Source organism: Dermacentor albipictus, chromosome 7, assembly GCF_038994185.2.
Source record: "Dermacentor albipictus isolate Rhodes 1998 colony chromosome 7, USDA_Dalb.pri_finalv2, whole genome shotgun sequence".
Taxonomy (NCBI): domain Eukaryota; kingdom Metazoa; phylum Arthropoda; class Arachnida; order Ixodida; family Ixodidae; genus Dermacentor; species Dermacentor albipictus.
The window spans coordinates 48565780-48705226 of NC_091827.1; the positions used below are offsets into that span (position 1 = coordinate 48565780).

Below are 139447 nucleotides of genomic sequence, written 5' to 3' on the forward strand. Positions count from 1 at the left end.
CAGTTGTGAAGCACTGAGACCTTACCATTAACGTATGGTTGATGTGTGTTTCGGGGACCAACACTTGTATTGTTGCACAGTGATTTGTGCCAGGGTACAAAGACACTAGTTGGACTGATATCAGCGTTCTTGCAGTCTTCTGTGTCTTCTGTTGGTCTATGTACTCTGCATGCAAATACCTCGCGAATATTTACCTATTTACCTAATTACCTAATATTTACTACAAATATTTACCTAATACCTCTGTAACATATCTATAAGGCAATATGTTGAGGTGTGCCTAATTTGCTAAAGGATGCACATGTGCCCGTCCACAAATTTCGTTTGCTTTATTGTCAGACAACCATGGTGCGGTAAAAGTCAATAGCACAATGTGAATAAAATATTTAAAGTGGCCACAGATGTGTGCTTTTTGAGGTACACAGAAGTTCTAACTTTTCGTGTTTGTTTTTGCAGTGAATGCAGGCAAGAATATTAGGCTTGTTTTCGAAGGCCATGTCAGTAATTTGATGTGTAAGTTATGCAGCAATGCAGTGGCATCTATAGAAATGTCAACCCGCCTTGTACAATGAAGCATTTAGACACTAAGATTTCAAACGCTGGCAATGAATGTAGTACTCTACTTGAGAGAAAAGCAGCAACACTTGCAGGAGCATTTGCTTCGTTATGCATCGCTATGATTCAAGCAAACACTCTTTAAATCTTGCCGCACGAGCTGATCGTTCGCTCGCGGAAGCATGTAGGTGAGGCTCCTGGCGACGGGTCGCAAAAAAAAAAAAAATTTAATCAGCCCTGCCACTCTGTGAAGAAGGACGACTAGCTAAGCTAGCCTCGACGCTTCTATGTACAGTATATATAGGTATTATTATTTTGACTATTAGGATTATTCAAGGACATAAACACTAAATACATCTTTTGACTGTGGAGTGATTGATTGTTGTTCTTTTATGGTGACGTGTGCAAGTACCACCGCATGGCAGACGGGAACATTACAACATTTACAACTTCACTGTGAACTATGTAATTAAGAAAAGTATATGAAACTCGGAGTAATGTTAGAGTCGTCTCAGCGGCCAATTGTCATCTAAACTCTTTTGACATAGTGTCATTAAACAAGAGTTGCAGCCGTTTTCTGTAACCACGCATCCTCCGTAGACGGTCATGTATTGACAGCAGACGGGAACGCTCTAACGTTTACAAGTTCCCTCTGGGTTAAGTAATTCTGAGAAGTAAATGAAACTCGACGTGATGATAGAGTCGTTTTAGCGGCTAATTTCAGTATGATTCGTTTCGCGATAGTTTCGGTAAAAAAAAAAAGAGAGTTACAGCCGTTTACTGTAGCCACACCCTCTCTGTAGACGACCATGTATTGACAGCAGACGGGAAGTCGGTAATGCTTACAACTTCACTGTAAGCTAACTAATTATGACAACTAACTGAAACTCGGCGGAATGACAGATCACCTCAGCGGCCAATTGCGGTATGATTTTTTCTAAGATAGCTACATTAAATTCAGAGCTACGGAGGATTCGAGAGCAGCTGGAGACGAAAACACAGGTGGCGTCTAACGCGGACGCCGGAGGAGAAAGCTCGAGTTTCGTATCTACACACGGACACGATTCCACGCTTCGCCGTGCTCCCTCACGCGTTGCAGAATCAAGCGTCTTTCCTTTCTTTAGATCACTGTCATCGTAATCATACTGGAGGAAGGAGCCCTGAACAGCTTCGCCGTAAAAATAAATATAATCTAAAACAACGCATGCGCCGCCGCACAGCACGGCGTGCTTGTTTCTGATGATTAAAGCTTATTTCGTTCACTACTGAGCCCAAATAAACAACATCGAACCATATCCAAGTGCGAACGAAGCCACTGCGAGAAGTCTCTTTTGTCTCCACAGCGTTGACTGCTACGTATGAAACGGAGTATAGTACAACTATACCGCGGGCAAGGTGAGCAGGCGTCTCACCACCGGCCGCGGCAGCCGGCGCTTCGACTTCACGTACAGCACTGACTTCGTGTTGTCGACAAATTCGACTTCGCCCTACCCTCTGCCAGCCGCCTGGTTAGCTCGGATGGTAGAGTGCCTGCCCCGGCGGAAAGGCGGTGGTCCCGGACCAGGACGAATTTTGCTTCAACTATGAGGCTTTTCTTTCGAGGAACCCGTATGGATTTCCTTTGTAGCAATTGCTACGAACGGGCGGATGTCTTATTTTCCCTTTATTCATTACTTCTCTCCAGCTTGCGGGTTTCCGCAGAACTACTACGTCAGTACTGACTCATGTTCGCCGTTGAGGGTGCGCGCGCGTTCCCGGAAAGATACGTGGCCGTGAGTCGCCGGTCTTCGTCGGCGTCTCAGAGACTTGCTCCTCCGCCGGCGCAAGCAGACGCTCACCTCGCTCTGCCACGGTGGCCGTGAACTTTCTTTCGTGAACTGAACTTCGTAAATCTTTCTACGCGTGCTGAGCGTGAGCAGCACGCAATGCAACACCGTGTAGGACAACATATTAACGAACTACCAATCAGATGCGTGTATAATAGAATAAACTCGGGAGGAGTCATCTGCGTCTACTAGGAAAACGTTTACTTACACGGTGTTTAAGTAATGCGCAATGCGTGCTGAACCGCAGGCTGTGTGCGTTCCCGGCGATGCATTCCGAGCACGCCGGCAGCGGACAGCGCAGTCTCGCGGCGTCATCGCGAAAAGGGCCGTCTGTTTTCCTTACGCAAGGCATGCGTTCCACTGTTCTAGTACACTATACCGCAGACCAGACAAGCAGGCGTCTCACCGTCGGCCGCGGCGGCTGGCGCCCTGACTTCTCGTACTGACCCGCGTTCGCCAATGACGGTGCGCGCGGGGTTTCTGGGAAATTCCACAGCCGTGAGACGCCGGTCGTCATCGGTGCCCTTCGCGGGCGCAAGTAGACGCTCACCGCGCTCTGCCACGGCGGCCGTGAACTTTGGGCCACAGAGGCTACGCCGTACTAGGGTTGAAGTAACACCACCTAGACAAATTTGACTGGACGCAGTTGGACGCATCATCTGTCCACCACGCGAGACATCGGCGAAGGAGGCGTCCCGCCGCTGCTGCGGCAGTGCGGAGGATTTCGACCTTGCTGCGCACTTCGAGATACTGCGCAGCAACCGTGGACTCTTCGGCGCCGCTCTTTGTGTGTGTATTCTTTGCTGCAGTCACTGGGCCTCGACACACCGCTATCGGAGTGGTTCTTTACCGGACAGAGACGCAACTGCCGTGACGCCTTGCATGTTCGACTGTCCGGGCGTAAATTGTTCCCAAATTGAACTGATGCTGAATTGCGCGTCTCACACGCAACGCACATCGTCGCTCGGCGCAGAGGGGCTTGTTCACCCAGGCGTCTCAAGTCGCTGCTGCGCGTGTGATGTGCTTTTAGACTGGTGATCATTGTCGGCACCAAGGCGCTCCGTCTCGGAGGCAGGCGTCGCCGCGAATCTCTCGGCCGTGGAAACCATGAACGTCGCCGTTTACTCCGACGTGCAGCACGGACTAAGCGGTGCGGAGACTGTGGCGAGTGGACGGGCGACCGGGTGTTGCGAGAGCGATAAAGAGAAGCCTGCAGGCATCCAGGTGCCGGCAAACACTGTGGCGCCATCTGATATACATCACGCCAGTGCACCAGTGGAAGCGGACGACCTAGCTGCCATCGAAAGGCTTCGCCAAGAGACATCGGAACGTGGCGCGAGCTACGGAGCTGGAGAAGGCATTGTAATAACAACAGAGAGTCCACTTGCGCTCTACTCATTCTTGTTATTTGACGAAGAAGTATGTAGGTTTCTCCAAGGAAAGGCTTCAAACCAAGCCGGTGGCAGCCACGAGACCGCGTTGACCGCCGTGGATGCTCCCGTGAAGCCGTTCGTCCCCGAGGTAATAAGGAAACTAAATGCGATCCAACAGGCCCTGGCGACTCCCATGCCTTCAAAGACTGGGGCCGCTACGACTAAGCCGAAACCACGCGGGCGTCCGCGCCGACAGACGGCGCCTGTTGGTCGGACCTCGGTGCGACGGGGATGCGCCTCAAGTATAAAGGCGCAGTTAATGCGTTTGAATAAGGCAGTGAACCGCCATGCGACAAAAGTGGAAAGACCGGCCACGTCTGGGGAGGCGATGGGCGGTGCCAAGTATCCGTCCGAGCTTCGCCGGCGAGCCCCGAACGGCGAGTGCACGAATCCAACGGCAAGCGCATCGGTTAAGGAGGAAGCTGCCCCACGCTGGACTGCCGTGAAGCGCAGCCCGTCTTGGGACAATGCGTCAGGGAAGGAAGTGAGCACGAGCTGTGACAACGTCGAGCCCACAACGGACTCTCCCAATACCGCGGGAGCGTCGAGAAGCGAGATGGCTGTTCGGGTGCCTTTCAAATTTGTTTCGCTCGAGGGGCCGCCTGTTTGGAGAGGGGAAGAACGTGCACACCTTTCGACATGCGTCTCAACTGATCCGCCGGTTTGTGCTTCGAGTGTGCTGCAGGCCCGTAGCGGAGGAGGTTTGAAAACTGTGCGCCTGCACGGCGACCACGTTCATCTTGAAAACTCGACCATGCGGGGCGTTTCTACGACGCCGGCTACCGTCGCTGGTGGCAACGCGACACCAAGCACCGTCAGCGTGCGCTTGCCCACTCGTTGCAAGGACGAGATATCTGTGGAAACTAAGCCGCATGCTTCCGTCGCGCTGGAAACGGCGTTTGTGAAGGCGTGTAAAATTGGCAACAGCCCCGCCCCTGATGTGCCCGCTGTACCACCATGCGCTGAAACATCCGTTAAGTGTGAAGACGTTGAACGTATCGAGAGAGCGGAATTTGCGTTGGATGCCGATACACGTATACTGACCTCAAGCCATCGCGATGAATCCCTCACAGCCGAGGTCGTCACTTACCGGCATGAGCCATTAGACCCGGTCAACTCGGCGGAAGAGGGCTGCCGGTTAACAAATGGCCCAGTGATTTCATCTCCTGGTTCAGCGGACGAGGTTCGACATGAGCCACTAGACGCGGTCAACTCGACCGAAGAGTGCTGTCGGTTAACAACTGGCCCAGTGATTTCGTCTCCTGGCCCTGGGGGCGATGTGAGTGACTTGTCTGGTGCGTCGTGTTCGCTTTCGACTCCTTTCGCGCAAAGCCAATCTGGAACCGATTCGCAAAGCTTTCTTTCTCGCAGTCATATTGTTGGTGCGTCGGAGCGCTTGCCATCTCCGCAAAGGCGGTACTTGAATGATGAGCGAAACGTAGCGCCGTCCGAGAACGTTTCCTCCGAGCAAAGTCATCCCGAAGATGACCTGTTGGTCGTCGCAGAGATGTTTGTTCCTCCGCGCTGGAACCATGACGACGATTGTGTCATCGTCGACCCCCAGAACTCTTCGTGTGGCTGGGGATACTCTGCAGCTAATGTGGCGAGGCATCCCGAAGATGACCTGTTGGTCGTCGTGGAGAGGTTTCTTCCTCCGCGCTGGAACGACGATGACGACTGCATCATCGTTGAGGCCCAGAACTCTCTGTGTGGCTGCGAATGCTCTGCAGCTAATGTGGTGGGTCCTCCTGAAGATGACCGCTTGGTCGTCGCAGAGAGGTTTTTTCCTCTGCGTAGGAACCATGACGACGATTGCGTCATCGTTGACGCCCAGTACTCTCCACGTGGGCAGGGATACTCTGTGGCTTGTGTGGAGCATCCTGTGGAGTCCGGATCATCCGTCGACGAGCACTTCCTCCCTCAGGCCCCGCAAACTGCTTCGTCCAAAAGTCCACGTGCACGTGTTGACAGGTCGTTCGAGACTCTGGAAATGAAGAGGTTTCGTTCTTTCTGGAGGAGGCAGCGTACCAATGCTTTTGCTCCCGCGGTTTTCTCACCTGAGCAGAGGCGGCTCGCCACATCTGAGAGCTTTTCTGAGCGAAGACGGTCGGTGCGAAAAGAGGTCGTGCCTGTGCCACGAACCGAGCGTCCGCTTTGTGAGCAGACGCAAACTTCTCTCCTGGCATGTGAAAACTTCAGGCTCCGCCATACAGGCTTGGCCAATAGCAATGTTTCTGGAAGTCGGGACGTTTCTCGCGGGCGTAATCTGATTCCAGGTGATGAGCCCGAGACGTTTCCCAGGCAGTGTGCTGGTTTCGGAGCTTCTGTCGAGCCTGAAATGTCTTTTTCCGTGCGCTCTGCCAATGACACACTTGCGCCCAGTGACGTTCCTTTGCAGCCGTCTCTGCATGCGACCGCTGAAGCGCTTGCGTTGCCTGACAGTCTCTGTCTTTTACAAAGCCTCCCCTCTGGTAATGATCTCACCTTCGTGGCCGAGAGCTCGCCCCTTCGGGGGAGGCAGTCCGGTGATGATGACGACGACATCACCGAGTCTTGGATCAACGGTCGTGGCAGGAGCCAGTCGGAAGACGATGTGTGGCAGAGTGGTGACCTTCGACAAAGACAGTGGGGAAATGTGGTCGGTCTTGCCGTTCCAGGCGGCTATTCTCCTCAGCGGAGCCGCCTCCCTCGTTTTAGCCATTCGCTCGAAACTACGGGTGCACCCGAAGTGTCATTCCTAGCCGCGGCACGCCGCAACCTGCGGACGCCTTCGACAGCCGGTGCAGCTACGAACTTCCACAGTCGTAGTCGTAGTCGCGTCGCCTTGTTCGAACTCGACGCTCTGAGAGCTCTGTACATCTTGCAAATGTGTCCCGACGAGGGTACAATGCGTCGGGTGGCTCAACTCTACAGAGAAGGAAGGCGCAGCCGCGCAATGGAAGCCTACTCTGCCGAAATACGCGCTCTGGTGCGCGCTCTCATCGAGCGCAGGAGCGTGGACCCGAACGTGCCGACGCGGTTACTCCGCGATCTGGCGAGTGTTGAGTGGCGGCTTCCGGATGCGCGGCATCGCTACAGGCCCCAGTTGCGGGAACTACAAGACCTGACTGGAATTTTCGAAGACTAGGCGCGAGTGCCTGAACAGTTACGCCAGCGGGTGTACATCCAGGGCTATAGCCCGAAAAGACAGGTCCAGTTGAAATGATTTCTGTGTAATGTGTCTTTTTTTTCTTTATGCTTCTTTTTCAACGGGTGAATGTTGCGGTTTTGTTCTGTCTTTTCGTTGATGATTGCATCATTATCATGTTATGTCTTGTGGGCTGTATGGCTTTCCTAAGATATAAGATTACTGTTACTACTGTACTGTGCTGCCTTTTTTTGCAAGGAATGAAATAAAACTATAGCTATACTCTTACGTTGCAGGGTTCAAATGAGGGACTATATGCATGGTTTTTCAGCGGACACTTTCAAAAATCTTTAAGGATTGCTTGTGAGATATATAATTCTAATTCATGATTTGGTCTACGCGAAGCAGCAGGCCCTACTTGCACAAAAAATTGAAATGTAAAATCGACTAATTCACGAAAATTCACTAATGAACTTTTTAAGTAATTTCCTTATCAGCCATATTGCAATTTACAAATTCTAGCCTTGGAGTTCGAAAGTGCCATCCACTTGAAACAAACTCTCAGTTCGACACCAATTTCGAGATACTCATTCCCGATCTCTGGAGAAATGCCTTGGCGTTCCAGTTAATTTGTTAACAAAACGCTATTGTATCCACTGAAGCACACAACTAACTGGGACGCCAATGCATTTCTCCGCAAAGTTCGAGAATTTGTATCTCCAAACTGGTGTCGTCTTGGGAAATCGTTCCAAGTGGATCCGCCTTGCAAACACCACGGGTATAATTTGTAAATTGCAATATGGGTCATAAGGTAATTAGCTAAACAGTGAATAAGTGAATGTTTGTTAATTATTCGATTTTGCATTTCAGTTTTTGTGTGCAAGTAACGTCCGGCGCTTCGAGTAGACCACCTCATGAACTAGAATTGAGCTATCTACCGCAGGTAAACTTGAAGTAGTTTGGAAGTGTTCGCTGGAACACACCGTGTAAATATATCGATATGCAACACTGCTTAAAATGAAACAGCCAATGTCATAGCTCATGTCGGCGTAGTGTTTGCTCACGTTGCTAACCTGTTCTGATCCGGTGGCCTCAATACTTTCCTTACTCAGAAATCACTTTGTTACTATAACGAACGAGAAGAAAGGGGGTTAACCGAGCGGCCTGATCTTTGTTTATCATATCATAAGAAGCCAATTAACACAGCAAGAGCACGATGGGGGAATTTGTGCTTACGAATTGAATGAAATAAATAAATAACGGCAATGAAAGTGGATGAAAACACAACTTGGCGCAGGTGGGGAACGATCCCACGCCTTCGCATTACGCGTGCGGTGCTCGAACCACTTGAGCTACCGCGGCGCCGTTTCCCCATCCACTTTCTTGGGCATTTATGTTTTCACTACTAGAACTAACTTTGGCAGTGTTAGCCAGCGCCACCACTCACAAACCTTGGCGGTGGATGTGGAACATCCTTTCTGCCGCAGGCGTCACGAGGACGTGATCTTTTTTAGCTGAAAGCAAATGGTCAATAAACCCACACATGCTAATTGAAGGCATCAATGTTGCCGGATTCGAGACGCGCTCGTTACATAATGAACGAGAAGAATGTGGGTTAACCGAGGGGCGCGATTTTTAATAATCATATGATAAGCCAACAAAGAAAGACACGAAGACATATAGGGAAATTACTTGTGCTTGCTAACTGAATTAAAGAAATGATAAATTAATAGCAATGAAAGTGGATGAAAAATCAACTTGCCGCAGGTGGGGAACGATACCATGTCTTCGCATTACATTTACGATGCTCAACCAATTCAGATTCCGCGGCGGCGTTTCGCCATCCACTTTCTTAGGTATTTATGTTTTTACTACTAGAACTAACGTTTGTTTGTTGGCTTCTTATGATTAGTTACACTAATGCGGTTCGCATAAAGAGAGAAAGAGAGAGATACCTTTATTGAAAATGTGATTGTGCTTGGTTACTGCGGGCGGAGCCCCTGTTCCAGGACCTCACTGGCTATTGCGGCTCGCCTGGCCAGGTCGAGGGTCGCCAATTGGCTTCCTAAGTCCCGTTCGGAGAGTTGCGCCTCCCACGACCACTTGCTGTGTGTGTCATTAAGTAGCGGCGAGATGGCAACTCCCGGACGCTGCGTGCACTGGTAAGTTATGTGTTCCAAGTGTCGAGAGTCGCACCATGAACGTGAGTCGCCGTGTTTGTGGGGAAAAATTTTGTGGAGGCTGTGGGTAGGTGTTTGTTTGTGATTAGCGTCAGTCCCTCGCCTGGGGCCGGTTGAGCTTGGGATGAAGTGGAGCGTGGGTTTCAAGTATGTCCCTAGGTGTGTGGCCGCGTGTCGTAGAGGCGTCCGTGAGAATGGTAAGTATCGCGGCTGGGCCTGTTACACCTCGAGCCAGGCGATCCGTCAGATCGTTGCCTTCCACTCCGGTGTGCGCCGGATACCAGGTTATACTGTGGTCCATTTGGAGGTTTTGTCCCTGTATGAGAAGGACCCCAGCAAGTAGAACTCCTCGAAGGAAGAATCGGCAGGCGTCTTGCGAGTCTGAACATATAAACCGACTGGCTTCTGGCATCAGCGTCTCGGATGGCCAGGGTTATGGCTGCAGATTCTGCCATGTAGCTTGATGTCGTGCGTATGGACGCTGCTACGGTTGGTCTGCCCCGGTTCGTCGTGACCACCGCGTATGTGGGAGTCGCCGTCTCACCTCGGGGGTACAAGCCCGCTTTAGAAAATAGGTATCTGTGTTCTCCTGCCTTTTGCACAGGATGGCTGCTCAGGTTTGTGTCTGTTCCGCATGGTAGTAAGGGTCCATGTGACATGGGATGGGGTCCATGCGGATTCTTGCTCGTAGGTCAGGCGGCCATAAGTGTAGTGTCGTCTGGTCTCTGCAGAACTGTGGCGTGGTCGTGTTTGCACGGAGCGCCCCTGGGGTGTTGCGTTGGGTCTTTCGCGCTGGGCCATGAACTTTGCCGTGGCGAGTTCGCCGTATGTGTTCGTCATGCCCAGCTCGCTGAGGCCGTCTGTGCTCATGTTTTCGGGCAGGCCAAGTGCCGCCTTGCAGGCAATCCGGATCAGTAGAATTGCTTAGTCGATTCCAGTTCGTCAGGCGGCTTGGAAAGGGAGAGCGTAGCTGACGGCTTATATGTGTTAATATTATACATATACATATTATACTATATAGTAGTATTAGTTATATGTATTAGTAGACCTGTAGTAGTTTCCTAGTGGCTGTCTCCGTCGTTCGTTTTCTGCTACGTGCGATTGTCTTAATGAGATAAGTGACACTGCGCCCCGCTCGCTTGAGTTTGGATAGGGCGATGCCGGCACTTCCCGTTTCCTGTATGTGCATTCCAAGCACTCTTAGGTGCAGAACTTTTCGGATGGGTTATCCGCCAAAAAGTAGTTGTAGTGGCGGAGCTCTGTTGCCTTGGATTCTTGGTGGTCGAATATGTTTGTATTCATTCTCGGTGCTCGGGGCGCATTTCATGCCACCATGTTTTATGTATCATTCCACCATGCCTAGGTCTCGTTGAAGTGGGTTCTGTGTGTCCCCGTATGAGCCTTTGGTGTCCCAGAGCATAATGTCGGCGGCGTAAATTGCTGCGCCGAGATCTCCGTCTTCTTGTAACTGCAGGGCGAGTTTGCGCCTTTTAGTGTTGAATAGGAGGGGGGACAATATTGCACCCTGAGGTGTGCCGCGGTGCGGCAATTCATACGCGAGTGACCGTGGCGCTCCGAGTGCAATTGTCACGGCGCGCCCACTCAGAAAGTCCAGAAAGTAATGGAAGATTCTTTTTCTGCACCCGACGTCTTCAAGGCTCTCTAGTATGGTGGAGAGATGTGGTGTCGAAGGCCTTTTGATCGTCAAGGGCGAGCAGGATTCTGTCTGGGCTGCACGAGGGAGCGTCGAGGACCTCGTCTTTCAGCAGGAGGAAGACGTCCATAGACGAGAAAACCATGGCCAGGCGGCGCTACTGCGCCTGCTGACAGCGCCCCCAATGTGGAAACGTCATGCAGCGTGGTCGTGCCGTGGCGAGGTCTCCGCTTTGTTTACATCGCTTCCCCCGCGCGTTTCTTCGCTGCTCGTTCTCACGGCGCCCCGTTTTCAACGGTGGCAGATCGCCTGCTTGCGCAACAGCGATGCAAAGATTGCAATGCGGTTTGAAGAAGGTTGCCGACGCCGACAGATTTTTTTCATGGCGGCAACCTCACGAAAGGGGAGCGTCTGCTTCCGCACGTGTACGGCGTTGAACAAATCGTGGACGATGATGTGACAGTGGAAGCCAAGTGCATGTCACAGGTGTCCGACAAGATCGTATACGACGTCGAGTTAGAGGTATGCACAAAGTTCAAAAGTTTAGCCACTTTTATTTCTATATGATGCAGGCACAAAGCGGTCATGCATACTTGCAGAGCTGTGCAGGGACGGTGACAATTGCCGTTAGTTTAGTCGGTAGCTGAGCGCGCGCCCACGGCTGCTCTCATTTTGTGCTTCCACCTTTTGCTACTAAATTTCTTGGCTGGAGCATTAGTAAATTACACGATTGTGTTCGTTCTGATTTGCGTGGGGCTGTCAGCGAACAACGGCAAGCGTTATCGATGTCTTCGCTTCGCGAAGCCTGCTTGTTCTTGCGTTGAACCAGTGTCACTGCGAGGTTTCATTTGACATATCACGTGTTGAGAGAGTTCAACCATGCAGGCCGGAGATCGGCATCAACCAATAAAAGATGAAGACATCCGGCCCGACCGCTGAATTACTCTTTCTAGGGCAATAAAGTTTACTTCCTCCTCCTCCTCCTCCTCCTCCTCCTCCTCCTCCTCCTCCTCAATGCTTAAAATGTGATCCGTTGCCTGCATCTTCCGACGCTGCTCTCTGATTAAAAGATCACCATCGCCTACTCACTTGCCTATTAAATAACAACGAAAATATTTTCTTTGCAGCTGTGTTACACCAGCTATACCTTTTACGCTTATCTGCTGGGGCACAGCTCATTTAGGATGAGCGAGAGGTGTTGTTCCGGCACCCCAATATTCGCGAGCGTGTGTTTATATATAACCTATATAGAGAGGGGGTTTAAATGCCCCCATGGCTACGCCTATGCTTGTCTGCTCTACGTATAACAAATCGAAAATTGTGTACTTACGGGCAACGGCGCATATCTTGCAATTCCACCTCTCTCGACTCGATTTCTTTCTTTGGAGTTGTGTGAAAGAACCTACTTACATGATCGAGGCGGACGCCAGATAAGGTCAAGACAAGTATAACGGATGTCTGCCGGAGAACTCGAGCGTCCGTCACCAAGAAAGCCACTGAAGGAGTCATAAAGTGGCTTCTGTACTGCTTAGCTGCAGAAGAAGACCTATTCGAACACGTTTTCGAGGCAGCAGCTGGTGTTAAACGGCATTTACGAATTCATAGATAAGAAGGGCATCCTGAAATCTGATATTTTTTTTTTGTTTCTTTTCATGCAGGCGTTCCGACTGCCAATTCGGCTCATCTATAAGTGGTTATTTACTATCTTGAACGCATCCATTCTGCCTTTTCTCAACACATGGGTCGCTTGCCGATCTGTTTATTTCGCTTTTCTTTGATGCCATGAACCCTCTTTTTGCAGCACGTATACACTCATGAAAACTAAAGCCGTCATTTTAATTCAGCTTTGGTCCTAAACAAGTTTCTTCCGCGAAATATAGCTGCGCGCGCACTCTGTCGATGCGGTACGAGCAAAGCAAGGACTTTGAAACTTGCTGTGCCTGTTAAATTGCTTTCGTGTTTCGTGCGTGGAGCGGCGCTTCGGTCGAGTTGTCAAGTTGCTTTTGTCATTATCGTGACCAGTCGGCCTTGAGAGACGGATACTAAGAGTGACGTAGAGAGGAAGGAATAGCTGAAAAGCCGTGAAACCTGCTGTTGGTGCTCCTTCCGTACCATTATCAAGGTGATGCGCTGTCTCTTTGCGTTTGCGACAGACAATGCAGTTGCTTTCGATCAGCTTATTTGAGGGTACTGCTTTATGATGCGGGTGGGAACGTAGTTAGATGGCATTTTTGATGTTTCGTGAGGTTTGTTTGCCAGACGGAAAGAAATGGCGCGCAATTAGTACGTCGCTGAAAACGCAGCAGTGAGATGTAATTTGGGGGTGCCTGGGGTGCCTACAAATGCCTCATGACAATGATAATTAGGACTGTACTTCTCGAATTAGATAAATAACTTCAACTGTCGAATTAAATTTCGGGAACGAAAGAATTACTGGCGACCGGTGCACCGCACTGGAAACAATATGCACTATGTTTTCATCGAGTAACGCAAGTGCTCTTTTTTAAAGTCTTGGTGCATGAAGGTTGGGGCACGTTGTATGATTCACTCAGTAACCGAAATGAAGCCAAGCCGGATTCACTCGAAATCAGAATCAACAGCAGTCATCCGCAGGAGAACCTATGCTCGGACTCACAGAAAAAAAGAGAGACTGCTGCTTCGCCGGGAAGGCGAAGCGGTATTAGTGATAGTGAACTATATAATTACACGAAGGAAGATTACAACAACGAGAGACGCCAGGCTCTTGATGGTGGCAGAGTACTCGGGCTGTGAAATTGAACTGTCTCCTACTACGAGGTCTTGTAAATTCTCATATAAGGCCGTCACTTCAGTGAACAATACTTCGCGGTCACACAATGTTTCTCCAAGCGCAAGAAATATATATATTCAAGAGTTCCACGAAAGTTCGTCTGGTCAGGTAAGATGATGAAGAAATTGCGGTCACTGATCAAGTCAAAGTGAAAATAACACAGAGATGTTTCGGTACCCGTACGGGTTCCTTGATCACACTAAAAGCGGGCAAGAGCCGCAAGTCGTTTTTATGGCAAAATGTGATGTAGAGAACGGGTGTAGTTGGAAGGCAGATTCCATCATTCATGTTGATACTGTTGTCCGTAGTTTGAATAAATAAAGATTCTAAGAAGAGTCGCGTCATTGCATTCTATTTCTTAGCTATTATAGCAGCGTTTTCCAAATCGATGCGGTGACTGCGGCTATGGGATTGTTCGGCAAGGGCGTTCGAGGTTTTTTTCTTGTTGGAGACGTCCCTTTGGTGCTCTTTTAATGTTCTCGTGAATTTGCCGGTTTCGCCGATGTAACTGCAGCTGAAGTCTGCGTGTGGTACCTTGTAGATGACACCGGGGCGATTCTTGCTTTCAAGCCGATCCTTTACGTTAACAAGCTGATTTCTCAGCTTGTTGGATGGCATGTGTGCTAAGACCGTACCTTGAGAATACGCGGCTAAGAACTTCGCTGACGCCAGGCACATATGGGACGCCAGCGCGTTTCGTGAACGACTTGCCTTGAGACAGCTTGGGATGGAGGACACGAATCTCCATTTTGTTAATAAACTGACACGCTGTTAACAACTGACGTGACACGCGCTGCTACGTTCCGCAAAGCGCTTGCGTGCTGCATACGTATCCATAGAGTTTCCTACCAATGTACGTATCGTCATGGCGCAGTACTAAGGTTGTCTAATGACTCGAGCGCCTGGGCAGACGTCATTGGAGCTACGCGCTTCTCTACCAGCGTCTTGCCAGCGTCTCCCATAAACCGGAGTGGACACGCAGCCACCGGGGCTGTGCCAAGTTCGTGCCTTCGTTTCAATTGACCTATTCGTGTGCTACCTTACAGGCTTCCATCCGGCTCTTTATAAAGAGAGGTTACACGGAATTGTGCTAGCGACAGTAACAAAAACAGAAACGATAAACCAAGAATAAATGCAAAGAACAACTACAGAACTGGCGAGGAGGTATACAACGGCAGTGTGTGCGGCCACGAGATGTTTCAGAAGACACTCAAAACAAGCTTTTAGGGCATGGGTGCCTTTTTGTGCTGTTTTTTCACAACATCGTTCAAGTAGACACATGCTTCACTCGCTCCTCGTGGGGCTTTTCGGGTGATCCGGTTTTCCCCGTACCTTGCGGTGGACCCATGCACTTTGGACTGTTTCTGGATGCAGACATTTCTTCGACAAAAGTGAATTTGAATCAGCTTGTGCTTTTGTCATTTGGTGCTATGCAGCCGCTTGCGCCGCTTCCTTCAGCAAAAATCGTCGTCGCAAGGCACCTTCAACCCATCCTCTTTGCTGAACAGATCCATACAGTCTCCAGCCTGCAAATTGGGGCTATTATCTTCTTGAATGCAAGGTTCGGTAAAGGAACGCACCTACGACGTGTGCAGTCGTAGACAAATTGTTGTACTTGGGCCGTTCCGGATCGGTGTCTTGTGGTTGCTCCTCGCATTCGGCATCAGCGAGTTGCCCCTCGATTCCCTCGAAAAACGTAGAAACTGCTACCTTTAGAAGTCGATCAAGGGACTTCTTCTTCGTCTTGTAGGACATTCCCTCCATGTTCGCTGCTTTACTAATAAAAATTCAGACGCTACTCCAAATGCCGGGTGGGTATTTTCTCTTTTGCTTTCAGCGACAGCTTACTACGAGGAATTTTCTGTGGCCACCTCCTACCGTAGCCGCGTATCAGATGGTGCGGCGAAGAGAGGAAACTGCTTGCGTCAATTGCCACATTAGAATTTACATAGCGGGACACAAAACACTTCATTGATTATTGTTCTACTGTTTCGCCTTTTCAAGCATGGGTGTCAACACACCTTGTTCTGTCCGGCGTGATTAAGCATGCTGCGCGCATAGTGAACAAAGCGACAAACACGACACATAGGTAGCACGTGACCTTCACTTCCGCGTGGACGTTGAACGGGACGTATTTCGGCAAGGACATTCAGGACTGCTTAACCGTGGGAAAGCGAAAAAGCACTACAGTCTGGTTATTGCAATCTTTCTTTCTGCGCCTTTGTTGTCCTCGGAAGCACTCGCCTGCGTTCAAACTGCGTCTTGGTAAGGCCCAAATAGTCTCAACACGCTCGCCTGGCCACGAGGACGGCTTGCTTTCATGGACCAAGATTAGCGAGCTGCAAATGCCAGTGGAGACCTGGACTGACCACATCATCCAGACCTGCCACAACTCCAATTAGCTAGCTGCTCTATAAAGTATTTTCCTCCTCCTCCTCCTTGACTCCAAGGACCACTCAGCGGCGTTAAATTGGACAAAATTGCTTCACCTTTGCCAATGGAACATAAGTGCTGTGGCACGTTGGGTTCTTTAAGCTTGATAAGCAAACTGCGGCGCAGTTCACAGAATACCCTTGGACACGTATTTGACTACAAAGGCCGTAATTATACAATTCCCTCATTTCTTGTATTTCAACCACAACGAGCTTCCTATTTCATCTAAATGTAAGCAACGCGCCTTCTTCAGTTCAGAGAAGAGACTGGAAAAGTAAACTATTGAATGCGTGGGAATAGGAATAGAACGATTATTCAGTACATTGCGTAATTACTTTTAAGACTCGTAGTTAGCCTACACGCTTCAGACTATAGGTACACGCCACCGAGCTCCCGTTCCTTTCAGTTGTAAAATGGCCACCTTCGTTGATTGCCCCAGGGCAGTCGACAAACTTTAAAAGCGTTTCCTTAACCACCTGTAAACTGGCAGGACACGAGGATCTAGCAATTTCAATATTGCCCCTAATGAATCCACAGACTTCGGAATTTGCCTGCACATAACTGCTAACGCGGTACGCTTAACATGCCCCGAATTCCTTCTGAATATAAACTCGGTGAATTATTGAGTTGTCTAACGCGAAAACGCGCAAACAATTTCCTCGAGCGCTTCTAGTCGCATTTGTCTGGCGTTTCTAGCGCCTTCTCGCGGCAGCTCACCGCAGGCGTTTCACAAGAAGGTCGCCACTTGGGCCACTATCTATTTGTAGGGCACACGAGCTTGCCAGCATCGAACGCTCGGTCGACGCCAACTCTGGTCAGCGCCGACTGAGAGTATGTAACTGCAACGCGCGGCCCTACAGCTGCGGGAACTGAACGGCGTTCGCGGTTTGACAGACGACAGCCCTCGTCCTCGGACGCCGTACCTAAGCTGGGCGCATCCGCGCGCAACACATGGAAAGCGTTACTGTGTTATTTTATGTCCGCAACTCCAGACGCAGGCGACGAACGCGTCCTGCCAGGGACCGCACCGCGCAGGGTTCCGCCCGCGGTTTTCCACTAGACAGACGCCGACGCTTGTACTACAACCCCGGACTGCAACCGTGAGCTAGCCAGTTTCTTTGCTACCGTGATTGGCAGCGTGCAACGGCCGTCAGAGTGGTTTCAGCCCTGAGACAGAGTGAGCTGCGGAAGTGCCTTCGGTGTGTGATCGTGACGATGCGATAAGGGGAGGGGCGGACCCGGGTTGCGAGCGCAGTGGGACTCCGCGTCTCGGGCACGACGCGAATCGTCAGCTCGAACCACGGTCGCGGCGGAGCGCGAGCGCGTCTCTGCTCAGCCAGAGGGGATTCGGCGGCGCATTCATTTAGAGGTCGACAAGCGTTTCGACCCGTTCGCATCTTCCGCTTAGCCTCGAGACGTCGGGCTGCGCCGATGGCGCGGAAACAGTCGGCTGCCACCACGAAGGTCGACGGTTACTTCGAGGCGCGATACGGACTAAGGCGTGCAATGATCGCGGGGTGCGGGCTGGCAACCGGATGTTGCTCGCCGGAGAAACGGAAGTGCAGAAACGTCGCAAGGAGGGATAAGCCGAAGACACCGTTGAAGAGGCCTCACTCCGGGACTGAAGTGCAAGATGGCGGCGCTTCGGCGGGAACTTGCAACTTCAGCCTTGATGAAGATCAAGTCGACTCAAGTGCCGAGAAATCCCTTGTCTCGGCCGCTGTCTTCGAAGGACGAAAACGAAGGATCCTGCAAGGAAAAACCACGAACGAAGTTCGCGCCAGCCAGGACGATAAGAAACCGAGTTCAGTACTTGAAGCCTCGGCGAGTGCCACAATGCGTCAGCAGGCTGAGCAGCCATTAGTTGTTCTCGCAAGGGAAGTGCACCAGCTACGTAAAGGTCGTCCGACTGCATCTGGCGAGGCGGCGAAGGTGCTGCCAGCACGTACCCAAGCAACAAGAGCAACGCCGGTAAAGCGTCGGGAGCTGGATCAGAGTGTTCGATTGCGCAAACAACGGGAAGCGAATAGGCGTGAGGAAACTTATCGGTGTCAAGTCGTCCGAGAGTCTCTAGCGCCCGCGAAGCACGGACCGTGCAGTGTGTCGAAGACTTTGGTCGCTAAACCCACCACTCTAAGCCGCAGACGCAGTCCATCTAACAAGAAGGCATCGAAGGACCAAGTCAGCGCAAGCAGTGACGTCATCCGACCCGGTGAACCCTACTCTTCCCTGGATGCGCCGAGAGACGGGGCGCCATTTTGTGGGCCCGTTGTATTTGCTTCGCCCTTGCCACCGTCTGCTGCGGTAGAGGGAGGACGTCAACGCCTTCTGGGCTGCGACTCAACTGATCCGCAGGTGAGTGCTTTGAGTGTATTGTACTACACTACCTTAACGGAGTGCATGGTCTGGGTCACGGTGGAAGGAGCGATGAGGTGTGTCAATGTCTCCGTCTGTCTGTGACTAAACTTGTGTTCGCGCTTCATCCCTTTGCCGGTAAAAGCGCTGCAGTGTTGAGGGGGGGTTCATCATTTCTTGTCGTCTGCTACGCCGGCCCGTCACGTTAAAATAATGCCTTGTATCTGCACAAAAATGCGCGATTTGCGAAGACATATAGTTGTTAGTTGCTAGCGTATATGCAGACGATGGGTAGCTTTATAGCAGTAACGAACAACTGAAAAAAATATCGATAAGAGATAATACCCACAGGGAAATTAAGGCTTCCTAAAAAAATGCATTGGGAAGCTTATAGTAGGGGTGGGCAAACTTAAGTTCGGCGGTGGGCCAACTTGAAATTTAGAGGTAGGCTTGCTTGAAAATTTTTTTTGGGGGGCACTTAAGTTTCGGGGGGGGGGGGGGAACAACTGAAATTTGGGCTACGCGAATGCGAAATTTGGAGGTGGACTAAGTTGAAGTTCGGGATATGCCAACGTAATTTTTGGGGGTGGGCGAAATTGAAATTAAGGGGTGGGCCAAATGAAATGTTGGCATATCCTTACGCATACTTAGCTAACCACAGTGGAATTTCTGCATACTTTGAGACGTTGTTTCGCCTACGAAGAATCGTTTGCCCATTCTATACTCCGTTCCATAGATAGCAGTCAACGCTGTGGAGGCTAGAGGGACTTCTTGCAGTGTCTTTGTTCGCATTTGGACATAGCTCGGTGTTCTTGGACCGCAATTGTGCGCGACTGTTCTTTATATAGGCTCAGTAGTCAACGGAAAAACGTTTTAATCATTAGAAAGAAATACACGGTGGTATACAGCTGCTAATGAGCTGTTCTACGTCATTTTTATTTTGGTTCTTCTCGTTTTTTATTTTATTTTGTTTGCAACGCGTCGCCAGGAGCCTCACGTGCATGCCTGCGCGAGTGAACGCTGGTGGCGCGCAGCGAAGCATGGACGCAATGCTCGGAGTGATAACTTTTCTAGACCAAATTTCTTGCGTAGCATAAACAGCGCTGACTGCTATGTATGCAACCGAGTGTAGCTATCGCGTTTGTAATTAGGACATTTATATATGTCCCGCTGGGACATGTCTGTGCAGTCGTGCAATTGTATTTCTTGAAATTCTGCCCCAGTGTGATGTGTTAGCATTCAGTAAACTAGGTGGACACTAGTAGGTGTAAAGGTTACAATAGAGTAGCTTGCGAGATACTCCCGATTAAAATAACGAATAATAAAAGCAACCTGCTCGGTTAGGGGCGGTGTGCGTGCTTCGCATGCATAGTAATCCCGAAGATCACTGCAATTAACAAGCCGTGGTTTCTCGCCTGATGTGCACAACTTGAAAAACTTTGCACTTTGCGAAAGCCGGATCGTTTGCATTCGTACCACAGTTGAGCACTGGTAAACACCCTGTCTGTACAGTGGACTTTCACGAGTTGCGATGCGCATTATGGACTGAATAGTGCTACTAAGCTTAGATATTTGGAAGAATATGTCTAAGCTTGCTTCCCGAAGGCTCGCCAGACGCTTAGGCCGGTACCCATACATATATTGGTCAGTTTACGTGTCATTCGATTGACGGGAGCCCCACGTTTGAGGAGCCCCGCACAGATGGCTGTGGTTGAAGTAGGGATGCTATAAGTGTCCCCTTTGAAACGGTGTGGTGGGCTGTTACACCGAATTCTGGTTCTTATTTTGCCTAATGTCACGCTTATATTTTTGACCCCCAAACTCCGCCACCTGCCGACAGAGACGTAAACCACGACCGAAAAAAAAAAATATCGCCGGCGCTGCGTCCCCGTTTAGTAACCTTATCTTTTCTTCCACCGCGGTCTGAGACCTGTTTTTGATGCGAATGCATCCAGTGGCCAATCGAACAAAAAAGCCGGCGTATGTAGCAGCGAAACAGCACCTAAATTCCCATTGGCTAAGGCGACGTCACGTGCGCGCCTCGACGGAGCAGAGCGGGCGAATGGGAAGAGCTGTTGCCGCGCACGTGAGGCAGCGGAAAGGGCGTTGCCGCGACAACCTCTTTCGGAAGCTTGTGTTGTCCGTGTTATCGACGGATTGCTTGTCCGCGCAAGCTCTCGTCTGCGTTCTAATGTCCCCTCGGTAATTGCTATAAATTAATCTATAAAAACCGAATAAATGGGAAAGGAAATACGCTGGTGGTAGTGAGTTTCGAACCTGTGACCCCGCGCATAGAAGCCGAATGTCTTACCCACTGGCCTGAACCCGTGCCTCCTAGATATAAGTACTGCGCACTGCGCTTTATGACATCATGCTACTGGGACTGAACCAGCGTTACAAAAGCGGTGACATGAAAATCACGGCTTACACGGTATCACCCTATTAGATTCTATGACATTTGAGTAAGGTAGCACGACATCATGGGTCGCAGTGCGTCGGCATTTTGCTATCTAGGAAGCGATGTTCAAGTGTCTCAACGCGCTCGCTTGCCCGCGAGGTGTTCATAGCTCGAAGCATCGCTCAGCGGCATTCAGTTGGACATTAATGCTTTCGCATTCACAAATCATGAAATAGCTTAGGTGCCCTCGGATTTGCTTATAGCGAGAACGTTTATCGGAATTTCTCATCATTGCAGGGGATATTGACGACATCGGTTACCGTCACTGGTTGCAGTGAAGTACCGTGTGCATCAACCCAAGAGACACCCAGTCGCGGTACAGACAAGGTGATATCTGAGAAACTTCAGCAGCCGGTCTTGGCGATGGAAACGCCGCTCATTGAACATTCTGTAGTTGGAAGCAGTGATGTCTGTCGAAGCTGTGCTTTTGACAGAGAGGATCGGAAGCTTGATGCCAATACATGTGCCGTGTTCTCAAGTTACTGTGACGATGTTCACACAGGTGAGCATAGAGCTTGTCGACGGGATGCATTCCTAGAGCTGACTGAAAAGAATTGTCGACCAACGGCCGTCCCACTGATTTCACCTTCTCGCTCAGCAGATGGCGGGAGTGACTTGGCGGCTGCGACGTGTTCGCTTCTGACACCAGATGATCGTACCAATCAGCGCAGAGCTCGAGAGTTGAGTGCGGCGGTAAACAAGCATGCCAGTGCAACGAGTGCCAGAATCGGCCTTCCGCACTTTGCTCAATCAGAAGAGCCCGAAAGTTCTGCGAACGCAGCCACCATTTCCGAGTTTCATTGTGGCGAAAAGGGCACAACGACCTCGAGACGCATTCGCGAAGAAACTGCTACAGCCGACGGTATCGCTCGTCCGCATGAACCAGTGTTTGGACTCGTCAGCTTGCCGCAAAAGGACTGTCAGTCATCGCTGATCTCATTTCACGATGGTAGCAGCAGTGCTGCGGACGATAAATGCGCTTCGTCGCAAAGCGGGCCAGAAGGTGGGGACGCGATTTTCGGTGCAGAAGGCGCGTCCCGCAAGCAGACGGAGAGAGCAGGTGATGTGCAGGGTGGATCTGGAATCATTCCAGGTCGTGACACACGGCCGACTAGTCTCGGACTTCTTGTTGGCCCCGAAGAATATTCATCGCGAAACTGTCCGACAGACGAGAACATGACGCTTGAGTTATGTGCAGATAGTAATGTGCCTGCACCAGGTGGCGTTGCTTCCAGTCTTGTCCAATCTGTAGAGGATGAGCAGTGCAATGAACATCGGAGACAGCGCTGGGACGTAATGCGCGACAACATTGCCCCTGAACCAAGTAGGGGTGGTGGAGGTGAAATGAATGCTCAATCCAAGATGCTGCTTTCCTTTCAGAGAATGTCCATCGACAAAAACACGTCGGAAACTGAACCCGAGAGCCCCCTTTTGTATCAGCAAAGGAATTCTGTAAATGTAGAAAATGGGATTGTGTTGTTTGAAAGCCCTTCTGCTGAGAGGGGGGAGTGCAGGAACCGCGATATTTTTCGTCAATACGAGAACATTCCACACGAGCGAAGTCATTCACCATATGACACTTCCGAACCGAGTCTTCATGTGGCTGATAGCGCTGTTCTCGAACCCGGAAACAGCGTTGCGTGTTTAGAAAGACGGCTTGCCAACGGTGACAGACGTGGTGTGAGTCCCGAGTACCAGAAGGTTACTTATCTGCAGAGGCAGTCTAGACACACCGACCTCATTGGTGAGTCCGAAAGTAATACTTCTTTGGGGAGGAATAGTGCCACTGACGGATGGCTTGACAGGTCGGAACGCTTGGCTTCTCAGCGGAGACGGCCTGTGCGGGTTGGCGTTCCAGTTACAGCTTATGAAAACGGCACGTCTCGGCAGCGACGGTGCGGTGGTGATGCTTTGCTTCCCAAGTCAATGATCTTGGATTCTCCAAAGATAACAACATCCGAACAGGGTGTTGAGGTTGAGCGCCAAACCTCTCCGCACGAGCCTATGGAGTCTCCAGTTACTATTCCCGACAGCTTCCCCCTACAGCAAAGATTGAATCAGCTTCCTGACCACAGAATTTTTGTATCTGCCGAGTCTGAGGAGTCTGCTTCTGCGCGGACACAATCGGCAGACAAAGGAATCGATGATCTCAAAAAATATCTTACCCAGCGGACGTGGCGCGCATCCTGTTTGGTTGCTGACTTGGAGCGCTTGCCTTCTTTGCGGAGGCGGTCTGCACATGAGGAAAGGCGTGTTGCGGAGTCGGATAATCTTTCCTCTGAGCCTGGCCAGTCAGTAGATAACTCGTCTGGTGCCTCTGAGGAAGTTCTTCGTCTGCGTAGAAATAATGGCATCGATGGCGCGATTGTTCAGCCACAGTACTCACTTCGTACACAGACACAGCCTGACAGTAATGATACCTTTCCTTCCCAGCCTGCCGACGAAGAGCCTGTTTCACAGCGCCAGGACATTCCATCTTCGCGAAGTCGATCTGCTGACGACAGGGCGCCCGTTGAAGCTATTGAGCCCGAGAGGCTTCCTTCTTTTTCGATGCAATACAACGCCATTGGTGGGCGTGCGTCCGAACGCTTTTCTTCACGTCAAAGGGGACCTGATACCCGCGAGAGCGTTTCCTGGCAAGCGCAATGCGCGCGTGAGGAACCCCTGCCTGCTGCCCAAACCGAGAATCTGCCTTCTGAGCAGACACATGCGGACGACGACGTTCTTGTCGTGTCAGAAAAATTTCCTGTTCGGTTTGGTAAGTCAGCCGCATTTTCGGAGCGTACAAGCAATGCCCGCACGCTTACGGCGCATCGACGGGCTGATAGACAGACCGTTCCCCTACGGTCTGTACATTATCCCTCCTTAATTGAGTCTGAGCTGCCCGCTTCCTTGCGGAGGCGTCTGGAAGTTGATGCTTTTGCGTCGGAAAGCATTCCTTGCCAGTCTAGCGCGTCGGCTAACGACGAGCCAAGTGCAGTGTCTCATGGCGCTGCTTGCTTTCGAAACCCGTCTGCAGATGAGGACCTGGTCGTCGTGTCCGAATTATTTCCCCTTTCGCAGAGCGGCTCTCGAGCCGACGATGATGATGTGATTATTGAATCTTGGGATTCTGACAGTGGGAGAGGAGAGTCGTCAAGCGACGTGTCCGAGACCCCTTTCTCATTCGAACGCAGATGGTCTGGACGTTACGATGTCCCTGCTTTGTTCGGAGGCCATACTTCTTGGCCAATCCGCCCCTTCCGCCGAGGTTGTTCCGGCGAGACACCAGGTTCATCTGGCCTGGTCACGGCGCACGGCGAACGGGAGCCGGCTTCTACACCCGGCGAAAGGAGCAACGCCTACGACCTCACAGAGTGCGTGCGCGCCGGTTTGTTGTCGCTCAATATCAAGACCGCTGTTTACGTGCTGCGACTGTGCCGTGATGAGGAGGCAGAACGGCGAGTGCTTCGCCTCTACCGTGATTGCCAACGCAGCCTGTCGAGTGAAGCCTGCTCCGCGCAAATACGCGGTATATTGCAGTCGGCCATCGAACGTAAGAGCCAGCAATGGACGAGGATAAGGGCATCGCTTCATGCTATAGACAGCCTTGGGGGTCAGTTCCCAGACCCGCGATGGTGCGGCGAACGAGCGTTAACTGACCTAGAACACCTCACAAGAAACTTCGAGAATTAGACGAAAGGGCCCCACCAGTTTCGTTATCGGGTGTGGCTTTTGTAGCCGGCGCCACATGTATCTCCAGTTTACACATTTCTGAAATTTGTTTCCATTTTGTTTTGCGCTTTGGATAATGCACCGTCAGAGTTCTGTAATATTCTGTTAATGGATATTCTCTTGCCATGGCATTTGTGCTGTCACTGTGCTGCGTTTTGCTGTGTTGTTCTGTGTGTGCAATGAACGGTACAATAAAAGTTTGCGACTGAGCTACTTGTATTTCCTGAGTGCTCCTTGAAAGTGTGACCTTGCTGACCGAAAAAGCCGCTGAAGCATTGCTGAATCAGTTGTGCTGCGCAGAATGTGCTCCCGTTACATGAGGGAGTCGCACAACTCTGTGATGCAGGCATAAATAAGTTGCAGTAAGCATATCCAATGTTTTAGAGCGGTTTCATTCAGACATGCCTAGCTGCCAATAAAGGAAATGAAATAACTTATACAGCATACAACTTTATGGATAAACTTGAAGGGTCCTTCAAACTCCTTCCAATTACAATTTTCTTGTCTTTAGAAACAGCATGCTGATCAGTACTAAACGCAACAATAAGGACTGGCCAGCTATAGAATACCCGCAATCTTCGAAATAGTATTCTGCATTATATTTCATAGCTTGCTCCTGAAGAAGTTTTAGAAGAAATACTCTGCATTGAATAGAGTTATGTACAAATTTCAAGAACATTGATTCCGAAATCCTATGTCTATATTCTGGCTTTGTACACTGAAGGAATTAAATGCGTAGAATGCACCACAGGAGAAGCCTATGAGTACTTTCATAGGAATGTTCCACAATTGCCCTGCGCTTGAAAGTACAGATGTGCATGCATTTTTGCAGTTAGCCGGAACTACGGCAGACAGCTAGCTGAAAAGCACTTTGCTTGAAGCGCTGCATATGCGTCTTCTTATTCTTGGTCCCTGTCGTATTGCACTGCTCCGTGTCTACTACGAATTCCAAAGGTGCTTTACGGCATGCCGTAGTGGAGGGTTGATTAACGTGACGGTTAATCTTTGTTAGTCCATCGTTATGTTTCAGGGGGTGACGGGGCTATCTTGTAACAAGTAAACTTTTAGGAGGGAGTGAAATCAGCAGCAAGCATCAGACTACAAGGAAAAATCCTCACCGAAATTGAAGTGTGGTAAAACAAAATACTATTTCATTGTGAAAAAGAAAAAAAGAAAGACTGCTGAACACACGAAAAGCGTTTTTGAAAAGAAGAGCGGACACTCCTATAGAGCCCAGTGGCCGAATTGACTGCAGCGCACCAAGCGGATGGCATTAACATCTTCGGGTTTTGGTTTTGGGGCGGGGCGTTTTGAACGCCAGATGGTATACACGCCGCGGCGGCTCCGCTGATCGGCGCGGCATTTTTTCCCCTTATAGTTGTATCTGTCTCTCTCACTCATTCACTCCTCCCTCTCTCTCTTCTGCTACTGAATCACGCGTGGCCTTGGCGCGGGATCGTTTTATTATTTAGTAAAAATGATTGCTAACCATCTTTACAAGCCTCCATCGAATCTGTACCACGTGCAATTTCATAAATTAAGCGCAAGGCGTCTTCTGAAATTATGAAATGTTCATTTTGCTGTGTATAAATGCTCGTTTCGGGAGCAGTCGTTGCCATAGGAAGCTCCACTGGATGCCATCGGCTGAAAAAAAAGTAAGTTGCAAGCGTCACGAACTTGTCCCAGTAAGATTCAGCACACGCGAAGCCGTCACCACAGTCGAACTGCATTTCGCTAACTGCATCACATTGCCGGGTGTGGCAAGCGTGCCCAAAAACTACCGAAACAAGTTACAACAATTTTGGGGCTCATAGAAAGTGTCGCGAACATCTCCCAGTGCGAGTCATTAACTGAAATTAACTGCGCCAGGACGGCGTCGCTATATTTCGCTAACTGCGTCACTAGTCTCGGTTTTCTGCCGTAAGCCTTAATTTGCTTGAAATGCGTCACAGACTGTCAAACAATATTTCTCACCTTGCCGTAGTCCAATAGATAGTATGCACGTACGTCATCCAAGGATACTCCGCGACTTCCAGTTTACGGCGGCGTGAAGTTGGGGAACCTATAGGCCTATGCGCGCGCCTGTTGATAAGGTTCCCCAAGATGGCGCAAGGTAACGGAAGCAGACGACAGCAGCGGATGTGACGTCACTTGCATACTATGTATAGTGCGGTGGTGCCGTGTCGAAATGCAGAAGGAACGCAAGAAAACGCCGGGAGCCTAACAAATGGGCTACATCATAAACGGGTCGTCGAACAGACGAATTTCACATGCCCAGCCGGCCTCGCTCGCTTCGGTGCCACGTCTGGTGCATGACGCATCATATGGCGCGTCTGGCGTGCCGCTAGCTTGTTGCTAGGTGACGCCAGAAAAATAGGTCGCGAAGTATAAGTTCATTTATACGCAGACTTCTTAGTTTTAGCGGGAAAGAATAAAAATAAAGTAAAACGTCTGCAAGTTCATTTCACATTCTCTTTTTCCGACGCTCGCGTCAACTAACGGATGGGATTAACACTAGACGTGGCGTGTTAACACTAGCGCCCCCATTGGAACCGGGCGGTGGGTTGCACCGCCAATCCCTTGCTATTATACTGCCTAGTGCCTTACCTAGGTTAAAAAAGAAAAAAAAAAGAAAAAAGAAAAAGAACGCAGGATGAATTCCCATAACCAAATTTTCTGGCTCCCTATTGTGAACTTTGTTTTTGTATGTCTCTGTTTTTGGTCGTTTCCCTACTTCCAACAATCTTCCAATGGCGCCTTACTAATCTCTACTGCGGACATGTTTACTTTCACCCTGCTCTCGCTGAACCCAAAAGCTTCAGGGAGTCCAGTGGTGCCTAAATCGACCGCTGGGCAGATGTCTTCACATTCTAATAAAACATGCCCCATCGTTTCCCTAGCTTTACCGCAGCAAGCACATGCTTCTTCTTCGTTCTTGCATCTGGCTTTATAGGTGCGCGTTGTAAGGCATCCCGATCTCGCTTCGAAAAGTAATGAGCTTCCCTTTGAGTTTTAATAAATTGTATCTTTCCTGATTTCGTTTTTATTTTCTTTCGTCACACGACACGTCACACGACAGCACCGCCACACTGCGGTTAACGAAGCAGGTCATGCCTCCATGATCCGCATCAGTTTGTGGAGCATGGCCTTTGAAATCGGCTTTAGTTTTACTCTGAAGGAAGTCGAAGCCGCAAGGACGGCAGGTATTTAGTCCTCACGTGTTGGGCTTGAAATACCTGGGTAGGCTTCTTTAATAAAAAAAAAACATATACAGGGACCTGATCCCGACCCTGATCGAACTTTTGTTGGCGGACACGAGCCGATAAGCGCGCCTTGCAATGATTGACGGCCTACGGGCTTCTATGACACCTACCGAGCAGGCATTTGTGATCAGAGCCCATATATACACGCTCCTTGTGGGGCCAAGTGTCCTGCTTTCGAGAATATGCGCCCTCGTCTCGAATTGGCGAAACAATGCATTTCCTCTAAGCGTCGAGAACGAAGGCGACAAAGCTTGGCGACAGCTGGGATGCTGCAGCAGCTGGAGCTTCAGCCGACGCAGAACAGGCTTACTACTTACTTCAGAGGCTAGAAGGTTTCGCCCAAACCCTTTTCGCCTGTGCAGTACTGCTCGTACGCAGCGCAATCGAACGGGTATACGGCGATGCTAGGCGCACAACTTTCGCTACTCAACCAACTGAAAATCGTAATTTATTCATTTGTGCCGGCAGTTGCGGGATCCGTGGCGCCGTACTTCTCTACGAGCGCCAATATCAACACAGCGATCACCCGAAGTTTTGAAAAGAAAGGCACTTAAACAACGACCGCAGATACTGCATTTCTGAGACAGGCAAGTTTTGTGTATTATTTCAGTAGAACAGTAAAGGAAAAATTTCCTAATAAGCCGTGGTATGAAAATAAAGCGTCGCGAACGCAAACAAAAACCCCCTTACGAAATATTAGCGAGCCCGACGAAAGCCATTGTTGTAGGTGGAGGAGTGGTGGCTTCTCTGCCTCACACGCATACATCAAAGGTTCGACTCACAATGTATGAAGATCTCATTGTTTCAATTTTAGAGCTTAAGAAACGTTATAGATAGGCAATTACACTGGGCCAGGCATAAGTTTAGTCCCAATGTGTAAAAATCAGCATAAATTTTACAGTAGAAGGAACGTTCTAGTTAGAGTATTTCATTGGGACAGGTAAATTTAGTTTAGCTTTGCTACTGCTGATTCTACAGGGTGTGTTCTCTAGCTGCACCCAGCTTGTTATAGATTCCCTAGGGCAGATTGCACAATTCTAACCCTCCATCTAAATTACTCTATGAGGCGGCTATTACTTCTATAAAAAATCTAAATAGTTAATTTAATAATTAACATGGTCACGCTGATGAACTTCTTACTCAATTACATTATGCAACATATTTCAGTCCAGCAATTATGAGCACTGAGTTCGCACGGCGGGTCCACTTGGAATGAATTGTCTGGACTGCACCGGTTTCAACGTATTAATTTTCAAAGTGTCCGACGAAATGCATTGGCCGTTGCAGTTACTTTTTTTAACCGCTGTTTTATGCATTGAACCACAAAAGTTACTGGAACACCAATACATTTCGACGCACATTATTATCTAAACCAGGCACCCTACATTCCGCGATCGGCCCAGACGAAAAGGTGGGCTCCCCTGCTTCTGCATCCTTATTAAGAGGCAAGGCGCAAGTTCCCCAAGCTCAGCAAAGTGCTCACCCGTGAAGAGGGTGTACTGATTTGCCAGGCCCAGACTGAAACGCTAAATACGCCAGCGCGAATGTACCTCCTCCGCGGCTTCTTACCTGAAGATCCCCCACCCTCTACCGATACTGTGGCGAATGCTCGAACACATCCCATATCCTCTGGCCTTGTGAACCACCCCCACTTACCCTGCCTGTCCCTACAAATATTTTCCTTCAGCCCAATGCCGGGTGGCTGATACAAGCAATCAGTGCCGACGAACAACGGTAGCTCGCGGCGTTTATTAGTGTTGCACTGAAGAATGCCGCAAGCGAAGCTCTGGACTGAGGGCCTTTCCACCATACCACCCAACATGAAAGTAAAGTTTTCTCTCTCTCGCTCGGAATGGGCTGGCCGGAGAAATCGTTCCAAATGGATATGCCGTGTGAACTGAGTGGCTATAATTCACAGATTGAAATATACGGTGTAAAGCAATTATTATTACGTTATTACGTTTATTAATTAACTATTCTAATTTCTCGTAGAAGTATTTTATATTAATGGTTATAATTTATTGTCTGCCACAGGCAGTTTTTGAAAAAAAAGAAGATATGGTGAAGATAAAAAAAATCCTTTATATGCATGCGCAGCAAAAATTGTTGTCTCATTGGCTTTCTTTTACACTGCAAGAAGCATTTATCGCCAAGACACTTTGGTGTTCGCACTAGTTACTGTATTACTAATTTTGCACGTTTTGCTTATTTATTGCAGTGTTATATGAGCAAATAATGAAGAAAATACACCTGGCATAATTTTCTATAAACAGACGTAAAAACAGAGCCAACCCACCTTTCTTAAACTTTCTTTCAGCAAACATTCTTCAAACAAAAGGGAAAACAGAGCGTACAAACCTTCTTAAAGATGTGTTGAGAAGACGTAAAGTTACACAGGATGCTAATAATCCTGATAGAACGCAGGAAAGAGTTTTAGTGAAAGTAATGATGTATTTCTCTAAGGGCGAGGCAAGGACCTCTGTCGTGTATTCAAGCTTAGCAATTGTGACCACCTGCTCTGTCAAGGGTAAATATTATTAATAATTTACGGAGAATGCCGTATCTTTGTCAGATTGTGAGTCTGCTTTGCAACGTACTCGCGAAGTGAACACGAACTAAAGAGTTTGTATGTTTTCTTTGTTCCACACAGACCTACACTAGCCTCGGAAGTCAGGCTCGGTGCAGCGTGACATGCGAGAACACCGCTGCAGCTAGGCCACAGTATTCCTTCATGGATGTCGATTTGAATTCGGGAAAAAAATTGCAGATATTTAGGTCTCTATTCTTCCTGCATCTAAGCCATCTCTTGGCATAAAATTAATGGCGAGAAGGCAGTTGTATATATAATGCAATGGCATATAAGCTAATAGGGTTTGATGAAAAGGACGAACGAAATAGTACGCACATCGTCCGCAAATGGAATGTCTGGCACGAACGGCAGTCTACACAAGTTCATGAAGTCACACGTACTCCATCCCGAATTAATCGCAGACACCGAGGTGTGCCGGAGGGCCAGTTACGCCGTATTACCGACCCACTAGCGCTTTTCCATACCCTTCATTACCTTCCGTACACAGAACCAACACAGACTCAGTAAACAACACTGAACGCAGCCCTGCGTGCTTGCTACCGTACCACGTTGGAATTCCCACGACTCTAATCTAACGATAGAGTTGATACAACGGGTCTCTTCAACACGTTAGAGGAATGGTGTGACGTGTGCAGACAAGCACAAGCTCACCGTATTCAAATGTCGGCCCACGGAGGAAGAAACCTTGATGTTCTAGAATGCCGAATAGTACACCTGCTTGTCCATCCTCCAGAAGCGTCTTCATGGGATGCTGTTACTGCTGTAAAAGGTGTTACCCATACCTCGAAACATGGATCCCACCCGCCACTATGCCAGAAGTGCAGGCAGGGTGAAACGTCTCGCATCACAGACACCTTGTCAGACCAAACCGCTACCTGCACAATGCTGCGTTCCAAGTCTTAAGGAGTGGTGGTAAGTCCCGAGAAAAAGACTTTTTCTCGGCTGCAGCAATTTCGTAACAGTGTGTCTTTTGTCATTCTTCATACTTTTCTCAAACAGACGGCGAAAAGTAATTTTTCGCTGTCTTTAAAGCTACTTCATTTTGTTTCTAAATCGGCGCACAGCCTTGTGAAATCGACTTCCGGAAGGCGAGTGCTTGTTTTCGGTTTCAAAGGACATGTGCGCTCTAAGCGGTTGCCCGACATCTTTTTTTTTTAATTTTCATTTTTGTGAATTTTCAACCGGGCGAAGCGCTGGAAGTGGTTCTCTTCGTGCGTCCGTTGAGCTTGCCTCCGCTCCCCCTTGCCACTCGCTCAGGGATATCACAAGTCGGATCGCGCTTGGTCATCTGCTTCGGTGATCGCCTAAGTATGAAGATGGGAAAGATAAGACAGAGACGCTTGATCAGGCATGCAACGAACGGAAAGCGCAGCAAACCAGGTCAGTCAAGCATTAGTCGAAGATGGCTAAACGGGGCATCGCATGTGTTGCGCGGCTCTGCTGTGTTTCAACCTCGGGAGTTCCAGTTCTGAGAAGGTTTTTAGGCTTCCTAATGACAGCAGGTAAGCACAAGTATTTATTTTACTTTCTGAGCCGGTATTCATTTGCATGAATGAACCAGTTCTGTGCAAGGCTGAGTGGACTGACATAGGAGCAGTGTCGCTCGACTGATTCGACATGACGGCAGCCCGTATGCTGTCAGTGAAATACTTGTACTGAAGGGCTTGAGAGTGTGCTGGGCTATACATTTCGAGCACTCTTTTGGCTTTGTCGATACATAAGCCAGTGCTAAAGTAAAAAAAAAGAAAGACGCAGCCGTGATGTTTTATCACATTTGAAGAGCAATGACGGCAAAATGAAGCACGCACGTAATTTCTTGTTGCATTTTGATGCAACATTACTAAGATATCGTACTGAAGAAAGGTTGAAGCGGTCTATTTTATCTGAATTTTGGAGCGTAGACACTACCATACGCTCCGTTACCTTGCGTTAGGCTCCGCTTCGGTGTGCTCATATTTTTGACCACCTGTATTACAGACGAGGCACAATGTTATTTGTTTTGCCGGCAAAATGTATTTAATAATACCAGTAATAAAGGTATACACCATTTAGTGCTAATTAACTAAGAACTGCTAATCCCCCTTGTGATGAAGAGTCATATTATTTTTCCACGAATGGTTCGTTTTTTTTTGCGTTGCTGTTGGGTCAAAGTAGTGCCCTAATACTCACCGTGCTTTTCTCTATATATGAATATGACGCAAAGTATGGTGACAGGCAGATTATATGTGCTTGTAAGCGTTATAGAAATATGTTCTCTCATTCGACATGTAGTTCAAATAATGAGAGCAATTATAGGCTGCTTCCTGTTCGTGCAAAGGCATCTAGCCAATTTAAAATTCCGTGGGTCCTTACTTCTCATATTGTCAAGGAAATGCATGTACTGTATCTTTTTCCTGCAAGCCACAAAATGTGTTGCCGTCTAACATACGTGATAGCCAAGTTCCATGTGACCAGCCCGTAATGGTTAATTTTCGCATTGGTTTGTATCTTCTGCAATCTATGTTTGCTCATTATGAAGAAATTTCAGTTGTGGCTGAAAATTGCTTCTGCAGATTGAGACTTTCCCACTGCGTGAAGGTGAGTCTTTTTCTTTCCAGTACGGCATGTGTGAATCAAAAACAAAAAGGTTCAACTTTTATTTGTGTAGAATTTTGGCAGAGTGAGAAATCGGCCAGCTTTGGTTGATCCACATCATAAACGCATAAAATTAACGGTTGATGGGGGCCAAGAAGTTTTCCTTTTACTACCTCCCTCTATATATCTGCACTAGTTGGACTGTAGCCCTAAACTTAATCACAAGCTAGGAATCTCAAAGTGACTACATTAATTGAATTATGGGGTTTTACGTGCCAAAACCACTTTCTGATTATGAGGCACGCCGTAGTGGAGGACTCCGGAAATTTCGACCACCTGGGGTTCTTTAACGTGCACCTAAATCTAAGTGCACTGGTGTTTTCGCATTTCGCTCCCATCGAAATGCGGCCGCCGTGGCCGGGATTCGATCCCGCGACCTCGTGCTCAGCAGCCCAACACCATAGCGACTGAGCAACCGCGGCGGGTTAGCGACTACATTCACGAAATGACGAAATGTAATATATTACCTGAGAATATTGGTAGTTAACGACGATTGCCTCTATAAATATTTTTCATTATAGTTGCCTGGCACTGGCGTGTACGAGCGCTGTCCCAGTGTTCTAAAAAATCATTAGAAGCTTCCAAGGCAAACGAGGCAGAGGAAAGCGCTTCGTCAACAAGGCACACTTCACCGGGTTCTGCTCCGTGGTGATTTGCTCCGTGAGCAGTGCCCGCCGCTTCGAGTGGACCACCTCACGAACTAGAATTGTGCTTATTGCCACAGGCAACTGTAACAAGCATGTGTAGCCCCCTCGGGCATAATCTTCGTTAGCCCTCCAGGCTCAGTGGCCTGCCGGGCTCAGTAGGCAACAATGGTCACCGCACCGCAATAAACACCGACGAGCACAGCTGCTCGGCGATCAGTCATCGTTCGTCGACACCACGCTGCAGGGCGTCTGCCTAACGGAGGGGGGCCTCGAGCCTTTCCTTGTTCGCGAACCCGGGCGGATCGTGACAGCAACCTTTAAGAATGTGTGAAAGTGCTCGCTGAAACACCCTTTATATGCGCCGACCAACAAGCCGCGTTTACATGAACGCGACAACTGGCGCATCGCATCGCATCACATCAACTTTCTAGCGCATCGCATCCATGTAAACGGGCCTCATGTAAGCGCGGCTTGACAGGCGTCGTCTGCTCCAGCCCTGAAGGGCGAGGCGGGCGCCGTGGAAGAAACGGGCGCTGGTGTCGCGAGCGAGTGCAAGGAGGGTTCTATGCGATGCGCGAAGGGCGAGAGAAAGCGGTGACGCTGAAAGGCACGCGCTCTGAGCAGAACGACGCTTGACCGACTACAACGCGCAGCCCACCATTGGAGTCGGCGAGGATACGGAGAAGTCCAGGCTCAACAGCCGCAACTCTCCATCGTCCAGATCAGAGCAGAGGTCATGTGGCTGCGGGGAAGGTGCTGGCAGGCGGAAAACAGTAGCAAGCTGTCGCCGCCAGCGGTGGTGCAGCGCTACTTCGGCTCCGAAGACGACGACGACGACGAATACGAACCGGGTGTCGAACGCTTGGTCCACACCATCCGCCGTCTGAGCGACGACCGCGGCAGCGTTCCCTTCTACGAGTCCGTGAACTACCACTGCGGTGGCTTCGCAAGCGCCAACGGCGCTCCTCCAACGCACTACTGGGGTCGGACTCGTCCTTTCGCCACTCGAGACGCCGGAGAAGAACGCGCCCCGCCGTTTCGCCCAGGATTCCTCCGGCCGTGGTTCGAAGCTGGCCAGCCGGTTCGAGACAGGCGTTTGCGACCGGGCGATTTTCGACGCCGCCCGTGGCATCCTCTCTCCAGGCCCGTCTCGGAGCCGCCGAAACGTTTCGTGTCTGCAGAGAGACGCGGCCGCTGCAGCGATGCCTCCGGTGTTGGGTCGCCTCGCCGCGCGCGCGAGGGTGACCACCTCCGGCAGCGGAACTTCGAGCCTCCCAGGCGACGTGGATCGCCGCCCGGCCAGACGGAATGTTCGCCGGCTCGTTCTCCCGAAATCGACGGCCGTCGCACGCCGTCCTCCTCGCACCGTCGCCGCGAATTGCACGTCGAGCAGCGGATGGCTCGCGACGCCCACTCCCCGCATGACGCAGCAGTTTCGTTGTCGTCCAAAGGCGAACGACGAGACCTCCGACACGCGCAGGGCGAAAGGGAAACGCGCGCTTCGCGTCGTAGAGACGCCGGAGACTTCGACCACCAGGACGAATGGCAGACTTGCCGACGTCATGCCGAGGACAGCAGAGCGGCGCATCGTAAGCGCAGTGAGTCCAGGTGCCGAAGGCCGAGTCGAGCTGGCGCTGGAAGCGACGGCAGTTGAAGCGTGGAACCGGAGACGCACCGTTTCGGGACCCGAGCCGGGCACGTGGCATTAGTGGTGTGTCCGACTTCCGGCAGCAAGGAGCACAAGTCATCGAAGACCCAGGCGCTGGCCGCAATTGCTCGGCTCGCATAAGAAGAGTCTGTGTATGGAAATAATTCACTGTCGTTGAGGTAGTACCTTGGTTTAGTTAGATGTGTTTTGGTTACTGATTTTGTAAAATATTTTGGTGTAAATAAATGTGCGAATCGAAAGCTTTGTTGGTACGGTTGACTGTGCTGCTTAAATTTGTCGATTTTATTGCGGCCAATTCAAGCAAAGGTTAAAAATGCGAGTCGCGTATAACCGCACCCCAAAAAGTCCGACGACTTGAGGTTCCCTGAGAAATATTTGCTTCTTCGTAAGCTTTGAGGTGCAGCCTAAAATTGGCGACTGTTCGGTAACGTATGCGTGGTGAATTTCGCACTTGAGTACTTAGTCATCATCATCATCAGCCTGTTTTACGTCCACTGCAGGGTGAAGGCCCCTCCCTGCGATCTCCAATTACCTCTGTCCTGCGCCAACAGATTTCAACTAGCGCCCGCGCATTCCCCAATTTCATCGCTACACCTAGTCTTCTGTCGTCCTCGATTGCGTTTCCCTTCTCTTGGTATCCATTCTGTAACCCTAATGGTCGAACGGTTATCTAACCGGCGCATTACGCGACCTGCCCAGCTCCATTTTTTCTCTTGATGTCAATTAGATTATCGTCTATACCTGTTTGCTCTCTGATCCAAACCGTTATCTTTCTGTGTCTTATGCCTAGCAATCTTCGTTCCGTCGCTCTTTGCGCGTCTTTGCGCGGGGGGACGCGGGTCTTTGCTTCTTTGCCAGTCTCCAAGTCTCTGCCCGTTATGCCAGCACAGGTAAAATGCACTGATTGTACACCTTCCTTTTCAGTGATAATGGTAAGCTTCCAGTCAGGAGCTGGCGATGTCTGCCGTATGCGATCCAACCCATTTTTATTCTTCTGTGAATTTCCTTCTCATGATCAGGGTTCCCTGTGATTAATTGACGTAGGCTCACCAGTTCTTCTAATCTCACTAAGGCCGGTGATATCCCAAACAATGTCTGATAGTTCCTCAAAGAGTCCTGCTAAGCTAGCATCACTCCAGAGGGTCCGGGTGTTAAACGTTGCAAGGGTCAGTTTCCATTGGCGGCCTGTCTGGACCCAGGGATTCTTTGCACCGTCTGCTGCGTTACAGGTCTGACCGCCGCCTTGCCCAGGTGCTCCGCAGCTGCTGGGGACTGAGGGCCATTGGGTAATTGAGCGAGCCATTTGGGAGGGGGTGGCCGAACACTACACCATCGAGGCCAATTGCTGTTCTGGGGAGGAAGTGTCTTGTTGAAGCTTTGTGGGAATTCCTAATTTGGTTGTACCTGAATTAGTATAGCCCCACTCGCTCTCGGCATCTTTTGCCGGTGACAGGCGTCACTCCAAGCCTGCAGATGTTGTGCACCGGAGGAAGTGAATTTCAAGCTCACCATCGCACAAAAAGAAAGGAAGTAGAAACCAAGTCTTATAGCGGGCTTAGAACTTCCGACTATGGCAATGGAGCATTCGACATAGCTCAGTCAGATAATCCCACAGGCGGCGAGGCTACCGTATCGCCGACAAGTACAGCCCGGAGGGCCCTACATGCCTAAAAACTTCTTTAACTTATCCGCAACAGAAGTGCGGCAACTCGACATAGAACGATTTCTAAACGGTTCTGGCCTCGTAGTTCCGGAGTCGCACCTGCGCGTGACGGCCGTGTACTTGGCTAGGTAAACCCTACAGGCGTACCGATGTCCACACATACGCAGGCGGTCGTGAATTCGGCTAGGCAAAAACTATACAGCCGACTCCGACCCCGTTAAATATAATAATATCGTGCACAATGCGCTCACTTCAAGTCAGTCAAAGTCAATTTCGTATATTCCAAATGCTTGAAAACATGCTTGAACTTTTCCGCGCAGCAGGGACTTCGCTGATCGCAGCAGGCGACACGGCATAATATTCCTCAATGGTTCTAACATCGTGGTTTCGGATTCACCCGTACGCATGCGGCCATGAACGCGGCTAGATGTACGATACATGTTAGACGAACTTGAACAATGCTTAAATTTAATGTGGAGAAAAAAGAATATGAGAAAAATAAAAACTCTCAGCGCTTACCGGGAATTTACTAGCCGCGTGTTGACGGCGGTACATCAAACGACTCACGGTCTCGGCTGCCGGTCTCATGCATCGGAGAAGTGATTCCTAACGAGGTGGAACTGACACTGACTCGCCGCCCAAGACTGAGGCGCCAAATGAGAGAAGGATGACCTGGCAGAAACCTTCGCCCGAAGGGCAATTGCTCAGAGTGAGGAGACGGGCCGCTAACAATGGTGCTGAAACGCTCGAACCGCTCGGAACGTTTTTTTCATGTTCACTATAAGTTTGATACTAAATAGGTTTATCATGTCGTGTTGCCATAAATGTGAAGCGATGTCATATGGCACGCATTTGTTGCCAGTGGAATTTGTTTTGCAATAGAAGGTTGCACTTAAGAATAGAGAGGACGCTGCGCTTGTCCTGTGTGTAGTGTTCCTTTACACAGCGTGCAAATATGCCAATAACTTGCCAACTGTCCCAAAGTGGTGTTCGAATGATGTATCTGTCTTCACAGGTTCTACACCACCGCAGCGAGGCCATTGGCGGTAAATATACAGACCATAGACCGCAGGCGTTATCAAACGACTGAGGAGCCAAAAAATTACCACGGGGGAAGCACTAGAGAAGTTGACGTATCATGTGACCCCAGGGTTCTACCAACTCTTAGGGAGCCAGGTGGCCCTCCACTATTGCTAGACGAGGGGAAGCGCATGCAGCATTGTTTTCTGGAGTACGTTGGCGTGCTCTTGCACTTAAGCGGTGTGAACGGTGTGTTGAAGTATAAGCTTCTTAATATAATAAATGTATTGCTCTGATAAGTGTCGCATAGACCTGCTGTAGTATTTGTGTTGTGCATGGCTTATGCTGCACAAAATGAGATCAGTATGGACCTGAAAAACAACGGGAGAGGAAGTTCGCTGCAAAAAAGCTCCAGAAGCTTGAAAATTTGGAAGCGTTTCATTACTGATATTTCGTCTTCTTGCAATTTTGATAATTCTTAAGGTGATCGCCTCACTAGCCTATATTTACAATATATTTTGGCACGTTTCACCATTTGCATAAACATCGTGCATCGCATTGCCTTTGTGCAGGTAATCATTGCTCCCATACTTCTACCCTATACTTTCAAAATAAATAAATAGCTACGAGGCACGGATCCTGGGGTGCTAGAATCTTCTTCAGCCTACTTCGGTAGAGCTGTGCAAGTACTAATGTTGCTCGACGCTCTTCACTGTTTTCATGAATATGGCTAAAAGGGGGGGGGGGGGCTCCTTTCGGCAAAGCCACAAATAATCTTAATAAGCAAAGAAGGCATGCTTTGCCCGGAGCGAGTGTTCTAGAGAAGCTGAAATGCTTTCTCCTCCTTATTGTGTCGACATCCATATTCTCATGACGGATGACCTCAAACCAAAGACTATACTCGTAAAGTACCTCTGACACCTGTCACATGCTTCAAACAAGTCGCACGAAACTGAGCCTATGGGTTCGGTTGAAGAAAACGCATAATGCATGTTCAGCGTATTAGAGGATCTTGAAGACCATTCAAACGAGAATGGTTCTTAGCAGGTCACTGTGATGCATTGCATGCAGCCGATGTCTGTTACTTTTAAAAATATTTTTCCATGATTTGGGGCAACGTGTTCTATAATACGTTTGTGCATCACTCTGTCCTTGCCCAACCTCAACTGACGTTCAACCGCGAATTGACACATAGTTCTTATGCATTTACTGTTTATCGACAAAAACAATCTGTGCTACTTTTTATTAGTTGCCTTGGAGATTAGCCATTCATGCCCAGATGATCATTAAACAAACTAAGTTTATTACAAATTTTAGGAAATGCCGGTAATATACTCTTGCGGAATTTCATAATGATACCTTATTATCAATGTTACAGGTTTGAGTGCTGGCATTAGCAGTTGTATCCCGAAACAAAATCAAATATGAAAAAGAAATCTATAGACATATTGAATAAAATTTGCAAATTATTTATCAGCCAATTAATAGAAGGAGAGCTATGCAGAAAATTGACTAGGTATAGCATGTATAGCATGTATAGCACTGAATAATGAGATATACAGCTCTAAATTCCTTTGTTGTGTATGACTGCCGTAGGCTGCCAATAAATGTAGTGAATCAACCGCATTTTCCCACCTACTGATGTTTTGCCGAAACAAAACAGATGCCCGCCAAGGCGTGCTTGTTCGCGCATCTTGAGCAGAAAAACACACGTTTTCATGGAGAAGCCTTGCACACATGTTGCGAGTACAAGAAAATTAGAAGCTAAAAGGTGTGTTGGAAACAAGAACAGAAAGAGCAAAACAATCTGCAAATAAAAATGTAAGCGATGTTGCTTTCCGTTGGCGCCTGCAGAGAAAGTCGTGTGCTCATCGAGCGCATAGCAGACGACAACCGAGATGGCGTTTCCCCATCGAGCATCAATAAACCGTTGCCATTGCAGCAGACCTGATTTTATTTCTTTATTCTCGAAAGTTTGGCCTGCCAAGCACCTGGGAAGAAATTGGCTCTCGCGACGCGATTCCCGTATTTAATTAGGGGGCATACAAGGTGACATAGCCGTGCTGAAACTTTCTAATAGGTGCCAGCGTACGGAACACTGTTCCTATTGAGGCTGGCTGTTTCAGTGGAACATAGACTCCCGTATTTACTATATCACATTAAAAATCAAGGCGCTCAAATATACAGAATGCTGTTTACCGATTCATTGTTAACAAATTTTGCGGCAAACCGTTGTGCTTACGTAAGTTAAAGTTATTTGCAAAATATGTTCAGCATATGGCTGGAGCTTAAGTGAAAGAAGACTAATAATGCACGGACGGCCGCCACTGTGGTACAGTTTAAAAAGCCACATGCATATGATAAGGGCTTTGCCCATTGCAGATAAAGTCGATGTGAATTAGGCAATAAGGAAAAAAGAGCACTTCTACTGCATACAGAGAGAGAACGAGAGAAAAACAAAAAAACAAAACAAAGCACGCGAGTGTGTGCTTTTTCGTCTCGGTCCCTGACACAAGCAGTCGTCCTTGAGCTCACCTTATCCACCACAGTTTCTTTTGACACCACACTACAGCCACTACTGCTCTAGGGTGAATGACTCAATCCTTAGCCCCATAAACTGCAACCCTTCACCCCACATATCTTTTTTTTTGCTTGTGCTTCTCGCATGCCTTACAGTTCAGCTTCGGAACGCGAGCAAAAGTGTCGTGAAGGGTCTCCAGGACGGCTTCACTACGGTGGCAGGGCAGCATTAATTCGGTCTCTGATAGCCTTTAGTCGTGGGAACTTTTCGCCGCCGCATGAGCCGTCGAAGTCGTCCATCTCAACGTTGTACGCTGCAATGCCGGTGTAGTTCTTGGGCAGTAGGTCGAGTCTTGACTGAGCCTGCGTGGAATGGCACGTGGTTGTAATTAGTGGGAGAGAAATATGCCCATTTGACGAATGCTTGCTGAATATTCAATACTAACTGAACACACGGCCGGTTCCTGGTGTGCCCCTACTCTGATCACAACTATGCGGAGCGCGGTCTAAGTTAGTGCCAGAGAATCCACGCACAAGGTGCAAGTTTAAGCAGCTTGCCATCGCAATATATGAGGCTGGGAAGCGAAACATGTTGTCGCTTTCCAGTTTCAAGAAATATACGAGGTGATCTAATGGCACGCTCGCCGTGGTAAGTACCGCGACAGGAACTGAAGTTGAAGTCACCACGTTACCCGAAATCGTGTCAAGCCTCTGAGCTGGGCTAGTAGGTTTGCATCCATCTTGTGTAATATAGCGCAGAAGGGATAAGGACAAATATATGTTCGTAGGCTGTGGGTGGCTTTTTGCGGGGCTTTTCACATTACGGACGAGAGCTTGACCGGATTTGAGCCGCAGACTCCTGCCTAAACAGAGAGCACGTGCCTATGAATGTTCTGAGCCGGAAATGTGGTGCTCGGATAGAATAAGCAGAATGCATACCGAACGCTCAAATTCGTTCACTGAAATGTAACGCGCTCGACGAGCGCGCTTGGGGTTGTTCGAAATCGACGAACGAAAGGGGCGTTTGTCATATAGCAGTTAACAGACATACATTCTAATGGTGGTTGTACATCAAGGGCGTTATCACGTAAAGGAATCCTGAACTACTTCAGTTCCACTCCGCGAATGCGCTTTCTACGATGGGTGATTCATTTTTCAGGCCGCACCCACATGCCTTTCACGCGACATCTCGAAACCACAAATACTCCCCACTTGACGTGATTTGAACCCACTGACCACATAACATTTGGCTTAAGGAAAGAGAACTAATTATTTCGGATCATACGTTCATTTCCCGGCATTAAAATAATGCGAATCCTCACAAGTCAAACTGACGTGCATGCATTAAAGATGAATCATTATGCCGTATGGAACTGAATTGGTTTCGAAATAGCTGGAGACTGCCCAGTTCGAAAAGGAATAGAATAAGGTTGCCTGCTAACCCATCTGGCGCTCGCTGCTCGAAGTTGCAGTCGAGATTGAATTTATTTGCGTGCAATATTTTTTTATTACTGTATATGGTTGTGGAGCCCCTTCAGTACATAAGCGACATAGCTCTGCCAAACATATTTACTGGGGATCTGTTTTAGCAGCATTCTCCACATCCGGTTGCAGGCCGTCGTGATTTTAGACCCGCCACAGCAAGCTGAAAAAAGGGGAAGCAGACCAATCGAAGCCGCCGGCCGCACACTTCCTGAATCGGTCATCTACTGTGACTACGCGAGTCTGACCCACAGAAACCTTCTCCAATTCTGCGCGCTGCTCGTCTGTTGTCGGCCAATTATTTGACAAAAACGAGTCAGAGTAGGAAATGCTAATTGTTGCGAATGAAAACAATAATTATCTCCTATAAACAAGGAGAGGACTTGACTGGACTCATCAAACAACACTTCGGGTCACCGCACGATGCTCGCATGGGCAGGTAGGTAAATTTAATCACAACAATTTCAGCAGATTGCAATAGATTTACGTTACCGTGCTCCAGGAATGGATGAGCAGCGAGAAAAACAGGCGAACAGAAGCAGTGATTCTGCATACGTTTCGTTTTCCGAAAGCTTACTGCGCTTCTTTATTGTTCTAAACTCGCAACACTTGTGCTTTAATGAACCATAAACTTTCACCTAGCGTCCTGAAGTGTCACTTTTGTGGGGTGGGCACTGCGCGATCCGCAACTCTAAGGAGTGAAAGCGGCGTTGCGAATTTCACGACGAGGCGCCAGGGTGACTCCGGCTGCACGAATATTTTCTCTTCCGAGCACGAGGTCACCGGTTCGATACCCGCAATCAGTGGCGCAAGATTTATGGCGTGTGAACTACGGTTGCGTGAAAGTTCAGCAAATTGTGTGTTTTTTCTTTGTGTGGGCAAGATATGACGAGTTAACTACGGTATGCGTGAACTTTAACCTTGCATTGTGGGGACGTGTTGTCAGAGGGTTATAAAATTGAGCCTAGAAATCTTAGAAAAGTTCCTGGGTGGTCTATGAGACATACAATATGCGCCTTTCCTCGATATCAAGTTAGTATTGTTAATACAACTGTTGAGAAAAAGGTTCCAATCTATAGATGAGTGTTAAGCGGTAACGCGTGTTAAGGTTTTGTTTAAACTTATTTTAATATGGAATCAAGGCAAGAGCTTCTGCGACAACTCTCGTTGCAACAGTGTTTGCTAAGGGGCATTCCACCCGATAAGGTGCCCGTTTTCCATTTTACCGAAACGACGAAGTGAAGAGAAAAAGAGAAATATTCACGGAAAGTTCTTAGTGCCTGAGGCCTTAAGCTTAATGTCCTGAGGCCTTGAGCTTAATGTCCTGAGGCCTTAAGCTTAATACCTGACGCCTTAATACCTGAGTATTTAAGGTTAATGTCAGGAGGAACTACAATTTGCTAAGTAAGTACATGTGGAACGCAGACGTTCCATACTCTAAAAAGGCGGTAAAGTAATATTAATGGCCTTTTATCCTGCCCACTCTTTGAAGGAAAAGTTTCATTTAGTTCAGCACCGTTTATAAAAACTGGTGAAACAATGTAACCTTACTCAAAATTTACAAATGCACAATACTACCAAACTAGCTTCCGCAGCTATTTAACTGAATGTGTGGGATAATCTTTAGCGAACATCGTATGGTATATTAGTTTTTTCACAGAATAGTCGAAATTGCTACAAGACGCTTACACAAAGCTTTTGAATGTATCTTGCTATGAAACATTTGGAATACTTGAAAGCGAAATGTAATAAATCTCTTTTCTCCGCTTTAAATGTATCAATGACAGCACCTTACAGAATTCATATTTCGCACTTAGTCCTACTTCTGCGTGAGACGGTTGCAAACGTAGCGTTGCAGTTTTCTCAAATTTTGTTATTTTCATGTATGGTTATATGAAAACTGCTGGGCGATAATAAAAATCTGGTTCCTGCTGCTGTTATATTTAATATATTCCCTTAATTTCAGCGAACAACGTAAAATTTCAGTGATTGCTGAAAAACTCTAAAGAACCTTAAAGAGGTCCTAAACCCCTTTTCGGCCTCGGCGAAAAAAACAAAGGTCGCGCATATCGTACGCTGCACCGAATCTCTCAACCAAATTTCGTCGTCGTGTGCGGCCGATGAAGCTAGCAAGCGGAGTGCGAAGCAACCTTTTTTCGGATCACTCTCTTTTGAACAGAAGCCTTCCTCTCACTCCTTTGGGGCTACCATGTCTTAGTTTAGGCTCACAGGCAATACAATGATTCCCTTTGGCGGCTGCTATTGGCGGCCAATAGATGACATCAATCACGAAGGGCACTTGAATCAGTGCGCTTCTTCCTACTTTTACTGTGTATATTTATCGACGCAATTTAAGAAAGAGGCTGAAGAGAAAAAAATGAGTTTCGAATTTGGATAGGAATTGCGTACTTCCGAAAGTACGACTATCGTGCCATCGGTGACTCATCTACTAACCCTATGTCGCGCCCGAACGCGTGGGAATGATACTTCGGCGGCAATGCTTATTTATTTATTTATTTATTTATTCATACATACTGCAGCCACTTTATGGCGCTATTGCAGGAGTGGGTTAGACAAAAAGAAGTCATTCAAAAAAAACTTATCAGTGACGTAGCCTTCAGGTCACGTTAATTTCTGTTTGATTTGAAAGCTCAACTAGTCTCGAACCACGCGAGACATGACGTAAGACCAGACGTAGGCTTGCCAGTGCGCTCTCACTCCTGGCCGCTCCTGGCTAGACGTCTTGGTAGTCTTCGCTTCTTGTCAAGCTATAGCGGATGCTGCTAAATTTGGTCGCCACTACTAACTGTTGGTTCGGCTGGCACAGGACAAAGCAGGTCCGCATTACACGACTCGGACAGACTGGAGCAGACGAGCGCCAGTGCACTGTCCAGCGCTGTCGTGGACAGAGTTAGCCATTACAGTTGCAAGTGGTTGCGTCCGCAGCGCAGCGTAAGTACCGCGGCCGCCGCGTGGAGTCGCGACGAACGCCATAGTTGACTTGGTGCGGCTTGTGGAGGACAACGGCGTGCCCTAATTGATATCTGCGAGCGACGCGACTCGAGGCCCGAGCGCCAGCATTGACGAAAAGGTCGTCAGCTTCTCGGATTGCACACCATGAAAGGTGTGTTGCCATCATGGCCAAGGCTCTTTACGTTGGGAATCCCTTCAACGGGACTCCGTTGTGCGGCATTCATTGCTATGCCGATGAAAATTCGCGAGCAAATGTTTGGGGACCAAACGTGCCGCGATATTTGTGTGCGTGTGTTTCTTTAATTTTTTGCCGCTTGGGCATTCGGGCTGAAGTCTAGAGTGCAGGCCTACGTGCACGTGTTTGACTAATACAATGTATTACAAAAAAATCCAGGCCGCGGAGCTGTTTTATAAGATGTTTAATTTTTTGCGAAAACCGTGGTCTCCAAACTTTTTCTCGTGACTGTACGCGCTGCCGGCGTACTCGCACGAGTGAACAAGAAGATGAAATTTGTTCGACCATTGGAAATTATGTTAATACCTTATGTTATTGGGATATATGGCATTGATTTATATTATTAATCATATTACAGATAAGTGGGAAAGGAAATGCGCTACTCATGTCACTCGGTGCGAGAACAGCCGCGGGTAGCTATTTCGTACACAGTTGCACAGCAAGCGGACGAGACACCCTGAACCCAACCGAAAGCTGAGGTATAGCCTCTGAGCTTGGCGCGTCACAGGCGCCAACATGGGAAGTAGTGGCGTCTGTGCGAACATCGAAAATCAAATTTGAAACTGCACGCCATGGTGACATTCCGTACGCGTGGCGTTGTGGGGACCACCACGATTTGCCCTAGCCTTCCCAGTCGAAGTCATTTGAGAAAGAGTGGGAACAGCGCAAGGGGATCAAAGACGATCTTTGATTGCCTACAACTCCGCTTTTGCCCAATGCAACGAAGTACTTCTTTTGCTGCAAAAGTATATCTGAAATAATATTTACCGTAAAACGTAATTCTCAACTTCGATAACCAGGACACTTGATTAGATTACTGTGATGAACACCAGTGTCTTGGAACGGAACGACAAAAAAAAAAGAAACAAAACGACACTTTTGACCGGAACAAAAACGTAAGAGAAACGTCACGTATCATTTTGTTCCGGAGCGAGACAGAAATATTTTTTATCGGTTCCCGCTTCACGGGGAAAGTGGGCAATCGGAAACAACCAACGGTAATCAAAGCTAGCAATGGCGCCTATCTCAGGTAGGGATAGTGCGAGCAAGAGCAGGTCGAGCGCTCTATTCAGCTTACCTGCTCGGTGCGCTACGAGATTGGCATCGCAACGAAACCCTGGGCTTGCGCGCTGAAGAGCTTATGGTGTCGTTTTCTGCGGCTGCAATGCTTTGTTACGTAAGTTTTATTGGTTAAGCTCGTAAAAGTACCTAATATGGAAACAGCGGCCTTGCATTTTGTCAAGTACACTCGATGATGCGCCACTTCTGAGGAGATGCTCAGTGCCGTCACTCAAGGCACTGAGCATGATCTTAGAATTCATAATTCACGTATTGAGAAAACTACGAGGGTGAGTCATGAGACATCTGCCACTGTTTTTTAGTATCCAATACAAGGTACATAAAGGTAACTCTAAATATACCTATTGGTTTACGTACTTTACACTATTTTTCCATGTAGTCCCCGCACCCCTTCAGACATGTGTCCCATGGCAGCCGTAAATTTGAGGTGCCCCTGTCGTCAGTCAGCGATGCACGCGGCCTCCTCGAAGGCTCACCGTCATGCAAGTCTTCACGGGCTTTTGCGAACTGACAACACCGCCACCTCACGCTTCCGGCAGTGAGACACCTTTCCCCATATATGGGCTGCATTTGCCTGCGGATTTCGATGGGCGTTAGTTCCTTGCTCCACGGAAAATTAATCACACTCTGTTGCTTGTACGCCGCGGACGTGTGAAGCACAACCGCCATCTTCGACAACTGGCAGCAGCGCCATGCCGCAGAGTTGCCGGCCGATGAGGACGAGCTGGTCCAAGAAAGGTCAAATGCTGAGAATGGATATGCTGACTTTGCATTTAGAGCTCCAATTTGGCTAATGATGAAGGGGGGTGGGGAAGACTTTTTAAATCGCCCTATGCGCAACACTGAGCATCCTTGCTTCGAACATTTTTGCATGCGAACCAAAACCGTTATGAAGCATTACGGATACGTTTTTTTTTTCGTTCAGGAGTAGAACGGGAACGGCACATTTAATTTCAGTGCAACGAAAGTGAAACCTGAGCGAAAAACTTTTCGTTCAGACACCCTGACGAGCACTCTCCCTAGCTAGACAGGACTCAAGCCGCACCACGGAACACGTCCTTGAAAGCTGATGGCGAGACTCTTGTCGTTGCGTTCTTGACACGCCGCGGTTACTTGAGGACTGTGCCGGTTCTCGTGTTGAGCATGCCATTGCGAGTCCCATTACCACAAAATTCGCCCTCATTCTGAATAGAATTTCTAAAAAAGTCTGTTTCAACTGGAAATGCATTTCTTGACATCGATAAAAACTTATTGAGGACCCTTTTAGCTTGACGGATATTGGGTCATTGGTACAGTACCGAGCGTTATTAGAAGACAACGATGGTACATGGGCATTCACCTTTTTCTTTATCTGATTGGTGTCGTCAAAAAAGACGAGGGTATTTTTGCCCCAAGCTTGTACTGTCGCATCCACTTTGTCAAAGTCGCCACCAGTGCGTAGTTCACACTCTCCAGCTTCGCATTTGCATACCTGAAAATGCAAGCAAGACAAAATTATATCGACTGAAATACAGGCGACCTTCGAGTAATGTAAGATTTTGTCACTATAGGGGACGTGAGTTCCCGATTAACAGCTGGCGGCGGGACCTAATGTCTTCTGGTACTTACTGACACTGCAGCACGGTTCGTTGCTCAACCACATCGCAAGGCTGGCAGCGTCCGCTTGCAGGGCGCATTGACAAAGTCATCCCTCACGTGTGCTGATCATCGCAAGGCAGAGCGGAGGGCTCCAACATGGTTATACATGATAAAAAATAGCAGGCTTTAAGTGCACTAATGGCTGCCTCTAACCCACTTGAACAGTCATGTAGTGATGGCCCTTTCGACATGAACTGTGCGCATCAAGTAATGCGACGCCATAGATCATGTCATTTGCTCTGAAGCAGTTTGTTGCCACCAACGGACGTGTTCCTCTGCATAATACGGCCTCCCGTGGCGTTGATTGCGCTTCACGGTCGAATTCGGCTCGCTATTCTGTTTACTCCCATGATAAACAGTACGAGCCTACCGCCGGGGCGCATTTGAGAAAAATTGACGCCGCATGGGGGCCATGACGTTTTCGGGGTCCCGTGACCGCTCTCTGCTGCTTGCAGTATACGAGATCAGGCGGCGTGCTTGTAAGCGACGCCAGATCTCGGAGGTCGTGTTTAAACACAGCAGCTTTCTCCAGCATCCACTTTTGCCGCTTCATAGGACGAGTAGCACTACTAAGGGCCGGCACAGTATGCAGCCGAAGTGGTCGCGTGCTGAAAGGGCAACCCGAATAAAGGAACGTACTTCCCTGCCACACACTGCCTCGGCACACACACACTAAGCTTAAAAAGCGAATTTTGATGCATGAGTTTTGTCGCGGTCAACACTGGCGGCTGTTACTGCGTGATATTGCTGCGTGATGTTACTGCTCGATCTTCTCAGAATACTTGGGCTGAAAATACACCACGTGTAATGTACGAGAACATTTATTATGCCATTCATTTTACTTGTCACTCTTACGTACTCCTTACTAAATATTCTCTACGTTACTGTAAAGTTGTTTCTTTTGTACCAATGTGTACTGAAAAGGAAATATGCATGCAGAAAATTTAGTTGCTGATCCGGTTCGACCCCTGTTGCATTTATGTTCTCTCTTTCTTTCAATCCTTTCTTTATGCTATGCAGATAAGGGCTCCGGAGCGCCTACGTGAAATGCTCTCACTTTTTCACGAGGAAGTCTGCATCGTAATCATGGAAATGGGCAGAGTTTGAAGACGAACTATATCGTCAACTGCTGTAGTGACTGCAAACTTCCCGTTTCCCTTCTTGAGTTTCTATCCTCCAAATTCACGAAAATGGTTTCAAACTGGTCATTATTTCCCTGCGATGTATATACAAATGGTGTAATACAATAGAATAAGTACATATAGCTGGTATAAGTATCGGGACGTTGCACTCACCGAAGGGTAGTCCAAGGGGACACTTTTTAAAGCGATGCCCACCTTGCCATCCTTGGTCCAATAACCGCGTGCGAACAGACCCAACGAGAGCATCAGATAATGACCTTTCACGGTAAAGGATTCCAGGGAACTCAGATGGCCCGCGACATCCGCCTGTAGGCACAGTGTGAAGATACAATCGCCGAGCGATGCTCACATTGAAGTATGGGTCTCATGCGAACTCATAATTTTGAACTCCTTTACCCATCCTGCTATTACCAAAACGCACATTGAACTGGAGCTTTCTGGAAGGAACACTTTGGAGGTCTGAATGACATAATTCCATTACATAAAATGGATACATTATATCGTTATTATTAACAAAGTGGATTAGCGAACGAATTACAGTGCTGATTTGTGATAGAAATTTCCATGCTTAATCTGAGAAATCACTGACAAAGACTCCTATGAAATCATTAAATTTTAGTTATTCAATAGATGCTTACGCCATACAATGTGTGCACACAACTGTCAGCGTTTATTTGCTTTCTCTTTCTTTTTCTTTAGTAAAGGTTCCCTGTCTATTAGTTCAAAGGACAAATATGTGTGGTTCTTAAGATTACGTTCGTCGAGTAGTCCAAATTGTAAGAGTCAAGAGGGCTTCGAGGTCAGCAAGGAAAAGACGGGGAGAGAAATACCAAGAAACTTATATTGTAACAGAAGAATAGCGAGCTACTCGAACGTAAGGCGTTAGGTACAGGAGAGCAATTCGAAGCTTCGCTACACGACGTTCGTTCGGGTATTGCACGCTGGGGATTCGTCGTTCTATGAAACTGACGTGACGACGTCACTCGATGAATCTACCCAGCAGACACGGCAGGTAGGCATCTGCTGGGAGACGAGAGCGGAAAGCCTGTCGCTTCCAGGTTACATTGGGCGTTGTCGCGCGACCGGGTCACAAAAATAGGCGGCATTTCGAATGTTGGTGTCCGACCAAGTGAAAGCGTCTTCGCTGCTCTCTTCAGCGGCATCTCCGCTAGGCGATCCCGCAACTAGACAACATGTTCATATGTGTTCCTTGTTATCCGGTCATGTGCGTATCTTGTTCTGAATGCGTTAAACGTAGTGAGAGAATGTCGGACATGGCGGCAATATAAGAACTCGAAGGGAGAGAGTCCTAATTTGATGTGGAGCATCCGGATATGCGAACAGGAACTTATTAAGGTATATCTGTCACGGCGCATTGGCTGCTATTGCCATATATTTCACAGAACATTCGTTTCTGCACCCCATTGAAACGATGTACGAGGCCATTGTACAGACTCTAAAAACAAAGACAGTTCCAGAAACTGCCTTTGATGAGGTATCTTCTAGTCCCACATTTCACTCCCTTTCCGTGAGTAGATCGACTACCTTTGAGAGAGAGTAGAATAACTCCCCCGACAGAGTTTTAACACTCCACCACAAGCGAGTGCCAGTACTCTTCCGTAGAGTGCTAATACTTTACCCATATGGGTGATATCACTCACCCAGGCAAAGTGGTTCTACTCCTCCCCACCAAGTGTTCCTACTCAAGACGATGGTGCCGGCGTCTGCGGTTGGCCCGCTTTTCCTTACTTAGCTTGCGGTGGCTCGTCGAAGAGATGGCGGTATGAGCGCAGATGAGGCCGACGCGGGTTGCATAGCGGTAAATCTTTGATAAACATGTATTGCCCACTTGACGAGTCTGGCGATCTTGAAAATGGTGCCTATACTGATAACTAATTTACTAAACATAAATATGCAAGTGATGAGACAGATAAGGTTTTGCGTGGAATGAAGCGGTTTCTCTTCAACTTAGAGACCGCATTTTTTCTTACACACGTGTAAATTTCTCGGAAGGTTAGCCACTTATAGCTTGATTGTAAAAGTGTTGTAAGGACACTTAAGAGATCTGGAAGCAGCGGTGGGGATTAGAGACCTGACCGGGACAGCAGATGCTATTCCAGTTAGCAATAACAGGAAAAAATTAACGAAATTAGGCAGTACACCTAGTGGATGTGACCGTTAACCGACGGTCTATTACAGATTTAGAATAGGTACCAAGGAAAGGGAAGTGTAGTGGGCGACGGTAACAAATTTGGTATTGCGAAGCAATGAGGAAATTCACAGGTATAAAATTGTGCCAAGTGGCAGATGACGGAGGTAAGTGGACATTGCTAGGAGATGGCTTCATCTCGTAGGAAACGTAAGTGTGGCGATAATGATCACGATGACGTTGATGACTATAACGAATCGAGTCACCATGCAGGAATTCAACACCAATTTTAGCTCTCTCTTATGCGTGCATATTATTTCGCGCTATAACCAGAGCCGTTTTATACTTTTGTACTGGCTACAAAACTTCACCACACTGTAGCAGAGCTTCACACGGTGCCAACAATGACCGCGCAGTGGCGCCACCGGTTCAGAGGTGAGACTGAGCGAGCGGCACAGGCACTTGCCATGCGAGACAGCCTCTGGCACAACACAGCTGTCGCAATAAGGCGAATACCAAATCGGCGTTGTGTTGGCCTATTGTAACCTCTCATAAATCCATCTCCCAAACAAACACTCGCCCAAACAATGCACTATACTGGCGATAGTAGCCTCCTCATTTGCAGTGGCGTCTCTAGCGGCGGATTTTGTCCCTGTTCGAGGCCAGTAAAAAAGTATCGCCACTGCAATAGCAGTGCCGACACTTTGGCTGATTATGGGAAAGCGAACGCAGACTCACCAGCGTGATCATGCCGCCCTTTTTGACGTCTGCATTGTCGGGGTTAGGCCCCATGGTGAGGAGCTGGGCTTGGTTGGATGACCTCTCACTGTGAACTTGGAGGATGAGCATCGTGATTTCCGGGAAATCACTGTTGGAAAAGAACAATTATAATTGTCTTCATCGTGCAGGCATATACGGCTGCATTCTGTCCGTCTTTGACTGTTTGGCGCTGTTCAATCATGTATCAAAAGCCAACCATTGTGCCAATTTCGCAACATAAAAGAACACCGTCATAATGAAACTAGAATACATGGAATACATGTACATGGGAAAGCAGCGCTCGTTCAAGGCTAAATTCACCGATAAGGACCAAGCTTTTTATTGCTTTTCTACAGTGGTGAGGCGTTCCTTACCAGCAACCTGCATGTGTATTGAGTTTTCCCAGTCTTACGGATTTCCGCATATATGGCTCGCTCATGTGATTGCTGTGGTACGTTTACTCGGGCGCAAGAACACCGTTTTACTGCAGCCGTAGTTGCCGTAGGAACAGCAATACAGTTAGAGCAATACCAAATCAACTCAGAATAATAGAGTGCCATTTTCCCGCTGTATCTTTATTATTTTAGAGTGGTAAGTCTAGTAAGTAAGAAGAAAAAAGGCACAAATATAGTTTTCGAACTTCGTGAGGAATTGAGTTAATGTCCCCGTCAAAGATTCTAATGCATACTTTCGTGCAATTTGGCCTTTCTGGCTCAATAATTGCATTTGAAGCTCAACTGGGAAGTTGATCGTTTGCCTTTTTAAAATGCGGTGAGGTTCCTTTTTTACACATAAAACATTGAACTATGCCACAGCAGAAGACTTCATTGTCAATGAGCTAGTGCGAGATGTGCAGAACGTAATCACTACCTTTCTTTTTTTTAGGCTTATCAAGTCTCCTTTGATAGTACAGCTGGCTTTTTTTTCTGGCACTATAGAAGTGAGCCGCTATAACGTAAAACTATTCCAAACTTTTTTATTCCATTTCTGCTATCAGCCAGCCGCGATTGGTCAAAAACTTTTTTGTACCACTCGCACTTCACCTGTCTGTCACGCGACGTCACGAAAACCGCGAAACCTCCCCATTTGATATGATGTCTACACGCTGATTATGCATGATTTGACCGAAAAGAGAAAAACAGTTATTTCTGATTCGACGCCTTTTCGCCATTAGCCCCAGGCTATTGGTCAAAAGTTTTCGGACAGCACCCACTTCACCGGCCTGTCACGCGATGGCACAAAACCGCGAAAACTTACCATGCCAAAGTGACGTGTACGCATTAAAGATGCATTAATACGCCGGACAAAACTGAAATTTCTTCTCAATAGCCGCACGCTGCCCCGTTCCAAAAGGAATAGAAGATGGCTGCCGCCGATCGCTCAGGCGCTGGCTATTCGTACCTGCCGGAGAGCATGGGTTTATTTGCGCATAATAATCTTCTTGCGTGGCCGTGTAACGTTTTGGAGCACTTTCAGCACGTTTACGACCTCATTCTACCAACTCTTCTTTGCTGAGGATTTGTTTTAGCGTGATTCTTAAGCTTCCGTTGCATGCCGCCGCGATTTTTGACCAGCCACCGCAAGCTAAGCTAGGGAAAGCGGAACAATCGCAGACGCCGGCACCACCCTCTTCATCTGGTTATCGATTTTCAGTGTACTGGTTCTGCCCCATCGAATCCCTCTCCATTTAAATGTTCGCCTCCCCTCTTGTCAGCCAATTAGATACGACAAGTCGCTCGGTGTAGGCAATGTTATTCGTTTTTCAAGTAAGCAAAAGTGACCTCCTATGAACGAGGAGAGCGTTTGATTGGTCTGTTCAGACAACCCTGCGGGTGACCGCCCGGTGCTTGCGTCGGTGGTTAAACAAATGTTATCAGGAGATTGGAATAAAAATATATTGGAATAGTTTTACGTTATAGGGCCCCTGGTCTACAGTAAGAGTGCTGAAATTGTTTTTGTCTTCAGTGCCCTTTGAAACCCGTAAATCGTATGCCGATAGCGTTGATAGTTGGGCTAGCTGGTACCTATACAGTGACTGAAATTGCGCTTGTCCGTGCTCTTACTTGTAGGTAGTTTTGTCACGCAGTTTGTGCCAACGTGTATTTCAGGTTGCTTTATATTAGTGTGGCGGATTTTTTTCGTAATATCTCCTGCCAGAAATACCGCCACGCTCTACTCCTAGAGCTCGAAGTATGCGGAAGTTACCTTTAGGAAATTTTGAAATACGAAGTCGAATTATTTGCGAAATTTGGTGTAGTTATCTTTCTTACTATATTTACTTTAGCTCACTTAACGCAGTTCACGAACAGGGGCCGTTGGTTTAGAAGATCATGTCTTCTAAGACAGAACCCGCAGGACGACGAAGTTTCCCAAGTTTTGCGAAAAGCTACGTACTCAGCAATTAAGATGTGATACCAGGAGCATGCTGCAGGAGGAGGGGGGGGGGGGAGTTGCGCTACCGATGAGTTCTGGGAGGACCGAGCTTGTGCCTTACGTTATGCTACGAAAGCTCGAGCCTTTGGAACGCTGTGTGATAAATGTTGGCTCTCCAGCGTCCAACCAGCGCTCCTCGAAGCGAAAAAAAAAAAGCTGGCCACGTCCGAGTACCCCGTTTGAATCGTTCAGCACTACACAACGGTGCCGTATTAAAATTTGACCTGGGCTGCATAAGAGTGCGCTCTGTACTTAAGAGCAACACGATTCAATTTTACTTCATCTTTGATGGCGCATATCTAGAAGCTAATTGGAGGTTCATGTCGCGGAGATGTACAACTTGACAGGTAAATCCCCACCCCCACATATCTATTTTGCATTGTTGTTACGCTGCTGCTATGCTAGAAGACGTCGGTTGCTTCCCAGTTTCGAATTGAATTCTGGGGTTCTACGCGCCAAAAGCATAATTTGATAATCAGGCACGCCGTAGAGTGGCTCTCCGGATCAATTTTGATCACCGGAAAACTTTATTTGTTTAGGATTTCATGTTCGCCCTTGCAAGGTTCTGTTCTTGCAGTTACACTTGCTTGAAATGATATATCAAGTGGCCCCAATTTCCCAATGAGATCTTGCTCCCCTCCTCTACTCCCATCACTTCAGCCCACGTGGGCGCGGCTGGTCAACAGTGCTCAATGAAAAGATGCATTCGCCAACGTCGATGAGAAATGGACTAATCGAAACACTGGCTCCAACGCCACCCATCTCTTGTTCGTTTCCTGATGACAAATTTAAAGTTTCCTTCTGGCTGTGAAGCTGTGTCTTGTAACGTAAACACGCATTTAGAATAGCTCACACTGAAATACACAAGGAAATGTACAGCTATTGCCACCACTTACGTTGTTGCCGACTTCGCTGCATTTATCAGCGAGGATCCATCACTGGCGTTAAAAATTCCCAAGAAGCAATGATGCTCTTCCTTTCTTCCTTGGAACACTTCTCCAATGAGCTGCAAAGTTGCCTCTGCGTTAGTTGCTATAACATCAAGCACGCGTGCACCCGCGAAAGCCCATGTCCTGGTGCGACCCATCGTAGAAAAATAAGTGCTTTCAAATCTTTTTTCTTTCAACACGGACGCGATTATGTAATATATTAGAGCCCCACATATCACCATCGTCACCAGCCTGTCTTTATGACTATGGCCTTTCCCTGTGATATCGAATCACCGTTTTTTCGCGCTAGCTGATTCTAGATTGCGCCTGCAAATTTCCCAATTTCCTCACCCACCTACATTTATGCCGTCCTCAAGTGTTATTCCCTTCCCTTGGTAGCCATTCTGCAACGGTAATCGTCGGCTGGTTATCTGTACAACGCATTAGTTGCCTGTGCAGCTTCATTTTTTTCTCCTAATGTCAAGTAGAATATTGGCGATCCACGTGTGCTCTCTCATATACAACTCTCTCTTCCTTTCTCTTAACCTTGCACCTTACATTTATCGTTCCATAGCGCTTTGCTCGGTCTTGTTCCGAGCTTTTTTGTTAGCCACGAAGTTTTGGCCCCATATGTTGGCATCGGCAGAATCCAACGACTGTACACTTTTCTTTTCATGAACAGTAGTAAGCTCCATAATATGGTTTGGTCATGCATGGCGTACGCAATACAAGCCATTTTTTTTCACTTACTTTTTTGGAATGAGAAGGGTCACTTATATTTAATTGACTAAGACAAACGTATACCTGCATAGTCTACTGGCACACTGGCGACGATGAATTGTTGTTCGTATGCCTGGCTATTGAACATACCCCTATCTTCTGCGTAAAATCCATCAAGCCTACTCTTACACATTCTTGATTAAGGTCCTCAGTCATTTTTTTACAATTCATCGCCAGTCGTGATGAAGAAAGCGACATAATGCGCAAACAAGGTTTTGAGATATTCGTTGTTGAATCTCACTACTAAGCCTTCCTAGTCAAATAGCTTCCATAGAGCAGGTTATGATGTATGCAGTGAAACATAAGCAGGGTCATGTCATCAGCGATTTGAATGAAATAGTAAAAGGAGTAGGCAATTTTGTACGGTCCTCTAGAGTAGCGGGAGGAGCCACGCAACTCTTATTGGAAGTTGTGATGAACGGAATACACAGGCTCACTCATTATATAACCACCATTCAAGATAGAGGAATGAATGAATGGAACCACCTTTATTTCACATTAAAATGCGCCGAAGACGCTGCGATGGAAAGGGAAGAGTGTTATTGCAAAAGGGGAAGGGTAAGGCTGCCTCCGTTTTATTAACGAACGTCCTGGAGGCAGCTAAGTGGGGACCGCATGACGCTTGTGGCTGTCGCGGAATGATCGCCGACGGGTGGTGCCGCCGGGTCCTGTAGGAACAACAGCAGTGCTCGCCAGAGCTCGATGGCATGGTCCGGAGACGTGGTATTCAGGCAAGCCCAACTCCGGAGAGAAGAAGGCCAGGGTCCCCGCTGTATGGTGGCCAGGGCACGAAGCCTTGGTGGGATATAGAGGGGGCACTCCCAACAAGGGTGGTTGAGATCAGCACGACATGTGCACATGGAACGTAACCCACTCACGGTTGGTGGTATGCCACCTCCGTGGAAACGGTTCGAGAAGTGAGGAGTAAGGAGCGTGCCTGTCTGAATTCTCCGAGGCAACACTAACTCTCGCCGTGTGAATACCTTCGGTGGAAGCGACGGTATACAGAGTGGATTGCTCACTGCTGTGAGGTAGGCGGCACGTCGTTGTTTGGTCGCGTGCTTGTCTGCTATCGCGTCTGCTACCTCAGGTGTGGTAGCTAGGAGAGGATAAGGAGTATCGGAGGCTCTGGCTAGCGCGGTAGAGAGATGAGCGCGCGCCAGTCTATGAGCCTTCTCGTTTCCGGGGATACCGCAGTGCGCAGGGACGCAGTGGATGGTAACATCGCGACCGTATTCGTGGAGCAGGCGTGCCTGGTGCCGGATCTTCTGCAGTATGGGATCTGTGTAAATAACATTAGCAAATGCCCAATGGGCAGCCTGGGAGTCTGTGTACACATGATGGTGAACAGGTTCAGTTTGAGACGAAGGTGCGAGGGCCCACTCCAAATAATCTAGGATGGCCATTAGCTCAGCACGAGTGCTGGACATTGCTTCTGCTGATACATGATGGCGGCGGTTCTGATTTTTATTTGTCTGGGCGTACCACGCAGTGGCATTACAGGTGTTACTAGCGTCGTCTGCAGGCAGTGCAGCGTCCGTGTATACTATGCGTTCAGTCAATGGAAGTGAACTCGTAGCTTTAGCATGCCTCTTGGCATATGCAAGGCGCCGCATTCGCTGTGTAGGGTCCATATTGAAAGGAAGCGGTTTGCCATCGGTGAGAGCCGTGATTTCCCACGGCGGCGTGTTGTTGGGCATAATGGACATTTTGTGGACGTCATACCCGAGTAGCATGAATGTGTGTCGCCCGGCATTTGTGGCGCGAAGTCTCGTCTCTTGTGTATAAATGTGCATGTCTACGAGCTCGAACAGGTTATTGAGTTTGCTACAACTTTCAAGCGCTTCGAGGCATGTGTACCTTGGGAGTCCAGTTACAATGCATTTGGCTTCATTAAGTAACCGGTCGAGCCCGTGCATCTGTGTGCGGTTGACTGGATGATATGGCAGCCCGTACATGATACGGGAGACAAGAAAAGCTTGACCGAACTGCCGCATTTCACGTTCGTTTACCCCACGGCTGCGGGTAGAGATTCTGCGTAAAGCGTGCTGGATTTGTTTGCTGGTCTTCGTAACGCGTTGGAACCAAGTGTTCGCTGTGGAGTTCTTGTCCAGGTGCATACTGAGTATTCGGATAGTAGATTTCCGTGTGATAGGTTGGTCACCGATGTACAGTTCAAAAGACTGCTTTTCTTCCTGCTTTCTAAAGGTGGACCTGCAACCATGAATGATGACAAACTCTGCTTTGTTTTGGGCAGTACGTAAGCCCGTTTCCGTGGCATAGGCGTGAATTATGTCGAGAGCTCTTTGTAAGACGTCCTCCTGCTCCCCGATGCACCCTTGATGCCGTGTTTCCGCCCCGGTACCGCGTGTTTCCGGCCCGGTACGTTGGCAAGGCGCTTTGGTAGCTGGTGCATAGCTATATTTAAACAGTATCGGTGAAATAACCAAGCCCTGGGGGACGTCTACGTGGTTGGTTCATAAGGCACTGGTGTCGTGACCAAGTTCTACTTGGTAACTTCGCCCTTGAAGGAAACCCGCTATGAAGTTGTACGTCTTCCCTCTGATGCCAAGGGCCCATGCTTTGATCACGATAGTGCTATGTGGGATGGCATCAAATGCCTTGCGTATATCCACTGCGACAACGGCTCATGGGAGTACGGAATTAGACTCGAGGACGTCCTGTTTGAGGCCGGCTAGCACATCCTGTGTTGATAGCCCACGGCAAAATGCATACAGCTTAGGAGCCAAAAGGTTGCGATATTCAAGGTACCACCTCAAGCGTGTGTTGACCATGCTCTCCATTACTTTACAGACACACGAGGTCAAAGGGATCGGACGGAGGTTCGATAACGTATGTGGTGGTTTACCAGGCTTTGGAATGGGCTTGACCACCGAAAACGTCCAAGTGCAGGGCAGTATCCCGGTGTCCCAGACTCGATTAAATTCTTCGAGAAGAGCGTGCTTGTGCTCAAGGGGCAGATTGTGTAGATGAGCTTTGTCCACCTAATCGACCCCTGGAGCACTACGTACTTTAGCACGCAGCAAGGCGTGCTCCAGCTCGATAATGGTGAAGGGACTGTTAAGTGGTTCACTATCTTCAGAATGTGCATCCTTCTGGTATGTGGTGTCTGTGGGGCGAGACGTCTGCGGGAAAAACACTTCAGAAGCCTGTTCCGCAAGTTCCTGAGCGCCGATGCCTTCGCGGAGGGCCACATGAGCCGCGCCGTTGTTGGTCTTCCGCTGGCCGAGAAAAGAGTGCAGGATGGCCCAAACCTTGAACGTATGAGTGTGTCCATTGATGGATTCGCAAATTTCCATCCAGCGGTCTGACGCGAGCATAGTCGTATATTCTTCGATCAAACGCCGTATTTTGCGCAACCGTGCTTTTTGTTGAGCAGTGCGACCAGACCGCCTGTAGTGAGCGAGAATCCAGTGTCTTCTGTTCCATAAGGTGAGCAGATGTCTATCAGGCTATGGGTGGTCAGAGGGAACCCGTAAGTGTTTGGTAGCTCTTCGCTACGCTACGCATAGCTGTGATACCAGATGGTCAAGATACAAGACCAAGATACAAGATAGAGGGGCATTCATGGACATGTCCCAAGGAAACGTGGCAAGAGAAGATGAATTAAGAGTCCATCTATACAAATATCAAGAAGGTATTGGGACGGGTTTCCAAACAGATGAAAAGAAAGGGCCATGTGGAACACCGCTAGCACTATCAAGGTGACCGAGAAGTGTGATGTGACGTCGAGCGAAACGACAACTCGCTGAGTCGACTTGCAGCGCAGCGCGGCGAAATAATGCGAGAATCGCCGCAGGTGGGTCAGGTGATCCTTTAAAGCAGGTAAAAAACAATCACGTCATCTAGATAAAACAGATAAGTGGGCCATTTATAGCCCTTTAAGAAAGAATTAATCATCCGCTCCAAGGTCGCAGGGGCATTACATAATCGAAAACGCCCAACCTTGAACTGGCAATGTTCATCCGATGTGACGAACGCTCTCTTCTCGCGCTCCAGTGCCTCAACGTTTACCTACCAGTATCCGGAGCGCAAGTCGCTGGAGGAAAAGCACGCTGCTTTGTGCAGGCAGTCGAAGGTGTCATCCATTCGATTCAGTGCATGTAGATCCTTGTGTGAGATGTTGTTCAAGGGTTGCTATTTCTTTCTTTTCTTTCTTAGTGTTTCTTAGTTTTTCTTTGGTAGTAAACACAAAAGCCCTAGCTGCTGTCTCTTTTTGGTTAGCACCACAGGGGACGCGAACGGAGGGGAATGGAGGGGACTGGAGGGGAATGTTCGATAACGACTTTTGTGAGCACTTTGTCGACTTCGTCTTGGACTACAAGACGTTTGGCGAGACACACACAATAGGCACGGTGGCGGATAGGGCTCACGTCACCTTTGTTGATTCGATGCTGGACAACAAATATTTGGCTAAGAGAACAATTGTCGAACTCTAAATATCAATGCAAGACTTCAGAAGGGGGTGAAGCTTGGTAGCTTGAACAGAAGAAAGGTTAGCGGGGTCATGCCGGCCTTGGCATCCCGCGGCGGACTGGTTCTTTGGCAGATGAAGGATGAACTAGAGGGAGTGTGGGCTCCGTTGTGCAAGTATCTTATCCCGGTGTCCGGCAGCAGGATGAGGGAGAGCAACGTACCTGTAGAAATTAGTCTAGTGGCATGTTGTCCAGAAGACAGAATGGGAGTGGAGGTGCGATTGCCGGTTACAGTCACAAGTGTGTTAAGTATGGTTACATTTGTGGAGAGTAAAAGGTATGTTACGGGGAGGGCATGTAAGTTCCATCATCCTCAAGAGTGTTGGAGATTATGGAGATATACATAGTGACTTGGGGGGGGGGGGGGGCACGAGCGCATAGTCTACACAGAAGAGACGAATGAACGTGTAGTTGGAGCACCGGCTATAGGCGAAGTGGTTTGAGCTGTAGGTCGCCACTGGCACAGTAACTTAGGGCAGAATGAGTTGTCATAAATTACATACATAGTATAACGTGATAGGAGCCTTGCTCATGAAAAGCAAATGAAACAGAAGTTGGGTTACCGGCGATGATTGCGACAGAAATATGAGCCCCGGTGTTGACAAGTACAGATATGGGCACGCTATGAATGCCTAAATTCACCATACACCATCGAGTGGGCAGAGTTATGAGAGGGTTTTGAGGTTGAGTCGTCGATTCAGTGTTACCTTCGGGCGTTGCATCATCTAGTTTTTCGGAGTAGAGGAGCCACGTTTGCTCGGAGACAGCGGAAGGTGAAGTGATGGGGAACGGGAGGATGTACCGAAAGAAAAGGCGACGGCGAGTGGTTTCAACTTGTGGTGGCAGCGTCAGGAATGTATAGGTCTGTCGCAGACAGCGGCAATGAATGCCTAATTTAAGTTAATTAAGCGTTGGATGAATCCCCTGGTGAGCTGTTCGCAGATATGCTGCGGAGCAAAAGAGTGGCTACCTCAATGTTGAAACTGCCAGACCATTTCCCTACTCCTGATTTGAAACTAAAGAACCTCTGCGCAGCGCGTAGGAGAGCGGAACGAAAACTAATGAGAAAAACGGGAAATCTATCTGCGAAAACTGAATACAACAGGATAAACGCTGTCATCCGTCGTCACACAAAAAGATTAAGACGAGTTCAATGGGCTGCTTTCTGTGAGAGTTTATCGGCGTTTACTCCCATGACAAGGATATGGGGAGTAATTAATAGTCTATCTGGAAAGATTCGCCTACACAGGCCATTCGAAGCACTTGCTTTAAAGCAAGGAAAAGATTTGCAAACCCTTGCAGAAGATTTTGCAGACGTATACACATCTGACAGATCAGCAGGAGTATCGAACCTTCTATTGTCTGCAGCATTCCATACCATGGATACGCCGTTCACCTTTCGTGAGTTGGATTTGGCGCTTAGCAAATTAAGAAGACGCTGTGCTGTGGGTCCCGATTCGATCAGCAATCAGATGCTGATAAATCTGCCATATGAACGAAAACGAGCCCTTCTGGACATATTTAATCACATCTGGAGCACAGGAGAGATCCCAGATGCGTGGAAGACAGCATGGGTGGTGCCAGTGCTCAAGTCCGGAAAGGATCCTGCAAACCTCACCTCATATCGGCCAGTATCGCTCACATCATGCGTATCAAAGTTGATGGAAAGACTAATATCTACGAGGTTAACATGGTATCTTGAGCAAGGAAATAGACTGCCATCATGTATGACCGGATTTCGTCCACGGTTGAGTGCCCAGGACAGTGTCTTGGATCTACTAAGCCATATCGAGCACCATCGCGTAGATGGCCTTTCCACACTCGCCATATTTATGGACGTTGCCAAGGCATACGACTGTGTGCTTCACACAGGCATCATCAACGAACTCCGAGCCGTGGGCGTCTCTGGAAATGCTCTTCGATTCGTCCATGAATTTCTCAGTGACCGATGTGTCCAAGTTAAGCTCGGAAGTATAATGAGTGACAAACGACGAATTTCCCTCGGCGTCCCACAAGGAAGTGTCCTGGCTCCCTTGCTTTTTAACGTTGCCATGGCCAGCCTCCCAGATGCTCTGAAAGTAGGTCGGACGGCAGTTAAAATGTCCATCTACGCAGATGACATCTGCATTTGGATCTCGGGGTAACAACACAAACGTTTGGCCCGGATAGCCCAGGCCGCTATCTCCACTATCGATCGCCACATATCGACGCTTGGCCTGTCTTTATCAGCAGAAAAATCTGCCTTCATGCTTTTCCCGGGAGTGAGACGCAAGTCAACACGTCTGACGCTGAATATCAGAGGGCATTCAATTCTTCGTGCAACTCATGTTCGATTCCTGGGCGTCACCATCGACAACAAGCTACTTTGGCGTGGTGCGGTCGAAAGTGTTGTGGCTGCATCAGTGCAAAGAATCAACGCACTTCGTCGATTGGCAGGTGTACGTTGGGGAAACAATCCTACATCCATGCTTAAACTGAACGCTGCACTGATAACAAGCCGCATTCTCTATCAGCTCCCTCTGATATCGCCGTCATCGAGCCAATTCGAGCGCTTGGAGGCAGTGTACAGAAAGGGACTTCGCTTGGCGATGGGAGTTCCAACGGCGGCTTCAAACAAGAAAGTCACTAATGAGGCAGAGTCTCTCGCACTCCGCCTCTTGGCATCTCAGGCCTTGCTGACGCAGCTATTAAGGCTGGGCGAGACACGCGCAGGCACGGCGCTTCTCCGGCGGCTAAGAGCAAGAACTCGCTCACATTTTCATGCGGCGCTGAACACCTTCCGATTTTTAGGATTGGAATGGTCTAAACAAAGCCGCCTTGACCCGCCATGGTCTCTTCCGGACGTTACCTGCAGCCTTAATGTACCCCAGCTACCGACGAAACGCACCATTTCAACTGCCGAAGCCAAGCTTCACGTGCTGAACCACTTGAGCACTGTGTATCAAAGCCACCTACAAGTATACACATACGGTTCGGTGTGCGCACAAACAGATAGCTGTGCAGCGGCATTCTGCATACCATCCCTTGAAGTGTCATGGTCTGGCCGACTGGATCGCGTAGTTTCCTCTACAACAGTAGAAAGCGCCGCAATCACCGCGGCTTTGCGGAAACGACGGGCCTTTTCTGCACGTGATGTCGTGGTGCTGACGGATTCCAAGTCAGCATTACAGCGATTACATCGGGGCCTACCTCTAGAGAAATTTACAAGGCAGTCTCTGGCACTGATTGACGACCTAACGAGCAAAGGATTTAGCATAAGGTTTCAGTGGATTCCATCACACGTAGGAATTGATGGAAACGAGGAAGCTGACGCCCTTGCACGCCTAGCGCTGACATGTGTCCCAAAAGTGAAAGCTCCAAAAGCTTTTCAAAACTATAAGGGTGCAATCTGCCTTCACTTTCGAGAGATGCACAAGAATCCACACGAACCCTGTGTGACTCATGGACTTACACGCGAACAAGCGACGCTTTTATACCGCATCAGGACCGACTCCGCGTACACCCCAGCTTGGTTATTCAAGACTGGGCTTCGCGCTTCCCCACTCTGTGCTTTCTGTGGTGACATTAGCGACATCGAACATTTCATTTGGCTATGCCCGCAGTTTGACACAGAAAGAAAAGCGATGGTCGACAAGCTACAAAAAAGCGGTCTCACGCACAGGACCTTTGAGGACGTTGTTTTCCCCGGAGGGCCCGCGGCATTCAGGAAGAGAGCGCAACGACTGCTGATAGCCATCCTGCAAGACACGGGGCTCATCGACAGCTGGTGACACACCCCTGATCTCAACTCGAGGGAGGATCAGGCGGAACAATTGCCGGCTATGTATGCCAGGCTAACCCCGCCTGCTTCAACATCACCACCACCACCACCACCACCACCACCACCACCACCACCAGCGGCAATGCTCAATGTGTTGCCTGCTCCTAACTGCGGTAATGCTTCGAGGGCAACGCTGAAACCGGCGAGCATGCGCAAGGAATGGAGCTCTTTGCGAGAACGGCCACTGTTTGCTACAATAGCGATGAATCTGAAAGAGACGGTTGCAATTACAGGAGGTAGGATAATCTTCATCAGGTATGCATTCTACTGGGTTCTGAGATCCCGAAGGGATCGCTGATAACGAGGGAAAGATGTCGGTGAAACAAAAGTTCACGTAGGGGTACTAATGGCGCAAACAGCGTGAATCCCGAGATTAGCGACTTCCTTTCACGCGGTGGCTTGGACGAGTGAAAGAGCTGGCGTTTTGGAGTCCCCGGTGTTGCAGTTGCTAAAGAGCCGTCGCTTCCATTTCGCGAGGAAAAACACTCTACAGTTCAACCGAAGGCGGCGAAAGGTAAGAGAGTGGGTGATTTTCGCGCGAAGACATCATGGTCATCAGGAATACAACTTGCGACGAGACTGACTTAGTGCCTCGATCATTTCGTCTGGTAAGCTCTCTCTCATAGGCAGAATGTATTTGGCTCGTTTTGCTATGAACACCAGCTATCTCGGGCTCATTTTTGACCAATAATACGATCTTCTCGCATTGTTTCATTGCCTTACATGGCCCGTTTCGTTGTGGCAGTTTTTCTAGAGGTTACTTGAGTAGTTTTTCTTGTAATTATACCTGCATGTCAGATAGTTTCCCTTTGTGGGTATTGCTCATTTCTAAAGAAGGAAAGTTCCAAGTTATTGCCTATTTGCAGACGTAGAGAAGATGGCTGAACATGCGCAATGTTCCGGTCATCATCGTCGTCTTCGTTAGTCTAAGGAGGAGGCTCGTAAGGATAATATACTTGAAAAGCTTCCCCTCCTTTCTACACCATTCCTCTGGACTTCATGTGTACCAGAGAGCACGAAGAATGCCAACCTTATACTATTCGAAGAAAGAGAAATGATAGAAAATTGAATAACTATAGGTCGATTAGTCTGCTTTCAGTATTGTATAAAAAATTCACCTGGATATGTTAATTCCTAGATATCAAGAACTATTCATGCGCCACTCCACGGAAGTGACCTAATTTGTACAAGTTGGCATCAATTTGTTAAGAATTGTGTTTCTTTTGGGGGGGCGGGGTATGACGACTGTCACAACGGACTGACACGGCATCGTGGCGAAGGGGGCATCATGACAACCAAATTATGACGATGTTATGAGGACATGACGACGTTGACAAAGTGGAGATGACAAAACGACGATGACGTTACCACAACGAAGGAAGGATCACAATGGCATGAAAGCAAAGAAATGGTGAGAATGGCCTGGCTATGTTCGGGCTATCGTCATCAACCGTCGTTTTGGGCCACATCGACTCACACCATGTTCGTTGTCTGCACGCGGTACGTGCAGGATCTGCCATTCGTACAAAACAGCAGCGAACAGCCAGCGCCACAAAGACATGAGGATACGGAAACAAAAACTGCTTTCTGTAAATTATGCAAGTTCTACGTGCTGTGTGGAACATTTGTGCATCGAAGCTTTAGTGATGCTGTTAAAGAATATGTTTGAGCTTAATGCGATAGCGCACTATTTGTTTTCATTTCACCCTATGTAATTCCAAAGCTTATACATTCTTTATGTTAATGCATTACACCATTCCTAAGCGATGCTGAATTGCAAGTGCTTATCCGGGCGGATGCAGAATGTGAGGCTCAGACAGAGTAATGGCATGATGATAGAAACACGATGTGAGTAGTTGTTGTTGAGGGAAATTGTGATAGCAGCTGTATGCACAGAATAGTACGATATGTGTTTAGATACATCTATGCATTCTAAACCGTGAGTGTCAGACTGACACATACCTATTCGAGGGGTATGGTTGATCGTGGCGTAGCCCTAATGTAAGACACTCACGAACATCAAATATGCTGTTGATTACTTAGCGGTATTCCATTAGGTGTTGCTTTCGCTTGAGGGACGTCTTTGAGCCGACCTCCTAAATGGAAGCTTTGTGCTTGCTTTATTTCTTTCACACAAGACGGAGGAACTCTCACTCGCCCTAAGTTCTCTGTCGAAAATGTGGCCCACGTACACAACGATTAAAAGATAAAAAGCTTCGAAAAGTATCTAACATTACAGACTCAATCGTAATTTGCGACTTGGTGCTGGACTAGTAATATTTGACACTGTCGACCTATTTCATTTCTATTTAATGACCCGGAAGGCCTCGAGTAGAGGAATTAAGAGACGTGGGATCAGACTAATTTAATACGACTGGGTTACCGTACCTTGACAGTTCAAAAAGTGTGCATGTAAAGGTGAACATGCATAATGAAGGTTCCAGTTTCAGTAACTACCTTTCGAAAATAATTGCAAGGGAGATAAAATGGGAAGGGTAACATAACATGATAGTCATCGAAGTATAGAATGGCTGTTAAGGACTGATCGAACGTGACCTTGGAGGGGGAAGAATGCACGAAGCTTACAATGTATTTTCGCTGCGGTCAGATAAGCGATAGTACGACATAATGCTGGCTTGTGGAAATAAATAAAGACGGCGATACTCGTGATAGTGCAAAATAGTGGCAATCATTGGGTGGTGCTTGTGAGGGAAAAGGAGAATTCGCCTACTTAAATTGGTTTGCTCTACTTTGTGTAGGGGAGTCTGGATTTTTAGAACGGTCACTCTTTCACTCGGTCGTTCTTGTGGTTTGTTTGGCAGTATACGCGCGCACTATGCATCGAGGGCGCGATGGTGGAACATGCATATTATAAGAAGAAAAAAGTTGCTTGTCCGATACCTTCGCTGATATAACAGAAAGTGCAATAGGATGAGGGCCAAGTGCCACTTGGTGTACTCGCATATGAATGTTCTTTAGACTTCTTTTCGTGCCGGCGGTGGCTCATACACTATAGAGATATTGGTACGTACTTGTTCAGTACAGCTACTACGCACGTTGTATATTTACGCTTCCGTTTCTAGTAAAGAATTACGCGCTCAGCAATGCGAAGGGAGGGTCTGCAAAGTTGTGTTAATTGTGACTGCTCATACAGTTCACAGTATACTTTCTCTTAAAACTGGACGCTTTTCGTTTCTCAACAATCGAACGCGTGAAGCATGGGTAGTTCATTGTGTAAGCAGGTTTAAAGACGTACATTAAAATTTCTTTCAATTTTTTCTCTTTGTCATATAGCTGCTGACAACACAGATATGTTGAGGTCAAGATTCCACAAACACCCAAAAGATAGCCAAGAACGCGCATACGCTATTTATTGCGATCAACTCAACACCTGCAGCAATTATAGGGTGGCTCCTAGGAGTTGACTTCGTCGACAAGGGATCCTGCATGTGACTCGAATAATGGAGGCACTGGTAATAAGGTTACCGCACAGGTGACTAATGCATCTGTCAGCCTGGTGTATTGGTTGGCAAGGGACAAAAATTAAAAAAAAAATATATAGATAGCCGAAAGCTGGATGCGTAAATGTCATTAATTGCCATTTCACTTGGCGCCTTTTAGCAACTGACAAGGAAAAGTGAGTTCACACTTCAGCGGCATCTTCTATTAGAATTAGTTGCAGCGTTCTGCAGTGGCCTCTCCCATATCCTTGTCTGAAGCTTTCGACAAAACCGTCATAATGCAAACTTGACGACTGCAACGACTCGTGCATCGGCGGTACCACGGCATCACTACGCCCCGATTTGAAGACGTCTCGAAGAGCCCTTGTGTCCAGCCGTTCATAAAAAAATGCCGCACGATATTATGCACGTGTTTTCAATTAGTTGGTTATAGAAGATGGCATGGCTAGATATTTATTACGCATTTGCATAATTTAGGTCATATACCGTCTGTAAGAATTTATCAACTACCTCAGGAAGCAAAAGAAAAGCAAGGCAAAGATGTTGTGTCAGTTCTCCTTAGAAAAGAATGAAACAGAAAATTAAGCCTAAATAGTCGTAAGGGAGCGCATTAATTGTTTCGCAGGACACCATGAAACTCCCCAATGAGTTGTACGATTTATATGTCAGAAATTACAACGAATTCTCACCTTCGTCCTACTTTAATTATATGGTTTAACATCGTTTTAATGCCGATGCCACACTGAATGCTTAAAATATCTTTTTTTTTACACTCATCACGTTAGCCTTGCTTAGAATATGCCAAATATTCAATACTTTCAATGTCAAAGCACCACCACTACCTGAATTTTTCAGCACTTCGTCCTTGAAGGAACGTTGAAAAGTTTTTTTTTGTAGTGCTAGTATAGACAACTGAAATTTGATACGTGGCTGCGGTAACGAATTGCCACCTATTACGTTTCTAAAATATTTTAAATGTTCGCACAGCGCACCTGGTTTTATTGCCATTTCTGTGCTTCCTATCGCACTGTTTCGTGCGCTTGCATTATTTCATTCCTTCTTCTGGCCCAAATTTCGGCCGCCGAATGTAAAATTAATAATATATAAATCAATTTTCAGATTTCGACACTCCGAAATGAACAATGCATGGTACGTCACTTTTCTGATGCGTTTCTTTTTCAAAAAGAAACCCATGCTAGAGAAATCTCCAGGGCACTTGTACACAACACCGAAGCGAACTTGTATTTAATTGCAAGTGCTACTCGTTTTGCCAAAAACCGGTGCGACGAGAGTCTTCGTTTATAAACCAGTTATCAAACAAATGATCCGGTTCAAAATGCTCCGGACCGGTTCAAATCATTATAATTTTCACTCTGGAGCTAAATCTGAACGGAACAGAAAAGCTTCAAACCAAGCCTGAAGGAAACCTAAAAACATTTGCTTCAACATCCTGGCGAAAACCATTGCGGAACATTTTTCATTTATGTATACCTCCGAGTATTTTTTCGAATGTGGAACTCAATGCATATGGCTTAGGATACATCGGCAGGTGAGCCTTATGCAAAATTCTCACATGCCAAAACTAAGGGCGAACAATGAGGGCGCCCCGGGTGGCGAATGCCCAATTGGGGGCCTTGTAACTACGCCCTCAATAATGGTGTTTTTACGATTTGGAATGTTAAGGTTGTAGGGCACATTCAAAAGGAAATTTTTTTCTCAAAACTAATTTTCCACCCATTTTATGTATGCCCAAACTTTCAGTAACGTGTAGAAAAGAATTGTCTTGTTATCATCATTACTTTGAGAAATACAATGTGTTTTCCAAACCGTGCCCGCGTATTGCGAAGCTGGAAATCAGTACTATTTCTTTGATATAAATAAGTTTCAAAATAGCTTTATCACGTCATACTGTCACCGAGCAGTTACACGATCAAAACGAAACTCTAGAGCATCTCATGAGGGATCATATTATGGAGCTGGTGCATTTAGGCCTCTCTGTAGGTCTGACATCTTTCACAAGGTTTGAAGTTTCATTTACGTTTTTCTCAAAACATTTTGCTCCAACTCATGTTACGCAAATCTTGAGAGTTTTCTTCTGAATGAAATTTTTCATATGAGTTCTGAACCCTGATTTTTCCCATGCAGATGTGTGCCACGAACTAGAACAAGTGAAATTGATGCATCATTTATGCCTATACAGTTGATCTGGCAAACAAACTTGCTCCCAACTGGCATTTTTTTGTTTGCTTAGTTTTTGGACGACTACGATCCTAATAATTATCCCATTGCATTTTTCCTAGTTCGTTAGACAGGTCTCCCACGTAGCTAAATAAATGCCGCAGAGTTACCGAATTCAGAAATACATTAGATAGTTATCACTGGTTGTGCCTGAAGCACCTTTACCATATCTTATGAGAAAAATTGCCTGCCTGAAAATAAAATTACCCGTTAATTATTTTCTGCAGTTTTATTACTTTATAAAGCCGAATACGACATGCTTAATAAGGAAAAAAGTTTTTTAAATCCGGTCTTTTATGTGTGGCCTGCCACCAAAAAGTAACCCCCTCAAGCAATGCATGGGTATGTCGCTGGTTGGTAGATAAACATGAATAAATACAATCATAAATATGAACATCGACAGAATGCACAAACAAGTTGTAGTGCTTGTTCTATCACGCTCTCTTTCGTTCTTTAGCAGCCAACATGCTATGCGATAAATAGCAACAAGACCTAGTTCAAGTTATTCTAATGAAATACTTGAATACTGATAATGTGCAAAATAATCCTTGAAGGCTCTTAGTTATAAGCATGCAACTGTACAAATTTCACCTGACATGCTTCAAGTATCACGAGAGCACTGCGCCTGCTTTCACCATTTCACTGCGCAAAGCGGGTCCAGAAGCAAATAGAATTCCCTTCGGCATTCAGAGCATGGCATGCTTTGTACATGCTTCCGCCTTAAGAAATCTATTATATGCTCAGAAGCTGTACAAAATATTTGGATTCGTGTAGACACGAGTGCGTTGTTATTGTGCTTAGAGAATGTAAATTCGTAGAATCTAATTTCCATGACTCCAAAAGCACCAGCTGCTGCGAAGTGCTCGCCTTGAGGTACTGCAGTCCGCCAGACTTGGCGGCGGCATAGTCGCGTACATCCACGTCCAGGGCGCCGAAGTGCTTGATACCAGATTCAATCAATCCTGCAATGATCTTTTTGATGGCATCCTTTTCCCCTGGTGGAAAGGCGGGCATGAGGCTGCACAGAAAAAAAATCCACTCAATGCCACATAGGATGCCATGTGCCGTGGTTTAAAAAGTTATCCGGGCAGATATTAGGCACGTACACCTCGGTTATGTGTGTCCTACAGCGAAGCTCTCTATCGGAAACTTTCTCGACGTTGTTGGCGTCGTCTTGCCCACTACCTGAACACGGGGCAGCGCATGAGCACTTAGTCGGCTTAAGCATGGTGTTCTTGTTTTAGTTGCAACCAATGTTTCAAAACTGGCCGTGGCATATAGCACAATTCTAACCATTTATCTACGTTACTCCATGATACGGGCCTTCCTTCTACAAAAGCAATCAAGACGCCTAGTTTATTATATGACATAATTAAGCTAATTACGTTAAGTTTAAGTGCCTCACTGAAACATTTAGAGGAATAGTTAGAATTGTGTAATTGATCACGCGCATTTTTTTAAACGTTCGGTGCAGCTACAAAATACCCTCTGTAGCCATATGCAGTATACGCCTGCAGTCGTGCCGCTACCAATTCTGTTTCCCACGAAATTATTTAATGATAAGAAATGATGCTAAATTATTACTTTGACAAATACGTGCCTCTAGGCGCATAACTTTTCTATCGGAGCGAAGGCACCTTTCTCGTGACTCCTTGGGTTAGCATGTCTGCTCTACCCATTTTAATTTGGAGCGATGACGGATGCAGCACGCGTTGAAAAAGTAGTTCGCAACAGGAAAGAATGCAATCAAATCTAGTTAGATCGCGTCTACAGCGTAATTCGGGCAAGCCAGGATCATGTGATTCTCACGCAGGGAGTATCCGCCCGGTGACGGCCTGTCTGGTAGGCATGCATTCGATGAGCTGCAAAACTCGGTGCTAAACAAGCGACCACATAGGCACGTGGGAGATCCAAACCAAACAGCACAAAACGGCTGTTATTTGAAATTAAAGAGTTCTGTGCACACATAATCTTGTGATCTTGTGGCCAGTACAGGTCATTATCGAGCGGGTGTCATGTCAGCACATTATAAGGTCTAGAACTAGCAGGATATAAAATATAGCTAGTATGGAAGCCCCATATACCTAATCCTACAGGACATTGAAACCGGCGGGGGCCATTGTGTGGTGTGCAGGAAACCGGCCCCTTGGCTATCGGGTGCTGTCGCCGCCGTTTTTCTCCCAAATGATCACGATTACTACACTGAAATTTGGGGGTGGGCCAACTTCAAACTTTGGTTAGGCAAATAGAAGTTTGGGCATGCGCGAGCTTGAAATTTGGGAGCGGGCTAACTGAGATTTTAGGTGGGCCAACTTATTATGGAGGGGTTGGCCTGCTGAAACTTGGGGATCGGCCAACTTGAAATTTCAGGGTGGACTAGCTTGTAATTTAGGGGTGGGCTTACTGAAATTTCGGCGTGAGCTAACTGAACTTAGGGTATGGGTCAGCTTGAATTTAGTAAATGGGCAAAATATAAATTTGGGGGTGGGCCAACTTCAAATAGTGGTGTGGGGTAATGAAATGTGGTGGTGCTGCAACTTAATCATGGGGTTGGGGTACTTGAAATTTGGGGGTGGATCAACTTAAAATGGTGATGGGCCAACTCAGATGTCGGGGTAGCCCAACTTGTCAAACGGGGGTGGGCCAACTAGAAATTTAATGGTGTCCAACTAACATTAGGTGGTGGGCTAACTTGAAATTGGGTGGTGTAGCCTGGGCCAATTGAAATTGGTTGTGGTTCAACTTTACAATCGCGAGTGAGCTAAATTTAAATTGGTGGTTGGCCAAATTGACAGTGGGGAATGGGTCAATTGAAATTTTGTGTGGGGCTTACTGAAATTTAGGGATGGGACCATTCGAAACTTGTAGGTGAGCCAAGTTGAACATAGGTATGGGTCAGATTGAAATTAGGATGTGTGCCGAATGGAAATTTGTGGGTGGGCGAAAAGAAATTTCGAGATGGCAATCATGGTTGCACAAACACGCAGGATTAAGCCATGTTCGTAGCAACCGGGCTGCTTGCATAAGAAGGGGCTGCAGGGGCACCTTTGTCCAGAAAATGTCGCCGTGCACTGCAGTCACTTCATACAATCGGCCGGCTGCCGAGCTTTTTGCCCACCACACTATGGCGGTGCTGGCTTCGCTTGAAGAGCGTCCCTTGCATTGGAGCATTTTTTATGCCCTCCAAGGTCTAGATCTGGCGTCATCGGCGACAGTGTGTGCAAGGGCCCGAAGCACTCTGTATGAGCATCGCCTGCTTGGTTGTTCTCATCAGGAGCACGCACACCCTGAAGCGTAATCTGTGCAAACGTGCTTGTGAAACTGCGGTGCGAGAATAGATGTGCCTTGACATAGCTTCTCTGTAATGCGGTTTCCAATTGTTCGGCATTTAACTGTAACCCTCGCATTTTCAACGGAATAACAATAACAAAGAGAGAAAACTTATTAGCACATAGCACTCCTAAGAATGAAAAAAAAAACAGAAGCATTGATCGCAAGTATTCGTAGCGGCGCGACCTACGTTCTGGGCCCGCATCTATAGCTTTCACAATGGTGGCACGAACCCAATGTGTGCCCGGTGTTGTCGGATTGATATTGGCTTCCCTTTTAAAGCGGGATGGTGATAAATTTTCATCTAGCCTCCTTGAACTTCTCGGACTGCGTTCTCATAAACGTCCTGCCATGGTTTCGTAGTGTCGCATTCCGATGGGGAGAAATGCGAAAACACCCGTGCTCTTAGAGTTAGGTGCACGAAAAACAACCACGGGAGGTGTCCAAATTACCGGAATCGCCCACTACGGCGTGCTTAATAATCAGATCGTGCATTCGGCACGCAAAACACCATGACATTTTTTTCTAATTAAACGCGGGTTCGACTCAAAGGACGTGACACGAGCGGGTGCAGCAAAACTTTTGACATGATTGTAATAAAGCTCCTTAAATTCGTAAAGTAGCGCCACGCCTTGAAGAATGTCGCCTCCCCGTCGCGCGCTATCGCCAAGATCGACGCCGCGTCGCTATTGGCCTAATGCCATCACGTGAGCCGTCGCGCCGGCTTCATTTGTTTACAGTCGCGCTTCAGCGCCATTTTCGCTTGAGAAGCGTGTAGGCAGTGGCGAGGAGCGCATGATGGCGCCGTTGCTGTTGCGTGTTGTCTTTGGTTTGCGAACGCATTGAAATAAATTTTGTGGCAAGTGCGACGTCCCTTCATGGTATTTTCTATCACCATAACCTACAGCATCCTGGTATGCCAAAATAGTTTCTGCAAAGACAAGAAGCTGTTCTCGATACTGTCCGGTAACCGCTGCGGTTTAAGAAGAAAGGCATGAATTCATCGAATTGGGACGGAGAATATCAGACCAACATTCTGCACATGACTATACGAGGTAGGGGCGAGTCTCTCATAGCATAGTATCTGTTAGGCTTGCGTAATTTGTTGCGGGCCATAACGTAGCAGATATTGCACACTTTATTTATTTATTTATTGAATATACCTTACAGTCCCTTGACAGCTAGGGCATTGAATAGGGGAAGTAATAAAAAGTACAAAGTAACTTGTCAGTCTACAAACGTACGGCTCAAATTTGCAATTTAACACAAAGGAGAGGAATCGATGATAATGTGGCATGACGGCAAATATAAGGTTGGACGGGAAAAAGGATAACACTTAGGAAAACAGAGAAATAAAAAAAATATTGGCTGGCATTATACATATGACAAAACTGCACACAAGAACTCTAATGTGTACCGATTACGATGACAACAGTAACAAGAAAAGAAAATACAACCAAAGATAGACTGACAAATATGCGGATTCTAGGCGCAGGAACAGTTGGCCGGGTTTCAAGGACGCACAATGGTAGGGCATGATAAAAACGCAGGAACTAATGGCGTGCACAGTAAAATCATTTATCAATATAAGAAATGCAGTCGGGTTTAATTTGGGATACTAAAAAAAAAATAAAACACGTGCTGTGGTACAAAAATAATGGATGTCTTTGGTCTTAAATCTGTCAAAATAGCAAATAGATTAATACATGGGTGGTATACAGAATATGGCATCGTAAGTAAAACAAAATTGGAAAAACTAGTGGCAATTTTTTGTTGTGAAAAGAAAGTGTGCAGGAGTTGACGGAAACTATCGTGGTCTGGTTCGGATGCGATGTGGTCTGGAAGACCATCACACAAACGTATGGCGCGAGGAAGAGCAGATGAGTTGAAGGTGCGAGTTGACCCATATAATCGCGTGAAACTTGAGCGATTATGCAACCGACGTTATGTGATGGAAGGAGCATCAAGGTGAAGTGCGAATGGTCCGTCGCTGTATGCGTATTTGTGAAAAAGGCATAAAAGGGCAATGTCGCGACGAGCACTAAGGGGTTCAAGTGAAAGATTGAGCAGTTAACTGAGGTTGTTACCATTTGTTTGCACGCTTTACCACAATTCCTGCGCGGTGCGTACTTTGTTTATATAAGCAGCACGTGATCGTATTTCGTGCTGCTTATATGCACACAGCACACACTTGCACACAGCGTTCCTTTACTCTCAATTCGGCACGCTAAGACATTTTCCTTCATTTCCCCATCTTCCCGCCTCACACCCTCCCCCCTTTTGGAAGAACCCCACCTATATGCACTGTGGCGAGGAAACCATACGTCGCTTGAAGAAGACAAGTCAACTTGTCGAAACGTTGGCTCCTGCATTCACCTTGTTCACGTTTTCCTCATCGTCTTTAAGGTGTGTGTAAGTTGTGATGCGGTGGTGGAACACTCGCACACAAAACGTGCGGTCGCCCGCTCCTTCACTGCCGGGTTTAGTCGATCATCGTTCGCTCGTTCGTTTAGTCATTCACTTACTCGTTCGTTCAACTATTAGCTCGTTCGACCACTTTGTCTCTGAGGCATATGTAATGAGACAACGAATCGTGCCTGAATATGAACGACTGCATCATTTCACTTACCGAAATTTCAGCCGCGTCACGCCGCGGCAATTCTTTGCGCAGTCATCACATCATTAAAGTCATATCTCGCAAATGTTATTTCGGAGCGAGCGCAACCACCCTCAATGTATCCACATTGGTGTAACTCGGTTCGCGACAGGTACGTCAGGTGGTCGGCGGGCGAGCTAACGCGCACGATGAAATCTTATTCGTGGTCAGTGAATATCCTGAAAAAACAATGCACTTGTTTTAGCCTGAATGAAGCGCTGTTACCGCGCTCCCACTTCGCGAACGAATACTAAAAAATTGACTTCATTTTTTATATAAGCAGAATCCCGACTCGACGATGGGCCACGCGTATTTCTGTCGACTTTTAGGGATGAAAAACATTACACAAGCGCCCACCTATAAGCCTTTGCGCGTGCTAAGAAAACTGGCAAGCACGCACGTTGGCGCCACTGTAGCTTGTAAAAGTCTTTCGAACCTACAGAGCAGCGTTCGCTTGCGCTCTCTGTCGGCCTTTGTAAGTCATAGCTGATACGCACCGCGAATTCACTTGATAAGGGCGGCGCGGATCATTCGGGCTACGGAGGGCTTGCTGGAGGCCAGGATGTTGGCGTTCAATTGTAAATGTGTTATTTACAACTATTCGCAACAAGATTTTGCGACACGCACATGGCAAATGTTGCGTACCTAATTGTGGCGCACGCGATACATTCGGAGTTGTCATGGCACAGCGTTCACGCTCGTTGAGGTACTTCTTTAGAAATAGTTATGAGAAAAGCAAAAAAAAGCTGCCGCCACTGAATAAAAATCTGAGTCTATTCTATGGTGTATACGAAGTTACACGGAGCTTGAAGGCGAACGCTTAAAGCGCACCGCCTTGCTATGCGTGCATTCACTCTGCGAAAGGTTGCCTGCTACGCTCGAGCGGTGTAGGCGGCGCCACGGTCTGGGAGGGAGCGTGAAGGACAGGAGAAACTAGGAAGACTGAGGCTGGAGAAGGCGAGTGCCGCTACTTTAGGATGTTGAAGGGGTTTTAGTTCAAAATGCTTTACCAGGCTGTCTGCCGCCCGCAATGATATCCGACAGCGCCATTACGCTGCCCGTGAAGAGCTGCGCCAGCATACTCGCATGGTTTAGGTTTGAGCGCGCGCATTGTTGTGCACTTGCAATTCATAATAGAATAACGTGTTTTGTGACAAAAGGCATGCGGTGTAAACTTTATTTCGTGATATTTGTTTGTGCGCTGCCACTCTCAAAATTTCCGACAGAAAGTTTAATCAGCAACGTAAGACCTGACTAATGTCACCACTTTTAGTGACTGAACCGCGCGTCGAATTCCGTTGGGACACCTATAACTGCTTACGTCTGGGTGGTGCGAAAGCATTATACCATTGGTAGAGCTTGGAACGTTATGAAAGCCCTCATTTTATACACTCATGGCGTGGCGCCACCTCCTTCCTCCCCATTGGCTGCAGCGTGACTTGCCCAATGACGGATGCATTACGCCACACCGTGTGTCAGCCAGATAGTTGCGACGTGACTTGTGCACATTTAGTCAGTCAGAAAGGTGGAGCCGCTGTAGTGTCGGGGAAGCATGCTCATCTCGCACCCCAGAGGCTTGGATACGATTCCGAACTAGTCCAAAATCTAGTTGATTCCCTTGTCAAAGCTATCAATTTATGACATCTGCTGGAACCTCCCTGAGAAACATGACGTGAATACCCGTATTGTTTGACGTCTCTTTTACTTTTTGGGCTACTGGCCATTTTCGGTACCATCTTCCGGTTACGCCAACTACGATGAATTTGCGCGTTATGGGGCATGTAATGCTTTCGAGTTACTGTAACCGGCGTATAAGGCAGAGAGGAGCATATATAGCCAACATAAATATGCCTCTATATAGGCGGAGCCCCAAGCGAAGTCGAAGCGAACGGTGACAATGGCAAAAATTCGCTATAGAATGAACTGAAAAGTGCCAGCTTCGCCTCTTTGCAAGCGTTTGGCGCATCGTATCTGAGCTTCAGCTTTGGTGACGTGCCACAGCATGCGTCCGGGCGTGTCGTGATGTCTCTTGTCGCCAGATCGTCCTACGAGCGCTTTTTCGAGTTGGTGAGGCTCATTGCATCTTGAGAAATGCTTTGCTTTCAAGCATTCGTGCTGTATTCACAGTATGGCTCCTCTGTGGAGAGGCTTCTGCTGTCTGCCAACACCTCAATTCAACACACTGCAAGCCTGCCGTGAACCTTTAATACGTATTGAAAATGCGTGGATCGGTGACACGTTAAATATCTACTGGCGGTCAAAATTAACCCGGGGTCCTCCACTATGGCTGGCGCATTATCAGATTGTGTTTTTGGCACGCAAAACCTCAGAAATAAGTTCACTAACGCCCACTAACGTCCCATTGTACCTATTCATTCCAAGAACTTGTGTACGTCCCTGTCTTCTTCAAGCCACATCCGCTATTACATCCAAAGTGGAACATAATTACTTTCATGCATAACTAATAAACTGGCGCTTCGTAATGACGTCGGCTATAGAGAGCTTGTACGGCAACTGCTCTTCCTAAGCAGCGAGTGCTGGTAAATGGTTAAGTAGAGTAGAACTTGCGTTGTAGGAAGTGAAATCGCAGAGCGCAGTGAAGCCGGCCCGAGATGAGCTATAATATCGAGGGCAAAAGTGCTGAAAACCATGGCCTAGTGAAGAAAGTGCTGACAAATCATCGGGAGCGATTATATGTTCTGATAAACAATAGGTGCTACGCGGGATTGATTGGAAGAGCCTAGCAGACGATCGCCGGGCATGAGATGATCTACGTGACTGCGCCTAAACTGTAAATTAATTCCCCCCCCCACCCCCCCTTTAAAGTAAGTAAGGGTGCAAATATATTTATAACTAACAATCTTACAATGTTTTTCGGGGTAACGCTGTCAGTTCTATATGAAATTACAAATTTGTTCACTTTTATGGCCGTATAAAATAATTTGCAAGCCATCGCCGCTAGATTCGCAGGTGCACTAGGTCTAAGGGCGCTGACTGACGTGTCGGTCGAGGCTACGGTGAAGGTAAAATATTTTAGAGCTGTACCGCTGTATTCCTAATGTTTGATCAAGCGTACGCGACGCACCCGGTAAATGAAAAGCCGCATTCGTGCCTGAATTGTCCGTATTGTTGCTATGAGAACAAAACCAGCTTACGCCTTCCTTCCCTTTGCTGCGTTTTAGCGTAACTTACCTAAGGGCGAATGACAAGCCGAATGTCGTAGTCCTGTAGGAGCTTAGGGCATGGCCAAAAACAGTGGCGGCTGCATCTCCATACAAAGGTGTGAGCACCTTCGTCGTTATGTCGTAGTATATGGGCAAGTTGAAGAGGTAGTCGCACGTTTTGTCGGGGGGCAGCTGAGTCTCCAGCACTCCACTTCCGCCGAAGGTACACATCAGTTTGATATCTGCGTAGGAAGATTTAGAACTCGTATGTATGGCTTGTGCAGAGTGGGATAAAGAAAGAGATACAAAGCACGTGTCGGAAATATTTGAATACAGCTTTGTACAGCTTTAGCGAGAGGTTTGTTAACTGCGTTTTTTTTTCACATCTTACATCAAGGTAATGTTTTGAAAAATAAAAAAAATGAGGAAGAAGACACGCGCCTTGAGCGACGCCACACCTCTGCACTCCTGGGTGACAAAAGACTGCTTATCCACCAGTTTTTGCTCACTATGTAGGCCGTCTGTTTTCTATTTGTTCTTGTTCAACATTTGGAGCGTACATTCTTTAAAGGCACAATCACATCAAACGTTAGGGGTTCAATAGTGCGTCGGATAATAGACTGCAGCCCCAGAGCAAGCTCACAGATGTGGGCGCATTAGGTGTGGTAGAAAAATTCGATTTGTATTTCTAAGGACAATGTCATTCTTTAGCAATTTACTCCCATTTTCCCGTGGCGGTGCCGTCTCTGTCGTGCGTATGCCAAACACAGTGAGGCCGAAAGCATTGCGACAAACCTCATCTCACTATAACTGTTGACAGTAATGTAAATGAGAATCGATCAATGTAGCACGAGGCTATAGTCCTCAATGCGGGCTTGTGCAAGAGGTGTTGTGTTAAATATGAGGCTAATCAATTCGGCTATGTGTCACCTAATTCCATTTTGTCCCACTCTACTACGGCACTCGCTAACCTAGGTGTCCCACAAACAAAAAGGCGTGCGAACGAGTGCACGACGCCGACGAAGTGACGAACAATATCGAAGAACGAATTTTTAGTGCAGCAATAAAGGCGTGTAACGACGATGGTAGGACGAGAGAGAGTTTTCGAGTCCTTAATTATGACGATGTCCTAGCGACAACAGCGTGGTGACGACGTCACTAGGACATTGAGATGGCAAGTACTGCATGACAATGATAGCCTGGTGACATTTGTCATTCTCACTTATTCATGCGGTTAACCACTTGATGGGTGGGAATGACGTCAATTGCACGATGATTACTCCCAGGCGACGATAGCAGGATAACGGCATGAGGACAATAGAATTGAATTGAATTGACAATGGAGTTGACTGGCCGACATGCAAACCTGTCGAGGGCGCAAGAAGGCATGAATGTAGGCAGTTTCTTGATTTTCTTTCTTTGTTGAGTTTGTGCCAAACGGTATCACGTCCCACGCGCGGTGATTCCGTTCTAGATCGTGTACTGACTACAGATCCACGAAGTATGTATGTACGCGTCCTTGACTGCATGAGTGACCACAATGTTATCCACTGCGAGTACACCATTAGATTCAAAAAACCTCGTAATGCAAAAAAAAAAAACGATACGATTACAACAGAGGCCATGTAAGCAGAGTAAGTGATTACCTACTAACATTTTCTACGCTGTTTTTATTGGCGTTTTCCGAGCATGATACACACGCAAATTGGCCTATCATTCAAAGGACGCTCACTGAACTTAAGGAAAGATATATTCCAAGAAATACTATCACACCTTCAAATAAAAACACGTGGTTTATAACACATGTTAAACGGTGCATTAAGAAGAAGAAAACAATGTATTCGAAGGCAAAGCATACGACATTTGCCGATGACTGGGTATGCTATCTCGGACAGGCAAGAATTTGCAAACCAGAAATTGGAGGAGTGAAGAAACTGTTTTACAATTACGACTTATCACAGAGGTTAAACACAACTGTAAAAAATTTGGGAAGTAGTAAATCCGAAACTATCGTAATCATCCCTTGTGTCGATAACGAAAAATGGTGAGCCTCTTCTACAGTCCGATGTTGCGGAAGTATTCATCGCTTTTCTCTCTTGGGTTTTCACATAAAAAGAACCAATGCCACCAGATCTGATCATTTACTGCTTAAATACTTCAATGAATAACCTCATAGTCACTCGCGAAGGTGTAGAATCCGCTATAGAGCGTCTACCAGTCAATTTGGCAGCCGGACCACATGACATTTGCGCAAAATTGCTAAATCTGAAAAAAAAACCAGCTATATCACGTATCTTGGTTGCTATTTTTCAACAGTCAGTTAATACAGGATGCGTGCCTGATGCCTGGAGATGTGCACGCGTGATTCCCATTTTTAAATCTGGTGATCCCTCCTTAGTCTCAAACGATAGGCCCATCTCATTAACAAGCATGTGTTGTAAATTACTAGAACACATCATATCATCCACCGTCATGAAATTTCTATCAGATCGCAATTTCTCCACGAAGCCGTTCATGGTGGAATAAAAATAGATGCTATATTTATTGATTTTGCAAAAGCATTGGACAAAGATCAGCACATCTGCTTAATAATGAAGCTAACGAATCTTAACATAAACAGTAGGATTATAAATTGCATAGCTAATATTTAACCAACCGAAGTCAATCAGTCTAGGTGAATGGGTACTCATCTTCACTTTCGCACGTAAAATCCGGTGTACCACAGGGTTCGGTCCTGGGTCCAATATTATTTCTGATCTACATAAACGACATAGGAAACACTTTATCTTCTACCATAAGGTTATTCGCAGACGACTGCATCATCTACAGACGAATTAGTAACGCCGAAGACCAGAACTCATTACAGGCAGACCTCGATAAACTGGCATTTTGGTGTTGCCAGTGGCAAACGGACATTAAGATTTCTAAAACTAAGGCCATGATGTTCACGAGAACACATAATACAGAATTGAGCTAGTACACGATTGAAAGAATCCCTGTTGAGAAAGTGTTCACATTTGGATATCTCGGAGCTCATTTATCCTGTGATTTATCTTGGAACGAGCACATTAATACCATAAGTAGCAAGACATCCAAAACACTCGGCTTCACTGAACATAAGTTATACTTGGCGAACTCTGCTAGTAAGTTATTAGCATACATTTTGCTTGTTCGTTCAAAGGTGGAGTACGTACCCATTACTTGGAATCCGCATAAACCTATCTGATCGATCAGCTCGAAGCAATACCAAATAAAGCAGCACGATTTACACCAAAAGAGTACTCGCGAAACTACAGTGTTACGGATATCAAGGAATCACTTTCATTGCCCTCTGTTTATATTCGCCGACTAATAACATTGTTATCACATTTTCACGCGCTTTATCATAGTAGATCCCCTTTCCGCGAATCTAACATCAATGCAATTCATAGTATTTTTCAGCGTTTTGATCACCCAATTAAAGTGCAACCCCTTTTTGCTAACACTAATCTGTACCGTCGTTCACTATTACTTTTGACAATATATCATTGGAATAAACTACCGTGGGAAATTGTACCTGCCATTAACCATGATGTGTTCGTTAACGAGTTGAAGGTTTTCCTAAATGTGTAATTATTTCTGTGTTGAGCGCTTTCTTGCGTATGTTACTCTTTCTGTAGTAATTATGTCACTGTGTCTTACCAATGTTCTTTTTTACGCGTTTGTAACTGTAACTGGCTTCCCCCCCCCATGTAATGCCCGAATGGGCCTTTAAGGTGTATGAATAAATAAATAAATAAATAAAAAAATAAATAAATAAATAAATAAATAAATAAATAAACCTATAATCTAATTGCCAAGGCTATTACACAACTTAGACCACAGCGTCGGAGATGTAGACCGCATGAGGAGAGTCAGATCAATAAGCTAGGATGAAAACGATTGAGTGAGAAACGGCACCACTATGGCGGTGTGGCAACGTATCCATGACGACCGTATGACGATGGTGTGTGTGTGAAAGCCACGGCATGAGGAGCGCATTTACAGAAAGCTGTAATGGCGGTGTTGCAAAAACCACGATGGCGTAACAGCCACGAGCTGATGCCTCGTATGTCAAGTTATTTGACAAGTTTGGCGACCGGATCAGATTCGAAGGCGCGATGACGAATTCGTCAAGGGACTAAGGTAACGAAGATGGAATAACAACAATGAAACGACCGTGACGGCATCTCTACGGCGGTGTGACATCGAGCGCATATCGACTGTATGACAACAATGGCATGATGACGACGGCATGGAGTTAGTCGGATGACAAAACTGGAACGACGTCGATGCAATGACCATTACCGCAGCACGAATTCGAGCACTTACCTAGTGGCCCAACGTCCTAGACACCTTGGGCGTGTCGGCATGCGTAACGACGGTGGCAGGACTATAGCGGCATCGAGAAGCTGGTATGACGATAGTGAAACCACCACGACGGCATCGGGATCATGAACATTGTGACGACTGGCCATAGTGGTGAACCTTTTGGGCCGCAGCGCCAAAGCCAGGGTGAAATCCCGGGCGCATCAAGTAAGCTGAGCCGCTTTGAAAAGCGCCGAAGAGGTCGCCGCCACGAAAATACGTTATTTCGTACGCGCACTTTCGCTCTCTCCCCAACGGCGCGCGCGATGCCCGCATGAATGCGTTAACTCGCCAGTGCTGTCTGCCTTCAGCGAGCGGGACAGTTAACCTTCCGGCGGTTAATTGAACGTTCATTGTTCTCTGCTACGTCGCGCAGCCGTTTCCCATGCATGAGCCCCTTAAGACTGTTGTTCTTCGTATTTTATATTAAGGTTAAGTAGAATGCATCTGCTCCCGGCTTAAAAATGTGCCAATATCTATAAGGGTAAATTATCGGCCTAGGTTTAGAAGATGATAAGGCGATGGCATGAATACGAGAGAGCTAAATTGAGATAGATGATATTCTACTTGCGAGAACAATTCATCGTGGTCATCATAATCATCATCTGCCTATTTTATGTCGACTGCAGGACGAAGGCCTCTCCCTGTGATCACGGATCACCCCTGTCGTGCGTCAACCGATACCAAGCAGCCCCTCCGAATTCCTAAAAATCGTCACCCCTCCTAGTCTTCTGCCATCCTTGACTGCGATTCCCTTCTCTTGGCACACATTCTATGTAACCCTAATGGCCCACTGGTTATCTAACCTACGCAATACATGACCGGTCCAGCTCCACTTATTCCCCTTAATGTGAAACTATCGGCTATACCCGTTCTCTCTCTGATCCACACCGCTCTTTTCTTGCTTCTTAACGTTACGCCTAACATTCTTCGTTCCATCTCTCTAGGTGTGGCCCTTGTTTTCGAGATTCTTTGTCAGTTTCCAACTTTCTGTCCCATGTGTTAGCGCCGGTAGAATGCACTGATTGTACACCTTTCTTTTCAATGATAACGGTAAGCTTCCAGTTAGGATCTGATGAAGTCTGCCGTATGCACTCCAACCAGTTTTTCCCATCTGTAAATTCGCGTCTCATGATCAGGGCCCCCTGGGAGTATTTCACCTGGGTAAACGTACTCCTTCATAAACTCTACAGACTGAGTGGCAATCCTGAACTCTCGGTCCCTGGCCTGGCTTTTGATCTTTGCTTTTGTCTTCTGCATAATAATTTCCAACCGCGTTCTTACACTGTCTCTCTTAAGGTCTGCAATTATTTGTTGTTACTCGGCCCAAATGTTGCTGTACAGTTCAATGTTAGCTGCAAATCGAAGGTTGCTAAGATATTCGCTATTGATCCTCACTCCCAAGCGTTCAAAGTTTGATAGCTTGAATGCTTCTTCGAAGCACACAGTGAATAAAATTGGAGAGATTGTGTCTCCTTGTCTGACCTCTTTCTTTAGTGGTATCTTCCTACTTGTGGAGGATTAAGTGTAGAAGTGCAGTTTCTGTAGATATTTTCCAAGGTATTTACCTAACGTTCCTGTACTCCTTGATTACGTAAGGCCTGTATGACTGCTGGTATCTCTACTGAATCAAACGCCATTTCGTAATCTATGAAAGCCACATAGAGAGGCTGATTGTACCTTGTGGGTTTCTCGATTATCTGATTGATGACATGTATGTAATTCATTGTAAAGTACCCCTTCCTGAAATCAGCCTGCTCCTTTGTTTGACTACGTCCGCTGTTGCCCTTATTCAATTGGAGGTTCTCTTGGTGAACATTATGCATAATACCGGAAGTAAGCTAACGCACCTATAAGTTTCAATTCTTTACCGTCTCGCTATTTGTGGATTAGTATAATGTTGGCGAGCACACCTAGGTTCAAATAAATAAAGAAGTCTTAACAGGTGCAGGTTACAGAACCGAGGTATCGTGTTTATTGCCGAGTTGCAGAATTGCAAAATTCATGCTTTAGTTGTTCTTGAATGTGGATGTTATAAAGATGTTTTCTAAGAAATTATTGAACGCTTATGGAAATCGGTTTGCTTGAGTCGGTAGGTCTTAGTAGTTCCTTTATTTTACAAAGGTTCGAAATATAAGGTTCACGAGAAAAACAAATAATTAGAAATAACGGGTTTGTGAAGCCACTGCGGCACATGCCTTTGGAGAAAGTGTGCAATAAAATTTCGAGACCAAGTACGTTTAACCGGGCTCTTGGGTGCTGGGGATGGCTGCGTGGTCGGGGTTGGCTGCGTGGTCGGGGTTGGCTGCGTGGTCGGGGTTGACTGCGTGGTCGGGGGTGCCTTCGTGGTCTTGGGCGGCCCTAGAGGAAAGCCGATAATCATTTCGTTAGTCACTGACTGAGGTTATTCAAATGCGTGCAAAAAGAACTATCACTAAACACTGCTGAGCAGAAATTGTTGCCGCCATTCAAGAAAAAAAACAATTACTATGCGGCCAGTACAAGCATGCACCTTGTTGTGAGACACTCACGCGCAAATATAAACAGACCAGAAATAAGCTGAATGCGCTGATGTGATCTCCAAATGCATCCACTTTCGGCTTAAGCTTTCTGAGGCACAACGTGAGGCTCGGGAAAATTGGTCCTTAATCAATCAACTTTTCGGCTCGGCCACGTGTGCCGATGTCCGTGGGTACTTCCGTACACAGTTTTGCCACTATGGTAAAAACATTGTTCACGGTCCCAATTTTTTTTCGAGAATAACAGGTGTTCAGATCCAGCAATCAGATGCATGCACTTTGCGGAGAAGCTCTTTGGAATGAGCCTACAAGTCATTTTCGTCAGGAGATGAACATAGGAGGAGTCTTTCTTGATTACGTAAAAAAAAAAGTGGCTTGGGGTTGATAGAGGTAGCTTCGACGATTTCAGAAGAAAATTTGAGTCGTAAAAATTGTTTTCTTTGAAATCATACATACAGCCAGTTGAAGTGGCCTAATTTGTAATAATGCGCAGTGCCAAAATTACACCCTTACATATTGAAGGTGTTGGCAACAAGGTTGAAAATCGCAGACCGATTACATTATCCCATGCTTAGCTCAAGTGCTAGAAAAACATTTGTTTCTTATTATGACAGGCTTCTTGGATAAGCACAGCCTTATGTCCTCTCCAGCAATACGGCATATCCCACTGCTACATTATCTTCACACATGCAGGTACCATTGCTCGCTGTGCAAATATAAAGCTTGAACCTTACATCTACAGGGAAATATTTCAGTATTTTGCTCGATAGCGAACATCCCAGCAGCCCGCATCCAGCTGACATATTGTCTTTCCCCCCTTAAAGACCCTTCGGGGTTGTTAAGAACGGCGCAGCTGAGGTGGAAGTTTGCCAGCCATTATCGACACCGGTGGCAACCTCATCTTTGAACTCCACGGTGACGCCCTAACCTCGTCGCCATTGTAACTAAACGCGCTCGGCGGGCCAACTGTTGTTACTGTGCCCCAACCGCCGCCCTGGTCTGCCGCGAGCGGGGGAGCGCTCGCGGGAACCAAGTTCGAGGCTCCTTCCCACGCGCCGTCCAGACGCAAGACAATGCGCACTCGGCCGTGCTACAGAGGTCAGCTCGGGGAAAAAAGGCACCTTTTCTGACACAAGCCCCGAGTTCCACGAAGTCCGGCTGACGTCAGCTCCGTACCGTGAATTTCGCGCAAAGAAGTGTGTGCGTGAGCGTGTGTGTGAGTAAGCCGTCCCGGAGAGAGGCGGCTACATTACGATGACTAAACGAACATTCGCGTCACCTTGTATCGGGGAAGGACCGAGTGTTTAAAAACCGCTGATGTGCGGATGCTGGGCACTCTCTCTCAAGCAGTCATGTTAGACTGACACTCTCTCTGAAGCAGTCATGTTAGACTGATACTCTCTCTCAAGCAGTCATATTAGACTGGCACTCTCTCTCAAGCAGTCATGTTAGACTAATACACTCTATCAAGCAGTCATGTTAGACTGACGTACTTTCTCTCGCAGTCATGCTAGACTGATGAACTGCATGTAAATACAGTAAATAAACCCATATTCCTTGTTCTCGATGGGAAGCAGTCCTTCCCTTCATCGACGAGCTCAGTGTGGATAAGTTGCACGATGGCATGGGCCAGCTACCTTCTAGTTCATGCCCAACTCCAATCTTCACAACGGGTTACGAGCGACGGGATTGAGCCCCAATCCTGACAAATGGTTGACAGCGGTGAGATGGACTTGACGACGTGGTGCTGTGTCTGCTGTGAGTGCTTGGTTCTTGATTTGACTCTTTAGGCTTCATTTTGTGGTTGTTCTGTTTAGAACAATAGGGAAGCTAGATTGTTGATTGTTAGCTAGGTTGTGTTTTCCTAGCTAGATTTAGCGAGCAGGACCAAGGCAGTAAAGCAGCAATCATGGAGTTAAAGAAACTGCTCAAAGACGAATTGTTGATTGTTGGTGAGGAACTGGGCCTAGATGTACGCAAAGAAATGCTAAAAGCGGAATTATTGGAGATAATTTCCGAACAGGCCAGCGAGGAAGAAATTGAAATGGGGTTGAAACTTCTGAAAAAAAGAGAGAAACGGGACAGAGAAAGAGATGAACTGGAGAGAGAAGAACGGGAAAGAGAGAGAGAGGAATGCGATAAAGATCGCGACTTAAGGAAAATGCAACTTCAACTTGAAAGTAAACGTTTGGAGTTGTCTCAAGGAGGTGAATGGGCACTGGGACGATCAAGTGAGGCAGAATCATACCGCGTGGACAGGCTATTAAAGCCATTTGAGGTCGGGACCGACATAGGCTTGTCCCTAAGCAATTTTGAAAGGACTTGCGAGAAGATGAACTTTGGTCCGAGTACATGGCCACAGCGGTTGCTGTCTATGTTGCTGTGTGAGGCTGCAGAGGTAATCACCAGACTCAGTGCAGAAGATGCATATGATTATGTGAAGGTCAAGGCCAGTCTTCTGAAGAAATACCGCCTTTCAGCCGAAGCTTTTCGGCAAAGGTTTAGAAGCACAGGCATGAAAGATAGCGAGGGGTATCCGGAGTTCGCATACGGCGTAAAGGCCAACCTAGTCGAGTGGCCGAAAAGCGCGGAAGCGTACGACAGCAAAGACATGATCATTGAATGCATGTGTCTAGAGCAGTTTTCAAAAACATGCCCCAGACTGTGAAACTGTGGGTGCAAGACACAGGGAATATAAACACTGTGGAGAGGGCAGCAGAATTAGCCGAAGGGTACATAACGCGCGGAAAGTTGAACGCCAAGGACGGAAATTGGGATGGTCGAAATGGACCGCGGAAGCCATTTCCATTCAAAATGGGTTCGCAGACTGGGCGATCGGAGCCTGTAGACATGGAGAAAAAGCCCGCAGAAAAGAGCGAAGAGAAACTTAACGGGGAAACCGCAAAAAAGGAACAGAAAAGAAAATTCGAATCTTTTAGGCCGATCCGCTGTTATAAATGCCACAAACTGGGATATATAGCTGTAAACGTCGGGAAGCCCAGTGTAGTTTTTTCCTACGTAGAGGAAAATGACGAGAATATGGAACTGTTGAGCTCATATCTTTACGACCTGCAAGTGAATGGCATACCACGCAGGGTGCTAAGAGACAGTGCCGCCACGATGGACATTGTCCATCCGTCTTACGTGACGGTAGAAGTCTTCACCTGAGAAGTAGTATGGATAAAACAGGTTGTAGAAGAACACAACGCGTGTCTGCCCATGGCGAATGTCAAAATCAGCAGACCATTCGGGGAGCTAGAGACTGAAGCTGCAGTTTCCAAATTTTTGTCACTGTAGTACCCTTACATCTTTTCGAATCGTTCGAATCAGTTACTGCGTGACAAAAGGCTTAAATTGGGAGAGGGCATATTACAGGCATTGACCCGAGGGCAAGCTCGTAAAACTGCGTCGCTTTCGGCTGAATATGCATAAGCTGCTCCAGCGGAAGCAGAAAAAGGGATAACTTCAACACCCGAATCCGTGCTAGGCTCGAGGGACAAAAAAAAAGGAGTTGAGGAGTGCCTGCCAGCTGACCAGCTCAATGAGAGCGTAGCACTAGAGTGTCAAAGTTCAAGCCTGCAGGAAGAGCAAGCTGACGCAATCGCAAGCGAGACAAGGTCGCTATTATCACCGGCCTCAAATAACTTTGATCAGCTATTACGTGTGGATAGAGAGTCACTGGCAGCCAAGCAAAAGAATGATGACAGCTTAGCTAAATTACATCACACATCTAAAGAAGGCATTGCTAGGCGCAACGTGATGATAGAGGAGAGAGGAGGATTGTTGTATCGGCACTACAGAGATCGAAACGGTAGGATTTTTAATCAGGTAGTCGTACCTACTAAGTGTAGGGAGGACCTTTTGAGTCTGTCATGGAAATGGGTGGTCCGGCCACCTAGGCATAAACAAATCAAAGGAAAGATTGCTTATGGAATACTACTGGCCTGGCTGTTTCAAAGACGTAGAAAAGTTTGTTAGATCATGCGACTCCTGCCAGCGCTCGGGTAAACCAGGAGAGACGTGGAAGGCTCCACTAAAGGTAGTGCCCTTAATAACGGAACCTTTCAGACGACTTGTGATAGACCCGGTAGGGCCTCTACCGAAAACAAAATCGGGTTACTGGTACCTGTTTACCATGGTGTGTCCGGCTACAAAGTTTCTAGAAGCAATCCCTCTGAAAGAGCTCAGCTCCACCGAAGTAGTAGACGCGCTTTTGACAGTGTTTGCATGAGTTGGGTTTCCAGCCGAAATTCAGGCGGATCAAGGGTCAGTATTCACCAGTGCACTGACTTCCACATTCTTGCAAAAGTGCGGGGTAAAGTTAATACACAGTTCCGTCTATCACCCTCAGTCAAACACTGTAGAGAGGTGGCATTCAGTGCTTAAGCGAGTTTTGCGTGCGCTCTGTCATGAGCACAAGGAGGACTGGGAGAACTGCCTGCCGGCAAATTCGTTTGCTTTGTGAACGGTTCTACATGAAGCGACAGGGTTCTCACCAGCAGAACTAGTGTATGGGAGGACACTCCGTTCTCCACTAAGAATGTTAAGGGAGATGTGGGAGGAAAGAGGAGAGAGTCCTACAGTGGTTGAATACGTGTTAAATCTGCTGGAACGGCTAAGCGCAACCCAAGAACTAGTCGAATAGAACATGGGAGTAGCTCAAAAGAATACCAAATTCTATTACGACAAGAATGCGAGGCTTCGTACGTTTAACGCCGGAGACCAGGTATGATCCTCAAACCTTGAAGGAATAACAAGCTTGAAGTTCACTGGGACGGGCCCGTTAAAGTGTTGCACAAACTTTCAGATACGAACTATGATCCGAAAATGCCCGGTCGCAGGAAGGAGGTGAGCATATATCACTGCAATTTGATGAAGCCGTATATAGAGCGGAGCGGAGTCGTTAAGTATACCATGAAAGAGCAGGTTGGCACTAGTACCAAGTTTAAGGAGTATAGGGCGAACTCCAACTCAGAAATTGGTCTAGAAGAAGTAGTAAAACATTCGGTAAGCTCCCACGCTCTAAGACTAGAGCAACTAGATAAGGTAAAAGAGGTGTTAGGGGAATATCTCGACAGATTCAGCGATCGGCGAGGTAGAAACGAACTAATAACTCATGAAATAGAGCTGACATCGACCGAACCCGTAAGATCAAAGCCTTACAGGGTGTCTCCAAGACAGAGAGAAATTATGGAGGCAGACATACAGCGCATGCTAGAGTTGGGAGTTACTGAGCCCGCTGAGAGTGACTACACGTCATCGCTAATAGTTGTAGAAGCCCCTAACAAGGACCCTCGTCTGTGTGTTGACTACAGCAAGTTAAACGCCATCACTTGGGATCAGCTGCACCCGATACCCAACATTGAGGAACGAATTGAAAGAGTTAGCGCTGCTAAATACATTTCAAGTATACATCTCGTGCGGGGGTACTGGCAAGTTCCCCTTTCAGAAAGTGTCAGTCGCTATGCCGTATTAATCTCACCTGTAGGCACTTTTCCCGCTCTCGCACTCAGCTTCGGGCTGAAGAACGCACCGTGGAGCTTTTCAAGGTAATGGATATTGTCCTGAAATATTTGCAGGAGTTTGCCTTGCCATATCTTGATGATGTAGCGATTTTTTCGGATAGCTGGCAACAACACGTATCGCACCTCAAACAGGTGTTTTCGCCGTTGAGGGAAGCCGGCTTAACGATGAAAGCGGAAAAGTGTAGATTTCGTTGTTCACAGGTTACTTATTTGGGCTGTGTGGTCGGCCAGGGCACGAGACGACCGGCCGAGCTGAAAATAGCTACGATTGGGGAATTTTCTAAGCCGCGCACGAAAACAGACCTTCATTCATTTTTGGGACTTGTGGGGTACCATCAAAGGCACATTCCGAATTACTCGCAAATGGCAAGTCCATTAACAGATGTCCTCCGAAAGGGCGCACCAAGTAGTGTACACTGGGATATGGACAAAGAGAACGCTTTCCAAAGTTTGAGAACGCTATTGGTTTCTCGTCCTGTGCTTCGCGCACCAGACTACACAAAGGAATTCATAGTTCAATGCGACGCAAGCGACAGAGGTATGAGCGTGGTACTTAGTCAGGTAGGCGACTATAACGAGGAGCATCCTATCCTCTATGCCAGTCGTACACTGAATATAAGAGAGGAAGCCTACAGCGCTTCTGAGAAGGAATGCGTTTGTTTTGTTTGGGCCCAGAAGTTGTCGTGTTACTTGTACGGAGCGAAGTTCATCTTCGAGACTGACCACGGTCCCCTGACGTGGCTCAATCAAAAGGCTCCGATGGAGCCTCACTCTCCAAGAGTACAACTTCTCCGTTAGATATAAAAAAGGGAAAGTTGCATAGCAATGCGGATGGTTTGAGCAGGCTAAAGTGAATTGTGCGTTTGAGGGTCCCGCCTAAATTTTAGGGTTATTATTGTTTATTTTGTTAAGCCAAGAAGATAACCTCTCATTTAGCAAGATTTCCTCCATGATTGCCGAATCTGTCAGCACGAAATTGCTTCAAAAATTGGCATAGCGAAATGCAGCATTTTTGTTTCTGCACTTATGTTTTCTTTGAAGCCTAGTGGGTCTAAAGTGAGAGCCAAGGTACGTCATCTCGGCGCAGAGCCGTGTTGTGGGGTTCGTTTTGCAGTTGCCTGTTCTTGTTGGATGTTTTGGGGTGGTGACATCATTACACAAGTGGAACACGCGTTCAATTTACTAAACTTAAATCAGCACAGGGACATGATGAAAAAAAAGAATACGCAAACTGAAAGTAGATGTTGCAAAGCCTCGCGGAAGGCGTGGTGGTCACACACAACACCAACTCTGGAGCGACGCGCGACACAAAGCGCACCACGTGGGGATTTCCAGCACTCGCGAAATAATAAAAAAATACACAACACAAATGAAAAATACACGCGACAATAAACGCGGCAAGCACTACACTGACAGAGGATACAAAAATGAACCCGCGATGAATAGGTAAACAAAACATGAAACGCAATAAAAAAAAAAGAGTCCGGCGGAAAGTCGTGAGAGCAGGTTGGAACACGATGCTTATCAGTGGCGTGCTCGCTGAGATCCCGATCTGAAGAAGCGTCGGGCTGCTGGGACCTCGCTGCCGAAGATCTTGACAGACTCGCACCGTCTGTGGGTCTGCTGGCGAAGACTTCGGCCTGGGAGTTTCAGCCTGCCAACCACCTATTCAGCTGTCTCTCGGCGCATGACCACGCCGCTCCATCTTCCAAACTGCTCTGCTTGCTCGCCGGAGCCACCTCGTCATGCTCTGGCGACCCACGTGACCAACTGGTCTCGCGAGCTATCCACACACTTGGTTTGAGCAGGCTTTTGTAACGAAAAAAAAAGAAACCTTTGAAAGTTTCACCCCCTTTTAGAGGGTTTTTTTTTTCGTTACAGAAACCGGCACAAACCAAGTGTGCGGATACCTTGTTCTGTGCGCATGTACCTTGTCTCCGTTATCACATTTTCTTATGCATAGTGACTTCACCTTAGGCCGAAGCATTGAGATACGTGGCGATAGTAGACTATGTTCGATGACCAGATCTTGTTCTTACTGTTTCTGCGGATCTAGTAACGTGTTCTTAAACGTTTGCGGTATCTTGTTTTTGGTTTATTATGTGTGACCTTATCTGTGCGAACTGTAATGCTACGTGGTGAGCCTTCTTGCGCATAAATAGGCCGGTTTTGGTGGAAATAAAACCAGTTGTTAGGTAGCGCTTGTGCTGTGGTTTGTGTTTCTTTGTATTCGTCGTAGTCGCGCTGCGCCTTTTGAATGTAACACACACACAGAGACAGCACTGTCTTCGCGTGTCTGCTTCTTTCTATGTCCTTTTCAATCGCACTTACCTATTCCATCATCAATTCAAACGAACTAGTCCGTCAACGTGTTTTAACTAATTTCGCTAGCAAGGTGTCACGCACGCACAGGTAAGCATGAACACCTCTCGCTCCATGACAGCGGAAGCTATTTGTGAAAACGCTGGAGTTGGGAATCGCAGAAGAATCAGCGACCAATTGACCTTCGTGCATCTGTCGCATCAACGCGGACGAAACGTCGCGAGGACATCGCATACGAAGCTACCGGCACTGCTGGAACTCTGCAAACATCGCAGATCGCTTCGAAGATGAGGGCCGCGCGGGCTTGCACTTTGGCCACGTCGCACATTGCTTTCAAGACACACAAGCGCCGGCCACGCGTCCCTACGGCATCCGCCAAAGGCGTCAGCTACAGCGTCCGCGATTCGCGTGGCTGACGCCGTAGTAAGCGCCGCAATGTCTCCACTCTGTACACAGTGGCGGGCGAGGAGGACATGGAGACACCGCGGCAGCCGCCGAAGGACCTGAATCCCTCACCTGAATCCCTTGCCTCACGTGCCACAGGAGAGGGCAAGCATCTGGGCTGCGTTGCTCGCTCGTGCACGCGAAAGTGAACCGTGGTCGCCGGCTCACCCTCCCACGCTTTCAGTCATACGGAACGTCACGGCGACGGCGACGGCAGAAATGGAACTGGAGTGTCCATATTACCACATGCGTACTGCGTGATATTTGTAGACGATGCACGCGGGCGCCCTGACGAAGACGACGAATGCTCTCAGGCTCCCGAGTTGTCAGCTGAACTGGCCAGCCCTGTTGTTATCCTATGTAAATGTACTTTGCCAATAGTATCGAGTACTCAATCCTCCGTTCGCATAACAATATATTTGCTGTCGCAATGAAAGGACCGTCTGGCAGCTCGTAACTTGCGTAGAGATAGCGCAAATGTTAGTTGCTTGTGTACGTAGACGCGATTCTCGAGCTAAAGAAACTAGTCGGCGGAGCTTCTGGATGACTTCGGTTGGCCATGCAACCTGGGACGGTTCCAGCACCGAGTAGACGTAAGCCCGGTTTTTTGAGGCCGGCCGGCCATGGCACCGCGGGATCCCTGAAAAGGACGACACCGCGGCCACTCAGGATGAGCGCGCCAGCGTGTTCGATTTAAGCAGTAAATGCCCGTGAACCATTCTTCTTCTTCGCCGACTCTGGAGGCGACAGCCGCGTAGCTACGAGGGGAACAACGAGGCGGAAGGAAGAAGCTTCATCCGTGCGTGTCCTAGCTCCCTTCTTATTCATTTCTTACCCGCCGTGGTTTCTCAGTGTTGGGCACGAGGTCACGAGATCGAATCCCGGCCATGGCAGCCGTATTTCGATGGGGGCGAAATGCGAAAATACCCGTGTACTTAGATTTAAGTGCACGTTAAAGGAGCCCAGGTGGTCGAAATTTCCGAAGTCCTCCACTATGGCATGCCTCAGAATCAGAAAGCGGTTTTGGCACGTAAAACTGCATATTTTTTTTATTTATTTCTTCCCTATGTAAAATTGGGCGCAACGTAATCATGGACCAGTGATCAGGATACATTTTTTATGTATCGCAGTATACGTTGTGACAACAACGTCCCGCAACAAAATGTTCAAACTTAAAATGACCGGATATCAGCGCTTTTCTAGAGGCAACGAACGAGCTTAGAATTCGTAGAGCTCGCTAAAGTTACTTATTATCTTTCCCGCTGGCCAGATTGTGTTGCCGATCGCGTTGCTTTGCGACGCCGCGGATAGCTCAACAAATTTCGCGGGTATCACGATGCCTTTTTCTTTGGCAATGTCGAAAAAAAAATATTTGGGGGCTTTAACATTTCAAAACAAAGACTAGATTATCAAGCACGCGGTAGTGGGGAACTCGGTGTAAATTTGGACCCCCGGGGATTTCTTAACGTGCACGCGATGTGTGGTACAGCGGCGCTTTCTGATTTCGCCCACAAAGAAACGAGGCCACCGCGGCCGTCGCTTCAGTCTGCACCCTCGGGGTCAGCAACGCAACGTGACACCTACTCCGTCGCAACGACGGGTAATGTCACCAAACATATAACCGACAGAGCACAGGGCGTGACAGCTATTATGAATATCATTTTACTCCTTTACACTAGCCCGGAATATACCATATAGGGATGGCCCCTCACGCCCCCATCCCACTTCCATCTTTGCGTGTCAATGCGTAAAGGATATAATAATATTTTTTGGGGGTTTTACGTGCCAAAACCACTTTCTGATTATGAGGCACGCCGTAGTGGAGGACTCCGGAAATTTAGACCACCTGGGGTTCTTTAACGTGCACCTAAATCTAAGCACACGGGTGTTTTCGCATTTCGCCCCCATCGAAATGCGGCCGCCGTGGCAATGCGTAAAGGAATTGAAGGCGTGACTGTTTTTTTAGACTCTTTGAGCTTAGTTTGATACGTGATAGCTTCCCCTAATACTTGAATGAGCAAGACGTGTCACATACCGCGGAATGCACAGCGGCAGGTCACCGTTCTTGCATACAAACATGTCAGCGCCTCGACGGGCCCAGATAAACTGCCTCGTTCGAATTTCATTACACTCAGCTACGTGGTATGCTTTGTAACAGCCCCCCCCCCCCCCAAAAAAAAAGAACACACAAATAAGGATGAGAAAATAACGAATTGTTCACGCGCACCTCAGGCTGCGAATCAACTATTGGCGTTTTTTTTCTTTTGTAGTAACTGAAATTAGCTGTTTTTTTTTAAATTAGCTGTTTAAGCTTGTCTAACCTAAGCTTAAACACAGCGTTTGATGCTTCACGAGTGTGAAACGCCAGCGGTGACCCTATAGAGAACAACTGCAACAAGAACCGAAGGCGTGAAGTAAAAAAAAATAAGCTACTCACCCGGTTTATTGGCGGTGTTTCCAGAGCTACCACCAGTGTAGCCTCCGTCGCTGCCGCCTTTGTCACCGCCTGAGCTAGCGTCGCCTTCGCCCGTCACAGTGTCTGGATGTGTGCACAAATGCAATAACATCGAATCAGTACAACTTGAGCCATTTATGCAACACAGACCACTTGGATAGAGCTACACGATGTAAAAATCATCGGCTGGTAAAATTTTGTCTCCAATTTCTCCCCGATACATCAGCTTTCGTATCCCATGTGATTATTCGAGATATAAAACTAGAAACATGGGATTAGCTCGCTCACTCACTCACTCACTCACTCACTCACTCATCTCTCACTCACTCACTCACTCACTCACTCACTCACTCACTCACTCACTCACTCACTCACTCACTCACTCACTCACTCACTCACTCACTCACTCACTCACTCACTCACTCACTCAATCAATCAATCAATCAATCAATCAATCAATCAATCAATCAATCAATCAATCAATCAATCAATCAATCAATCAATCAATCAATCAATCAATCAATCAATCAAGAGATCAATCCGCTACTGTGTGCTGCGTTTGAAGAAACTCCGTACCGCTTGTCCCACCGGAGGATGTCACGAAATAAATAAGGATGGCCCCCAGGAGCAGCAGGATCACCACCACTGCAATAATGGGAGCCTTCGACCCCCCTTCGCCTCCAGGCCTGCGAAGCGTTAAAGAAACAGTGGTGAGGATTGAACAAGACGGACTGGTGGGCTACATGGTATGGTATTATTTACACGATCGCGCAGACGCACATGGACGTGTAAGCACAGCGCTGTGTCCCGTCCTTTGTGTAAAAAAGGTGAAGAATCAGTCGGATTCTATTTGCTCTGTTAAGATGGGTCTTACAGTCGGACGGAAACCTATTTGACACGTATACTGCACGTTGCTGGAATTGTCCTCGTCTTCCGACAGTGGACCAGATAGAAGCGCTAGGAACATCGGATTATAACCTTACTGGAGGCGCGGACTACGCCACAACCTGATGGAGACGCGTTAGGAACTGTACATTTCCTTTGACAGCTCAATACGTACGATCAGCAATACGATCAGCAGGTCGTGTGGTGACCTCTTGTTTTATTTCGTTGTTATTTTTGAGCATGACCCTGACCTGTGAACCTCATCCAATAGTTTGGCCACTAAACCATCCATAAGATGAAACTGCATTCTGGCTGCATTAAGAAGCTTTGGTTTGAAGCCAACTGACTTTTTCTTCAAGTACATGTAAAATGCCGGAATATTCCGAGTATTCCTAACAGCGAAAGAGAGTGGAATAAAATTTGGTGCGTTTAAGAAAACAATTCTAATTCTACTACATGTAGCAAGCAGAGTTAAGATTGGGGGCTACGATTCTCTGGCTAGATTCGTCGAAAATTGACTCGTTAAAAAAGCTTAAGCGATAAATGTTTATTTTAAATGCGCAACTCCTCACTAAACGCAACCGTCACCGTTTGGTAAATTGCATGTGCTGAAGCGGGGAGATGTGATGCAAAATGAGCTCACAGCTAACGTGAAGTTGCCCTCCACGTTAGCTGTGAACCGAAACTCCTGAATTATTGGTGTACCTGAAGAGTGAATGCAATGTAGATTAATTTTTAAAGCTTTAGGATATATTTGTATACTCATAGTTATGTTTTTATGGTATATTATCAACAGTTACTGAAAAAGAAGACTGAAGGCATTATTAAAAATTGTGGCAGAACTCATCTCTCGATGATTGTCGACCGTAATGCGATTATCCTTAAAGCCATAAAGCGACACGCCATATCTGTTATAGCACGTGTATTGAGTATACCTAATAGTCTTTCTGGGACTTCCTTGATTCGGTTACGCGCTACATACACTGTTTCCAGTATTGGCCCAATTTACTATTACTGACCCTTCCCAAGGTAGACCATGAACATGAGCATATGAACATGACGCCGACTTTCTGGCGATAACGGAACGACGACAGAAGAACGACATCGACGAAACTGCGAAGGTGCTATTACAATGATGACCAGTGGATAAAGAGATGACTATTCTGAAATGAAGACCTTAGAACGACGATGGCAGCGTGAATAGGACGGAATCACGAAAGTGGGATGAAGATTAGTGTATGACGACGATCGCATGGTGCTGACTCTATTACGAAGACTATATGATGACGTATGGGAAACGATTACCGTACGACTACGACAGCATGACGAAGCTTGAATAATGACGATGGAAAGACCACGGCGGCTTGACAGCGACTCTCCTGTGCGAGGACAAGATGATGACGATAACAGGAGAAACTGTGCTATAGTCAGGACTGAACGACGAAAACATGATTACAATAGGACAACGACGAACTAATGACGCCGATAGGACGACAAAGGCGGTATTACGATCACTGCACAATGACAATGGGATGGCGTTATCGAAATGATGACGTTGGTAAGATGACAGAATAATGAGAATGGCATAACAACAATGGTATGACAACTGCTGACGATGAAGGTATGACAAAAGCTGGTAAACATTGCTAAAAGGGTGATGAATAAACGATCACTACGGCATCGCACAGTGGTGTCACAACGAATGAATGGCGACTAGCGTGTGAAGACGAAAGACTGAGAGCATGGCATGACAACTAATGGGGAAAATGGCATGACGACAAGGTGTAGAACGACGATGGAGTGACAAGGGCTGTGCGACGACGATTGTACGGAAAAGATGGCATGACGACGGCGCCGTGAGGAAGCCGGCATGGGAATGGGATGAAGCAAAGCAGTGACGATCTTGGGATCACTAGGATGGTATCATCATGGCGGAATCATAACGATTGCGTTAACGATTGCATGACGATGACGACATGACGAGAGTCAGAAGAGAAATCTGGAGTGAGGACGCTGTAAAGGCTGTGAAGGCATCATGGCCACGACCGCGTAAGAAGTGTGCCAAGCTATTCGACAACTTGGGACGCCGGGAGGGCTGAAAGACGTGACGAACACGTATGGCAAGTATAGGCTGACGTGACTGCGATGACGATTATGAAATGTCCAAGGCATCATCAAAATAAAAATATGGCAAAGAATGCACGACGTATGTGTGCCGACGTTGTCGTAACCGCGAGGGCAGGACGAAAGTCGGATGATGAAGCTATATCGACGGCAATGAAACGACGAGGATGGCATCAGGACCATGAGTGCATAGCTATAGCAGTAGAAGGTGTTAGACAACTGGGCGACTGGATTAGCTTAAAAGGCGATACGACGAGGACCTGATGAGTCGGACAACGAAACTTGAACGCTGACGATGCAACGATCACGATAGCGTCACGTCCACGGCCAAGTGCCGTCTCGACCTTTTGCAGCGGGACAAAGCAGCCCGTGGTATTCGATGCTATCACCGCCGTCTAATGATGGTGCTAAACGTTTTGCGCATGTTCGGTGAGTGCAGCGTAATTAAAACGGTGTGGGCATAGCACCACTGCATCGCGCTTGTCGTCTGCTACGCAGAGTGTACGTGGCCGACAAACAAAGCATTAGGCTTTCGAAGGCGTATAACGTGGCGTCTGAAGGAAGCCATCGTGGTACACCGATTTGTTTTCCCGCTGCAGGTTACCATAGAGAATTTGTTTGTAAAGAGTTGAGAAATCTGAGGGCACACGTAAGCTTCGTGCCTGTTGTATACAAGTAACTCTTGTATAGAATAATAGAATTGGTTACGGCCGAAGAATGTTTCACAAGTATCCCGAAGGCTGCAGCTATTAAGGTTGTAATTGTGAGCAAATTATTTAGTGAAAAATGAACGAAATGAAAAAAAGGGGATGTGTTGCTTCTTTCATGCTCCCTGTTTCTCTCTCTCTTTCTTTTTAGTATTGTTGTATAAATATATTTGAGGGCAGAAATGACAGCGAACTATTCCGTGGTAGTTAGCCACGGTCATCTGATTGACGAGCGAGCTTGATCTCGCAGCTGCGTTGTGTAGCTTATGTGTTAACTGCTACTCGCACTGAAGGAAAGAAAAACGTATAACAGATGACATGCGGCCGTTCCGATTACGTAATGCGCACGAAGGGTGCCTACTCTCGTCACACATGGGCACAGCCATTACGCAGCGCCACAAGGTTGCGTTTGTAATAATGAAAACCAGGCGCTCGAGTGTTCATGCTCAAGAAGATCAAGATACTACCTGCTGACCCGAGCTAGCGGACAACATGGACCACTGGGAACGGCTTTGGATGGATGGATGGATGGATGGATTCAAAAGCTATGAGTAGGCAAAGGATAATAATCACACGATAATATGCGGCAATGCATCACGCTTTTCCTTCGCAAGTGAACTCTGTCATAAGCTGACTTCAATAGGTAATAATCAGGGGCGTAGCCAGTGGGGGGGGGGAAGGGAGGGGGCTTATGGGGCTTCAGCCAACCCCCCCTCCCCCTTCGAAATTTTTTCGCGCTGTCCATGCACGGCCTACCAAAGCAGCCTCCGGCGTCCTGGATTTTGTCTAGAATGTACTTTTCACGCTAGAAAAGACATTTCACCGTGAACATTGCGAACTCGGGCTGGATTTCGTGGCAATGCTCATGCACCTGGAGTCACATAACGCAAGGAGCCCCATCCGAGCACCAAATTTCAAGGGCCTTTTGATGGCGAACGAACTCACCGCGGCAAGTCGCGGAGGCCGCGGCATCTACGAAGCACATGAATGTCAATTCCGAAACTTTATGCGTATAAATTCTCATAAACTTTTGATGCGAAAGGTGGATTGACATTTCCAAAGTTGTGCTTCACATTTTCAATTGCGCAACATTGCAGCTTTAATGTAGTGATAAACATTTGAATCCAAAGATGCATTGACTTTTCTAAAGTCCTACATCGGAACATACAACGAGACAAGCCTAATCAACACACTATCCGGCAAAATAAACGAATAAAGAACCAATCAGTAAACCAATCAATCAAGCTGGCATAGCACGCAGCGAGGTCCAATGAGACGAAGTGTTGTGGTGGTTCGTTCGTGCCATCATGTCAAATAAAAAATATATCAACATTTTTTCCCCTACACCAGATCATCCATGTCGAGACACTATAGCCAGCCAAAGTAACTACGTTCCTGTTTATTTTTTCTACTTTGACTTTGAGAGGATAGGGAGTGGAATGGGTGAGCCGACGACGGTGGCTAAGTCTTGTGTGAGCAAAGGAGAAAAGCGGGGAGCAAGCGCGCCGCCTTCCGTCGCGCGCGATACATCGGGGAGACTGGATGGAATGGGGGCGGGATCTAAGATTCTGTGAATATGTGATTGCGCAACATGTTCATTTGCGTTGTCTGACGCATTACATACAGTGACTTTTTTTTAGATACGTGGATTTATTGGATACTTATGCCCATACTTATATATGTTGTTGCCAGGTCTTGTTTATACGTGCAGTGAACTTTGTTTCTGGTGGCACTTTTTTGCCCTTTATCAAGCTGTATCTTCGCATTTGTATATATATTCAATTGTATCTTTGCATTTATAATGTACGAGGGCGATTGAAATGAAAGTTAGCTAGCCACCCCGCCCGATAACGGTTGGATTCATTCTCTGCGAGGCATGCGCGTAGCACACAGGCATCTCTCATTTACAAAAGTGACACGCAGGTGTGAGGATGAATGTTCTTTAATGCTCTAATAAACTGGGTTGAACATGGTTGCGTGACGTAATAGATGCTCCAGAAGTTCAGCAGCGTGGTGCCACGAGGTTTTTGACAGCTGAAGGTATTTCCCAAAAATAAATTTGTCGCCGTATGGCTGCCCTGTTCGTTGAACATTTCGTTTCTTTGGCCACGGTGAAGCGTTGGAGTAAACGGTTCAAAGAAGGACATGAAAGTTGCAAAGACAATCCAAGACCGGGCCAAAGCCATCGTGCAATCACCCCCAACAAAATTCCAAAGCTTGATGATCTGATGAGACAAGAACGGAGCCTAAGCACCGATGAACTGGCAGAGCGTTTGGACATCGGTCACGGTTCGGTTCACGCCATAATTCATGAAAACCTCGGTTATCGGCTCTTGTGTGCGCAATGGATGCCCAATATTTTGAACCACCGCCAGAAGGCGGAGAAGATCGGCGCTACCTTGACTCATCTGATCCGGTATCATAATGAGGGTGACGACTTATTGTCAGCAACTGTGATCCGGGACAAAGGATGGTGCCACTACTTCGAACCTGAAAAACGACGGCAAAGCTTACAGTGGAAACATTCGAATTCACCACCCCCAGAGAACGCAAAGAAGGCCATTACCGCCGGAAAGGTGGTGAGTTTTTTTTTTGACCGTCAGGGGACATTACAGATAGAATTTGCTAAGTCTTGAGAGACTATCAAATATTTCCGCTATTGTGAAAGTACTGATCGGCTGCGAATCTCAATCAAGAACACACAACGTGGAAAATTGACGAATGGGGTCATCTTGTTCCACTACGATGCCCGTCCCCACGTCGCTGATGTGGTTCATATAAAAATGGCAACGCTCCAGTAGGAAGCGCTGCAACATCCGCCACACAGCTCATACCTGTCGCCTTGCGACTTCCAAGTGCTGGGGCAGCTGCAAAAACAACTCAAGGGAACCAGATTCATGTCGGACTACGACGTGAAAGAGTCAGTTGCCGGCTTTTTGAAGCAGCAACCCAAGGAGCGTTATGAGACAGGAATCACGCAACTCGCTAGTCAATGGAAGAAATGTCTAAATGCTCATGAAGACTTTACTTTAAATTACCCCGTTTGCCATGTATTCCCACTGGCTCATTTTCATTTGACTCGCACTCGTATATTTTGTAGAACTCCCGCTTTTTATACGTGCTCTGTGTTGCGACTATAATTTCGATGCAATTACTCACGACACACGACCGGACACACGACTGCTCCTGCGTAATGCATTCGAACAAATGACAGCGTCATTGAGATTTTTCACTGGCCGTTTCATATGTACAAGAATGTGAACAAGGTTATTGAATGACAAAGTTTCATTAACACATTTGTCATCAACTTGTTCATTTCATGGCCTTCACATTTTTCATATCAGCGGCATGGTACTGCTCTGCTGGTTTCAAAGTGATGTAGTTTTAAGGTTCGTGTGATATTTTCTTTACTTATAAAATATACAAAAACATGGAAGCAATGATATAAGGTATTTTACGCTCAATTTTTGGCGCGTATACGAGTCTATTCTGTTATGAAAAAATGCATATTTTACTTCTTTCGACAGTGTGTAGCGCTCAAGAATTCGTTTGCAGCATCTTTGGCAATAGCAATGCAGTTATTATTCGTGTATTTGAGAACTCGACAAATTGCTTAAGAGGAAGCTTTAGCTCGGGCCTAACTCTGACGTGGCCTATTCAAATACATGTAAAACGCAGAAACACTTTTCTGAGATAACTCTTCGATCGCCGTTCTTGAAATTTGTTGCACTTGAGAGAGAAAGATAAGTTCTAGTGTCTGTTGGAAGCGGAATTACGATTTAGGGTCTGAATTTTGTTTAAATGTCTTAAAAATTCGAGACTTCGATAAGAATAGAAGCACGAGGTTTAAAGCTAATGGCTCTGCATCAAGAACAGATATCGCGGTTTTGTAAACGGCATTTATTATAACAGTCAAAGGGGACAAATTTGATATGTCAATTACATGAACTGGTTACGTTGTGTACAAGGGTTCTGCAAAAGCCGTATTTCCATAATACTAAATTTTTTGAGATTTATGTGCAACATATCAATTTTGTCCGCTGTAGATGTACTATTGGATGCACTTCGCAGAATTGCGATATTATTTTTATTGTTGAATTAGAGAGTGTTAAAGTTGATTGCTTCGTTTTCTGAAAATTTGTGATTTTTTTCCAAATTTCAATAAAGAACTGGCAACCTAAATGAAGAAATCGAAACTAAAAGTGAATATAATTGAAGTTTTTATTTTAAATGCAACAAACTTGTTCAAATTTGGTCTAGTGGTTGTCGAGAAAAACGTATTATCATGTATCTAGATAAGTACCGGAGCTTAAGCTTGTTAAGCTGCAATGTCAGCCCCCCCCCCCCCCCCCCCCTGAACGAAATTTCTGGCTACGCCACTGTATCCACTGTAGGTCGAAAGCCTCTCCAATCGATGGAAAAACAACCCTTGCGATGCGAGAGCTGACGTTAGTGCACAGGCAGGACGAAGGCCCCTAAAGTTCTGTACATCGGCGCCGAGTCGTATGCTTGGCGTCTACTAGCCACCCTGCGGTCTCTGTAATGCTCGCAGTCACTTTCGCATACAGGGTGCGATCGCTAGCGTTGGTGAGGAATGCGTTTTTTTCGATAAACTGGCTTCGTACTAGCGCTCTTCCTGAATTCATTCCTGGCCCAACCGGACACATCTGATGTTCCGGCCCAGAAATAAGAAATGTGTTCGAACATGAAGGTTTCAAAGCACGTTTTTTTTGTGAGGACCTCCTGGTCAACCTAAATTACATGTAATTTTCTCGATGTCACTTCCCTTTTATTGCCTCTACAAAAACTACACAGTCCCAGTAATTAATCAATACGCGTTCCTCAAGACAACATTGATAGAAAGTATGACTTACGCTACCCCACCTGAAAAGAACAAAAAAGAAAGTTATTTTCACGTTCAGCAAAATTTTTGGGCAAGAAGCACCGAGGCGAAGTCAGACTATGAACATTCGCTTTCGGGAGCTATTTCTAACAACGTGAACTTCTAATGCCAACACAACACTCCATACGGTTGCAAACGCACAAGATATATATATATATATATATATATATATATATATATATATATATATATATATATATATATATATATATATATATATATAGTGCGGGGGAGCAGGTCGCGAGATTTTCCTCATTCATGTTTGCACACAATCACAAACCAGACTATTTTTTGTCTACTGGCACACCTTGGCGTTAGGAAATCTTTGTGTAATTACACTAAAAAATTTATACGCTCTCGTGTGTGAATTTGTGAATTTGTGAAGGTCAAACTTTCAAAGGTTACTTAACAACAATTGTTTCTGGAAGTGAAACAAACTTGACTCGCCATTCCGGCCCTGCGAAAGTGGATGTGCAGCGAAGCTGTTGAAAACTACCACTACAACTGATGAGGGGGATGCACAGTACCTTATTGCTTTAGAGTACTGGCAGTATTGGTAATTTGTATCCATGGTTGTAACGCGAGTAACAATAACTTTGACAGCGCGGCACTGCACATAGTGGGGCTATAACGATATCAGTTGCTAGGCTGGTTCGTTTATATATGCAAGTCTAGGGACGTCACTCCCTTCGTCGTAAGCTGCCGTCACCGCAGGAGCTTGCGCAACAGCAATCTTTAACAGGAAACGTATGCGTGAACCGCTACGTGCTTCATATGGTTATCAATGACGACTTAACATCAATCATGTGGTTCCGATGCTTGTTTTGTGCTCGTTCTTTATTGAAATGTATGCTGTTCTGTATGTGGTATGCGCGAATCCAAGTAGTATACGTAATATTTGCGTCACTTTGCTGAGTGCTTCAGGCATCTGCCTTACGCGGGTACGAGCCACTGTTCCTGGTGCTTCACTGCCTCAGAGATCGACCCACATGCTTGACAACGGACTCGGACGAAAACAGTGGTATGTGCGTTTGAAGTGCCTCTAACCATGCATGCTTTGGTGGACCGTGTGAAAGTTTACTGCTACACTTAGGAGAAAACTTTAGCTAGGGGCTCAACTTCGGTGTATCTATTCATATTCGTGTAAAGCAAAGAAATATTCTCATTAAGATTCCCTGGTGAAAAATCAATAGGATTTGTTGCACTTGGGAAATTGGAGTTTCGCAATAAAGGGGACGCATTGACTGTGATACCAAATTAGTAGGTAGCTTTACGCAGAAAGGTTGGTAGATTTATGAGCCGTATAATCAGCTGCAAACATTCGTTCACTAACTAAATTAGCAAGCACGGTTCGACGCGCACACAGGCAAACATGGACACACCTCACGCGACGAATGCGGACACTCGCTGCCCGAACAATCTCGCGAGGAAAAGCAGCAGATGCCGCCAGCAAATTCACTGTCGTGCTACATCCCGCTTGAACGCGAACCAGAAGCGCGAGAACGTCACGTGCAAGAAGCACTCAGCCAGATCGGGCGAGTATAGCCTCCGAACCTACCGCACGTCATGTTGACAAAAGGATGCGCGGACAGGCGCTCAGCCATGCAGGCACATACGGACCCACTCGTGGAGTTCAAGCACCGACGCGCGCTGCCGTGCCTTCCTCCTAGTGCAAGAACACCTCCTCGTTCCCGCCCCCTGAACCCCCACCGCCTTTCGCGTGCGAATAGTATGCGCATTCTGCCCGCCTGCAGATTACCCACAGTTGAAATTTGCAGCACTTTAATGTTACGAAGTAGTTGGACGTATTCTTTGGTCGTTGTGTGGCTTTTTGCTCACTGTTATTCATCTCAGCCAGCCACGTCTCTTTGCGCCATCATTGTTCCCTTAAGTGAGGCGCGGTAATGACTAAAGGTTGTCAAAGGTGTCTGAGTTTACGCAATTCTTTCGTATATTGTGAAGGAACACCTTGGTTAAACTGCATGTGTTAAGGAACAGGAAAACAAAATACGGTCGGTACTTACCGCTCGCAGTAGACACCTCTGAAAAAAAAAAAAGATACGAACGCCAATTGTGAAGACAGCAGGACGTAACAATCGGTGCAAGATTTTTTCACGTTAAATTAACAGTGCAGACGACTTTGTTGGGCGCGCGACACAGTGATGTATCCTAGCTCTAACACGAGCAGTTTGCAGAGTTTTCTTGAAGTTTACAGTCTAAGACACTCTGGTGACCAAGTTAGGTGTCGTCTATTCGCTGGGAGGGACCACGCAACCAGCGACAGAAAAGGTAAGAATGCCAGGTGGAAGTTTAAATAAGAAACAAGAAGATAGCCATATCGATTAGAAAGCAAACGGGGGTAGCGCATATTGCAGTCGAAATTAAGAGTAATGAAAAAATGGAGCTGGCCTGGTCATGCAATGCGTAGGGCGGATAAACGGTCGCCTATTAAGAGTTACAGCTTGGGTGCTAAAGGAAAGGAAGTGCAGCAGATGACGATAAAGACTGAGGCTGCGTGATGAAATCTTCGAATTAGCCGGCGTGGCATGCTGTCAGTTTTTGTAAGACAAGATCGCAGGGAGAGAGAGGCCTTTATCCTGTCGTAAGCGCACAATAGGTTGTTGAAGGTACTGATAGTGATAATGAATTTTCAAGAATATTTCTTTCACAAGAGAGAGTGAAAAATGAATAGTACAGCTCATCAAATATACATCTATAACGGCTATCACTGATCATCCAGTACTTGCAAAGGTCCTAAGGTAACGTGCGGGGCCATTGAGCCAGGAGTTATCACCAATACGATAACAACAAAAAAGCCTGAATCGGCCGAGAGGTAAGCATATGTGAGGGATGTGACGTAAAACGAGCGATTATATCGCCTCATTTTAGCCACACTGAAGAACTACGCATTGCCAGAACTGAGAGACACATTTAGCTCTTTATCGGGTGAAATTCTGCCAGCCCCCCCCCCCCCCCCGTCACACCCCCCCCCCCCCCGAAAAAAAGAAAATGAAGTAACCCTCTAGCAGAACGATAGCGGCGAGTCATTCAGTTTTCGTTGAATATGTGGTCTCCGGGTCAAGCACATTGGCTTTCGTGCATTACTCATCAAAGGTTCCAGCGTAATCGGCGGTGCCCGCCTGCCTTCCGAAAGGTGCTGCCCTATTCTTCTCGGGTGTGCAATCTGATTAATCAACGTGCGGCGAGAACATACACAACAGATAGAATCAATGATAGCATCCGATGAACTTCCCAATAATTCACGAATGTGGAAAGTTGGGGAGTTGGTAATTAACCATGATATCTTGGTGGCGAAGCAGCGCACTGGTAAGAACAAGGCGAAGACGCACAAGAGTACACGACACTCGCTGCGATCGGAACTACTTTGCCAGCACGTCTTGCACTGATGGATAACACTAAGCCGTTGTCGGGTGAAATGGAGTCACGGCAATAGACTTCTGGGCTTTTAAGTGCCAAAACCACGATTTGCTTGTGAGGTACGCCGTATAGTAGAAGTCTGGGGATTAATTTTGACAACGTCAACATGCCTCCAATGTAATGGACAGGGATTTCGCCTCCGTCAACATGTGGCCACAGCGTCCGGGATTGGATGCTGTGGGCAGTCACCGAAAAAAAGAACAAGTACAAATGTCAATATGACATCACTAGGTTTCAAAGTGTTTCCTATAGGAACACTGAAGCTTTTGAATTCAAGGGCGTTATTCTCGGTTCATCAGTTTTGAGAATTCTGCTGCCAAACTTTGTATGACAAGTGCCAGACCTGTCGGCGTGCAACTGTTGCCAGCTTTCTGAACGCAACGTGTATATATATATATATATATATATATATATATATATATATATATATATATATATATATATATATATATATACAGTAAAAGCTCGTTAATTCGAACCGCAAGGGGAAGCCGCTTCAGTTCGAATTAACGAAAGTTCGAACTAACGAAAGTGAAGGAGAGCAACAGTACACTGCGATTTGGAAGCAGTAGGGAATGTCAGAAATTTGGCGTGTCACAAAGTGATGGCGTGTGCCGCGGGCACACGCCATCACCGATGTCCACAGAAACGAACGTTAGCCGAGGCTTAACACCATCACAATTAATCGCGACGGCCGATACCTCCTAAGCTGAAAACAGAGGTACACAACCGATGAAGACTGCCGAGACAAAGACGCCGAACATGTGAAGGTGGCGAAGGCCCTGATTCGTCGGTTCTTTATTGCAAGCGCAGCTACGACGTACTTGATTCGCTGTGTTTTGGCGCTTGCCGTGCCATCTCCGCACATTAGCAGCTGTACAAGATTTGCAAAGCCTCCGAGATTCGCAACGGGCAAGAAGTCTCGGAGGTTACGTAGAATGGAGAGGCGGCAGCCGCCGTTGCCTTCTGGCTGACCCCGCGTCGGTTAGATTTTTTTCCGATTTTGCCTTCTCTCGCCGTTCTCTCCGTTTAGGAGGCAATGCAGCCTTGTGTGTAGGCAGTAGGCGCGTTTCTCTGGCTATGTGCCAGGCGAGCGTAGTTCGAATTAACCGTGAGGGAACCTTCTCGCGTTCGAATTAACGGACTTTTTTATACATAGACTTCTGTGGAGCTTGGCCGGACCAAATCGTACAGTTCGAATTATCCATAAATTCGAATTATTGAAGTTCGAATTAACGAGCTTTCACTGTATATATATATATATATATATATATATATCCTAACAGTTGCACTTCAAGATTATTTGCGTGGCATCAATGCACTCGAATTATGCGAGGTCTTTGTAAGAGTAGTTAAAAGACCTCAGAGTAGAGGGGACAGTTCAATTTTACATCCTGAGTCCCCTCGCACCACCAAGAGACTAACGCCTTTTGGATTTTTTTCTTTCTTTTACTGTGAGTTGCAGCATAAGCGCTGCTGCGCATGACTGCTGTCTATTCTGATTTCGAGTGAGTGTGGCGTGGCCTCATTTCGATTACTGAGGGAATTACATATATTTATGACCTCTGCATGCAAGCGGGAAAGTTTCAGTCCCCAATTTATGTTATAAAGTATTCGAAGAGCATTTTATTTCCAGAAGTCGTTGGCATTGCTACTGGAATAGAAGCAATAAAGAGACACATTTAATTCACAGGCATGTCACAAGCCGTTGATTTCACTCACCGCGTTCTTGGCATTGTGCCAAGAATTCTTTCGCTCGTAGGCGGCAGGCACACACCGTCGACAGGCACAAATCGCGCGAAATACCGCGACTGGCGATACCGGAGCCCCTCACTGTGACCGATATTAAGAGCGGTGAGAGCAACATGCCCGTCCGAACACCGAAATGAAAACGCATCCCCCTTGGAACTGCTCACGTACGTCTTTCTGCTCGCACAGGTATTACAACCTAAAATTGCCATAAACGTATTTCGATGTCAAAATTAAATTATGGGGTTTTACGTGCCAAAACCACTTTCTGATTATGAGGCACGCCGTAGTGGAGGACTCCGGAAATTTTGACCCTCAGGGGTTCTTTAACGTGCACCTAAATCTAAGTACACGGGTGTTTTCGCATTTGGCCCCATCGAAATGCGGCCGCCGTGGCCGGGATTCGATCCCGCGACCTCGTGCTCAGCAGCCTAACACCATAGCCACTGAGCAACCACGGCGGGTATTTCGATGTCAAGGTCCTGCACCGCACTTGGTTTAATAGATTTGTGATTACACTCACAAAGCTGATGAGAAAAATTGATCATTGAATGACGTCATGAAATTATTCACTTTTTATTAAAGCGACCATTTAGGACTCTTTCTTTGCTACAAAATTCCTAGCGCGGCATTCATGACTTTGCACTTGTCAATGAACACGTTGGCGTCCGGCGTTAGTAACGTTAAATCTCGCGGGAATTCAACCTTCACAAAAATGGTCGTATGGCAATGAGGCCCTAGGCTACGCGGCCCGTTTCAAGTTTTCCGACCAAATCAGCACCAAAGCCAACCATTCATCCATAAATCGGGTATCTGGATGGATGGCTTGAGCTAGTGTCACTCACGTTGCAATAATTTACAATGTTATTGTTGAAATCGCAACTTTCGTATTCTCGTGTCGCACTCAAAAGCGCGCCGGTGCACGACAATGGTCAATCGAGATATTATGTTCAATCAATGTTCAATCAATCAATGAATGTTCAATCAATGTTCGATGTTCAGTGTTCAATCGAGATAGTACAGTGACTCACTGTCGTGTAAAAGTTGCGATTGCCGCATCGTTATGTGTGTTTTACTTACCCGATTGCGACACCTCGGACATCATTGATTCCTCCCCTAGAAAAGCAAAAGAACCAAGAAACCGGTCAATGGATATGCGTGGTTTAACAGGTTGCAAAGTTCTTTAAAACAATCAGTATTTTGAATACTTTAGCGAAAGTTGAAAACAGGTATTGAAGACGGGGTTGTCAAATTATTATTATTCCTATGAAAATATTATTATTATTATTTTTCTATATCATATTATGAGAAAATGATTAGCTAAATCTACCTAAAGGGCCAGCACATGTTAAACCTCATATCTTCTTCCAACCACACTGCACGCAGATAACATCAAATTAGGAAAAAAAGACATTTTATTCTCAACGTGAGCATCAACGAGTTTCACATTATAGTTTCAGATCACTGTTTTTTACAACTAAAGACCATGCTTGAAATGCATACAGTTGGCAACTGTCCTTGCGCACGAAAATACAGGCAATGGTCAGCTGATCTTAAAAATACTTAAAAACCTTGGTTGATGCGTTATATACATGTCGAATATTTGATTGTATAATAGAAGTTATAGGGCGTTCGCCAGGTACCATTCGAAGGCAAATAATTTCTAAGCAGGGTATATTCTTAGCAAAGTAATGGCGATAAAGTGAAATTTCGAAAATCCATAGTGCCTAAGGCGGCGCTAACTTGACCTTCATTATAGGAACCCAATTAAAGCGCCGTCTGCAATTAAACTGGAGAGATATACAGAAATGGGGCCGGTGAAATTGAGAGTGTATCAACATATGGGTAGGGGTTGTATGTCAGCTCGGCTTGTAGGCTTCCCTAAGTGCCGCCATTCACCTTCCCTTTTTTTTTTGCTGTTTGCATCCTTTAGCATCTGTTCCCACTTTGCGGTATATCAGTATGTATCTGCTATTTTATGCATAGCTAATTCCGCTGCTAACCTCTGCCCTGCCTACATGGGTCGCTGGTTAATCGATGGTCAAATGGGTAGAGCATGGCCATGCTGTCCTGGGGGAGCCCGCCTCAAAACTGACCATTGTGCCAGTTTGGTTCACTGGGTATGCGTCCCTGGACATATGCCGCGTTTCACAATATTTATTACACGAAGCATATCTTGGGCTATTGCGAAGTAGCCCTCAGATGTATTACCAGTACCCTTGAAGTTGAAAACCAGCTATAAATTGTGAACGAACCACCAGCGTCCCCCCCATTGCGAAGGAAAGCACAACGAACCCGGACGTCCGGGTTGCGAGACGAGCAGGCTTCCCCAATGTCGAGGCGGCTCCGCGTTTGTGGCTTCCTAAAGGTGCGCCTAGTGCGTGCGTGATTGCACACGTCACGTCGCAGCCTTACCGCTGATTAAACGTGTGGCCTAGTGCCTTGCGTCATTGCGCACGTGCGGCACAGACAATGCGGAGGAAGTGGCGCCACGTCATGACTGTGTAAAATGAGCGCGTTCATGACGTTCCGAGCTGCACAAACAGTATGATGATTTCGCATTCCACCACGTAAGCAGTCGTGTGTCTATCGAATTCTACGCGCAAGCGTAACTCGCCAGCTCTTCAAATCGGTGGTGTGTGAGGCCGCGAAGCATTCTATACGGCATTAAGGTGTTCTTATATCAGAAAGGTTGCTTATAATTTGTCCTACACTCTATACAAAGTCATTCCTCGGAATTTTGAGAATGACAGCCAACAAATAAATGTCAAGAAACAAAACAGCGACAGCACATGCCTTCTGTATTAAATCGTCTCAGACGGAGATATTAAATGTGCGAAACAATAACGAAAGATTGGCCCACGCAAGATGCCGAGTTTCTTCCCGAAAGCTCGCCTTCGTGCACAGCGTTCGCCACCAGCCGTTCCCGGTATACATTAAGTTCACTTAGGCGACTCCTCACGCCAGCCTTTCGACAGTGTGTGTCCGCAGTCACTGCGTGTGAAGCATTCATGTTTGCCTGTGCCCTCTGACACCAAGCAAGGCAATTAAAATAATAAGCGAATGCTTAGAACGGGGCGTTATACTCCGGTGACTGTTGCGTATGGCACGGCAGCGCGAGCCCTGTCTTGAATAAGATCGGCGATGCGCACAGTGTATACGCGTCAAGGTGCACCGACGGTCGATAGCGTCATGGGCGCCATTGCACTCATACACTTGCGCGTCAGCCGCGTCACAAAGTGAAACAATACTGCAATTTTTATTATCGCCGTGTTCTGCTTTACTTTTATAAAAATGCCGAACCCTTATAACGCCCCCTCAAGGATGATGTGACCTTTAATTAGGGCCCAGATCAATCTCACGCTTTCCACGAACTGCAACAATTATGGCAGACACCACCGATCCATGGACTGTTTAACGCAGAAGCCGACACAGAAGTACACACTGATTATAGCAACGTTGGTCTAGAAGACACGCTCGTGCAATATCGAGCAGTTGTCGATCGTGTTTCTGAGCCTCACTTTGCCCTATGGTGAGAAAAGTTTTCGACAACTGAAAAAGAGTGTCTGGCCTTCGTGTAGGCTATAAAGAAGTTCCGGCCAAACTTGTACGGACGCCCCTTCCGAATCGTCGGATACCACCACACTCTCTGCTGGCTGGATAATTTCCCGTATAATTCTACCTGCCTCGCAAGGTGAGGCCTTCAGTTACAGGAACCTGATGGAACAATTGTTCACAATCCGGCCAGAAACACACCGACGCTAGCTGTCTTCCCCTGCCCGCATAGAAACCACTTCAGCAGATACTGAGGAGGAATGGGGGCTTCCTTTCTGAGCTTACATCTTGTAACCTCTTCGCACAGCAATCCAACAATTGAGGGCAGAAAACACTGATTGAATATCACAAAGGACTACACCCGAAACCATTGCATCAGTTCACGCGTCACTTGTCACCTTTTTTTCTTCCTAACAACGTTCGCTATGCTGGAAACTTCCATCCTACAGAGAACATGTAGCAGCTCTTTGTCCCTGGTACACTTCGTGAATACATTTTACGTGCATGCCGCAACCAACCATCTTTCGCACACCTTGGGTTCTAGCATACTTTTGCGAGGATCAAGCAGAAGTACTACTGGTAAAAACTTAAACCGTCAAGCACTGCATCAGAACATGCCACGACTGCAGGCGCCACAAGGCTCCACTCATGAAACCAGCTGATGTCCTCGAGCCCGTATGTGCTGCTCATGTACACTTTGAATAAGTCACGAATGATTTACTAGGCCCGTTTCCCAAGTCAACTGCTGATAACCGCTGGATTGTTCTAGCCACCGATTACTTGACACGGCACTGCGAAACCCAAGCCGTTGAGAACGCTGCAACTTCCAATGTGGCGAACTCCTTCAGAAAAACATCGGGCTCCGCCATGGTGCCCCAGCTGTAGTTATCACAGATCGCTGTTCATCGGTCACAGCATAAGCATAGCTGCTGCGAGAAATCCTACAGCTCAATGAAACCCCATACCATACAGCAACTGCGTATCACCCGCAGACCAATGGTTGAACTGAGTGACTCAATAAAAGGATTGCAGATTTGATTGCCGTGTGCGCCGCCACTGATCACAAAAATTGGGACAAAGCGTTTCCACGTGTTACTTTCGCCTGTAATACTGCGCTCAAGGAAACGACTGGCTTTAACCCTATTCGTCTGGTTTGCGTCCACGAAGTCACATTGCTGGATGGGATACCTCTTCCGACAGCGTCTACTGCGACCACGCCAGATACAAGCTACATTCTTCAGAGTGCTGAAGAGACACGGCGGATGGCGGGGTTCCATATCTTGTTTCAGCAAAGCAATGATGATCCCCTATACTACAGCCACCACAGAGCCGTAACGTAAAATGTAGGTGATCTTGTAGGGGCATGGTCTCCTATTCGTCAAAGCGAACGCTCCGAAAAATTATTGCGCCGTTACTTTCGACCTTACAGATTTCGGTGCCGCCTTAGAATAGATTGCCACGAAGTTCCATCAGCTAAAACTTGGCATCGTACCCGTAGATCGCTTAACTCTGACGTCGTTCACGTCATCGCGTTGAAGCCTTATCACTTGCGTCGACTGAAGTCTTCACACGTTGTGGTATTCTGCAAGCAATAGAGATCTTTTTCTTGTTTTTGTTTATTTGTTTACACCTTGCTGCTTTACACGCAACTGAACTTTCCTGGCTTAGTTCCTTCTTATCCTTTTGCGCTGGGGAATCGAGGCCATGCCGTTTTTGTCGGGAGCGGATAATATCACGCTCTTTTCAGCGACTCTACATGATGAGGACGAAGAATTATTGGCTGCTTCTGCTGAATAGTAGCCAGCCGTTCGCTCAGATCTGATTGGTTTGTCGTTTCCTCTCGCGACAGTACAGATAATTACGACGGGTTTCCTGACGGTAGTCAGTGCCTAATGGAAAAGCAGCACATAAGTGGCATGAAATAGCCTGAGAGGTTTTAATAAATTATGGGGTTTTACGTGCTCAAACAATATATGATTATGAGGCACGCCGTATTGGAGGACTCCGGAAATTTGTACCACCTGGGCTACTCTAACGTGCAGCTAAATCTAAGTACACGAGTGTTTTCGCATTTCGCCCCCATCGAAATGCGGCCGCCGTCGCCGGGATTCGATCCCGCGACCTCGTGTTAGCAGCCCAACACCACAGTGACTAAGCAACCAAGGCGAGTAGCCTGAAAGTTGGCGTAAAATGGTTTACTTTATGAGCGACACATGTGCGATGTCACATTCCAATGACCCAAGTTGGGCCGACGTTTGCTTTCAAAAACGTTTCGCTTATCATAAAGCTGCCCGATCATCTAACCCTTAGACCATGGACGCCCCAGTGACCCAAGTATGCGGGAACACGCTTAAACGCACAGACAGGCCAATAGGCAGCTTCCGGAAAGTGAATGAAGTACCGTAATAATGCTAATCGCTTTAAAATGCTGATTGTTCGCCGCCTGCCACAACATTCACAGAAAAATCGTTCACGAGGCACCCATGGCCAGAAGCCTCGGTGCATAAGCGTAACCGATAGGCGTTGCTCTTTAATTAGCCCATGTATAGGATTCGCGCCGTTCGGCGGCAGTAACGCTTGCGCCGGAATAGCGCAAGCAATATAAAAATGGTGAAGTCGCGGAATGTAGACCTCACTTACCCATGGTTGCAGCGGGCCGAGCCGAACCGTTCCGCTGTTTGGCCTTCTTCTTCTGTCAAGGCTTCGCACCTGCTGGGACCTCTATGATGATTGCTCGGGAAATGACTCAAACCCACTGCGGGGCATAGGTAAAGGATGACTGCAGATTTGATTTCCATGTGCGCCACAACGGATCACAAAAAGTGGGATAAAGCACTTCCACGTGTCACATACGCCTGTAATACTGCGCTCCCAGAAATTACTAGCTTTAACCCTTTTCGTCAATACAAAATAAGGCGGGCATAAGCCAAACAAACTTATGCGTAGCACAGTGCTCAACCTTGTAAAAAAGGAACCGAAGGAAATTAAAGAAATTCATGCAGAAACTCCACTGGTCTGAGTATGCGTGAGCACTGTGCAACATGCTCATCTCCACGCAGCAACTTGTCATTATCAGCGTTATGGAACTTCATGCGACCAGCACAAACCCTTATCAACCCTCATCGGCCTTTCGCTCCTGACATTTGATAGCAAAAATGATAAGGCAGGTTTGATTAAGATAGAGTTTATTACGGCACTCGAACCCACAACTATTAATGTTAAGGTGAAGGTAATTAGTCACAGGTAATTTAAATAATCTTATTAAGGGACTCGAATCATCGACCTTTAGTGGAATTGAACCCACGATAATCGGTGGTAATTAAGATAAATAAGGTTAATGACAGCGTTTTTCCCTTATCTCTTTTTTTCAATTAACGTTTCCCACCTGCCCTGCTTCTGTCGTTATAAACGGAATCTGGGGCCAGTCAAGCTGCTTTTCCGCAGCTTTCTTCCCCTTGTTTTTCCGCCACAACCACGTAGCTCCTTGCTTGTGGAAACAAATAATAAAATGAAATGAAATAACTTAGCGAAGCTCTTGCAAGAACCTGACTACGTTTGTGGAAGGGCATTTGCAATGCTTTATTCTTGGTTCGGGTGTTTTTTTCTTTTTCTAGTTTGTTCTTTAGTGAAACGTATGTTATTCTGTGTGGATGGATGGAATCAAATTTATTTTAAATCCGGCAAAGTTTGACGACAGGGGCTCAGGTCTCCCATGAGGGGACTTCATGGCCTTGCCTCGTCGCCGCCTCTGGGGCCTGCTGGAAAGCCAAATCATGCGTCTTGAATTTGGAGCTGCGCAGAGCGGCGGCACATTTCGACGCAAGAGCCTCCGGAGCCACTGTCATATTAACTGATGTAACACGACAGTCCCCCAACATGTGTGAGAGCATCGCCCTATTTTTCTGACATAATTTGCAAAGAGCACCCGGCTATTGCGCGGGGAAAAGGGGCGCGATCTCACCGGACTGGGGAAGGGTTTATGTCTGCAGTTGTTGTCAGACGACTGCCTGGCGACGTTTCGGTTTGGGTTGAGGAGGGGAAGTGACCAGCTGCTTAGCTGGTAGTGCTTGGTGATGTCATTGTACCTGACCAAGCTTTCTGGCGTGTTTTGAACAAGCGTGCCGAACTCGAAGAGGCGGTCTCCGAATCTGCGCGGCGGGTCTGTTCTCGCGCAAAGCGGTGTGCTACCTCGTTCAATTTAAGGGGGGGGGGGGGGGGCTCATCGGTCGGAGTGGCCACGTGCGCAGGAAACCGTATGATCGCGGTGCTATGGAAGAGCTGTCCACCAGCTTTCCTTAAAATCTGAAGAGCTTCGGGGGAAATGCGCCCCCGCGCGTAGTGGTGAACTGCGAATTGTCAGTCGCCAAAAACTACCTAGCAGAGGGCGGTTGGTAAGGGCAAGCGCAATCGCTACTTTTTCCGCTGCTTCGGGGTATTCCGCTGCGCCACTACACGCGTGCGTAAGCTGGGAGTTCACGTCTACAACTACCGCAGCGAACCGGCGTTCTCGTGTTTATGCTGCGGCGTCCCCGAAGCGTGTAGTCCTCTTTCCAACGAAAAAGCCCAGCAGTGCCTTGGCGTGGGCCCGGCGTCGGTGCCGATTATATTCGGGGTGCATATTTCAAGGGATAGGGGCGACAATCACCGTGTTGCTAAGGTCGGATGGAATGACCTCTTTCTGAACGTGTTGGACGTTGTAAATGAAGCAGAGTTTCTGCAGGATGTGCCGGCCCGTGGCTCTCAGAGACATTTGTTCGAGTTGAGAGGCTCTTTGCACACTGTAAACAAAAGTTAGCCGACATTGGGGTTTTTGCGGCTCATGAGCTTTGAGGACTACCTTGCACCAGAAAATTACTCTGGCATGAGGCAGTAAAATGCGTTACATTACATCGTTTTACTACCATCTCTGAGAAACGTAGTAAAAGGATGTCATGAGCCGGCTTTACGACGTACAGAGTTTTAGATCACGTGACCAAAAACCATCTATTGAGCGTTTAAAACCACGTGATCTGGAACCAACCTGAAGATCACGTGATTAAATACTACCACTTTACTCCCCAAGGTTGCAAGCTCCGCCCAATCCAGTTAAGCCTACGCTCGGCGACAGGCACGGCCGCGGCAGGAATGGCAAAGATCGATGCCGTGGCGGTGCATCCACCAGCGGAACCGCAGAACGTTGGAAACTTGGAACGTATGTACTACATACGTCGCGTAAGAGGTGTCTCAAGTGGACGCGGCTTCCTGCCGGCGCGCCGCCCGTTGCACGACCGACGAGCCAATCGACTGCATTGCGTCAGTGCGAACTCATCGAAAAATAATGTTCCGATTCCGCTCTGCACGGCGAACCGGCGTGGCCATGCTCGCATTCAGCGACAAAAATCGCCTCAAGAATCGTTCCTGGACCGCTCCTCTCTACGGCAGGTAAATATCTTGCCGTTCGCGAGGGATACCGCCATCGGCCGGCAGCCTACAGCAGCCGCGAGTTGTCGCGTCTGCTGCTCCGGCCGGAAGCAAGCGTGTCGGTCAGAGTTCATTGCCAAGCACAAGCCCACTTTTTCATGCTTCTACGAGCGAGAAAACGACTGTCTCTTGTCTACTTTGAAGCTGTGAACGGAATCGTCACGACCCACTGTAGCACAAAATAAACACAACGTTGGTTAGTTGTAGTGACAGTCAATGGAAAGCCTCACGCACTAGCAATAGATGCGATCATGTCGAGCGGTCTCACCAATTCAAGGTGAGGGCACATAATCTCGTAAACACGACAGCTAGCGCTGTAGGAAGCGTGTATACGAGCGGTGATCATGAATTTGTGCTCAGTAGGCGTCAAAGAAGCCCGTAGGCCATCCACCACTGCAAGCAAACGGAGCTGCACAGACGGCGCGCTGATGGGCTCGTGTTCGCCAACTAAAGCGGGAGACACACGGTCCGATCCGGCGTCCGACGCGCATGAACGGCAGCCGGAATCGAGGTGTTTTGCCGTGCCGAAGCGCCGGATCGGACGTCCGGCGTGCGACAAACCGGGCAAATTTTCATCGTCCGATGTGTCTGACAACCGCACTCTCCGCACCGTCGTTTGGCCGCAGCTGACGTTCTCTGACGTTCCCTCCGCGGAGGCGGCGCTGGCAGGCCGGTTTCTCGCCGTCTTTTTTTTCCCCCTTGCCTGCTGCAGTTTGTTGCCGACACGAAATAGTTACCAGTTCAATAAAGTTATCTCAAACATGTGCTTATTATGCAAAACAGCGCCTAGTACACTAGCACTAAGCTACCGTCGAAATCGGGAGCTGCGACGCGAGGGCCTTTCCGCGGACAAACAGCACACACCGATCTCTGCACCGACCGTCCGAGCGAGGCTGCTCGCTTCGCTTGCACGTTTGCCCTTCGCAACGACTGCGTCGAGTAAACCAATTGTATTTGATTACGGGCTACCTAAGTGCACAGCGTTAACTGTTTTGGCAAAAATAAACCCTCTTCATCGACCTCGGGCTGAATCAAGCGCCGTCGGCCGCAGCGTCCGCCTAGCTATGCCTGCCGGCCGTATCGCTGGCTGTTACCGGAGCCGTCAGTGGACAACGCGCCGTCGTGAAGTGTTCTGTCACTTGCAGGGGCATAATTTTATTGACAGTGTTCACGTAAAGCGAAGCAGTGTTGTGCAGAGTTTTTATATTGCGTTTCTCGACGTGAACCTGAACTCAAGATGGGGGGGGGGGGGGCTGGATCTGGGCGGAGCTTACGCGCCGCTCGACCGTTCGGATACATGCACGTTGTGGACGCGTTGGACGCCGCACGTTGGATGATACGCACGTTGGACGCCGAATCGTACCGTGTGTCCCCTGCTTAGCTCATGGTTCGGCGTTAGTCTCTGTAAATTCTTTATAAATAAGGAAGCCTACCTAGGCACTGTAAACCCAACAATTGGGGCCTAAATGCCTGCCCTCCTCCCAGCTACAGTTTCGTTTGAGCGACAAAGTCTGATTTCGAAGGCCGTGCTTTTGCAAACTGCATGCGACTGAAGTGGTTGCGAATCTTGAAGGCGGCATGCGTTTCGTTATTTTTTTATATATACTACAATACATTTTCTTAAACTTCGTATAAAAAGTGCATATTTATACAAAGTTAACACTTTTGAACCCAAGAAATTTGTTAAAGTGTCCCTACCGATTGTTGTTAGGAAAAAACACGTAATTTTCTCATTTACGACACATTTTTCTAAAAACCGCAGAGTGGCGCCACTGCAGTATTTGTTTGGTCGACATACCACGTTGGTTGTCGCGAATGCACATTACAGTAAGGCGGTATTTGAGATATTTTAGAAGTGCCTAGACAAAATGTGCTCCTTGTCATGTGCAGTAACCATCGCAAACGCTCCGGACTCGTGTAACGCCGTTAGTTCGCCGTGTGTTTCGTGCGATCTACCAGTGTCGACAGTGAGTGTCTTACAACAGCGCCCGTCCGAGCTGCCTTTGTTCTGCCGAGCTGCCTGCGCGCGCTCCTGCGAAAAGTCTGGTACTGGAGCTTCGAATCGTAGTGTATGGAAGGCTGTTGAAGGTTGTGCTTTTGTGGAGTTGGAGTTCATCGGAAGTTCTACAGTGCTTGCGCCAGAAAGACGTCGGTGCCTCGGTACCTTTGAGACGAAGGAGCGTTGGCCAAGTCTTTTTGAAAGGTAAGCAAGTTTGGCCCTTGCGCGCATTCTTGAACTTATGATTTACGTAATGAACGTTGTGTAATTAGCTAGAGCAAAGCGCTTTCTGATCGTAGGTTGGCCGTCTTGCTGTGCACATTTAGCAAGCAATTTCACGAAGGCTTCCTCTGATGTTACAGTAAGTGTACTTGCATTCTGCTGTAAAATATATGCTACCCGCCTTGATTGCTATGCCTGAATGGGCACACAATTATGAAAACACTGATAGTTGCTGTTCGTTCGGTAGTTTTCTGGCAAGAAGTTATTCGTTATATATGCATTCCCGCAAGTACAGTACATGTGTAATGTATCCGTCGATGTATCATGGGCTTTGCGCGTTGGCACACGATTCCTATGTTTGACGCTTAAGCGGATAGAAGCTTGTATGAAGATTTTTGTATGTATACAGTTTGGTTTGGAGGACCACGTCGCGAGAACCTGTGTATTGTTTATGTTCTTGAGTGTCTTCGCTTATTTGTCTTCTATGTTGCAAACCCGACATAGGCCGATATTACAGTAACGAAGTTTATATTTAATCGAGACATTTCAGACACCGGTCTTGCAATCGTAGGTTATACGGCAGTGCGTAATAAAGTAAGGACTACGATTTTGTAGCGATACTTACCCCTCGATTCTATACCACTCTTGTCGGCCACCGCAAACGGCCGGCTGTTCCAGTACGTAGCACGGGCCGGGGCGGCGGTCAGACCACTATCGAATAACGAAAAGGAATAGCATCGCTACAAAATCGTGATCTAGCTTTCAGAATGCTTTTCATGTGCTCAATATTTTTGTTTAATCCAATGCGCCACGTTTTACTGCATATATGAGTTTTGTTTTTGATTGTCCTGGTAGCCTGTTGTTGCTGATTTCGTTCCTTCCTGAAACTTCATTTGTTACAAAATATCAGTGTAACCTCCATAGATATAACAAAGAGCCATTTGTGCAACCAGGCGCGAATTCATGCAGCTTGCTGTGTGAGGCTCTCTGTGCAATTTCACATGACACTGGTAAATCACAAATTCCCAGGTTCACAGCGCAATAAATTAAACATTTCTTACTTTTGAAGGCTATGCAGATTCTGGAGGCATCCCTACATCGAGCAGGAACCTGCTGCACTGCTGGAAGCTGGACAGCATGACAATAAAGCACGTGATCTGTGTGCTTTCTCAAAGGTGCGTACAAAACTGGCGCTGCCTTTCGAGTTGTAGGATACATTTGTGTTATATGCAATCATTTTACTGTATTGCCATTTTCAGGATTTCTAGTGGCTGATCGTGAATTTTATGTTTTGGTGGAGTGCCCTCAGTTTAATGAATTTACCTAAAGTAGCCTCCTCTGACTTAAATATAATTGGGCGCTTGGGTAATTATGCCTTATATACTCCATATAGACTATATTAATCTAGCCAAAATGCCTTTTTAAGAACAATGAATTCAGGTTTCGTGCCTTGAATAATGTGCTCTAGAGTGTCTAGAAAAATGCGTTGCACCACCTAAAGACATGGTTTACGCAAAAAGTGCCTTAAGCAATGCTTTCGCACAAAAGTTGTATCATCAAGAGTTTCAGAGAAGCCTGTGCGGTCGGTATGAAACATGACAAAGACAGACATAGACCAACCTAATACAACATTAAAAGCAATACATTTTGGCTTCCATATGGAAGCCTTGTTCACAATAAGGCTAAAAAAAAGTGGAAGTGCATATTTAATTAAGTAAGTTTTAGCATAAGATGGGCGTGGGCTCCTTGGTTTCAGATAAACGTGTGTCCTATTGATTGCATATCCAGGGAATCTGGATACAGGCATGGCTTCCAATTTCTTTCCTGGCCGATTATGCTAGACACTATCCAGTCACTATTGTGTTTAGTCATTGCGGCATGCTCTGCCAAAGCATTTGATGCCACTCTTTTCTCATCCACATCGTTCTGATGTTGGCGTAGCCATTGCTTAAAGTTGCCCATTGCTCTAATGTAGATAGTATTCATATACACATGTTATGTTTCATAGGTCAGAATTCATGTCAGTAAAATTTTTGATACCATTTGTTACTGGGATGGCTACCTCGTTGGTTTAACATGGCTTGTCACTGTGATTGCTCTCTTGTTTGTTTAGCTTCTTATGGGGTTCATATGGATTTGATTTTGTGCACAATGAGATGTTACACACACACCTTGCACATACATGAAAAAAAAGTTTACAACAGAGATATATATAGAGATAACATATATGCATGGGCATATATATGTGTCCAATAAAATACTCGAGCCTCATTTCTCCCTACAGAAAAAGAAGTTATTTCTCCTCGAGGGCATGACTGCTTGCAATAATGAACCTCCAAAAAAAGGTTTTCTCTAATCCGTATTTTTGATATCTAAATGCTTATGTGGCATGTACAAACTGCTTGCATCAATTTCTCATTGGGATGAGTGGTCTAAATTTTAATTTTGAGTAATAATTGCAATAAATAACTCATTTCACCTGTCTTCTAATGACTCTAAAATTCTATGCTTCTACCTTGCCAAACCTTTTATGAAATTAGTTTGATGAGGCCCAATATACAGGGCTTTCTAAATTGAAGGTATCAGTATCTATTAAAGACTGTGCTAACTAAGAAAATGCTGCTTGTGTATGTGGTTTATTCATTTCTCAGACAAAAGCTTTACACCCAAGTGCAGTCAGCAAATCGAAAACAATTGAGTCTTGTTCAATAGTTCTCGAGCACTTGTGCGTCACTATAGTCGGATACAAATTTAGAAAAAAGGGGAGGCCCCGCCCAGGTGAATGAAGCGCGACGTCCGATTGCCTCCGCAACTAAAATAATCCCGCTCAAAAAATCGTGCTTAGGAAACACACAATTCGCAGTATAAATAAAAACTTTGATGACTGGTTTAGTAGAGCTCTCATGTGCTACAGCAAATGCCAGATCGCCACAGAAAAATAACCCCGTGCTTTCCACAACGCTGCCCGTCGTCTGCTCTTTAGCTTCATTGCAAGTGGCAAAAGTAGAAAGAGCAACTCTGCATGGCATTTGTGCTTGTTTACATGTACAGGGCACATTTACTACTCCTGTTCCGAGCTTCAAATGAATCAGTTGCTACTGAACAAGTACTTATATAAAACAATGCATTTATCGCAACCATTACAAACCAAAGATGCTCAGTGTCAGCGAAAGCACTGTGTTAAAGGTGAGGAGGGAGGTCAAAGCTTCGCATATTTCGGGTGGCAAACTATCGACGCCCTCGCGAAAAGCCCACAAAATGTGGAGAAAAAAAGAAGCAGCACGAAGTAGGACACGTGTGCGCTGAGGTCGTGTGCACGATTTCTTTCACCACGAGATACCGACGATCGAGAAGATCACTAACGAGTTCTCGAAGCGTATATTGTGTTATGTTTGTGCCCTGGGATTTGCCTGCCGGAAGGCCAGTGCTATGGTTTGTCGACTGTGAAGGCAGCATTGATCCCCGCATGGTGCCTGCCTGCTTCGGACACGACTACGTGCACGGCTCGAGTTTCCTCGCGGCTGCACGGTGTCCACGATGGAAGCAGCCACCGGATCACAGACTGCTATTCGGCCCCCCCCCCCCCGTCCCGGCAGCAATGCAACCCCCCCCCCTCGTTTGTCCGGCGGCGCCCGCACCACAAACGACTCCCGCTGTGTTTGGGACAGTTTCCAAAGGAGGGCTGTGTTTCGACCCGGTGCCTTGCAGTTGGTTCCCTTTTTCCTATGCGGGCGATAAAACTTGCCCGGCGCACCATTCTGACCGACCGCCAAATCATCCTGACGCCGCAGTGCGGTTCAAGGAAGCGCCGGCCACCGAGAGCGGCGTTAGGACCCCGGAGGCTGCCCGGACCCTCTCTCTCACGACCTTGTTTCGTCCTTGGGGACTGTATGGGAGATCTTTGGACTGAGGGGTGTTATTTAAGCAGCTTGCAGCTGCTCTGTTCGTCTCTGTCCTGATAACGACGACTACATGTAAACATTGTATAAAGAATTATTCGCAGAGAAAACTCTCCTCGTCTCTGACTCTGCGTGAAGCGAGGTCCAGACCTCCTGCCAGCCATACATACCTCGGCAAACGCAACAATGGATCTCCCATCACTGAAGCGGTGTACTGCGTGTCAAGCACAGCAGCCAAGCATTCTCTCGTGACCTCTCAAACAAATAAGCGCTTCATTTGATGACATATTCCTTCTAATGGAAGCCCAATTCTGAAAAAGCAACGTCCTGCACAGATCATGCTCAATATAAGCGTTGGCATGGAAACGTGCTGAAATGCCGGAAAATCTGAATGCAAATGCAGTTATTAACTCTGAATAACTATGTGGGGCCCGAAATGCTCATTCGGGCAGCCACTGTCCAGCTTCACACGAAAAAGCAGTAGTCAACGTGAATGAAATTGGCCGCCACTCTTAGCAGCCTGCACGCCAAAGCACGTTGTGCTTTGCGTGCAGTTGTGCTGCCCCCACTGTTTTTTCCAGCCCGTTGAGATGAATAATGCCAATGTCAGGAGGCCCAAAATACTCAATTGGACAGCCACCTGTGATGAAATAACAGTCATCAGGGCACGCTTCAAAGGCACCTTTAGCAGTCTGCACATCAAAGCGCAGTCAAGCCGTCGCCACTGTTGGTGAAATGGCAGCAATCAATGTGAGAATGACAGCCGCTGTTGGCAGCTTGCATGCAAACACACATTCATGTGGTGGCATTATTTATTTTGGTTACCTGGCCCAGGAAAGCAATGCGAATAAGAGAACTATTATCAAACATCATTAGCTTAGTTAGGCCCAATATACCCAGGCGAGTAGCTATGAATAGTAGTAGTCAAGGGAACGCTTGAAAGGCACCATTAGCAGTCTGCACGTCAAATCACAGTCATACCGCAGCCATTGTATTTGTTTATCTGACCGGGCAAGTAACACCAATGTAAGCACAATTATTCACCCTGAATAGCTCTGCTAGCATTGTGCTAAAAAATGCTGAGTGAAGTTCAATGTGTTTTATTGAGGCAATTATTTAATTTACAAGCCATCGGCATGTCGATCAACGGCCAGGTTCAGACAATGTCATTTGTGAAGTAATAAATGGTGAAAGTTGCAAAAGCACTCAGTGCACTGCTTTGCTGGGCTCCATTCACTGAAAAATGTCTTTGCAACGGCGAAAGCGTCAGACAGAAATCGCACCCCACTTCACATTGCTATTCGTGCTGAAAATTTTCGCCATCATATGTGATAGGCAGCGAAACCGTTTGTTTACTAAGACTGAATGCATGAAAAATGCAACAGCATAGCAAGGTGTTTCATAATATGCAGCCTTTCATGTGCACTTCTGGCTAGCTACCACATGCACTGACACATAAACATGAACAGAGGTAAGAGGCAAAGTTACTGTGCAACCCACATGACGCTTTTAAGAAAATGTATCTCTCAACCTTTCTGTTTTGATAGGCGATCAAAATTTGTTTTGAGCAAGTTGGTTAATCACATTGCAGCAACAACACAAGAAACAAGGACAGAAAACGCAGCAAGTAGGCAGATTGAGAAGATGAGGTAGACCAGTGAGAAAGGTTTTAATGAGATGGAAGAGGCCAGTCCTGCAGTGTACAGGGCTTATGCTTTGAATGAGATTGGCTAATGAAAATGTGTAAGGACTTTGCTGAAAGAAAACTATCAAAAACAAATGCTAATATAAAATAAAAGGACAAATACGAGTAAGTGCAAACACGCATGGAAGCAGGAACGCTGGCAACACAACTTATGCGTGACTGTGCCACAGCACGCATTCTACAGCTTGCGTGCGCGGTGAGCACTGGTGGAAAGAAATCAATCGACAGTGCTATACGCAACGCTCGAACACCGCCGTTAGACGCTCGGCTATCTCACTCTTGACAACGATCACTCACGCTAAGTTGACGGCGACAAATCTTTGCATTGGAGGCTTCTTTGTCAAATATTTTCTGTTGAGACGCTCGTAGGTTTGTTTCACGCGCGCACACTTTTCTAATTTCTCCTCAGAATGGTTTTGCTCCATCACTTTACCCCGTCCGACGAAAAATGCAGCGACACGGTACACGAACTCACCCGCTGCTGACAGCAGGCACCAGACTTTGGCAAACTTTTCTTGTCCTAACTTCACTCAGAAGCGAAATAAAAAAGACATGAAACAAACAGGCAGGATGTGTGTTTGCAGCAGTCACCGAAGAATCCTGTTTTCAGGCAAAGCGTAGCGCAGCATCAGCGATGCTCGCTGCAATGTTTCTTCGCCGGATCACGGCTTAGAATAAACGCACGCGGCAAAGATGCCGCATTGTAAGCTCGCAGTAATATTTCCGGCATGACAGACAATGACAAACAGTTTGGGAATTCATTGTGACAAGGCATTGACATGCACAGCTGACGCGACTTGGCCCAGTTCGAAGCCCGGGCGGCCATCTTCTCCGACGGCAGGCCACCGGCCGTCCGGCGCATGACGTCAGTCCAGAGTGCGCACCCATTAGTGGATGCTCGTGTGCATCCGCCTCGGAGGAGTAAACGCCCCTGTTTTTCTAAAGTTGTATCTGACTATAATCAAGCACAGCTTGACCCTTGGCCTAATACTAAATCAGGCTTGAAGCTTTCAATGTGTGCTAATCGCTAGAACAGCACCAGATTTCATTCTGTGCCAAGGGGTGGAACGCATTTGCTTAGAGCTAGGCAGATGAATGTCTTTCTTTCGCATTGAAGTCTAGTCTTAGGTGAAAGTACACAGCTCAACACAACGCATGTATGGTATACGTAATAGTACTTTGTTCTTTAAACCGTATCAACAAGAAGCAGCTACTTCCGTTTTTGCAAACCTTACCTTATTTCCTAACCTTTCCTTGATCAAAAGTGTAGAAAATTAATCTGTGCTTGTTCTGTTGTTTCACAGGTAGACATCGGCGACGGTGTATATGTTGAAAAGGGCCTGCTGAAGAGGCTGCGCCTGGATGCTAACAACTCGGGCTTTCAGTTCGCGGGGGGCCTCCTTAAGGCTCCTTTTACAAAAGAAGAGGTTGAAGGGAGGTGCTACACATGGATGCGCAGCGATTGTTTGTGACAGCGTCACTGCTGGCAGGCCTGGCCTGCCTTTTCGCTTCGTTCTGGGTCTTCCACGTTATCTACTCGAAAAAGGCCCACAGGATTTTGACATTTATTGAGCACTGCTTTCTGGATTTTTGCTACACAAAGCCGCAGGTGAAAGCATTGGATTTACTCAATTTTTACAAGAACTATTGCTAGGCAAAAAAATTTTCAGATGCATATCCTCAAGAAAGTTTCTGTAAAAATTATTTTGCCTAACAAAAGCACTCGTGGGTTCTGTGGCTGGCAGGTTGCCCAAGCCATGTAGCACAGTACTTGCTTTAAAGGGACACGAAAGAGAAAATTTATTTGAGCTTTATTAAATGATTCTTCTACAACACCGAAAAACAACTCCCACCATAAGAATTGGCTTGATAAGCCAGATAACTTGCAAAAACGAAAACTGGTGTCGCCACCACGACCTTATAGTTCCTGCACCAGCTCGCTTTGATATGGAATTTGACGGTGTCTGTTCGGGTATAGCTAATGTTCTACTGGCCAATATTGATGAATTCTGTTATAAATGTGTCAAAGAATATACTTAGTTGAAGTATGACTCCACACTGATGTGCGGGCACTGCATAAAACTTGAAAAATGAAAGTTAGATCTTCATTTTCTCATGTATTAATCCGCTTATTGCCACAATGTTCATGAATACAGTTCTGAAAGATTCTTTTATCAGTCTAAAATGATTTACTGTTTCTCTTTAGTATCTCTGTAATGGACCTTCAGCAACAAAATGTGTGTTAGTATGCCACAGGTATTCTCAGCGGGGGCAAAAGCACCAGCAGCATGCTGAATCATTCTGTACCAACTGATAACTTGAAGGATGTCCTGTGCCACTAAGGTTAGGCCAACGTGGCTCTGTGTTAATCACCACAAGTGTATTAGGCAAAACTTAATGGCCCAGAAATTGGTAATTCAGGGGGGAGTTGAATTAGCTATATTTATTTCTTTATTTTTTCTTTATCATGGACTTCTCACATTACACTTTGTCACAACGCATTCACTTTAAAGTAACTGTGGAGAATAATGTGGTTTGGTATTCAGACATGCCTTCTGTGTGTAAACAGTGTTAGATGAGCAATACAAAGATACACCATAGATGCTGACTGGCAACATGAAAGGGTTTGAGGGCAGCTACAAATATACATCGTTGTAGTCGTACCTATAGCAGTATGTTCAATTTGTCACACAAGCATATGGCATCCATCACAACTGCATGCATAGAAACAGATGAGGGCAACACACTCAATTCCCTTTTAGTGTATCTAAGAAGCACTACAATTTTTAGGCAACGAAATTGAAATCTGGCTTGTACCCATAAGTACTGCAATACAGTTGTGCAACATGTTCCTCTTGTGTGGGAAAAGGGCTGCATATGTTTTCTTTGAGCACAAGGGGGAGTGGTATCAGTTAGAGCCCCTCCATCCACGCGCCACTGCCGCTTTCTTAAGTAGCGGCAACCTTTGTTGTGCGCCGCCTTTTCCTCTCACACCAAATCCGGTTCCAGCATTTCCGGTTTAAAAGTTTCCGGTTCCTGGAGTTGTGCTGGGGGAATTTCCGCTTTGACTGCCGATGGTCAGACGCCCACGCGGGCTTAGCAGAGCTGTGGGAGTCACCATGAGAAGAATGCAAAGGCGACAAGCTGTTATATTCCGCTGAAGTAGTAATTCGCGGTCGCTGTTTTCTAAATGCACGAAAAACGGCAGTAGTCTCCAAGCGCCCAGGCACTACATTCCACTGTACATTGTCTCTCGTGGCACAACCCGTCGCAGGTTGACACGAAACAGCGAACACGATCAGATCGCTGATTACAATAGGCGGTGGTACTTGGATGGAATCGCATTCACAGTTTAAACCGCAGCTGGTGCAATTAAAGCCTCTCCATCGACGCGAAAGTAAACAACGTTAAGAAAAACATAGCGTTACTTCACTCCGAACAGGAAGCTGCAGCTACGGAAGTTCCGCTTGACACCGGAAGCTAAGGGGGTGAGTGGCAGAGGAGCGTGGAGGAAGAGGGTAGGTTGGCGGTACTTAACCTGGTCGGCGGAAACGTGTATGGAGGGGCTTTAGTATCAGTTAATGGCTGTTTTCACATATATGTTTTGTCGTGTGTATTAGCAATCACCACTTTCATTATCTGAGTGAGGTCATTTTTTAGAAAGTTTGAAAGTTTATAGAACATGTTGCTCATGGTTGTTGCAGTTTTCTTCCTAACTATCCATTCATTGCACTGTGCACCCATGTCTTGGGCAACTAGCTGTTTGAAGGTCAGTATGCTATCGATGGGTCTAATGATAATCTCTAGTGCCCTCTCATTTGCTTGTTGGAATACTGAAGAGTTAGATTTTGTATATTGTGTCACTTGTTTATTTTCACTGTACTTTAGTTTCACTACATCTTGAATGTGTTGTGATAGTTTTTCTTTTGCAATGAAAGATATGGTGGACATTTGCCGACACTAATGTGATAGTATGAATGCTTGCTGTATTTATCACGATTGTTTCATTTCGCTGGGGCACTAAAGGTCATTAGCAGCAGATGCTAGCTGCCCTTAAGAGCAATGTTTTTATGTTGCATAGTATTGTTCATGATCCATTGAATGCACTGCACGCACATGTTGTGGACAACTGCCTGTTTGAAGAAATTGTCTGCATATTCAGTGAGTCTAATGTGAACATCTCTACTACTGACTTAGCTTCACTACATCTTGAATGTGTTGTGATAGTTTTTATTTTGCCGTGACAGATGTGGTGGGCAGTTGCCGGCACTAATGTGGTAGTATGAATGCTTGCTGTATTTATCACATGGTTGTTTCATTTCGCCTGAGGCACTAGAGGCCGTTAGCAGCAGATGTCATTTGGCCTTATGTGCAATACAGTGAAAGCTCATTAATTCGAACTTCAATAATTTGAATTTATGGATAATTCGAACTGTACGATTTGGTCCGGCCAAGCTCCACAGAAGTCTATGTATAAAAAAGTCCGTTAATTCGAACACGAGAAGGTTCCCTCACGGATAATTCGAACTACGCTCGCCTGGCACACGGCCAGAGAAACGCGCCTACTGCCTACACACAAGGCTGTATTGCCTCCAAAACGGAGAGAACGGCGAGAGAAGGCGAAATCGGAAAAAAATCTAACCGACGCGGTGTCAACCAGAAGGCAGCGGCGGCCGCCGCCTCTACGTTCTACGTAACATCCGAGACTTCTTGCCCGTTGCAAATCTCGGAGGTTTTGCAAATCTTGTACAGCTGCTAATGTTGTGCGGAGATGGCACGGAAAGCGCCGAAACACAGCGAATCAAATACGTCACAGCTGCGCTTGCAATCACGAACCAATGAATCAGGGCCTTCGCCACCTTCACATGTTCAGCGTCTGTCTCGGCAGTCTTCATCGGTTGTGCACCTCTGTTTTCAGTTTAGGAGGTATCGGCCGTCGCGATTCATTGTGATGGTGTTAAGCCTCGGCTAACGTTCGTTTCGGTGGACGTCGGTGGTGTGGCACAGTCGGACCCAGAGCTTCGACTTGAAGATGGCGTGTGCCCGCGGCACACGCCATCACTTTCTGACTCGCCAAATTTCTGACATGCCCTACTGCTTCCAAATCGCAGTGTACTGTTGCTCTCCTTCACTTTCGTTAGTTCGAACTTTCGTTAATTCAAACTGAAGCGACTTCCCCTTGCGGTTCGAATTAACGAGCTTTTACTGTATTTTTATGTTGCATAGTTTTGTCCATAATCATCCATTGAATGCACTGCAGACCCATGTTCTGGACAACTGCCTGTTTGAAGGAATGATTTGCATATTCACTGTGTCTAATGTGAACATCTCTAGTACTGCCTGTGTATTTGTGAGTTAGATTTTGTATTGTGTGTCATTTTGTTTTCACAGTGCTTTAGTTTCACTACATCATGAATGCGTTGATAGTTTTCCTCTTGCAGTGAGAGATATGGTGGGCAGTGGCCGGCACTAATGTAATAGTACGAATGCTTGATGTATTTACCACATGGTTGTTTCATTTTGTCTGGCGCAGTAATGGCCATTAGCAGCAGATGCCATTTGGCATTAAGTGCAATATTTTTATGTTGCATAGTTGTGTTCATACTAATCCATTGAATGCACTGCACACCCATGTTCTGGACAACTGCCTGTTTGAAGGAATGACCTGCATATTCAGTGGGTTTAATGTGAACGTCTCTAGTACTGACTGTATATTTATCAGTTAGATTTTATATTGTATGTTGCTTGTTTTCACTGTACTTTAGTGGGATTGCACATTGAATGTGTTGTGATGTATTTTATTTTGCTATGAGAGATCTAATGGGCAGTTACCAGCCCCCAGTCTGTGTGTTAGTACAAATATTTATTATGCTTATCACAGCATTTTATAAAGCTATAGTTTTGTGATGATTAACTCATGCCTGACTTTTTTATGAGAAACATGTCAGAACTAATAAACAATCACTCATGCTTGGGATCCATGAAATCATCTTTGTAATCTTTCAATTGTCTTCGAAATATCAGGCCCAAGAAACTCCAGAATGGGCTTGAAAAATTACTCTCAGGTAGAGCTACGAAACCTTGATAACGAGGTAAGAAAATACCCCGACATCAGTACCAACAAACTCGAGAATAGGCCTAAAAATAACTCCCAGGAATAGCCTAGAAAACTGGATGAATGACGTAAAAAAGTAATCCCACATCACCTCCAACAAACTCCAGAATGAGCTTGAAAAATTACTACCAGATAAAGCTGAGAAAAGTTAATGAAAGAGGTAAAAAAATACTCCCACATCAGACCCAAGAAACTCGCGAATGGGCTTGAAAAATAACTCTCAGGAATAGCCGCTAGAACTTCGTGATGGCAGTAAAAATATAGTACCACTATCGTCCCCAAAAACCTTCCCAGAGATTAAAAAATTACTCTCGTTTCTACATACAAAAACCTTGGTCAGCATGGTAGTAAATTTTTACCTCGACTGGTACGTAGTAAAAAAAACCCAGAAACGGGAATGCGATACAGGACGAGCGGTTTACTCCCATTTCGCGTTATTTTTGTTTAGTGTGCACGTCCACGGATTCATCAAGCGTGTTGTATACCTCCAGCTGTTCTGTGTGCCGTATGGGTGATTTCAACGAATGATTGCGCTGCTCGCTTCACTTTGCTGAACGCTTGTAGCCTCAGCCATATGTGTGTATGAGCCATTGCTTAAGGGGGCGGAGGAGGTATGAGCCATTCATTGCCTTACGTAACGGATAAATTTCTCGTACAAGGAAGCCTCAGAAGCTTGAAAATGTGGAATGATTTCATTACTGATATTTCATCTTTTTGTAATTCTCCTAATTCCTAGGGTGGTCGCCTGAGTAGCCTATATTTACAACATATTTCGGCACGTTTCAATATTTGCATAAACAACGTGCATTGTATTACCTTTCTGCAGACAATCATTGCTCGCACACTTCTACCCTACTCTTGCAAAATTATTAAATAACTACGAGGCACGGATCTTGGGATGCTAGAATCTTCCTGAGCCTACTTCGGTAGAGTTGTGCGTGCACTAATGCTGCTCGACACTCCTCCCTTCAGTGTTTTCGATAATATGGAAACAGGGGAAGGGGGGGGGGTTCCTTTCGGCAAAGCTGCAAATAATCTTAATAAGCAAAGAAAGCATGCTGTGTCAGAAGCGATTGTTCTAGAGAAGCTGAAATGCTTTCGCCTCCTTATTGTGTAGACATCCATCTTGTCATGACGGATGACCTCAAGCCAATGACTAAGCTCGTTACATAGCTATGACACCTGTCATATGCTTCAAACAGGTCGCACAAAACTGAGCCTATGGGCTCTTCTAAAGAAAATGCATAACGAACGTTCACCGTACTAGACGAAGATCTTAAAAACCATTCCTAGGAGAATTCTACTGAGCAGATGGCTGTGATAGCATTCAATGCGGCCGATTCGAGGTACTTAAAAAATTTTTTTTTTCTGTATAGCAGCTACTCCTTCATTAATACGTTTGTGCATCACTCTGCCCTTGCCCGACCTCAATTGACGATCACCCGCCGATTGACACATAGTTCTCATGTATGCACTGTTTATCGCAAAAAAAAAAAAAAATCGGTGCTGCGTTCTGTTTGTCGCCTTGGAGATGTCCCTTGAGGATGATAGAACAAGCTAAGGATATTACAAATTTTAAGAAATACCTGCAATAAACTCCTGCGGAAGTTCGTCATGATACGTTATTATGTTTATAGTACCATATTATCTCGACACAAAACCAAATAATAAAGAAAGCTTTCAATATAGTCTGCTAATTATTTATCAGCGCATTGCACCAGGAGAGCTATGGAGAAAATTTACTAGGTATAGCATGTTCTTTTGGACTACCAAGTATACCCGTTGTACGAAATAAAGAAAGGAAGTTGTTTTTACTGGAATGCGAAAGATGTGGATCAGGGCCTCTTGATAATCTGTTTATTATTCGTAAATAACTGTTGCGACGAAAATTATATCAGTAGAGAACTGTTGCGTACAGCAAACAGTTTACCTATTTTCTGTCCATTAGAAATTGTAGAGAACCGCATTATATATTGACACGTGGACTCGTTTATACTTTACGGGTGAGCGCTTTTAACGTCTAAGAAATGTTATCGCTCAGCGCGGGACCCGTCTACATGTATCGGAAGTTTCTAGAATGTTATCGATGCTTCTAACCGCTGTATGTTGTCGCCGAAACTTGTGTAACCTGATTGCATGCATGCGCGACGCCAATGGTGTAGAACTTTGTGAAAGGCACGCGGTTCCCCGCGGTTACTCTGCAACATTCGATGACTGATCTATAAAAGCCGGCGCTTCACCCGCTGATCAGATTTTGGCCATCGCCGAATGTGTCGCCGTTGTGGCCGTTTTTTAAGTCTAGCATGTTTTTGTGGGCACAGGCTCGCCCAATAAAAGTTATTTTCGCCTTTCACAGTATTGCTACTCTCTTCTTCATACATCACTCCACGTGACATGTATGATTGCCGTACAGAATGTGCCTATTTGTATACTGAATAATGAGATACTCGGCTCTACATTGCTCTGTTGTTTATGAATGCCGTAGGCTGCCAATAAATGTGTTGGGGGAACCACATTTTTCTGCCGACTCACGTTTTGGTGAAACAAGAGATCCGCCTGCCACGGCCTGCTGGGGCGCTGTGTTGGACATTCCACCATTTTCTTTGATGCGTGACGTAGACGTGACGAGAATAAAACGGCGCTGACGGCCTCTTTTTGCTTTCCAAACGTGACGCTAACTTGACGTTTTGACTAAGAAACAAATGAAGGCACTGTACGTAAGGTTTTCGGCAAAAAAAAAGAAACGGTTTTCCTCCGCAGTAAAAATAAAGCAGCAAGCTCAAAGCGAATGATTATTCCGTCGAAAACGCTTCTCGCTTCCGTCGTCTGTTGTGTACAAGCCGTCGTCTGCTTCATTAGCTAGGATGCGTGTACCCAGGAAAGGGAATGAGTCATCGTACACTGGCGCCAACGCGCTTGTTTTCTACCTCGAGGCAACGTACGCGACCGACCGTGGCGATGAGCACACGTTCTAGGCCGTGTAATCGCTATCTCGCGAAACGCAAGTGACTCAGCCCGACTCGCATGGCTGAGAGACGCCCGAATATTACCGATAGCGTCGCGCGCGCGAGAGATATCCGGTAGCGTAACGCAAGCGCCGGCGCTGCCACCTCTTGTTCAGTTCGCTGGTTACTCGGACCGCGGGAGGAAACTTCAAGGCACCGCCTTGCGTACATCCCTTTTTATAACTTAAAAAAGAGGCCGTTGTCATAACATTTCATTGTGCAAAAAGGCATCAATCTTGATTACAATACAAACGCCGCAGTGAGAAGTGGACATCGTTGCGCAACGTTTGCTATGTTAAACCAATATATATATTTCGTATAAATATGTTCTTCTTAAAAAATGAAGGCCCAAGCCGCAAATGCCAACACCACCCGAGAGCGATGCATATACTATGAGCACGCGTTAAGAACAAAATATTTTCATGGTGCCAAACGGCGGGGACATTGTGGCGATACGCATTCCTCTCGCCCGGAATTGCATATGGCTGCTCATTACCATAATTCGCGTGGCTCGTCGCACCACAAATTATGGCGCAAAATCTCTGCAATGGCGGCCCAGCGCAACGTCACGCGACATCAAGTTGACATTTACGAAGGAAGGAAGGAAATCAACTTTATTCGAGGTCCTGCATGCCACGAGAGCGTTGGGCTCTCATGGAGTGGGCGTCTCCCACGACGGAACCGGGAGGTTGAGTTTCCTGGCGGAGTCGTGGACCTGCTGGACGGCCCAGAATTGGGGAGCTAGTTCTTCGCTCCGGATTGCTTCCTCAATCTTGCGCTTGTCCTGTTCGCAGTTTATGTGAGCTTGCGAGCGCGGCCAGAGTAAATGATAGACGTTAAGGTATGTATTGCAATTGGTGCAATAAGACTTGTCGTAGAGCACAGGCATGTAAAGGTGTAGTCTGTTTTGCATGGGGTATGTGTCTGTTTGTAGCATTCCGAGTGTAACCGCTTGAGCTCGAGTGAGCGTGCGGTGTAGTGTGCTCCACTCTCTCCGTTGTAGGTAGTAGTGTTTCGTGATTCCATTGTATGTACTGGGGGCGTCCTTGTTCTCTGAGTGGTCGGGTGAAGCAACGCGGTCAGTAAGCGCGCGCGCAGCCTCGTGCGCCGCCTCGTTAAGGTTGGGGACGTCGCCGATCTTTGGTCCTTAGTGTGCCGGGAACCAGTATATGACGCGTTTCTTAATCTTTCTTTGTAGCAATTCTGAGAGCCTGTGCGCGGACCGTGCCCTTTTGGAAAGCTCCGATAGCGGCTATGGAGTCGCTGTAGACGTTTACGAAATGGCCCTTCCTGTGACGTTCCTCACAGCATATTCCTTCAGCAAATCAGCAAGCTGGCATGGCGCATATCTTGGATCGCCACCACATATGCGCGAAATCGCAGTTGCATTGCACTGGCTTTTGTACGCTAACGCTCACTTTTTTTTTAAGCGCTAACGTTGCAGTACAGCTGCCAAGGACCCCAAAAATGTATTAGTCGATAAAATTTGCACCTCCATGTCGCGTTTCGTCATCTTGATGAAAACGCAAAATTGAGTTTCGCAAAACTTCCCGGCAAAAATTTCAGGGCACGTGAGCTCTCCGCAGCCAATCCGAGTCAAGAAGGCGGATAATGGCGGCCGTTCTGCCGCCATGCGTTTCGAGAACAGGGGCCCTGGCTCGCGCATCTTGAATAGAAAAAGATAACTTTTCCCACAGAAGCCTTGCCCACATGTTGCTAGTACAAGAAAATTAGAAGCCGAAGGCTGTGTTGAAAACAAGAACTGAAAGAGGAAACGCAACATCGCATGCAAACAAAAATGCATGCGATGTTGCGTTCCATTGGCACCTGTAGAGAAAGTCGTGTGCTCGTCGAGTGCATACCAGATGACAACCGGGATGGCGTTTCCCGCTCGAGCATTATTGGAATCTCAGCGCTGACGCCCGTTGTTTGCAATCGGACCGCTGGCACGAGTTGTTGCAACTGGGTCGCAAGCCCCAAGGGTAGCGTTGGCCTGGCGGCCTGGGGCACAACGGGAAGCATCCGAAGGTCCTGGCAAAGCATGAGTCGACTGCTAACAGAACAACTTGTTTATTCTAGCATCGCAAAAGAGCGGCCGGTCAGGTCGACCGAAGTGGAGAGACGGGAGAGCACGGTTCTCGACGGAAGAATTCGGAGCCTCTCTCTTGGCGTCAGGGGGCAGCTGCTTTTATACTCTCGGAGTCGAGGGCAAGAAGGAAGGTCACGGGACGAGGCCACGTGACGGCAGGGCACGGACAAGCTGAGATACATGTTGAGACGAGTGTAGTGACGCATCAGCCGGGCCGGCCGGCGCCGGTCAGACCTCCTCGCTTCACACTTGGGGAGCTCCTCTCTCCGGCTGCCGCGCTTTGACAAGCGTGGGCACCAACATGCACACACACACACACGCACACACGAATACACGTGGCATCGAAACATGCCTGGACGCGCTTGGCGGGGAGGCGTTGCGGCAGCTCCGAACGGGCCAAAATGTCCGCCGCTTTGAACGAAGCCCCGGCGTCCGTTGCATCCGCGCTGGCTATACTGCGCGTCGTAGGCGAAACGTAACAGCATCAATAAACTGTTGCCGCGGCAGCACGCCTGATTTTATTTCTTCTCACGAAATTTTGGCCTGCCAAGCACACGGAAGCACGTGGCACTCGTGACGGAAGGGATTCCCATTTAATTGGGGGGTATTCCAGCACACATGGCTGC

The 139447-nt window shown here is 47.0% G+C and overlaps 2 protein-coding genes across 4 annotated transcripts; one reads left to right on the top strand and one right to left on the bottom strand.

Annotated features, from left to right (window-relative positions):
* Positions 1 to 16796: 16796 nt before the first annotated feature.
* On the top strand, positions 16797 to 24753 carry LOC139047982 (uncharacterized). Its single transcript, XM_070522219.1, has 2 exons — positions 16797 to 18372; positions 21068 to 24753. Exons 1-2 carry the CDS (start codon positions 17449 to 17451, stop codon positions 24503 to 24505), a joined length of 4362 nt encoding a protein of 1453 aa, XP_070378320.1. The 5' UTR covers positions 16797 to 17448; the 3' UTR covers positions 24506 to 24753.
* A 15683-nt stretch (positions 24754 to 40436) lies between these two features.
* On the bottom strand, positions 40437 to 117140 carry LOC139047983 (uncharacterized). Of its 3 annotated transcripts, XM_070522220.1 has the most exons (13): positions 116968 to 117140; positions 111853 to 111888; positions 107610 to 107627; positions 97543 to 97652; positions 96949 to 97050; positions 85940 to 86062; positions 79344 to 79557; positions 71033 to 71183; positions 55338 to 55447; positions 51988 to 52117; positions 49254 to 49406; positions 47660 to 47791; positions 40437 to 40913 (listed from the first exon to the last, which is right to left on the bottom strand). In XM_070522220.1, the coding sequence occupies exons 1-13, from the start codon at positions 117123 to 117125 to the stop codon at positions 40761 to 40763; spliced, it is 1590 nt and encodes a 529-aa protein (XP_070378321.1). In that variant the 5' UTR covers positions 117126 to 117140; the 3' UTR covers positions 40437 to 40760. The 3 variants fall into 3 exon arrangements, with proteins under 3 accessions (XP_070378321.1, XP_070378322.1, XP_070378323.1); XM_070522221.1 differs by lacking the exon at positions 107610 to 107627; XM_070522222.1 differs by lacking the exon at positions 85940 to 86062.
* Between the last annotated feature and the right edge of the window lie 22307 nt (positions 117141 to 139447).

Coding starts and splice junctions, on each gene's coding strand:
- LOC139047982 (XM_070522219.1), top strand. CDS start 17,449: ATGGCGCGGAAACAGTCGGCTGCCACCACGAAGGTCGACGGTTACTTC. Junction 18,373..21,067: donor GCGACTCAACTGATCCGCAG/GTGAGTGCTTTG, acceptor TCATCATTGCAG/GGGATATTGACGACATCGGT.
- LOC139047983 (XM_070522220.1), bottom strand. CDS start 117,125: ATGGAAATCAAATCTGCAGTCATCCTTTACCTATGCCCCGCAGTGGGT. Junction 86,063..96,948: donor AAACACCGCCAATAAACCGG/GTGAGTAGCTTA, acceptor GCTTTCCTCTAG/GGCCGCCCAAGACCACGAAG. Junction 47,792..49,253: donor TCCCCTTGGACTACCCTTCG/GTGAGTGCAACG, acceptor TTGCATTTTCAG/GTATGCAAATGCGAAGCTGG.